This window comes from Myxocyprinus asiaticus, chromosome 2, assembly GCF_019703515.2.
Source record: "Myxocyprinus asiaticus isolate MX2 ecotype Aquarium Trade chromosome 2, UBuf_Myxa_2, whole genome shotgun sequence".
NCBI classification, from domain to species: domain Eukaryota; kingdom Metazoa; phylum Chordata; class Actinopteri; order Cypriniformes; family Catostomidae; genus Myxocyprinus; species Myxocyprinus asiaticus.
In genome coordinates this window covers 46,242,007-46,386,185 of record NC_059345.1, presented here as the reverse complement: position 1 = coordinate 46,386,185, position 144,179 = coordinate 46,242,007, and the positions used below count along the sequence as shown (strand labels likewise).

At 38.0% G+C, this 144,179-nt stretch overlaps 3 protein-coding genes across 3 annotated transcripts; all 3 read left to right on the top strand.

Moving 5' to 3' along the window:
• Positions 1-56,459: 56,459 nt before the first annotated feature.
• LOC127410078 (cytosolic iron-sulfur assembly component 2B-like) lies at positions 56,460-58,003 on the top strand. The gene is made up of 5 exons (XM_051645130.1): positions 56,460-56,750; positions 56,890-56,967; positions 57,109-57,234; positions 57,316-57,361; positions 57,488-58,003. The coding sequence occupies exons 1-5, from the start codon at positions 56,622-56,624 to the stop codon at positions 57,586-57,588; spliced, it is 480 nt and encodes a 159-aa protein (XP_051501090.1). The 5' UTR covers positions 56,460-56,621; the 3' UTR covers positions 57,589-58,003.
• Positions 58,004-61,738: 3,735 nt separating this feature from the next.
• Positions 61,739-64,157, top strand: LOC127409964 (GTP-binding protein RAD-like). The gene is made up of 5 exons (XM_051644948.1): positions 61,739-61,844; positions 61,995-62,362; positions 62,486-62,559; positions 62,696-62,900; positions 63,140-64,157. Coding segments are annotated over exons 1-5 (927 nt in total). The 5' UTR covers positions 61,739-61,842; the 3' UTR covers positions 63,418-64,157.
• A 7,222-nt stretch (positions 64,158-71,379) lies between these two features.
• Positions 71,380-138,030, top strand: cdh16 (cadherin 16, KSP-cadherin). Its single transcript, XM_051644856.1, has 14 exons — positions 71,380-71,506; positions 74,362-74,520; positions 78,714-78,910; positions 89,309-89,434; positions 93,562-93,712; positions 93,809-94,021; positions 96,400-96,476; positions 104,311-104,502; positions 123,032-123,273; positions 124,740-124,870; positions 128,963-129,202; positions 135,571-135,687; positions 137,289-137,405; positions 137,500-138,030. Exons 1-14 carry the CDS (start codon positions 71,395-71,397, stop codon positions 137,598-137,600), a joined length of 2,175 nt encoding a protein of 724 aa, XP_051500816.1. The 5' UTR covers positions 71,380-71,394; the 3' UTR covers positions 137,601-138,030.
• The last annotated feature ends 6,149 nt before the right edge of the window (positions 138,031-144,179 follow it).

Here is a 144,179-nt window from a genome sequence, read left to right as displayed (position 1 = left end):
ATGCATGTGCCATCCTTTATATCCTCCATAACTTTGTCACCAGAATCAAGCATTTTTGACTGGTTGTACTGTTCCCTCACTGATGTCTGCCTAAATGGAGAAGCAAGGGTTTCTTTAACTGGCACATACTGACAAGTGCGTTCTTTAGCTGCTGTGTCAGTGCCCAGATATATCTGTTTTGGGTCAACAAAGTTGAACTTTTGTTTGAAGATGGTTTTTCTGGTTTTGTCAGACCTTAACTGACCTTCATTGTACAAAGTTAATAGATCTTGTGTAACCAGTTCATCAATAAGTTTGTCTATGTCACATGATGGTATATCTGATGATGATAACAGCTTTTTTTTTAGTCTAACAAGCATGGCCTGCATTCCATCAATATGAACTGCTTGAAATTCCTTGATTGATTGAATTGTACTGGCAGGTAACAACATTTTGCCCTGCATCTTCAGGTAAAACACAGCCAAGTTATGTAAAAAAGCCTCTTCATCTATTGTATTTCTATGACTTTCAAAAGATGATGTAGATGGTACCTCACTATTAAGAGACAGATCTGTAGGAGGTAGTTGACTATCAAGACACAGATCTGTTGGGGTTGCTGTCTCACACTGTTTTTGCAGACAAGACTGCTGCACTGGACCTGGCTGCTTATGCTTCCATGATAAATGAGTGGTGAATGATGTTCTCACTCTAAAATATTTCAAGCACCCTTCAACTGGACAGCAAACTTTTCTACCGTCTCTAATATGGATTCGCAGGTGGAAGCACAGCTCTGAAAAATTACTAGCCACAAATACACACCCTGAGACCTGACAGTGGAGGTTAGCCTGTGGATGCCTATGTGTATCCTGTTTTTGTGACTGCCTGTAATTTCTGTGCATATGTGACCTTAATGAGGAGAATTTCTTAAACGTACAAGGGCACTGCTGCATTCCACAGGCAAATTGAAAATTTGCTCTATGTTGGTGTCTTTTTATATGTGTTTAAAAAATGCTTAGTTGGCAGCAAGGCACATCGCACATTTTGCATCTGTACATTATTGCAAATGTTAACTAACCAATAAAAAATAAAAAAAAATAAAATAATAAACAAGTTGAGTTGGTCAATTGTTGATAAATGCAGTTAGGGGAAAATGTTTATTGAAGGTTGTGAGGAGAGTCTAAAAACTAGCTAACCATGTAGCTTTCTGGAACCAAGCAAGTCCAAGACCACATAATAATGATTTCAATTTAAATAATATATTTTAGAAACCCTCAGCTTAAAACATGAAAACGCCGCAATTGAATTGATTGACGGAGCACACTCAAAAGTAAATCAACTATGAGTTAATCACCTGGCTGCCTTAAAGGTGCAACACCTTCCCGTTTAGGATAAGGCAGTCAGCCCATGTGTGCATGTGTGTTAATGCCTAAATCCTTGTTTTCTGCCTGAAGATGTATACACTTTGCAATATATAGTGACGTAATGCGTCGGAGTAGTTTCGAAGGACAGTAATTTACTGTTTAATTTTGCAGTTGGTACCTGTAATGGGTACATAGAGTAATTTACTGTTATTTATTTGCACTACATAAATTCCTAAAGATGCATCTAATATTACAGTAAAATACTGTTCCCCAATATTACAGCAAAACACTGGCTATTTTACAGTTATTTACCCTGTAATTTACAGCAAGGTTTAACAGTGTACCGGCAGTTTTTCTTGCATACCATCACTTCTCAGAGTCTCCCGGTACGATGTAATGTCTTTATTTAATGTAAGTCAGTGATTTGATGTGGCCCACCAATCACTTTTATCTGATCTTCCAAATGATTTTGATAAAATTGCGGAAAACATCCGAGCACTCTCTGAGCAAAACTCAGTGGTGAGTATAACAACACTCAACACGTGTAAGAGTATTGGTGGTCATCAAGCTATTCATGGTCCAGTTCAGGAGGAGCGCACGTGTTTAAGCTTGGCTGGACATAGTTCAGTTTCACTCTTCTCCAAAAACATGAACCAGCAACTTTTGGGTGAGCACATTTTATCACGTCTTATTCACTCAAATGTATTTAAGCATATTGCTTAGCTGCTGGGTGCAGTCAAAACTACAGACTTAAAAAATGTCAAAGCTGTTACAGAAGTGATGTCAGCTCATATGCACAACCTTTTTCCACAAGAGGCAAAATGATGATGAAAACCAAACCTTCAAAGTAAATACACAGGAAAATTTGCATTTACTCTCCATTCTTTTCTGTAGTGCTCGTAAAAAGATTATGTGATTTGTTGTTGAACTTGCCTATGCATATATCCTGACAATTCTACATAGTTCTCAATCCTGAACATCATTGTGATGAGGAGCGGGTGGGGGGGGGAGTGGCAGGCCGTGACTATGCACGCCCGGCCCCCAATTGGGCTAATCAGCCGAGGAGAGGGATAAATGCGGCAGAACGCTGCAGTTCGGGAGAGAGAGCCTATATTACAAAATGCATACAAATACATAATTCTTTGGAATTAACTTTTTCTACAGTATATAAATCTTAAAACTGAACAGCCAATTATAGAAAAATGCCTTCACATTGTTGCATTCACAAATGGATGTATAATAACAAATTACAGGCTAATGTAAAGGTAGTCTCAGTTTTACAGATATTAAGATATTTTAATATCTGTAAAATTGAGACTACCTTTACATTAGCCTTTTCATGACATGCTGAGCTCATCCATAAAATTAAAATGCTGTCATCATATACACACCCTCATGTTGTTCTGAACCTTAGACATTGTTATTCTTTGGAACACAAAAGGAGATATAAGGCAGAGCATTTGGGACTAACTGTCACGTATTCCCTGTGTTTGCATTGACTTTTATGTTGAAATTCTTGTTTAGGTCCCCTGTTCCAGTTTCCTGTTAGTTTTGTAGTCCTTTGTAGTTTCTTTTCATGATTGGTTTTCCCCTGATTGTTTCCCCAGGTTTTCCTCATTCCCTTGTTTTTCCTTGTGTATTTAAGCCCTTGTTTTCCCCTGGTTTCTTAGTCAGTCTTCACATGTGTTATGCTGTGCTCGGTTTCCTGTGTTTTGTTTCGTTTCGTTTCGTTATGATCTGAGTTACCTAGTTTACCTTTGTTTTATTAAAAAGCTGCATTTAGATCCTCATTCCTCGCCTGCTTCGTTACAGAAAAAGGAACTACAAAGGACTACAAAACTAACATGAAACAGGAACAGGGGAACTAAAACATTTCAACATAAAAGTTAATGCAAACACAGGGAATATGTGACACTAACATTCTCAGTCACCATTTTCTTAAATTGCATCTTTCTTTCCTATAAAAGTGAGTGGTTGACTGAAATTCAATATTGCAGTATCTTTTGTGTTTCACAAAATAACATTCATTATATTGATCCTCTTACGAGGTTCAATATAATGAACCTCGTAAGAGGATAGAGAGAGAGGAATTCCCTTGCAATAGTTTTGTATTCCTTGCAAAAAATAACCATGGTTTTAGTACATACCACTGTTGAACAATGGTATTTGTAATAAAACCATAACCACAAATCTTATGGTTTTAGTAGTAACCATATTTTAACCGTGATACTTGTAGCAAAACCAGTGTAATAACACAGGACAATGGAAAAGTTTGGTTATACAATTTTAATTGTGTTTCCTCTGATTTTACTACTGTAATTATTGTTACTACTGAAGAAAAAAAAAAAAAAAAACACATTTAACTGTAATGAAAATTAAACCTTGCTTTACTACAGAAACCATTGTTTAACAATGCCATTTAAAAACTATTACTACAAGATTTACCATGGTTACTAAAGTCATGTTTGCTACAATTTTCCTAAAGTAAAACCATGGTTAATGTTTTGCAAGGGAGCAATAATAAAGGGATAGTTCACCCAAAAAATGAAAATTCTCTCATCATTTACTCACTTCATGCAATCCCAGATGTGTATGACTTTCTTTCTTCTGCAGAACAAATTCGATGAAAAATAGTAAAATAACTCAGTAGGTTAGTAGGTCCTTATAATGCAAGTGGATGGTGATCCAACTTTTGAAGCTTCAAAAATCACAGACAGTCAGCATAAACGTCATCCATATGACTCCAGTGGTTAGATTACTGTATTCTAAAGCGACATGATCACTTTTGGTGTGAAAAAGATCAACATCTAAATACTTTATAACTATAAAGCATCACTTCCAGCAGCAGTATGCGTATGCGTACATAATCGCGTTGGCATGTTGGCATGCAAGAACGGATGCACGTGGAAGAGCATAGCTGTTTACAGCTGAGTAGGAGGAACACTGTACAGAAGCTTAGTTGGTTTTGGTTTAGATCTGTATTTATAGCTGGTTTTTTTTTTACTCACAATGGTGTTTTTGTGTGCTTATCCCGGATGTCTAAACCAAGAGAAAAACATGAGATTACGCCTGTAACATGCCAATGCGAATTCATCACACGAGATATGTACACAGTGCCCAGAAGTGATGATTTATGGTCAAAAAGTACTTAAATACAGACCTTTTTTTTGCATCAAAAGCGATTTTGTCTTTTTAAAAGACAATAATTTAACCGCTGGTGTCATATGGATGACATTTATGCTGACTGTCTGTGATTTTTGAAGCTTCAAAAGTCAGATCACCATCCACTTGCATTATAAGGACCTACTGAGCAAAGTTATTTTACTATTTTTCTTCAAATTTGTTCTGCAGAAGAAAGTAAGTCATACACATCTGGGATGGCATGAGGGTGAGTAAATGATGAGAGAATTTTCATTTGTAGGTGAATTATCCCTTTACGTTAAGCAAATCCTTAGTGACAATATGCTTACAATTATATCTAAATGTTTTCTGGGGTTATTTCACCCAGTAAATGAAAATTATCTCATCATTTTCTCACCCTCATGCCATACCTCAGCTCTATTGGTCCATACAATGCAAGTGAATTCTAAAAAAACTGTTTGTGTTCTGCAAAAGAAAGAAAGTCATACACATCTGGGATGGAATGAGGGTGATAAAATGAGAGAATTTTCATGTTTTGGTGAAATATCCCTTTAACTTAAGTCTTCTTTGCTCTTGTAGTTCAAGTTCAAGTTATATTTGCATACATATAATTTTGAAGAGAACTTGCAAGTAGACAGCCATCCATATAAAAGCAGAAAGTCTTGTGTGGTGTTGGTAGGACTGGAATAGACATCTGTCTAGGTTGACTGGTTAAGGCCAACATCTCTAATTCTCTGTCTTCAACTGGGGCTCACAGAAAAACAGAAGACCTTCAATTAAATTTATTTTTTTATTTTTTATTTTTTTTATTTTTTTTTATTTAAAAAACAATGCAATTCAAATATTGCCATATGACCCACTTCAGTATCAAATCTTATCTGGTCACAGGAGTATTGTATCCTGGGTGATACAGCATTTGAGAGGATGAAGCGTGGAGCAGTGAAGCATTGTGAGAAGTCTACTGACCTCATGGCAAATGTTCCAACCTTTTACATGTTGTTTTTTATGAAAAATAGGCTACATGCTGCAAAAACTTGAAAATGTAATATTTGGGAAGTAATATGTTAGAAAATAGCAATAAATGTATTTGTTTTCATAAATTAATTTACGAGGTATTTTTATGTTCTTGCCCTTTTAAGAGTTAATGATCAGCAGGCTTACAAAATATTTTATAAGTACTTTTTATCTGGAGTAGTTCATGTGCATCAGTGTACAGGTAATATTTATTTCCATTGACATCTGTTGGTCTGCACCATGTAAGCTTCATCCATGCATTTGCAAACCCTCCTCTGATAAGACACAAAATTTGCAATGGTGGAAAATTATAATCAATGATGAGAAAGCCTTTATTATTCAGTGATGTGCTGTGATGTGGCTCTGTTAAGGAGTTCCTCACTAAATGTAAAAGAAAAGGCATCAATCACAGTGAAACTGCATTTCAACAGTGGGTCCTACAGTATATCAAACATTATCTTGAGATATTTGGCATTACAATACAATACTCAAAAAGAATACCACTGTCTTCTGTATGTGAGCCTCTTTGGGGTGGATTTACTGCAAAGGCAATCCCTCAAAAAAATAAAAAAAATTAAATTAAATTAAAAAAATTCCAGCTGAAAATAAACTATATATATTATATATATATTGTATTGTCTAAAAACTATTACCTTCTGAAGCATGAAGCAAATTAAACTGGAATAAGGCACTGGACGTCTTTCTGAAATAGAAAAATATGTACAAGTGACATTATTAAGCAGTATTATTAACAGTCCTAATACTAATTATAGTCATAAAATCATAATATGTAATCCTTTAGGTTCCCCAGCACAATTTATAAGTACAGCAGATGACAATGTACTTAACTGTATGTTATATTGTTGTTGTGAGAGATACACTTGTAATATTATAAAGATAACTTGAGACTTCTACCTTTGCCATGCTCATTTGGACCTCTATGAACATTAGTGCAGAAAATGCCATAAGGTCTGTCCCTAAAATTAAAACACAGTCTTTGAGAAAGTAATGACTGTAACATATATTCACCTTGTGAATTATTGACCCAGTATGGCATGTGCGGCACCACTGCAGGCTCGTGTGCACGTTGAAGGACATTCGCAAGCGGAAGACAGATAAATGATTGAACTAAAGTTAAAGTTTAGAAAATATGAGTGAAATTGATCATTTTGAAGTTGACAATCTAAAACAACTGAAATGAGTCCAACATGGTGAATAATCTAAATTTACCTCAGTTACCGGCTGCCTCACTGAAAACTGGGCAGTGCTTAAACAGGGCATTTAATTACAAAATTACAAAGCGGGAATATATTTAATACACTGAAGGATAAAACAGTTTGAATCTAAAGTGATATTCAATGATAGACTGACAAACCATTGTGTAAAATGATGGATAAAAATATATTTATTATTTCTAGCAATGCATGCACTGAGGGTTGGCCCCTTGAAAATACAAAAATGCTTATGCGCAAAACTCAGGTTTTTCTAACCAAGTTTCAACATAGAACAAACGTTATGATTTCATCCAAATCGGTCGACGGTACATGTTGATGAATCAGCTTCAATTCAACATTTAATATATGTTCTATTTTCGACCTAACAATGTTCTGAGGTACCGAACAAATAGTGAATGTTGATTCAACATTGAAAATTGATCGACGACTGATCCGACCTTTACAACTAAAAATAGACATTGAAATAACATCTCCTTGCTAACTGGGAACCTTTTATATTTCTATGGTCCGGATGATGAGTGAAATGAGTGGTAGGGTAAGGATAAAATAAAAGGGACAGAGAATAACGTAAAATGGTTTGACATCAAATTATTGTTGATCATTATTTTGTGTTTTTCTAAGTTTTTTTATGTCCATTTAAAAAATGGCGGAATTATGCTGAGTCATTCAATAACGTTTGTGCAGAAACTGCAGACAGCTAAAACTATAAAATATTTTAATTATGACAATATTAAATATGAATGTTTAATTCAAGGTTGAAGAACTTCACATTCTTTCTTATGATGGCTGTTTGATTAAGTTTATTTCCTAATGTTAATTAATGCATTAACTATCAAACATGTACTAACATGTAATTAATGTGGCTGTTTTTAAAGCATGAATTCATATGAGCCATGTTGCAGTTATTGTTAGCTCTTCATTAGTTCCTGATTAGTCCATTCCTTAACTCATCATTAATTTATGTGGAAGTAACTATTAATTCAGGTATTAATTCATGATTATTCATGTGCTGTTATTATAAAGTGTTACCCTGGCTTATCCACTTGCAAGTGTTGTGAGCATGACTTTACACAATTTTACATTATATTTTAGATTAACTCAATTATTTCAAATCTCATGTAGAAACAGACACAGTTTTATTGCATTGTCGAATTTTTTAAATACGCTGATTTTTGGGAGTTATCGTGTTGTACATGTAAACGGGCTCATTGGCAGCACTATCCAGCTTAACGCTGCCATTTGATCTCTGCCGCCACCATGGCAAGACTTTAAAAAGTCATGGCGATTGTCTCCCATCTGGTCATTGTAACTTCTCAAACTCTACTACTCCCTCCCTTCACACAAGACATGTCACTCGTTAGCCAATTTAATTGGAAAAATCACTGCAGGGCACTGGTCCTAAGCTATCCAAATAAAAAACCCTGTGACACCCAGTCAAAGCTCTTCCTTCACTAATACGCTAATAGACAGTGAAGACATGCAAATCTACATTTCTTGTAGATTTCTTTCAGCAAACTGAATGCCAGGAATTAAAGTGGCCTCTATCTGCATCCTGCACAGTGCTCTAGTGATAGAACTGCTTTGATTGAACACACAGTCTCAGACTGCTCTGAGTAATTGATATTTCAGTGAGTTATTTCTCTTCATTAGGGCACAGCGTGCTCAGCTGCACAGGCATGGAGAGCAAGGCATGAGGAGTGCACACTCTTTGATTGGATCTTATCTGGTCTCTTTGCCATGACAGGGATTGGGCCTAGGGACTGCGCCATTAGCAGGACTCTGGCTATCATAGTATTGCACATTTTGAAGCCAATAATTGTTCTGTCAGCCCTACAAGGAAAAGCTCTCCAAGGACTTTATAGCATTCATTGATTATATGATGGCAGAAATTTCTGGTCATTAAAAATGTCTTTTCTTTTCTGAGTCTTGCATCAGGCACAATAGCTTCTCACTTTAGTTGGTCATATTTGATCTGTTAGACTGATAATAAAAGCTAGATAAGAGCTGTACATTAGCTCATGCACATTTTTTCACAAGCCTTCAACAACACACATACAATGTTCTCAACATCATGTGCAAGCAAGTGATAAAGAGCATATGATCATATATAATGAATGGATGTTTTACAGATATGGAGAAGTATACTAAACACCTTTGAATTAGAATGCACCTGTCACAGACTGGCATAGACACAATGACGAAAGGGAGATGGGTCAAGTAACACAGATTAGTTAATTAGTGAATCGGCTGGAACACAGTGTTCAAACAAGTAAGATGATCAGTAGTGGGGTTCTTGGAATGCAAGATGGTATAATAGTGATTGAGGGTTTGCCTTACAGATTTCCAGAGCACACACACACACTTGGAAGGAAACGAAAGGAACAAAGGAAGACTGGATGTCGACGTAGGTGACTGGATGACTGGATGATGACTGGGAAGACTGGATGACTGGATGTTGACTTATTATGACTAGAACAAGGTAACAGCGCTGGTTGGAGATCATAGAAGTTCGTAGAAGGTAGGATTGATGTAGGTAGTCTTGTAGCCGTATCTCCCAGTACGATCAGGATGGTTCAGGTGGAAGGTTTGAGTGAGGGCCGGATCCAGGATGTCATCTCGAGGTACCAAGGAGCGTTCCTCTGGTCCGTATCCCTCCCAGTCTACCAGGTACTCGAGACTACCCCTACGACACTGGGAGTCCAGGATTTCCTTGGCAGCATAGATGGGTCCATCCTCCAGAGGTAGCGGTGGGGGGGGTTCTTCTGCTGGGCCAGGCTCTGTGGAGGAGGCAGACAAAGGTGGGTGGAAGGCTTTGAGGAGTGATACATGAAATGTTGGGTGAATTCTTTAGTGGGGGGTAATTGCAGTTTATACATCACCAGGTTGACCTGTTCCAGGATGGTGAAGGGACCAACATATCTGGGACTAAATTTCTTGCAAGGCATGTGTAACCTGATGTCCTTGGTGGAGAGCCACACCTTCTGTCCAGGCTGAAAGGTGGGGGTCGAGGATCTCCGGGCATCGGCGTGTCCTTTATGATGGCACACTGCTCGCTGCAGATGGTGATGGGCAGCGTCCCAGACACTCTTGCTCTCACGGAACCAATGGTTGACTGCTGGAACTTCAGAGGGTTCCCCATCCCAGGGGAACAATGGTGGCTGGTAACCAAGTATGCATTGGAATGGTGTTAACCCAGTCTCAGGTTGGTGGAGTGAGTTCTGGGCGTACTCGGCCCATGTCAGGAACTGGTACCAGGAGTTCTGATGGCTGTGGCAGAAGGTTCGGAGGAAGCATCCTACTTCCTGGATTTTCCTCTCCATTTGCCCATTAGTCTGGGGGTGATATACCGACAAGAGGCTGACGGTCATGCCCAAGAGCGAGAAGGAGGCTTTCCATACTCTGGAGACGAATTGCGGTCCTCTATCAGAAACGATATCCTCAGGAAGGCCGAAGTACCTGAATACATGGTTGAAGAGTAACTCGGTTTCTATGGCTTTGGACAGGCTTTTCAAAGGGATCAGACAGCAGGTTTTGGAAAACCTATCCGCAATGACAAGAATACAGGTAAATTGGTTAGATGCAGGTAAGTCTGTCATGAAATCCACCCCCAGGTGTGACCACGGTCTTCTTGGAACAGGCAACGGGAGGAGTTTTCCAACTGGAAGGTGATGGGGTGTTCTAGCCATGGTGCATTCTCCGCAACTCTGGAGGAACCTTCTGATGTCTATGGCCATTCTGGGCGAGAGGGTACGATTGGTCCCAGGGTGACCAGTGCCAACAGAGGAATGGATGGATTCAATGAGGGGAATATGTTGAGAAGATGGAATAAAGGTTTTGTTAGGTGGACAGCCTGTCAGAGCTAACTCTGTGATCCTATCGTCCAGGGTCCACTGGATGGGGCTGACCATGAGACTGGGTGGCAAGATGGATTCAGGTTGGTCAGAACCTTCATCAGGAGCATAGAGTCTAGAGAGGGCATCTGCTTTGCAGTTCTTGGACCCTGGGCGATAGGTGATGGTGAAGAATAGGGCCCATCGAGTTAGCTGGGATTCAGTCTCTTGGCATCTCTCAGATATTCCAGATTCTGATGGTTGGTTAGGACCAGGAAGGGATGACAGGCCCCCTCCAACCAGTGCCGCTAATCTTCCAGAGCTAGTTTGATGGCTTCAGGGTAGGTAGTCTTGTAGTTTCTGATGAGGCCAGACAATGACTGAGGGTGTGTGTGCTCTTCTTATAGTGCTGGTGATGAGGGTTGATGAATGACAGTTGTGCCTGATTAGCACTCAGGTGAGTGTGAAGGTTGAGTGAGTGAGGGAGAGCCTGGCATGATCGTGACAGCACCAGAGCCACAGGTAACATAACATTTTTATTTATTTTAGTTTCAGTAATTTACCAATTCTGTTTGTTAGTTTTAATTTAGTTTTAGTTTTTAAATTAATTTTAGTTTTAGTTTGGTCTATCAATAAAGTTTAGTTTTTTATTTTAATTTCTATTTCAGTTAACAGATGAGTAAATTACTTGGCAGGGGAAAAAGTTGTGTAATGTTTTTGAAATGAAACTATTCCCTATCCAGTCAAGATTACACACAGGTCTACATAGTGTATAACTAGGCTGACATACAACATGGTAAAAAAACTAAGAAGGACTTATAAATGTGGAGATACACTCACTGACCACTTTATTAGGTACACCTGTACACCTACTTATTCTAATCAGCCAATCGTGTGGCAGCAGTGCAGTGCATAAAATCAAGCAGTTTCGGTTCAGGACATTCACTTAATGTTTACATCAACCATCAGAATGGGGACAAATATGGTCTCAGTGATTTTGACCGTAGCATGATTGTTGGTGCCAGACGGGCTGGTTTGAGTATTTCTGTAGCTGCTGATCTCCTGGGATTTCAGAAGCTACAGTTCAGCTGAATGCACAATAACACGTTGAACCTTGAGGTGAATGGGCTACAACAGCAGAAGACCACATCAGGTTCCACTTCTGTCAGCTAAGAACAGAAAGCTGAGGCTTTCTGTTTTTAGCTGAGAAAAGAGGAACCCTGTTCTTAAATGACTGAAGTGGAACCCGACGTGGTCTTCTGCTGTTGTAGCCCATCCGCCTAAAGGTTTGACATGTTGTGCATTCTGATATGCTATTCTGCTCACTAAAATTGTACAGAGTGGTTATCTGAGTTACCGTAGCCTTTCTGTCAGCTCGAACCAGTCTGGCCATTCTCTGTAGACCTCTCTCATCAACAAGAAGCTTCCGTCTTCAGAACTGCCACTCACTGGATGTTTTTGGCACTATTATGAGTAAACTCTAGAGACTGTTGTGCATGAAAATCCAAGGAGATAAGCAGTTACTGAAATTACTCAAACCAGCCTGTTGGGCATTAACAATCATGCCATGGTCAAAATCACTGAAATCACATTTTCCCCCATTCTGATGGTTGATGTGAAAATTAACTGAAGGTCCTGACCCATATGCATGATTTTATGCACTGCACTGATGCTGCACGATTGGCTGATTAGATAATCACATTAATAAGTAGATTTCAGGTGTTCCTAATAAAGTGGACGATGAGTGTATGTATCCCTTTATTTTTTGAACAGCAATGGATGATGTGATTAAAGAACTAATCCATTTAACTTGAAACATTGAGCACATATGTTTCTTCAATGGGTGGCAGGTCTTGTTCTGTTGTGGTACCTAAGCTATGGAACTCAATCCCTCTGGCTCTCTGAACTACTATCTCTATCAAATCTCAGCTCAAAACCTATTTGTTCTCCCAATAATATCAGTCATAATGTGTATATGCTTCATGTACTGCTCATTGTATTTGTATGCTTATCTGTATTCTGATTGAGCCACTGCCTACACTGGTTACACTGTCTATACTGTCTACAAGATGTCATGTGTTCTTTTGTACTGGATTTGAAATGTCTAATTGATTGCACGATCTGATATTTGCTCTATGCAGCTGCATTTGTTTTTGTTCCAGACTGGGCAACTGTCCACTGTCCATATGATTGTTATTTTACTGTTCTTTATTGTGAAGTGTCCTTGAGCTCTGAAAAGGTGCTATATAAATTGAACATATTATTATTATTATTATTATTATTATTATTATTATTATTATTATTAGAAGCCTGATAACACAAACAGTGCCAAAATCAAACAAAGGGAGTCCAAAACAGACTACAGATCCCATGAAGCCTTGCTCACTTTACACCTATGTGTGAAATTCTGAAGGATCGAACTCTCAACTCCTACTGGATGAAATGCACAACAGAATGCATCCCTCAACACAATGTGTACGTCATTGAGAGTATTAAAAACCTCTGAGATCTTTCTGGGCATTACTTCCAGCGACAGTATGTGCCTCGTCTAGATGCAGCCTTGCTGCTCCCAGGTGTAGCCTCATTGCCCAAGGAAGTAACGTACGTACCTGAAATTTGGCCATTAGATCTCCATCTTGCTGGACAAGTTGAGATTTCTCCATGTTCCACCGAGCACGCTAACGGATCCGAAGGAGACCGCCATGCAATCTGTGTCTCACCCATTTGCCTGCAGAAGAAGATTTCTCTTCCTTCTTCAACCGAGTCGACTTTGCTGTTTTCTCCACCGACCCGCTGAGAATCAGCTGCCGTACCACCCGCCGACAGAGTGGGGAAACAGCTTCCCGTCATCACCTGAGCTTCGAGGAACCAGGTCGGAGTCAAATGACGGATGAACACACATTCTACCCACATCCTCACATGACTCAAGTAAGAGGTTTACGTCTGGGCAGAGATAAATTATTATAGTGTGTTATTCTTGTGTATCAAGACTATTGCTTGTACAGTTTACGGACTGCCGAGTCTGCTCATTGCTGCTAATAATAATCAAGGGATTATTGTAATTTACTGTTACCTTGAATGAGATTTGCTGTGTTGTAGTCCAGCCATGTTGCCTGTTTGTGAATTTCCACCATCATGGGTGAGACCAGCACACTGAGTTTATTCATTAAAGAACCAATGACCGCGGTGGATGGATTACAAGCCATTCACCGCGTCTCTGAGTGATAAAATAATGGTTGCCTCCTCTCCCACGATCGCTAAACCGGCTTTGGTGCCGTCACTCTGTTCTCTTTCTCTCGTCCTAACCGCACACACAACCCCTCACAAACTTACCCGCACACACATTTGGCGAGCAGATAGCTTGGTGATATAGCTCAGCTTTGTCCCTAACTTATCGTTCCTGCGGAGACACGCGTTAAACAGGCAGACACTATTAACCAGTCTCTCCGCCCACATTCACATGACGTACACTCCACGAGAGCTACGTCCGCCTTTTCGTGCCCTCCTCCTCTCCTTACACACACACACCTTCCTCTCATGTATTATAGGCTTATTTGTTACCATATCTAATCATGTTACTGTTTAGTTTGTAGTTGGAAGTCAGAAGTTTAGTGACTGCATTGTACTGATTATTAATTGATATTACTGCATTAATAAACTTTGTCATACTTTAAAGAGAAGAGTTTGGTATTGTTCTGCATGCACCTGTGTCAAGGGCTAGTAGGGAATGTCAGTGCACGGATTCAAGCCTTCACTATTTTCCTTCTGAATGTCAATGTTCTCCGGACGTCGACTTTCCTAAAAGAACAGTCCTATAGTGAGACTGCTATACTGTCTGGTTATTAGTGTCTGATTCCAGGGTGGTGCCCCGGCGATATTAATACTTATTAATATTCTACTGAATTTGATAATTGATGGTAATCTTTGATGATTGTTGATTTAAAGGATTAAAAGCTAATGTTGATTCCAATCAATGTTCTATTGGTTTTAATAATTAATAATTATCTTTGATAATAGTTAATATTCTGTTGAATTTGATAATTGATGGTAATCTTTGATGATTGTTGATTTAAAGGATTAAAAGCTAATTTTGATTCCAATCAATGTTCTATTGATTTTAATAATTAATAATTATCTTTGATAATAATTAATTATTGCTAATAACCAAACCCGTTCCTGAATGAAGCACCCAACACACAATTTGAAAAAAGTAATTTTTTATCAAATCTAGACAGGCCCCATTTCCAGCATCCATCACTCTAACACCTTATCCTTGAGTAATCATGCTAAATTACTAATTTGTTACAAGAAAATCACTTGCCATTAAATCAAACACAGTTGAAAGCTATTGTGTTTGTTTTTGAGTTGCCACAGTATGCAATAGGCATGTCTTAAGGTCAATATTAGGTCAAAAATGGCAAAAAAGAAACAGTTTTCTCTAGAAACTCGTCAGTCAATCATTGATTTGAGGAATGAAGGCTATACAATGCTTGAAATTGCCAAAAAAAAAATGAATATTTCATACAAAGGTGTACACTACAGTCTTCAAAGACAAAGGACAACTGGCTCTAACACGGACAGATTGTTCCACAGTGATGTGGAAGGCCAGATGTACAACTAAACAAGAGGATAAGAACATCAGAGTCTCTAGTTTGAGAAATAGATGCCTTGTATGACCTCAGCTGACAGCATAATTTAATTCTACCTGCTAAACACCAGTTTCATGTACAACAGTAAAGAGAAGACTCAGGGGTGCAGGCCTTATGGGAAGAATTGCAAAGAAAAAGCCACTTTTGAAACAGGAAAAACAAAAAGAAAATGTTAGAGTGGTTGAAGAAATTCAGACACTGGACAACAGATAATTGGAAAAGAGTGTTATGGATCTTAACCCCGTTGAGCTTTTGTGGGATCAGCTAGACTATAAGGTGCATGAGAATTGCCCAACAAGAAAGACACATCTATGGCAAGTGCTACAGGAAGTATGGGGTGTAATGTCACTGGAGTACCTGGACAAACTGACAGCTAGAATGCCAAGGATCTGCAAAGCTGCCATTGCTGCACGTGGAGGATTTTTTGATGAGAACTCTTTGAAGTAGTTTAAGTTCTGAATTCTTTTTTTTCAAATTGTAATAGTAAATTTTCACGTTATTAATGTCCTGATTATACATTGTGATCAGCTGAATGCCACTTTGGTAATGACACCCATTGACTGCAACACAAGATCAGCTAGATCCATCACTAAAGGGTCAGATGATGTTGCACACAGGGAGGAGTGCAATACAACAAGCATGTGCACCAAAGAATTAGAAACACGACCAAGACATGCTGTAGAGTTGTATGCTCATGATAGCAGTTCACCTGTGCATCTGCACTCGACAATGGGGCAGCACACGTTTTCACGGAGTGCTCATCAGGATACACAATGAACACTGCAACACTGGGTTCTACAGGCAGCATACTCCCAAGACCCACTGACTCCGGGTACTACATCATAGCCAGTGTGGGCCAGTTGATCAGGACGTGTGGCCTTTGATGAACTCTGTAATACAGACACCAATACCATGTAAAATCACGGCACTGAGGCATCATAAAGGAGGCTCTTTGTGCACAATGCAGAAAAACATTCTCAGAGCCCACTGCTGGTTGTGGGGGGTCCAGATCAATATGAGCCAGCATCGCTTTCAACGTTCCCTCCAATGACATTACCACTGAAGATGACCCACTCAATTTCTCAGACACATTATCTCTGTCAGAGTGGTGTTACTGGGCCACAGGCAGACTTTCACCAATCACAGAGGTTGCAAATGGATTTGCACCAAAAAGCAAGTCAGAGGCAGCCACTGACATCGCATCTAACTCCTGTTCTGCATGCATAGCTGGTGATGTTGGTGTGCATGATTCAGGCTCCACTTTGTCCCATGCCTCTGTTGCAGGCTGAGCTCTAGCCAGGAGCGGCAGTAAAAGTTCTACAGCAGAAGACAGCTGTACTCCTTTGCGTGCAATTCAGAAGATACATTTTTTTTAATCCTTTTGTCATGCTGCAGTGTTTGCTTATGCTAACGATCAACCAGAGAGATGCTTGAAGAAAACAGAAAATCCTCTGCACAGGATTCAAGACCTGCTAGTCACTCTCGACGCACAGCAAGAGGCATTATGGAGCACTCTGCATGGGTCAGACATGGCCTTTTTAAGATGGTCTGCACCAACAAAGCAGGGCACTGATTATGTCCAACCATAATATCAATCACATTAGGGCATGTAGAACATCTAGGTGTATCCATACTGACTTCAACACTAAACTATGAGCAATCCAATGAGAATAAATCCAGCACTCGTTAACGATACTCACTTGAATTTCACTTCCAGTGAGAAACAAATGATGATCCTGCACTTATTAATCCTAGGCAACCAGGGCTTCAGAGTGTATGTGTTTACAAAAGTATACAAGCTTACAGGTAACCAGAAGTTTGAAACCCTTCAGAAGCATGAGACCGTCTCACGGGTGATTCCCAAAGAAAACACTCATAAACAGTGCTTCCCAATCGCGAGCAGCGAATCCTGGAGAAAAACTCCCATGAACTGCACTTCCCGATCACTAGTAATGCTTCATGGAGAAAACTGCTTGTAATCCAATCCGTAAACATGGTGACAAAACAGTTTGCGGATGTCAGCTGAAGCACTCTTCAAAACGAACTTTACAAAATATAGTCACAATCGATTCCATCAAGCGAGAATGAAGAAGAGATCAAGCTGATGTGTTCAGGGGTTTTTTATTTTCATGCATCATCACGTGACAACCCCACCCCTTCAAGAGCCTGACATGTAAGCAAACCTGCCCTTTAAGCTGCTAATGCAGAAATAAGAGGTGTATTTTTGGCTGTTTCCTTGCAAAAACCTTGGTTATGGGCCTGCTGGCTTGAATTTACATTTTGAATGAGGAAAAACTGAAAATTCACAGTTAGGCTCAAAGCATTTTACAACTGAATGATTCCATGGGTGTTTACTTCTGAGTGTTCCAAGAGTCGGATGAGGAGAAAGTGTAGTTATCTTGGGATGTACAGCACGAGTAAGTGTTTTACAGTATATACAGTTGAAGTCAGAAGTTTACATACACTTTGGTTGAAGTCATTAAACCTCATTTTTTTAACCACTCCACAGATTTCATATTAGCAAACTATAGTTTTGACAAGTCGTTTTAGACATCTACTTCATGCATGATGAGTAATTATTCCAACAATTGTTTACAAACAGATTGTTTCACTTTTAATTGACTATATCACAATTCCAGTGGGTCAGAAGTTTACATACACTAAGTTAACTGTGCCTTTAAGCAGCTTGGAAAATTCCAGAAAATGATGTCAAGCCTTTAGGCAATTAGACAATTAGATTCTGATAGGCTAATTGGAGTCAATTGGAGGTGTACCTGTGGATGTATTTTAAGGCCTACCTTCAAACTCAGTACCTCTTTGCTTGACATCATGGGCAAATCAAAAGAAATCAGCGAAGCCTAAAAAAAAATTGTGGACCTCCACAAGTCTGGTTCATCCTTGGGAGCAATTTCCAAATGCCTGAAGGTACCACGTTTATCAGTACAAACAATAGTACGCAAGTATAATCACCACTGGACCACGCAGCCATCATACTGCTCAGGAAGGAGACACATTCTGTCTCCTAGAGATGAACGTAGTTTGGTGTGAAAAGTGCAGATCAATCCCAGAAAAATAGCAAATGACCTTGTAAAGATGCTGGAGGAAACAGGTAGACAAGTATCTATATCCACAGTAAAACGAGTCCTACATAGATATAAACTGAAAGGCTGCTCAGCAAGGAAGAAGCCACTGCTCCAAAACCACCATAAAAAAGCCAGACTACAGTTTGCAAGTGCACATGGGGACAAAGATCTTACTTTTTGGAGAAATGTACTCTGGTCTGATGAAACAAATTGAACTGTTTGGCCATAATGACCATCATTATGTTCGGAGGAAAAAGGGTGAGGCTTGCAAGCCGAAGAACACCATCCCAACCGTGAAGCACGGGCGTGGCAGCATCATGTTGTGGGGGTGCTTTGCTACAGGAGGGACTAGTGCAGTTTACAAAATAGATGGCATCATGAGGAAGGAAAATTATGTGGATATATTGAAGCAACATCTCAAGACATCAGCCAGGAAGTTAAAGCTCGTCACAAATGGGTGTTCCAAATGGACAACGACCCAAGCGTACCTCCAAAGTTGTGGCAAAATGACTTAAGGACAACAAAGTCAAGGTATTGGAGTGGCCATCACAAAGCCCTGGCCTCAGTCCGATAGAAAATTTGTGGGCAGAACTGAAAAAGCGTGTGCGAGCAAGGAGGCCTACAAACCAATAACACCAGTTCTAGCCAAAATTCCAGCAACTTGCTGTGAGAAGATTGTGGAAGGCTACCCAAAACATTTGATCTAAATTAAACATTTCAAAGGCAATGCTATCAAATGCTAACAAAGTTTATGTAAACTTCTGACCCACTGGGAATGCAATAAAATAAATAAAAGCTGAAATAAATCATTCTCTCTACTATTATTCTGACATTTCACATTCTTAAAATAAAGTAGTGATTCTAACCTACCTAAGACAGGGAATGTTTTCTATGATTAAATGTCAGGAATTGTGAAAAACTGAGTTTAAATGTATTTGGCTAAGGTGTAAGTAAATGTCTAACTTCAACTGTATATTTAGTGTACTGTGCTTGTTTCTCAATGGCTACAGCCTTGTCGTAAGCTTAGACCGCAATGTGACGTGTGCATTTATGGGCTGGTTATGGATTCATTTTGTCAGTTAGATCATAAGTGTATTAAGATAAGCTTAATTTCCTTGGTAACTGGCTCTGGCACGAGCAGCACGGCGGAAAGGGTGTGTGTCTGTGTGTCGACTGCAAACTTGCATTAAGATCTGCCTTCATCAACGCCCACTTTTAACAATGCAACTAACAACTAATAAAAATCCCCATTCTACATTTTTTTTCTTGTTTGATAAGCCGTTTCACTCAGAAATACGTCATAATATGGAAGTAAAGTAGTTTGAAACTGTCGTTTAATGCAGACATCAAGAAAACTGCTTATTCAGGGGTTTTGCAGAAATTGGCGCTCTGAAACGTCACGTAAACACAATTGCAGCATTAAAGGCTGTTTAGAGAAAGCGCTTTAACACACAGCTTCTGTCAGAAAATAATGCTTATGTGTTCATGTTGATGCATAAGTAACGTTCTTATAGGTTTTTAAAGAGTACCCATATGCGTATGTGCTCAAGTGCGTAGAGGGAACCCTGAAGTCTGATGTAAAGGGAAACCCGCACTATTGCAGCACAATGTATCCAAAGTCCCTTTCAAGGCAAGTCAGTCCACTCTCCGACCATCTTTGGAACACTCACGGGCAGGCTGGTAGCTATTTTCTATGAATACAAGCATCATAAAAGTACAGCTTCTATCTACTTGAATGGAGAAAGACCAAAATCTCCTAAACAGTTGGTCAAGAATATGATCAAAGAAAAGATTTCAAATCAGCAGTAAAATCTGACAACACTGGAATTATAAATTGTGCTTTTTCCAGGTTGGTTCAGCTAATGCGCATGCACATCCTCGAGTTGATTGACAGGCGATGTCTGTATCTAAAAGGTGACTGGCTCTTTTAATTGTAAGGTGGGACTTCCTGTGCTACATCCGTTGGGCGTACCAATTTCTCCCATTCATTTTAATTCTCTGAATGTATCTGTCACGTTTACATACAACTTGTGTGTCTTCAGCAGCTTTTGTGCATTAAACAGCTTTCTGGAGTTACGTGTAAATGAGCTATTATAATTTGATATCCGCAAAAGTTATTACTCCACCACCTGCTTAACTTCATTAACGACAGCACTCTATTGTTAAACCATTGTGATTCGAATGATAATTGTTCGACATAGTTACTACAGTTTTGGGAAAGAGTAGTGACTAGCTAATTAATTTCTCCAACGATGCACCGGATTATGGTGATTAAGCAGCGAGTTACGTAGCTGTACAGGAAATGCACCCCAGAATGTTTGAAGAATATTAATCCAGTGCATCCTTGCAAGCGCTGTAATAAAAGATCAAAACATTTAGTCTTAGATTTATAATTCCCTTCCTTCTCATGAGAATATCAGTCACTCAAGTAAACCACATAGATCGTTATGTGCAGAGACCATAGTGAAAAGAACAGTAATCCCATTTCCTGTCATTAGAGTGAAGTATTTCCCTCGGTCTGCACTCTGATACCCTAATCCTTTTACATCCTTTTATCAATCTGATCTGTTCTCTAAGGCTAGGCAGTATCACTATAACAGCCATCAACATGCTAAAAGTGTCAGGATCCTGCTATCTCTGTTTGAGCTTTCGTTACTCTTTTGTGGCAGGATCCTGACATCCTTGTTTTTGTCTCCAAAATATTTTGTGTTCCATAATGTTAGACTTTGTAATCTTAAGCATTTTTAAACAAATTCAATTCAGTAATATCCATAATTTGTTATTATTGATAAATTATTCGTTGTTAAATTGATACATGAAATGTACCATCTATAATCTTTCTTGGTATTTTGTATGTTTAGTATGTTTGTATTTCTGTCATTTATTATTTTTTAAATAGATCAGTAGTTCAAGGCTCAGGTGACATATCTTACATTGCAAGTATGCGCAGTCATATATAGTTACTTATGTTAGTAGGATATTGGTGGAACTACTTAAGAAATGCATTATGCATTTTTCATTATACCGTGCAGTGAGATGAGAACTTACAGGGCATTGCATCAAGGAGAAGAAAGCAGGACAACAAAGGTTGCAAAATGCTTTTAATTTCATCTCAGTGAAAAGACACGCCTCTACTTTCATTTCCACCTGACTTTGGAGCGGAATCGTTTCCATCACCTCCCCAAAGTGGCCTTCTGAAAATTCATTTAGCCTTCACTATTAGATTGATGTAATCAACTTGCCCCATTTTTCCATACATATAACAGTGGCGGAGTGGCAGAGGAAAATCAGGGTTAGAGGGTTTTGAACACCCTTTGCTACTAATGGTCAGTATGTTCAATAAAAAGTAATTAGCTGACTTAGCTTTGGCTAAAGAATCATGTTGTTTTGTCCTGTTCTTTGCCTCTCATAGTCACTTTTACTTTTTAGACTCCCACACTTTCATTTCTTGGAAGCAGCTATCCCATTTTCATGAAGAGCTTTAGATATAGTCAGACATTTAATCTGAAATATGGTAATCCGCAGACATATCAATGGCTGGATCAGATGTGCAGGAGGTCAGAGCGTCCAGATGTCAGTGTTGGGTAAGGGAATGTGCCGGGTAGCCCGCTGCTCTGTGTAATTTAATGAACATCACCCAAGCCTTGTACAGCGGAGAGGTTCTCACAGAGGTAGAGGACAGATGGTCTTGACATGCCAGGGATAAAGGAGCAGGTTTCATGTTCATCATCGCCTCATGCAGCAGTGTCATCTGCACCAAAGGTAAGATGTTTGCACCTGTGCTGTGATCTCTGTTGTCTATGATATTTTTGATAGCTAATAAGGATTTTGATGTGTACAACACTTTTCAGTTGAAAACTGAAAAGCACCTGTTATTGGTACTTCTTAAAGCACTGTCAAGGGAACAAAGGAATATGAACACACTTAAGATTAACACTTCCAGATGAGAGCTTGTAAGGCATTCTGAGAGTACTGCAATGACACTGAGAGTTTATTACCTTCCATGTGGTCCTAGGTTTGTCATTAGCTGAAACCCCATTTCAGTTCCTTTCATTGCTCATCATTAACATCAGAAACTAGAAACAGTATTTTTCTCTGTTTGTTTCATAACATTATTTTTTTTTCTTTGTAGCACAGTTGTTTCGATTTGAGTTGACAACTGCCCTTGTGTAATTTTACTGCTAATGAGTTCACTCCTTGTTTTTTATTTTTAAATGTGAAATTCAGTATAATAAATGCAAAACAATTGGACACACTTTGATTGGGCAGTTTTTGCACAGTTAAAGGTCAGTCATCTGTTTCTGGTGGTTGTGTAGAAAGCTTTACAGCTATGGAGCCTTCTTTGTAAGTGCGCTGAAGGTGCATAACTTTAGTGTTGTTAACATACTAAATGTATAATTTTCCTCACAACCTGTCTTGCCAAGAGCCCAGTCATCACTGCGTGGCCAACACAGAATATGTCCCTTTCAAATCAGCCATATTTGTTGACAACTTTTATTTCTGTCAGATTCAGATCCAAGTCTGAGGTATGATTTTGCTACTTAGCCCTGAATTGTAAATACATGTGTAACACAGATCAAGGTTTGGGTATGGAAAGGAGGTGACGGGGAACAGTGACACAATTCAGGTAAGTCTTTTATTTTTCAGCCTTCAACACACTGTATGCACTCTTCTCTGTGCTTTTCTTTAGTCCACTCAGTTTAGTCAACAAAACTCTAAATAAACATAAACTTCTTGAAATCATAAACATCTCAACACTCAGAAATGTGAATATACTCAGAAGACATGCCAACGCTGCACTCTCGTGTCGTTCTCTTTCTGTCTTATCTGGCCTGTTTGGCTGTTTTTAAGGTCTCTTTCCGCCATCATTGTAACAAGAAACAGCTGATAGAAATTACGCCAACCAGCTTGATGAGCCACACCACTCCTTCTCTCCCACAAACAGACACACGACCATGCCCCTATCCCCACAACATGTTAACCAGAAGGTGACAAATATCAACATTTAGCTTCCAACAGACATGATGACAAAATCAATAATACTCCAACGTAAACTTAATCAGATACTCTCCAAGATTCTTTACAAAACTAACAGCACAAATAGCCTGAATGTCTATATGTCATCTTTGATTAAAATTGCAACAAATGATGATACTTGATGGCACCACAAATGGCCGCCTCGGTGTGGAGCTCAAGCGCTGAGAGACGCAAGCGAGGGAAGCAAGCCAGAGCGCTGGTCAAGCTCCAACAGCGTGACTTTCGAACAGCGCTGCTGAGTATTGCTATAGCAAATCTCCGCACTCTTCCTAACAAAAGGGACAAACAACTTCTCCTCACCCGTACAAACAAGGACTTTTCAAACTCTGCTGCCTTGTGCTTCACGGAAACCTGGCTGAGTGAAGCCATTACAGACAGTGCATTACATCTGCCGGGCTTCCAGGTGTTCAGAACGGATCGCATCACAGTTATTGGGGAAAACAAGATGTGGCGCTCTTTATTAGCTGTAAGCTTTTCTACTTGCCGCAGGAGTTTTCCTCATTTATTCTGTGAGTGTTTACATTCCTCCACAAGCGGGTGTGAGCGCAGCACTGCAACAGCTGGCTGATCAGATCACAGACACAGAACAACAATACCCAGACTCACTTATTATTATTCTCAGCGATTTTAACAGTCAATCTCACCCGTGAACTGCCAAAATGCCCCACCAGAGACAGAAACATACCGTATCACTGCTACACAACATTAAAGGATGCATATCGCTCTGTCCCTACAGCAGCTTTGGGACACTCTGATCACTGTCTGGTTCATCTTCTTCTGACCTACAGGCAGAAACTTAAATCAGCTAAGCCTGTAGTAAGGACCAATGAAGCAAAGATGGAACTAAAAGCCTGCTTTGACTGAACTGACTGTAGTGTTTTTGAAGCTGCAGACACCAATCTTGATGAACTCACAGATACTGTGACATCATATATTAGTGTCTGTGAGGATATGTGCATTCCTACTAGGATTATTTAATGTTTAACAATGACAAACCATGGTTTACAGCAAAACTCAGGCAGCTTCATCAAGCCAAAGAGGATACTTACAGATGTGGGGATAAAATCTTGTACAATCAGGCCAAAAACACACTGAAAAGGAGATTAGAGTACCTAAGAGAAGCTACTCTGAGAATCTGAAATACAAGTTTTCAGCTAATGACCCTGCATCAGTGTGGAGAGGGCAACACTCTAGGGTATAAACAACTGACTGATGACCTGAATTTGTTTTACTGTAGATTAAAAAAGCCCAGTCTCACACCCCATACCCAATCTGACCTTCTCTTCACACAAACATCAACACCTCCTGCGACCCCCCTCCTCCCCCCTACTGCTACTCAACTTGCACTTAGGATCTGTGAATAAGATGTGTGCTGGGTCTTCTGGAAACAGAAGACAAAGAAAGCATCAGGCCCAGATGGGGTTTCACCCATCTGTTTAAAAGCCTGTGCTGACCAGCTGGCCCCCAACTTCACACAGATCTTCAACAGATCACTACAGCAGTGTGAAGTTCCCTACTGCTTAAAACACTCCACCATCACCCCTGTCCCAGAGAAACCCAAGATCAAAGGATTTAATGACTACAGACCCATCACACTGACATCTGTGATCATGAAGTAATTTGAGAGACTGGTGTTGGCCAACCTGAAGGACATCACTGGACCCTTTCTGGACCCCCTTCAATTTGCTTATCGAGCAAACAGGTCTGTGGATAATGCAGTCAACATGGGATTGCATCATATCCTGCAACGTCTGTCCAGATGTTTCAGAATCAGGGACAAATGCAAGGATCCTTTTTGTGGACTTCAGTTCGGCTTTCAACACCATTATTCCAGCAATCCTCTGGACTAAATTAAACCAACTCTCTGTTCCCACCTCTATCTGTCAGTGGATCACCAGCTTTCTGACAGACAGGTAGCAGCTAGTGAGACTAGGGAAATTCACTTCTGCCAGAAAGACTGGGAATAAATGAGAATAATCATGATATGGGGTAAAATATTTACTTTGGCATAAGCCCCCGTTCTACAGTTCAGCGTACAAATTTTTTCATAACAAACAATGAACGACACCTGCGGAACTTATAAAGCAGATGCTAAATTATTCTTGGATGAGATGCCTTAATTGTATAAATGGTGTAATACTACTGAGTCTTCCTGATAGAATTACTGCTGCGCTTCCATTTCTGCCAGAAAGACTCGGAATAAATGAGAATAATCATGATATGGAATAGAATATTTCCTTTGGCATAAGCCCTGTCCTATGTTTCAACGTTCAGATTTTTGCTTGAACCGTCAGATCCTGCCACAAGATGATGACGGCAGGGGAGAGCAACTTACCCAAAAAGAAATTTAGGCCTAATTAAAATGAAACCCCCAAAAGTAATAAAAAAAAAAAAAAAAAAACCCAAATGACAAACCATGTCTTCAGAAGGTGAAGATAACCTGAAAAATAAGAAATAATTGTATGAAACATAACACAGCATATGATTAAATACACATTAACCTATGAAAGTGTGCATAGTGTGACATTCTACAGAAGCATACACTAGCTTGTGTGAATTGCTGGCCCTAGCTAAAGTATGAGCATTGATGTTAAGTACATGCAAAGGATGTCTGATACTTGTGTGCACTCCTTCACAAAGTGAGAGTCCTGCACACACCCTGTGAAAAATAGGTGACGCTTCGATGCAATTTATATAATTTATTTTTAATTTTATTATTTATTTATTATTTAATTTTTTGTGGGGGGAGGGGGAGCATTGTTTGTGCAATACCCTTGAAAAGGATAAACAATGCTTAGCATGTCCCTGAGCCCTGCAATAGGGCAAGATTTGATTGTGCAATATCCTTGAAAAGGATAACCAAAGCATTTGACTTGTATAAGCCCTGAATTGGGTGAGCATTGGTTGTGCAATACCCTTGAAAAGGATAACAATGCTTGTGATGTGTCTTAGCCCTGAATAGGGCAGACATTAGTTGTGAAATACCCTTGAAAAGGATAACCAATGTTTAGCTATGCATCCAAGCACTGAATAGAGCTGGCATTGTTGTGTAATACCCTTGAAAAGGATAGCAATGCCAGTGACACATCTGAAACCATGAATTGGGCGAACATTGCTTTTGCAATGCCCTTGAAAAGAGCATCAATGTTTTGTGCATTGAGGGGAAAGAGGGCATTGTTTGTGCAATATCCTTGAAAAAAATAAGCAATGCTGTTTTTTTTTGTTTGTTTTTTTTTTTGTTTGTTTGTTTGTTTTTTTCTCATGATTGTGGGCTACTCTAGCATAAAAGGGTTACACATGCAACAAGGGGGAAAATAAATGTCTGGAAAATATGACGAATACAATAAGATGCAGATCAAATAGACAAAAGAGAGAATGCGATTTTTGAAACAGAAACCTGTTGAAGCCTGTGTCAAAACCACCAATGTATGCACTATCCATGAATTATGAAGCATCCATCGACTGAATAGTAGGTATCAAAAATACTAGCAAAAACATACTAACCATTTTGAACCCTTGTGATAAGGGCAGGTATAGTTGAAGCAATAACATTGGAATTTGGATTGCTAAGCTTGGATTGCTAAGGCTTGCCAAGCTTCTAACCCTGCAGATGGGTTAGCATTGCTTTTGCAATACCCTGCAAAGACAACTATGCTTTAACATTATTTATTTATTTATTTATATTTAAACACAAATAACCAGCCACAGATACCTTCACTTACCTGCTACTAAAATGTTACTGCTCAATGGGGACCACAGCAGTAACGGCATAGATGATAATAATATAGAAGGAATTGGCAGAAAACACCACAGTTGCTGTGTCTTGGGACGCTAGTCTCACGGCCAGAAAGACATGCTGCAGTTGTCACATTTGGACGGCACTTTGCGCTGCTTAGGAGAATGGTTTACCACTGTCTGTTAGGTCCTCCACTTCTATTAATATGTTTAAAACCCACCTCAAGGCTTATCTGTTCTCTTTGGCCTTTGAAATGTAATGGTCATTTTCATGTTTTGATATTTGGTTTTAATGTTTGGAAATGTTTGTGTGTGTGTGTTTTGATAACATTGTGTTGGTTTGTTTGATCTTAATGTACAGCACTTTGGTCTATACTGTAGTTTTTAAAGTGCTTTATTAATGAACTTTAAATAAACTTTAAAATAAAACTCTTTCAAAACACCATGTCTAACACAAATAACAAATTCTCCAAAAGATAACTATATGATGATGTCAAAAGCATCACAACAACTCCACAATCAAAATAATTAATATACCATTAAATAATTTGCAAAAATCTCACACGTGGGCCTTAGCAATGAAGACCAATGACACATATAATAAACCATGCAATAGTTGTATGAAATTATTAGGTTAGCACAATTGAATGGCCTAGCACTACCAACACATATCTGGGAAATAAACACAATCTGTAAATGTCATGAAGTGCTGTACTAGATGAAAAGGGGAAAGGGATTCCAGGAATTGAAAATTTAAATATTATCTAAAATGAGCAGACAATAAAATCAATACATATTAAATAATTTATAAGGAAAAAGCATAGACAAATGCCTTGGAAGGGAGTTTCATGACTATATGAATATTTATCATGACTTAAAATCAAGGAACACAATTGTCACCATATTTGAATGACCCACACATACTGCTCTGTTATTCGAGTGTATTTCAGTAATGTTGTTGCGCGACATACTACCACTAGGTGTCAGAAGGCACACAGCAGCATATGAACATTTCTCTTGAAGAGAACAGCATAGGTTAACATGCGAAGTACATCAAAATCTCCGTGATTTCACATGCGATTGGAGTGACGAGAAATACGAGACGCATCATGTAACTTGAAGGATATAATCAAACCACGTACACTGAAGTACAACGCATTATCAATGTGTATGAATATTCAACTATTTTCCCAATGCAGGAGTATACTCAGGCCTGCAAACACTGTTGATATGAGCAATGAAAACCTCAACAAGTCTCACCCACATGACACGGCCGCCACGCTGGAAAAACATAGAATTTCTCACACAATACATAAAGATAGGTGCACACCAAATACGCTTGAAAATTAAACCTTGCTGCTTGAAAACCCAGACTGATATGAATATATGATGAAGAGGGAATTGAGATCATTGATAGCACTAATCATCGAAAACCTAAACCCCAACAGCAAGCAGCTAGATGTATTTGACAATTGTTCCCCCAAGAGAAGAAAAAAACATTGGACTTGCGTGTCTTGCTGTTGAGACCAGCTGCATAGATGAATGTGAACATCTAGGTGAGTAAACCAGTGATGTATAATCCAAATATGATGCGATTGTTTGCTTGAAAATCAAAGTAGCATGAATGAAGATTATGTGTTTCGCCCACATGCAAGTGAGTGAAACCAATGTGCATGACAAACGATGAACGACACCTCCGGAAATTATAAAGCAGATGCTGAATTATGATTGGATGAGATGCCTTAATTGAATGAATGGTGTAATACTACCGAGTCTTCCCGACAGAATTACTGCTGTGCTTCCATTTCCAGCACCTGTATGATCAGCACTGGTGCCCCCCAGGGAGGTGTGCTTTCCCCACTACTCTTCTCCCTGTACACCAATGACTGCACCACCAAGGACCCCACTGTCAAACTCCTGAAGTTTGCAGATGATACTACTGTCACTGGCCTCATCCAAGATGCCAATGAGTCTGCATACTGAAGGGAGGTTGAACAGCTGTCTGTCTGGTGCAGCCAAAACAACCTGGAGTTGAACATGCTCAAAACAGTGGAGATGATTGTGGACTTCAGGAGAAACATCCCAGCATTCTGAACAGAACTGTGGCAGCAGTGAAGTCATTCTGGTTCCTGGGCTCTACCATCTCGCAGGACCTGAAGTGAGACCCACATTGACTCCATTGTGAGAAAGGCCCAGCAGAGGTTGTACTTCTTTCGCCAGTTGAGGATGTTCAACCTGCCACAGGCGCAGCTAATCCAGTTCTACTCAGCAGTTATTGAGTCTGTCCTCTGCACTTCAATAACTGTCTGGTTTGGTTCAGCTACCAGATCGGACATCAGAAGACTACAAAGGACAGTTCGGACTGCTGAGTGGATTACTGGTTCTCCCCTTCCCACCCTCCATGAACTGTACACATCCAGAGTGAGTAAAAGGGCTGGAAAAATCACCCTGGACCCCACTCACCCAGCTCACTACCTCTTTGAACTGTTGCCCTCTGGCCAGCGCAACAGAGCTCTGAGCACCAGAACAGCCAGGCACAAGAACAGCTTTTTCCCTCAGGCTATCCATCTCATGAACAGTTAGAACTTCCCCATTGAGCAATAATTATGTGCAATAACAATCTTAGTCAATTATATTTATTTGACATATCCTACCTCTTCTGCACATTACATTCCCTTGCATTATCTGTATATAACAGATTGTATTTGTATATATGTTTATTTTTGTGTATTATTATGTATTTTTATATAAACTTTATATTCTATTCACTTATTTTTATTTTTGATTCTAATTTTTTTATTATTATTATTTCGATCTTGTTGTTTTATTGTTTGTGCACTGGGAGCTTCTGTCACCAAGTCAAATTCCGTGTATGTGTAAGTATACTTGGCAGTTGGCAATAAAGCTCATTCTGATTCAAGTCTCTGTTGCTCTTAGATTTTATTTGCAAACCAAAATGTAATAAAGTGCCAGTCAAAAGTTTGGAAACAGCTACTCATTTTTATTATTATTATTATACAGGTTAGAAAAATAGTAAAGCCATCAAAACTATGAAATAACACAAATAGATGTATGGGAATTATGTAGTGACCAAATATTTTAATTCAACATTTTTCTTATTTTAGATTCTTCAAAGTTCTGCACATTCTTGGCATTCTCTCAACTAACGTCATGAGATGCCACCTGGGATGCTTTTTGAACAGTCTTGGAGTTTTCATTTATGATGGGCACATGTTGGCTGCTTTTCCTTAACACTCAGTCAAAGTCATCCATTAAAAATGTCATGATAAGAATTCATACATACACCATTTGAATTTGTTTGCAAATTACTATTTGCATTTGTATATGTACTGCAAATTAGCATAAACTTTTCTGTCTCATGTCTTTATTGTAGGTCATTATCATGATAAATATACTGTATATTCAGTTAGGAGTGTCAAAACCTTTGACTGGTATAATACATAAACATTATACATATTTTTAAAACTACCCTGCTTTGCTTGTTAAAAAAAAAAAAAAAAAAAAAAAAAAAATCTTAAAATTGTGCAGATATACACATGCCATGAGTAGTACATTGTCAAATCGAATTAGTTGACCTCACTCAGATTTTTTAAGGCAATTGGTTTGCATGAAGACACGTACTTATTTGTCTCAAGTAAAACTTAATTGTTTAAGTACAGATAACTAGTTACAAGTAAATTTAGCGCATCTGTTATTAAACTATCAATGTTTTTATTTAATTATTTAAATTGAGTAAATGCACGTCTCACACAGCATAAGATAAATTATGACTGGACTCTAGGTTAGCAAAATAGCACTTAGGATTCCCTTTCGTACTTCTTAAAAAACATAAATCTGCACTTTTGTAAAGTTCATTTGAGTAGAGAAGAATTACTTCAGCTTGAACAGAGGTAACACTAATCACCCTAATGGTGACTTAAATCACAACTAACAACCAGCTACAACAAAACAACAACAATAGTCATAAGAATTAAAACTATATTCATTTTTTTATATTACAATTATTATATTTCTACGTAAATTCCCTTGTTTTGACAAAACACATGTAATTTATTCAAATGCAAGGGCTTATGGGTATACCATACAACTGCAAGTTAGTAGTACTTGAAGCCAAAGTTTAAAGAACATATATATTTGAGTAATGATTATTCCAAAATGTGAAATTTCAAGAACTGTTTAATTAGGACCACTTGATTGTTTTTATTAATGACAACTTTACGATTTAGAGAGTAATGGTAACTTAATTAAAACAAGTACCAATAGTAAAAAAATAAGTTTATGTTGAGTCAACTATTTTATTTGTATTTATTTTTTTATATTTGAGAGAACTGTTAGTATTATGTATCAGAGATACAGTATAAGCTTAAAAAAGTTAATTAAATGAAAATTCAGCCAATTGGAAGTGTTATGTGTGCAAATTTGTAGCTCTCTGCAGAAGCTACATCATCAATATGTGCAAACTGGTTGAAGAATAAAAAAGGATAAAAATCTTGGGTTGTGTTTGTCAGTGATGCTTTTTACACAACACTAAAGCAAGGTTGTTTGTGATTATGATACTTTTGCCTTTACAACTCTCAGTAAGAGAAAGTCAAACTATTTCCAAGTAATGCCCAAAATATGACTATCAAAAATGTGCACGTGTGTGTGCATGCGTGCATGCACATGTGTAAATAAAAGGGTCCTGTCACACAGCTCAGCCAAAATGTTTTATATATATATATATATATATATATATATATATATATATATATATATATATATATCACACACACACACACACACACACACACACACACACACAAAGGCAGCTTGACTTGCATCACAAACCAACTGTCATCTCTGTATGTCCATTTGGCCATATGTCTCGTCATATCCTATAAGGAGTTAAAGAAAAAAACAGACTCTGGGGAGGAGCAACGGGAGGCTCTGGATCCAGTCGAGATCAAGGCAATCAATTGCTGAGAAGTAAAAGAGATTTAAACAATGCAAGAATAAGAAAAAGTGTTCAGGGTGAATAAATAATACATATTTGGGAGGTTGTGGAGAATCCTGGTTCTGTAAAATGAAGAGTATACCTGTAGGGGCACTTAAAAGATGCAAAGGCTCAAAGACTGTTTATAAACCACATAGTAACGTGGCCCCTGGTGTTGTATTGGTATAGTGTTAATGCTGTGATTACTGTAAAAAAAAAAAAAAAAAAAGAATTAGCCAGGGACATGAGGGTAGTTTCAATATACTAAACCAGCAGAGCTTTATGCATGAATTTAATTAGTCCTTCTTTGTCATGTTTGTCATGTTTGTGTTTATCCTGAATCATTCCCAAAGGTATGATGCCCCTCATCTTCAATCTGGCTGAAAATCTCTTAAAAATTTTTGCAAACTTGCAGTGTTGTGCACCATTTGTCTAAGGGGATTTACTGTAGACATATAGCCACATTTCATATATAGCCTACAACCATTTATTACTCTGACACATCCACATAATCCACATAGACACAAGACCATACATAAAATGTGCCTCACCATATATTATTTCCCACCTCTATGCACATTGAAATCACATGCTGCCACATACATTAGTCACACATGAAGTGGAGATTCACCTTATATTAAAAGACATTTTTAAGAGGAAAATATTACAGTTTAGGTTTTCTGTGCCCAGTCAGCTGAACTGCAGTATAAACTGGCTGAAGCTGCCACTGCCTGTCTGGCCTCAACCCAGTGATTCGGCTTGTCAACCCCACTGGAGGAAGAACCAAAAACACAGTGACATCTCCACTGCCAACACCCTCAGCACTTTTCCTAAGAAGCCCCACATCAAACAGATCTCAGTCCAAACTGTGGGTGGCATTCAGCATATTTGGAACACTGCCAGAACTGTCATAAAGTACATCATTCATACTTGAATGTCAAAAAAATATTAATGTAACACTTCATGTGGCTTAGTGGAGATTGAGTTAGCCTTGAAGTGACAGTATGAGATGTATGTAGGGCTGACAGTTTTGTTTAACATCAGTCAAAAGTTGCGGGAAATCTTACATACCAGCTCATACATTTATATCAGGGACATAACTTGAGCTTTGATACTGGGCTTTAAAGGTTTTTAATACACATTATAAACTAGTTCAGTAGTCAGGGCACTGACCAGGGAGTCGGCCATTTCTAGGGGTTTCCCATTCGCAAAATCGTTCTAGTGCAATGAAACAGTTTCTCCCTAAATATTTCCAGAATTCACCATAAAATCCAGGCAGCATTGTTGCTCTCTATGTTTCCTTGGTCTTCTAAAGTCTTTCAAGACATTAGAAGCAGAGAACACATGTAAAATTATGAAGTCAAAGCCTTATTTTTTCTTTAAAAGAGATGTTGTTTTTATCATTATGTTTTGCTGTGCAAAACTACACCTGGACCAGATCCGCTTGGATTTGTGAGAGAAGATTGAAAACAAAAGGAAAGCAAGAGCAGAGAAGAGGGTGCGGCTTTAGCGCTATAACTTCATTTGTAGTCAACTACATTTAGTTCTTTGCTTTATCGTACCTTTGTATGATCATATGTGTGCTTCCAATAAACATCATGCCACATGAAACTATTGTGTAATGAGATCTCTAACATTCATTTCAGCTTGCAATTGAATCAACGCTGTGATATGTGGGATAGATGGTATGTACCAGGGGCAATTCTAGGATTTCAATCTTAGGGGGGCTCAGCCCCTATTGTCACTATAAGAGGTGCACATTTAATGTATTCCACTCTGTGGCATAGATAGAGTTCTGTTGTTTGTTTTTTTTAAACTGTTTAAATCATTCAAGATAACCAGCTAATATTCACTCAAATATCACAAATATTGTCATTTTCTATAATAAACACATGTATAAAGTTTTTTTTTTTGTTTGTTTGTTTGTTTGTTTTTTTCCTTGTTTCAGTGCCACATTGAAGGAATATAACTCTACAAAAGAACCAAAGAGGGTCAATTGTTTGGTATAATTTTAAAGAAACTTTTCAAATGTTTTTAAGATATTTTATGATAAATTATGAGACTCAGAGCCTAAGAAACTGCTGAAAAACCACACACACACACACACAAACACAAAAATAAAAAATTAAATAAAAACGACCCCAAAATTTACATTTTTCCGATTTTCTGATTTGATATCTCAGGGTGTAAATAAGGTAGCTCCAAAAACTGCTTTTGTTTTGTTCCCAATCATGTCAACTGTAACTGAGTAAAATATTGTGTTGATATGAGAAAGCAATCAAAGGTTATAGCATTACAAATATAATTTATCCTAGTGTCCAAAAACATCTCCAAGTGTCCAATAGCCTCTCCTTACAAATAAAACATAATAATTGTACATAAGAACTAATTACACATGAAAATACAATGATGACTATGCTCTCTATCTTCAAAGCATGCAGGCATGAGTAACAAGATCTCATTCAGTTCCATTCTGTGTCATTTGAGCCATCATTGAGTCTGTGTATGTACTTGGCGCCATCTCTTGATGGTCATATGTAATCAAAGTGAACGATCCTCTCTGCCCGTATTTGAATGACTTCCACCTTTGGTTGCAGCGATCTGAACCCTAATACGATTGGTTTAGTGTTCCATGATGCTGGGCAATATACTACATAATTTCCGATGAAGTCATCTGATCCAGGAAAGGTAATGTGCTTTTAGCCAGATATTTAGCCTGTGCTGTGTGCACATTGTCCTTTGTGTGGACAAAACATAATCTATTCAACCGATTATGTTGTGTGTGGGCTCGTTTTAATGGGAATAGTAATCGTATGTGAAATTTTATGTTCTGTTTGTTTGTTTTTTTGTGACATTATAAGCAAATACGCGGATTATAGGCAACACCTGTTTACATATAACATGCATGTCAAAGACAAGTACTTCACTATTACTCGCTATATTTTTGTTAGTGAGTAGAACAGTTCAGTTTTGGTCATAATGCCTACATGCATTGTAAAGCAGAGCTTCTAAGCTTTAAAACGATTTGTATTTTGTGTTGGTCAAGACTGTTGTTATTAATATTTTGATAATTGTTTTTTTTTTTTTTCACCGGCGAGCCAATCCGAGTTGTTATCTTTATTTTGTAGTAATTATTGTGCTATACTTATTTATTAACTCTTAAAACAAAATAGATACAAATCGTGTGAGTCAGATACAAATGGTGTATTCTAAAGATTGTGTATCAAGTTGGCTACTCACCAGCCAAATAAGTCTTTAATCAGAAGTTTGAATGAAGTCCAGAGTAAAAAAATGAATCTACTGCAAGACTGAATATCTGTAATACCTTCTGCAAAACCTGCAGTTAAACCTATAGCTTTCTGACAAAGCATGGCCCACCAAATATGGTCTAAAATCTCTGTCAAAGGCATTTGCAAAAAACATAAACACCAGAGGAAACAGTGATCTTGTGAACAGCTGTGACATTGGTTAAGAGGCATTTGAATTTCTGACAAAATGAGAGGGGGTGACATAGAGGAAAGCAATTATGTTCATAGTTTATTACAGCCTTTCTAAATGGGTCAGTACTGTTTGGTGAGTATCTGTGTTGCACACATTTCTACATTAATCATCTTCTCTCACATGCTCACCAACCCTGATGATATTATAATGTATGAAATGTTTCCTACTTAAGTGTGACCTTATTTTAAAACTGTTTTTGTGTCCATGTGCCCCAGTTATTCCATCAGCCCAACATGGGGAACAATGGATTTTAGCATGCTGAAAACATCAGAACTTCTGTTAGTATAACAGAAGTGATCTACTTCTGCTAAAAAAATGTCAAAATCATGCCACAGGATTAAAACAGGCCTTTGTATCAGACCAAGTGTCATAACTCAACGTGGCATAGATGACCTTCCTGTGGAGCGAAAAATGTGTGTGTGTGTGTGCGTGCATGCAGGCTCTTGAATTTTTACTCTATTACATGTGAATGTTGCATGACAAACGGTCATTCAGAGGATGAGGACATATATCACTATGTTTGTTACATGTCATCTCTAGCTCCTGTCCAAAAAACACATTTAGAGGCAACTTGACCTCTTTATTAAAAAAAAAAAAAAAAGAATATCCTAATGTTGACTGCACAGAGTGATGCAGGAAAATACAGTGACTCTGTTTGTGGCATTGAGGATAGAAATTTAGTTCGTTTTGACCGCACCTTAAATAATCTTCTTATTTGTGTTCAACCAATGAGGGAAGAATGATGTCAGAGATTATCTGCTTTCCCTATAAACTGCCATTAATCCCAGTGCAGAATACTGCAGTCTTTGTCATAATGCATAAACTGAAGTTGTTAAGGCATGATGGAAGACTGCCCCCTTGTGGGTACATTTTATGGCATTAGAATCATTGCTGCTACTGTATATCTTTGCGCTTAGAGAAATGGACATAGCTGAAATAAAATAGGACTAATTTGATCTCCATTTAAATCAGCACATTGAGCTTCATTTCACATCCGAGATCTCTAAAAATCAGGGTATTTTCAAGAGGAGCCATTAGGTTTAAAGGAATAGTTCACCCAAAAATGAAAATTTGCTGATAATTTACTCACCCTCAGTTTCTTTCTTCATCAAAACAGAATTTAAGACTTTTAGGATTTCATTTCAGGCCTCCTCCTTTAAACAATGCAAGTGAATGTTCTCCATTATTTGACGGTCCAAAATGCATATTTAGGATGCATCAAAATAATCCACACGACTCCAGTCGACAAATAAACTTCTTCTGAACGCAAACAATTGATAATTTTGAGAAACAAAACAATACTTTTATACTTTTTAATTACAAATGTTCACTTCCGTACATCTCTGTGATGTGCGCTCATGAGAGGGATGACGTAAGTTCGTTGGTAAGGTCACGCGTCACGAGGAGGAGGCAGGAAGCGCGTCATTATTTACAAGAGAAATGTGTGCCGTTCACAAACCAAAACAGAACAAAACAATTTAAAAACAATATAAAAAAAATAAATACATAATCATTTCCAAATAATAGTAAAAAACAAAAACAATGTAAATAATGACGCGCTTCCTGACTCCTCCTCCACGTGACGCATGACCATACCAACGAGCTTACGTCATACCTCTTATGAGCGCACATCACAGAGATGTATGGAAACGAACATTTGTTGTTAAAAAGTATATAAGTATTGTTTTGTTTCTAAAAATAATCAACCGATTGGGTTCAGAAGACCTTTATTTGCCGACAGGAGTCATGTGCATTATTTTGATGCACACTAAATGTGCATTTTGGACCGTCAAAAATGGAGGACATTCACTTGCATTGTTTAGAGGAGGAGGCCTGAAATGAAATCCTAAAAGTCTTAAATTCTGTTTTGATGAAGAAAGAAACTCAGATACATCTTGGATGGCCTGAGGGTGAGTAAATTATCAGCAAATTTTCATTTTTGGGTGAACTATTCCTTTAACCCCTCTTTGTAAGTCCCGCCTTCTCGTACACCAACTGGTCGATTATAAGAGGCTTGCAGCAACTATTGGCCAAATTCCTGCCTGTCAATCTCTCCACGAAGGCGCGAAGCACGGTTGTGTTCGGCATCAAACAGTTGCTTGACAGTAGCAGCAAATGACAGCTGAGTGGAAACAATGCCCAAACGAAAGTGCAAATTTACAGAAGATTTGCACAAAAAATTCCCATGCTTTCGTCTAGGTCGAGATCTGTGGGAAGCAGAATGTATGACATGTAAAGCTGGCACTTATGTGTCAGCTGCTAATAAAGGTGCAAGTGATTTAGAAAAACACATTAGCTCTGCGAAGCATCAAGGGTCAGCAAAAGGTGAAAGTTCATCAGGTAAATTAACGGACTACTTTTTGCGACCATGTAAAATTATCACATTGCGTCATTTTCCATGGCCATTCAAAACAATAGTAATAGTAAATGGAGGTACACTCATGACATCAAATATTTTATTTTAGTACATGGACATTCAAAAGAATGTTGGAAATTTTTCTTTATTTATATATACATTTATGTTATGCTAATAGAGTGTCTTTTTCACTGTATTAAAATTTGCATTCATAGTAACACTGTTTTGAACCCTATTATTACACCCCAATCCCCCCCTGGCAAAAAAAAAGAAAAGAAAACCAGAATATGGTCACCCTATCTTTTCTCCCCCACAGAAGTGATTTTAATTGCAGAGAAAGAAGAGCACAGGTTTAAACAGCAGTATAGATTGTGATAAATAGACAGCTTTTAATAATTGCAGCTCTCACCTGGTTTCCCACTGAAGCTAAGCAGGATTGAGTCTGGCTAGTGTCAGAATGGGAGACATCCTGGGAAAAACTAAGGGGGCCTTATATACTAATGCCTCCATTATACTATAGTGATATGGACACCACTGTAAAAAGGGCACAGTTTTTCTGATGAGTTTTTAAACCCCGGTCCTGACTCTCTGTGGTCATTAAAAATCCCAGCACAATCTCTCAAAAGAGACCTGACCAGATTTGCCAGGTCCTTATGGCAGGTCTTAGAAAGCCCAGCAGGCAAAGACACTTACAGATTTCATGATTATTTTTATTTGGATAATTTTCATTATTGGATATCAGCTTATGACAATACAAAATGAGACAGAGAAAGACTAGATACAAAAATAAAGTGAAAGCAAAAATATAAAGTGAATCTACATGTCAGAGTATGAACTCAAGGCAGAGGGATGGACTCAATTGCAGGGTTTATTGATAAGGAAAGGGATGAGAGATGAAACAAACAGGTGAGGTAATCCAAACACAGGTATGACATGAACAGCAGGTGAGTAAACTCCAAACAGGGTAATTAAAGTGCAGATGATCAGAAATGTCACAACAGTTGTTTGGTGCTTGTAGGATTTGTGACAAACAATGGGAGAGTGAAATGGCTGGAGGAATACATGGAGGACAAAACATACACCAAACTCAGACAATGGGAACAAATAAATAGGTAAACGAACTGGTAAGTATTGAAACAGCTAAGGAATCCATAGTTTTAGGGTGTACATAGACAAAAACAGACAAGTGACTCATTGTGAGAGCGGGGTTTTATGCAGTCCATGATTAGAGTACTGATGACGTGCAGGTGCGTGTAATCAACTCAGGGGAGAGTGAGCACAGTGTGGAGTGAGGGAGAGGGAGCAGAGTGTGGTGTGAGAGAGGGAGTCCAGTGGATCTGTGACACTACAGCAATTTGCTGAACTGTAACAGCACACTCAAGCCATGTATACATAGAGTTAACCTTTGGACTTCACAAAAACAGACTGAAGCAACCAGCAGATAATAGGGATGCTAATCTCTTTTAGCAGATCAATGCAGATCAGTTTTGCCAGTTTGAGAGTCTCAGTATTTGGAATAGAGCCTGCAATAAAATAACTTGTCCATTATAAATAGCATGTGATTCTTTTGATATTCTCTTTGTCCATAAATCCTTTGTGTGGGTGATTCAACCTCTCAAGACAATACTGATTATAAACTGAAGTAGAAACCAACATTGCACAAGATTAACCTATGATTTATTATTGAATAATGTATTCATTCTCAAAATGCCAACGCTTCCAAGAATATCCGCAGCAATTTCCTTTGTCCTTTTGATCCTTGCTTTGAAAAGCTTTCTTTTTAATGTGTGAGCAGATTCACATATTGAGATGGTGTAACCGGCTAATGATAACAATAGGGCAAATATAATGTGTGAAAAATGAAAATATACATATATATTTTTAATTTCAGAATTCCTTGCACACAAACTGTTAACATCAGTTTTATTTTGACAAGAGATAGCTAACTTATGCTAGGGATGATTTGTAAGTAGCCTACTTACACAATTGTAAGTAAATGCTGCTGTCTCATTACTGTCATTAAATTAATTGATGAAGTGATTTATAATAGTCACTCTAAAAACAACAACAGCACACAACAGCCTTTTACCAGAGCGGAAGTTCACACAGACGCGCACTGAGCCGCTGTCATAGACTGTCACTCAAGTCAGCAGTGCTGCAGTATCATGCTCTTCAAACAAAGTGAAACACTTTCTTCGCTCTGCACAGTGAAAAAATAATAGTTTTGTCATGCAATACCTTCATTTAACACCAAGACAAGCGGATATTTCAAGATTAAATCACAGCTTCAATTTAAGGCAGCACGCTGAGGTAACTTTTGGCTATAATGATAACACAGGTTTTTCTGTGTTATGTGATGGTAATTTTCAGGGTGATTCTGTAAATATAGGCTCTTATGACATCACTTTTTAAGTGTACATTTTTAAATCATTGCAGCAATATATCAGTGCGCTTTGTTCCGCGTCCCGCATTTCATGAACAGTATTTACGCAATTACCCTGCGCCCTCGCGGGGGTACTGGAAACTATCGCAGCTACTTCAGGCGGATTAACTATAAATCCATGTAAACATCCAAGTGAAGTGTAAATAAATGCCTTGGCTCTGCTGTTCGCGTGATTGACAACTGGAGCGCGAACAGACAGCATTTCTAAGCGTGCACAGCGAGGTGCGCGGGGCGCGCGGGCGCGCGTATGAGAGATTTGTGGGCTCGAGGCGAGCGTATGGTGAAGAGAGAGGATGTGTCCGAAGTCGTTCACTCATTCACTATTTCCTATATAGTGAATGGCAGTTAGTTCACTATATCTCAGCAATGAGTGAACGAAATGAGTGATTTGGACGCTGACATACAGGTGCATCTCAATAAATTAGAATGTCGTGGAAAAGTTCATTTATTTCAGTAATTCAGTAAACGGGTGCAGTGACTTTGGTTTTCAAAAAACACAATGGGCCAACACCAGCAGATGACATTGCACCCCAAATCATCACAGACTGTGGAAACTTAACACTGGACTTCAAGCAACTTGGGCTATGAGCTTCTCCACCCTTCCTCCAGACTCTAGGACCTTGGTTTCCAAATGAAATACAAAACTTGCTCTCATCTGAAAAGAGGACTTTGGACCACTGGGCAACAGTCCAGTTCTTCTTCTCCTTAGCCCAGGTAAGACACCTCTGACATTGTCTGTGGTTCAGGAGTGGCTTAACAAGAGGAATACGACAACTGTAGCCAAATTCCTTGACATGTCTGTGTGTGGTGGCTCTTGATGCCTTGACCCCAGCCTCAGTCCATTCCTTGTGAAGTTCACCCAAATTCTTGAATCGATTTTGCTTGACAATCATAAGGCTGCGGTTCTCTCGGTTGGTTGTGCATCTTTTTCTTCCACACTTTTTCCTTCCACTCAACTTTCTGTTAACATGCTTGGATACAGCACTCTGTGAACAGCCAGCTTCTTTGGCAATGAATGTTTGTGGCTTACCCTCCTTGTGAAGGGTGTCAATGATTGTCTTCTGGACAACTGTCAGATCAACAGTCTTCCCCATGATTGTGTAGCCTAGTGAACCAAACTGAGAGACCATTTTGAAGGCTCAGGAAACCTTTGCAGGTGTTTTGAGTTGATTAGCTGATTAGCATGTCACCATATTCTAATTTTTTGAGATAGTGAATTGGTGGGTTTTTGTTAAATGTGAGCCAAAATCATCACAATTAAAAGAACCAAAGACTTAAACTACTTCAGTCTGTGTGCATTGAATTTATTTAATACACGAGTTTCACAATTTGAGTTGAATTACTGAAATAAATGAACTTTTCCACGACATTCTAATTTATTGAGATGCACCTGTATACACAAAGCCTCAGAGCTCTGGGGCGTCGCTTGGGCCTTACTTGCTATTCTTATTAAATGATATATTAATACAATAAATCTTCATTCTGTTTGTCATTTTTAATATATACTGTTTGTTAATATAAAGAGTACAACACATTTGATCAAATAAAGAATACATTTTAAAATTATGTTTTGCCTCTCTATATGTTATTATGTTATTTTAATCAAGTAATGATTTGTCAAAAAATTATTTAATACATTCAGCTTGAAATAAAACATTGCAGGAGTGAAGGAAGCAGTAAACTCCCAGCTCGTACGTCTTCCCCGTGGTGGATTGCAGGCAATTAACCATCGTCGAGTGTACATCAAATGTACACTCAAAATTATAGTGCATTGTGGGTAATAATGAGTGAACAAAAGTAAGGAATAAGTGGCTCACTCAGAATTCAGACAATCCTACAAAATGGCGGACACTCGAAATAGTGCACTATATAGTGGATAGGGGGCGGTTTCAGACACAGCGAGTGTTTCATGACTGGGGTTGGTGCCCTACGCACTAGGCTGCGTACTCTACGTTTAGAGAGCGGCGGTACTGCTGTAAAGAACTAATGATCTAAATTCTTTCAACGCTGAAAACTGTAACTACACTGAAATAAGAATCCACGCAGGACTTTAAAAGCTATGAAATAGCTAAAGAAAGCATTAATAAAGCATGATCTTGCTTTGGTTTATATTTCAGCATTATATATAATGTCCTTGTGGGACATTTTCACGTTTGCACCATAATAATTTCTAGAAATGTTTCCAAACGTCTTATTTGGAAATTCATCCAGATCTGACAAGAGCCCTTAAAGGGATAGTTCACCCCAAAATTTAAATTCTCATTATTTACTCACCCTCATACCACCCCAGATGTGTATGACTTTCTTTCATCTGCTGAACACAAATGAAGATTTTTAGAAGAATTTCTCAGCTCTGTAGATCCATACAATGCAAGTGAATGGGTGGCAACAATTTAAAGCTAAACAAAATCACATAAGTCAGCATAAAAGTAATCCATAAGACTCCAGTGGTTAAATCAATATCTTCAGAAGCAATGTGATAGGTGTGGATGAGAAACAGAGAACCTTCACATTCTTCTTCTTGTGTTTTTGGTGATTCACATTCTCTGCATATCGCCCCCTGCTGTCTAGCAAAAAATGACAAATATTGATCTTTTTCTCACCCACACCTATCATATCACTTCTGAAGACATGGATTTAACTACTGGAGTCTTATGGATTACTTTTATGCTGCCTTTATGTGCTTTTTGGCACATCAAAATGTTGGTCTACAGAGCTAATATATTCTTCTAAAAATCTTAATTTGTGTTCTGCAGAAGAAAGGAAGTCATACACATATAGGATGGCATGAGGGTGAGTAAATTATGAGATAATTTTCATTTTTGGGTGAACTATACCTTTAAAGTGATAGCTCAACCATAATTTAATATTCTGTCATCATTTCCCTACCCTCGTGTTGTTCCACACCAGTGTGACGCTTTGCATTATGTGGAACACAAAATATGTTAGCCAGAATGTTAGGGACTGACAGTCTCGCTCACCATTCACTTTCAAAATATGGAGAAAAAAAAAAAAAAACATTCACTGAAATTAAATAGTGACTCAGGCTAACATTCTGTCTAAAATCTCCTTATTGTGTTGCATGGAAGAAAGAAAGTCATATGGGTTTGGAACAACATGATGGTGAATCATGACAGAATTTCCATTAATAATAATTCTGTAATACATGTTAATTGTGTATTATGGAATGGAATATAGGGGAGTTAACGTCTATTATGTCATTTGTGAAAGTAGCGAGTTACTCACTACTTGAGTACTCTTTTAATTGGCTACTTTCTTACTCTTACTCAAGTAATTATTTATGTTAGTACTTTTACTTCTACTTGAGTAATTATTTTTTTAAGTAATTGTACTTTTACTTGAGTAAAGTTTTTGGCTACTCTACCCACCTCTGCTTCCCATCTCAAAAGCATATTTATTTTCCAGTCTACACGTTAATAATCAGTTCTACTCTCAGACAATGTTTTTATTTTTTAACTGTCCACAGAGACTTCTTAAGTCATATATGCAGCATTTGAGCCTTCACTTGGTTAATACTTATTTATAAACACTTTAGTTAACAAAAGACAAAAACGACATAATAGTGTTGATAATAAATGTTACTGTTTTGAAACGTTAGCCCTCATTTAGACCCATTGGGACAGAAATTAATCGATGAACATGTGTGTAACAGTGCGTCATTTCTACTACAAATTCAAGACAAATTGACCATCATATAACTTGGTCCTGACAAGCAAGACATAAAAAATAGTTTGGCAATCAAAAGATAAGGGTAGGTGATAAGACATTGTATGTTTTTTTATGATGACAAATAATGTCAAAAAGCCTTGGCTTTTAAAACTTTGTTTTAAAATGTGATTTAAGATATTATTATCATTGTAAAGCATTTAGATTTTTAGTGCTGTGGAAGCGTGTAAATGGCATGTAGAAAGATCTGTTTCTCTCCCTCTCCTCCCTGGGGTTCTTCAACAACAAATAATATGATAAAATAACATTTATTTAAGATTTTGATTTACAAGAAGTCAACATTCTAATATCAGTCATTCTTATTTAGAATATTAGAATCAACATTATGTTCTAAGAGTGCCACCTTGTGGTGGAATAATGCAAGGACACTACATATTGTGTCAGTAATGTGTCAATGTAATTTAATTTATTTAAATATTATTAAATAATAGATTACCTCAAAACAAAGGTGTAACTTTAGGTAGGGATGATAGCGACATGTCCCTATCAACTTTCCGAAAATTGGAAATGTTTTTCTTTAAAGATTTCTTGTTTCAGTGGAATGCCCAAAATTGAAGGAATATAACTCTACAAAAGAACCAAAGAGGGTCAATTGTTTGGTATCATTTTAAAGAAACTTGTCAAATGTTTTTATGATATATTATGATAAATTATGAGACTCACAGCCTAAGAAACTGCTGAAAAACCACACACACACACACACACACACACACACACACACACAAAAACGTATTTTTCTGATTTGACATTATATATCTCAGGGTGTAAATAAGGTGGCTCCAAAAACTGCTTGTGTTTTTTTCCCAATAATGTAATCTGTAACTGAGTAAAATATTGTGTTGATATGAGAAAGCAATCAAAAGTTATAGCATAACAAATATAATTTATCCTAGTGTCCAAAACATCTCCAAGTGTCCAATAGCCTCTCCATTACAAATAAAACATAATAATTGTACATAAGAACCAATTACACATGAAAATACAATGATGACTAAAGGTATGCTCTCTATCTTCAAAGCATGCAGGCATGAGTAACGAGATCTCATTCAGTTCCATTCTGTGTCATCTGAGCCATCATTGAGTCTGTGTATGTACTTGGTGCCATCTCTTGGTGGTCATATGTAATCAAAATGAACGATCCTCTCTGCCCATATTTGAATGACTTCCACCATTGTTTGCAGCGATTTGAATCCTAATATGATTTAGCGTTCCATGATGCTGGACAATATACTACATCATTTCCAATGAAGTCATCTGATCCAGGAAAGCTAATGTGTTTTTAGCCAGATATTTAGCCTGTGCTGTGTGCACATTGTCCTTTGTGTATATTATCTAATGATCTATTCAACCAGTTATGTTGTGTTTGGGCTCATTTTAACAGGAATAATAATTGTATGTGAAATTGTATGTTCTGTTTTTTTTTTTTTTTTTTTTTTTTTTGTGATGTTATAACCAAATACGCGGCTTATAGGCAACACCTGTTTACATGTAACATGCATAATATAATTGCAACAATAATGCAAGGACACCACATTATCATGATTCACTGTTGTTTTGCCTTGTGTTTAGCCTCTGTCTTCTGTTTTCCCTGGACTACATTTCCCATAATTCACTGCCCTCATCACTGCCAGCTGTTCCCAATTGTTCTCACCTGTTTTCCATTACCTCGTGTATCCTTGTGTAAATAATGCCCTGATGTTTGCTCAGTCTTTGTCAGTTGTTGTGTGTTTTTTTCCAGTTCATGTTCCAGTTGCTTGTTGGTAACATTTGTTTTGTTCCCCAGTTCCTAGTCTTGCCCTGTTCCAGTGTTTACCCTGTTTTTGGTATTTTATTTATTTGTTATAAAAGTTGCTGCATCTTGATCCCGCTCTCGTGACTTCCCTCAATCCTGACAACTGAACTGACAAACAACTGAACCATACAAAATGGATCTAGCAGCTTACTTTATTCAATTGAGAAAGGTGGATTTACCCATCAAGGAATACTCCCATCTTTTCTGCACTGTTGCCAGCTACACAGGATTTGCTGATTCCCACCTGAAATCATAGAGGGAATTGCTGGAGACAGGAGATTACACTTGGGAGGAATATGTGAAGTTAACTTTAGAAACTCTTGCTTCAGAGGATCCTCCTCTCCCTACCCTGATCCCGGCTTCCAAGCCTTCCACGCCTGAGTCTGCTCCATGCCATATCACAGCCACACCTGAGTCTGCTCCACGCCATGTCACAGCCACGCCTGATCTGCTCTGGTCTCCTGGGCCTCCTGGCCGTCTGACTGATCTGCTTAGATCTCCTGGCCATCCGCCTGATCTGCTCTGGTCTCCTTGGTCTCCTGACTGTCCACCTATTCTGCTCTGGTCTCCTGGTCGTCCGCCTATTCTGCTCTGGCCTCTTTGCCCTGCCTCCCTTACCAGCCTTCCTTGGGCGTCAGGAGCCGCCCATTAGAGGGGGGTTCTGTCATGATTCGCTGTTTTGCCTTGTGTTTAGCCTCTGTCTTCTGTTTTCCCCAGACTACATTTCCCATAATTCACTGCCCTCATCACTGCCAGCTGTTCCCAATTGTTCTCCTGTTTTCCATTACATCGTGTATCATGTTCCGGTTGCTATCTTGTTTGTAATGTTTGTTTTGTTCCCCAGTTCCTAGTCTTGCCCTGTTCCAGTGTTTACCCTGTTTTTGATATTTGATTTATTTGTTATTAAAGTTGCTGCATCTAGATCCCGCTCTCGTGACTTCCCTCAATCCTGACACACATATTGTGTCAATGTAATTTAAACTATTTAAATATTATTAAATAATAGATTACCTCAGAACAAAGGTATATATTTAGGTAGGGATAATAGGGACATGTCCCTATCAACTTTTTGAAAATTGGAAGTGTTCTGACCAACATTTGTGCAATTTTACCATACAGAAATTATTGTCCTACCTCCTGTTACTGCATCTGTTACTTTTCTCAGCACTGTTCGGGATGCACCAATCACAGTCATTTGTAAGATAATAAAATAATTCTAAAGATTACACAGGTGGATTTCCATTGGTATTTTACAACCTATCCTTAAAATATATACATTTAAACAAGCATACTTTTCATGTACAAATGTTTTCATGTCTAGGTCAAAAATGGCCTGAGTTTTGTATGCAGCCCAATGGAGGATTCTGTTTTTTCAGTCCGTAAGCGCCCTCATGAGAGACAAATTTGAAATGTGTTCTGCTGAAGAAAGAAAGTCATACACATCTGGGATGGCATTTTTGGCTGAACTATCCCTTTAATGATGGGTGTGTTCATGTATGTATTTAATTATTTGTATATCTCCCCGCACACTCAGTTATTTATATAGAGTATTTATGCACAAATATGTGGATTTATTTATTTGTTGATTTATTTGTTTATTATTTTGCAGGTTTCTTCCTCCCTCCAGGCCCAAATGTTTTTTTTTTTTTTTAAATTGCATTTAAAATAGATATTTTATGTACTGTTTTATTGTTACATTTAATTTAAACAATTATATAAACAAATTTAAGTGTCTATCTATATCAGAGTTCACTTGGGAGACCACAGCATTTTAAATTTTTGCTTACCCGTTTGCTCCAACAGCAAAAGAAAAAAATCAATGATTACGCTTTCACAGCTTTAAAAAAAGATAAAAAAAATACAGCGTTGGATAACAGCAGTAAGAAGAGAGAAAAAGACCAAATTAACTGTCACTCCCTCAACAGCTGTGTTTGAAGCCTCATCGCAGCTATGGTAACTGATTTTTTAAAAAACGTATTCCAGGGTAATATTATACAAATAATAATGTTATAAATTTACACTAAATATTTTTAAAATGGGAAATATAAAAATGTTTGGTTCATTTACGTTGTTAAAGAAGGTGGAAACGCGTCATAACAGGTCTGTGAAAAGGGTCCACAGTCTCTAATCTCAGTAAAATGTCATCAACTGTATATATATATATATATACAGTTGAAGTCAGAAGTTCAAATACACTTAGGTTGAAGTCATTAAAACTCATTTTTTAAACACTCAAATTTTGAATTAGCAAACTATAGTTTTGGCAAGTCATTTAGGACATCTACTTTGTGCATGACATGAGTAATCTTTCCAACAATTGTTCATAGACAGATTGCTTCACTTTTAATTAACTATATCACAATTCCATTGGGTCAGAAGTTTACATACACTAAGTTAACTGCAGGGGCAGACTGGCCATCAGGAGACCCGGGACTTTTCCCAATGGGCTGGCCATGAAACGGTGCCGAATGGGCCGCCGCGTTATGTAGAATGGGCCACAAAACGGTGCTGCGATATGCAGAAAAGGACAGTGACCCCAATAAACTTTGGGCCAGTTTCTATGTAAAAAAAAAAAAAAAAAAAAAAAACTGCCGTGATTTCTCTTTCCAGTCCGCCCCTGGTTAACTGTGCCTTTAAGCAGCTTGGAAAATTCCAGAAAATGATGTCAAGCCTTTAGGCAATTAGCCAGTTAGGCTAATTGGCTAATTGGAGTCAACTGGAAGTATACCTGTGGATGTATTTAAAGGCCTACCTTCAAACTCAGTGCCTCTTTGCTTGATATCATGGGAAAATCAAAAGAAATGTGGACCTCTGGGGGTGCTTCAGCAAGGCTGGAATCAGGCAGATTTGTCTTTGTGGAGGATGCATGAATCAAGTCACATACAAGGTTATCCTGGAAGAAAACTTGCTTCCTTCTGCTCTGACAATATTCCCCAACTCTGAGAATTGTTTTTTCTAGCAGAACAATACTCTATGTCACACAGCCAGGTCAATCAAGGTGTGGATGGAGGACCACTGGATCAAGACCCTGTCGTGGCCAGCCCAATCTCCAGACCTGAACCCCACTGAAAACCTCTGGAATGTGATCAAGAGGAAGATGGATAGTCACAAACCATCAAAAAGCCGAGCTGCTTGAATTTTTGTGCCAGGAGTGGCATAAATTCACCCAACAGCAATGTAAATGACTGGTAGAGAGCATGCCAAGACGCATGAAAGCTGTGATTTGAAAATCAAGATTATTCCACCAAATGTTGATTTCTGAACTCTTCCATAATACTAAAGTTAAAACATTAGTATTGTTTAAAAATGAATGAGCTTGTTTTCTTTGCATTATTTGAGTTCTGAAAACACTCCATCTCTTATTTTGACCAGTTGTCATTTTCTGCAAATAAATGCTCTAAATAATATTTTTATTTGGGAGAAATTGTCAGTACTTTTATAAAATAAAACATAAATGTTCATTTTACTCAAACACATACCTACAAATAGTAAATCCAGAGAAACCGATAGTTTTGTAGTGGTGTCTTAATTTTTTCCAGATACTTACAAAATGTACTATGCATTCGGCCATGTAGTGTAAGAATTTTCAAAGTATATCGTCCCAAATGGAACACATAACAGTTTTTTACTACATGGAACGATCACCGTTTAACAGCTGATGGAAGTGACGTTTCAAACCCAAATGATGTGTTGCCGCTAGCTTTGGCACGCTTCGTCCACCCTCTTTTATCCACCCTCCGTTCAATATTTATATCTCAATGATATACATATTCACACAGCATGGTATGATGGTAAAGTGTTTAACTCACTTTTGTGATGTGCTGTCTTCACAGAAGTTTCGCTAGTTGTCATGTTCTCCATTATTTACAATTGTTTTGCCAGATCATCATCGCTGCCGGTAACTCCACCCCTTCCTCTATGTACGGCAAGCCGCTTGCGCTGAGTGCATAAAGTGTCCAACATTTCACACTTCGTTTTGATGGTTGAAAAAGTGCATCATCCGGGTACTTGTAGTACACTTCTTTTTGATGCATTTTCATTGTAAAATTATTTCTCGCGGTACTTACATTTCAAAATGATGTAAAATCACTGATATACATATAGAACTGGATTTCTCATGTCATATCAGTGAAGCCACTGCACCGCCATATTGCTATGCCCAAACATTCCAATGTCCCTATTGACTTAATAGAAAATCATCTCATTTCAGCAAGTAAACATTAGTCATTCAATCACTGATTTTTATCTGAAATCTGCATGTACATCCCCACAACGCAAACGTCCTCCACATGTAATTATTGAGTTATGTATATCTATATTAAACAGTATCCACCTCTAACAAACTTCATCAGCAAACAGATCAGCTGAATGTAAACAAGTTCACTGAAACTGAGGTAAGATACAAACATTTTCAGACTTATTTATTGTGATCATCGAAGTGTTTGTTCAGAGTTACTTGTTTTATGTTTTCATCAAAAAAGTGCCTGGTTCTCGCCGTCACTTGAACAAGAGCGCGTGCTCTCTCTCCCTCTATCACACGCGCAGCGGGCGTGCAGAGAGGGAGACATGCAAATCAAAGTTGATTAATTAAACTGATACGCTAGATTTAAATGGCAAATGAACAAGTATTTATGACATGTATCCATGTATGACAACAGACAACATCACTATGAAAACAATAAAATCCTGGGCATTTAAGGCAATTTAGAAATCCCGGTTTGACTTTTTTAAAGTCCCTTTTGGGGAAAAGGATGTATTGCCACTCTAAACAAGCAGATATTGCAGCTTTTCCTACTTACATTACAACTTGTGGACAGTTTGGCCGCTTCCTTTGGTGATTGTTGTGCTGCAATGATAGACTGAATCATTGAAAAATTATGCTGGGCAGGTGAATGCTCTGACATCGCGATCGGTGTATATCTTCTCCCTCGTAACGAATATTATCCATAATGAGCAAATTAAAAATTAAACATAATTATCACTAGAGGGTGAAATGCAGCTGTTGTATCCACAGGTCGAAGACAGTGAAATGGGGGTGTTTTCGCCTGTCAGTCAGTTATGCTCTGTGAGAGTTTGGGCATAAAAAGATGGCTGCTCGAACACTTCCGGTGGCTTCACCTCCTGCAGGCAGTTTACCGATGCGTCAGCAATCCAGTGCTATATATATATATATATATATATATATATATATATATATATATCAGTGCATAAAATAGTGCAGAAGTGTGCAGTTTAGGACGCACCTATAGTTAGTACTCTTTCCAAGCTTAGATTTCTAAGCTGAGCACAATTTACGGAGACTGCAAACAGAGTCAAGAATGCGGCCATCCGATCTGAACTTAAAATCACCATGCGCATTTTCATTCATAAGGTTCACACTGTAGTAATATTGGCTTCACAGACTCATCATTGCTTTGTAATTTTGGAAATGTTTATTTAAAATGTCGCTTTATACCTGTGCTTGTTGAATGATTAGTCTTCTGAATATTTTTTTCTATTATTCGGATGAATTAGTTTGAAGTCATTATTCGTTCACGAAACCGTGACCCTTGAATGTCCTTCCTCCCTAGCCCTGTGGCTCGCGAATTCAGCGGAGGAATTCACAGCCGGAACCAGTTCATGTGCTAATATGCCCTTACTGAGGTAGGTGCTCCACAGGTGCCGGTTACTCCGGTAGCCCCCTGTGATGTATTTTCCGCAGTATGGTCTCCCTGTCGGCAGACCTGCATCTCCCTTCAACAGAGCCCTCTCTGTCCCGGTCGCCGTGTTTGTAGAGCTCCTCCCCTTTCAGGCAGGACCTACCACTGCGCCTCTTCCATGTGCGGCTCTGAGCCCACATGACGTGCTTGCCACATTTTACCTTCCCTCTGGGCAGGATGTGGTCTCCGTGGGGTCTTTTCCCCCTGAAAGCATAGGATAGGAAAAGAACACCTTCCCCGGCGCATATATTGAGCGTTAAAATGGCCCCAGCTGAATAACTGAATACTCTGTGGAGAGAAAACATAGAGAGAAAAGGCCACAGCAGGTGCGGCCTGCTTCCATACTAGATACGCACCTGCACCGGCAGTCCACGTAACATGGTTCAGCTAGTTGTGGCATTTCGTTTGGGACCCCTAGTGTCACTACTTTGACACAACGTCGAGTGGGTGACAGAAGGGGAACATCTGTACTACCCGCTGAAATGGCCAGGACCCTGTCTCGGTTCCTCAGCACAAAACTTGAATGAGTGGTTGTGAGCCAGCTCCTTTTATACCCATATGTCTGGGGGAGTGGCATGCAAATTCCACTCGCCAATTCTCATTTGCCTTTTCTCAAAGATCTGAGGTGTTTGGGGCTACAAGGGCGACCCCTAGTGTCACTACATCGACACAACATCTTGTTCCCTCCATCAGGGAACAGAGGTTACGACAGTAACCGAGACGTTCGTTCTTTATAAATATGAGGAAATTCTTGGCTAATTTTATTTGGAGTAATAGATTACCAAAATTACATTTATCACTGTTATATTTGGACTTAATATATATATATGCCATATGAAAGGGGGATTAAAATTGCCCAATTTGCTGTGGTACTTTTGGGCAGCTCAGTTAAGGGCTGCCTTTTTCTGGTTCCGAAACTCAGATATACCTTTGGTACAGATAGAGTTGGAAACCCAAAATACCAATAGTCTTGATACATATCTATATTCGGATTCCCTCAAAACACTCTTGAAAGATATTAAAAATTAATTTGTTAAGAATACTATAGAGGTGTGGTATGAATCACATAAGGCACAGGGTGAACAATTTTGAATATCATACTTCTCACCTATATGGTGAAATGGGAACTTTATTCCAGTCAAACAGGATATGGGCTTCAAACTTTGGTACTGCAATGGTGTAAGTACGATTGGAGATCTATATAAGAATAACATTCTTATTTCTTTTGATAACTTGAAAAAAAATGATGACATTCCCCAATCTCATTTCTTTAAATATATAGTTTCACTGTATATGTGCAAATGTATAATGTGTGACAAAAATAAAGGCTTCTTCTTATGATAAAGGACTGATATATATTATTTATGGTAAACTTCTGGGTAAAGCAAACATATCTACAGAATCTAAAAGAAGTGCATGGTGTGAGGACTTAAATATAGAAATTACAGATGAAGAATGGAGATTTGTCTGCTTAAAAACACAAAAATTGTCAATCAACACCAGACATAAATTAACACAATACAACTGGATAATGAGAACTTACAATATCCCAGAAAAATTAAACAAGTTTAACTCTAACATTTCTGATATTTGTATCAAATGCATCTAAAGGTAACTTAATTCAATGTGTCTGGAATTGTGAAGTAATACAACAGTAATTTATATAATTTCTAAAATAATAGCATAAAAAGTCCCCCGTGTCCCTAGCTTTGCATTTTAGTTATATTTCCTGTAAATCTGAAACTGAAGAAACATGAAGCTAAATTGTTAGATTTATGTTTGCTACATGCTAAACAATTAATTTCCATGTACTGAAAAAATACATCTCACTCTTCAATTAGCAAGTGGCTAAGAGAATTATCAGCCTGCTTATCAACTGGAAACAAAAATTCTTATACCTTTAAAGGGGAAATTTGATTTATTTTATAAAAATTTTTGTTTATTTTTGGAATTTATAAATAATCATGAATTGCAGTTAGAATAGTAAGGAAAACATTAATCATTATTTTTATTTATTTATTTTTCTTTACTTTTCTTGGATGTTTTTCATTTATAAATGTATGTACGGAAGATATAAGAATGTTGTTGTTTTTTTGTTTTTGTTTTTTGTTTTGTTTTTTGTCCTTGTCTGAGTGTCTTTATTCTCTGTTAAAATTGTTGATATGTTTATTACTTATTTGTTTTCTTTATTTATTGTTGAGATGACAACAACCAAGTGGGGGTTAACCTTGCATTTATATATCCGGAATGCATGACGTCATTCTGTCGTTCAAATTCCAAGCATTATGATATAACAAAGTCCTTTAAAGGAGGACAGAGTTCGGACCTGCTCTAGAGATGTGTCGAGATACTGTATGTATGTATACAGTATCTTAATCTGTTTTATTTTTTTGTTGTTGTTGTTTTTTTTTGTTTTTTTACATGTAGGCTATCTTAGTCAATATTGAGGATGAAATCTGCAAAATAATAAATAAATCATCATACACATAAATAAATACAATCCTCTCATTAGTAAATATACACTTTCAATTTAGCATTCCCTTTAACATTTTCGAACTTCCCCAACCATTTATATATGTTTTAAATGATGAGACGTTAAACCGAGGCCCTGACTCTCTGTGGTCACTTCTCCTAAAAGAGTAGGGGCGTAACCTCGGTGTCCTGGCCAAATTTCCCCAATTGGCCCTTTTCAATCATGGCCTCCTAATAACCCCCATCCATTAATTGGCTCTATAACTCTACTCTCTCCTCTCCACCAATAGCTGGTGTGTGGTGAGTGTACTGGCGCACTATGGCTGCCGTCGCATCATCCAAGTGGATGCTGCACACTGGTGGAGGTTGAGGAGAGTCCCCTGTTCACTGTGTAAAGCGCTTTGTGTGTAGTGGCAGAAAAAGCGCTATATACAGGTGCATCTCAATAAATTAGAATGTCGTGGAAAAGTTCATTTATTTCAGTAATTCAACTCAAATTGTGAAACTCGTGTATTAAATAAATTCAGTGCACACAGACTGAAGTAGTTTAAGTCTTTGGTTCTTTTAATTGTGATGATTTTGGCTCACATTTAACAAAAACCCACCAATTCACTATCTCAAAAAATTAGAATACATCATAAGACCAATAAAAAAAACATTTTTTGTGAATTGTTGGCCTTCTGGAAAGTATGTTCATTTACTGTATATGTACTCAATACTTGGTAGGGGCTCCTTTTGCTTTAATTACTGCCTCAATTCGGCGTGGCATGGATGTGATCAGTTTGTGGCACTGCTGAGGTGGTATGGAAGCCCAGGTTTCTTTGACAGTGGCCTTCAGCTCATCTGCATTTTTTGGTCTCTTGTTTCTCATTTTCCTCTTGACAATACCCCATAGATTCTCTATGGGGTTCAGGTCTGGTGAGTTTGCTGGCCAGTCAAGCACACCAACACCATGGTCATTTAACCAACTTTTGGTGCTTTTGGCAGTGTGGGCAGGTGCCAAATCCTGCTGGAAAATGAAATCAGCATCTTTAAAAAGCTGGTCAGCATGAAGTGCTCCAAAATGTCTTGGTAAACGGGTGCAGTGACTTTGGTTTTCAAAAAACACAATGGACCAACACCAGCAGATGACATTGCACCCCAAATCATCACAGACTGTGGAAACGTAACACTGGACTTCAAGCAACTTGGGCTATGAGCTTCTCCACCCTTCCTCCAGACTCTAGGACCTTGGTTTCCAAATGAAATACAAAACTTGCTCTCATCTGAAAAGAGGGCTTTGGAACACTGGGCAACAGTCCAGTTCTTCTTCTCCTTAGCCCAGGTAAGACGCCTCTGACGTTGTCTGTGGTTCAGGAGTGGCTTAACAAGAGGAATACGACAACTGTAGCCAAATTCCTTGACACGTCTGTGTGTGGTGGCTCTTGATGCCTTGACCCCAGCCTCAGTCCATTCCTTGTGAAGTTCACCCAAATTCTTGAATCGATTTTGCTTGACAATCATAAGGCTGCAGTTCTCTCGGTTGGTTGTGCATCTTCTTCCACACATTTTCCTTCCACTCAACTTTCTGTTAACATGCTTGGATACAGCACTCTGTGGCAATGAATGTTTGTGGCTTACCCTCCTTGTGAAGGGTGTCAATGATTGTCTTCTGGACAACTGTCAGATCAGCAGTCTTCCCCATGATTGTGTAGCCTAGTGAACCAAACTGAGAGACCATTTTGAAGGCTCAGGAAACCTTTGCAGGTGTTTTGAGTTGATTAGCTGATTGGCATGTCACCATATTCTAATTTTTTGAGATAGTGAATTGGTGGGTTTTTGTTAAATGTGAGCCAAAATCATCACAATTAAAAGAACCAAAGACTTAAACTACTTCAGTCTGTGTGCATTGAATTTATTTAATACACGAGTTTCACAATTTGAGTTGAATTACTGAAATAAATGAACTTTTCCACGACATTCTAATTTATTGAGATGCACCTGTAAATGCAACATTCATTCATGTTTTATACATTGATGGGTGCACTTATTTACTAAATGTATTATGAATTTGTATATGTATTTATTTAATTGTATACCTCCTCGCACATGTAATTATTTATATATTTATTTATGCACGAATATATATATGTATATTTATTTATTTATGTATGTATGTATTTATTTATTATTTTTGCAGGTTTCGTCCTCCATACATATGTGGCACCTTTTCCCTGTTTTTGTTTTTGTTTCCAAGGCTTTTCTTGTGCGCAGCAATACAAAAATACTTGTTTATTATTATTATTATTATTATTATTATTATTATTATTATTATTATTATTATTATTATCCTTTAAGTACGTTTGTCGAAACTTTTGTTTTGAAAAACTGACGTACTTCTTCCGGTAGTTTGCATGCGATGTGACACTTGCCCACATCTTGCTTTGCAGTTTGTTCTTCGCGATTTAACAATAAATCATTGTAGTGTATTTGTGTGCCACTCTTAATATTTTATCGTAGATGAAGCGCAGTAAGACGAGTTCTCTTTTCAGTTGATTGTTTCGAGTTTATTATAATGTCAGGGGGAACTCGACTTGAAAACGCCAATCCTCTGATATTTCAGCGATCAGGAGAAAGACTCCTGACTGCCACTGATGAAGATGAGGATGTAGCTGACCCCATCGATGACAGGGAGATCTTCGATATCCTTCCACAACATTTCACTTAACTCACAAGTCAGCATTGCATAATTTATCTGTCATGTTCAGAGTTACTCCTAGCAAAGAAACTACCTTAAACTAATTTTTCGTACATTGAGTCACACCTTAACCACATGATAACATCTGATCAGATCAATCAGTGATCCTGAACACCCACTGTCCCTCGAAGAGCTGAATGTCGTGGAACAAATGCGCGTTAATGTGAGTCGAATTAAAACAAGACTTTCTGTGAGAATAAAAGACCAATATGCATGAAATAACTGTTTTATTTATATTATGTTTTTCTTATAATAATGTTGAATGATATCTATCTATCTACCTATCATATTGTTCTCCGAGTAGGTGAATGATCAGGAGAGCACAGTGTCTGTGGAGTTTACACCTACCATCCCACACTGCAGTATGGCCACACTCATTGGCCTGTCCATCAAAGTCAAGCTTCTGCGCTCCCTTCCTGAGAGATTTAAGGTACGCTTAATAAGAGCCTTTTGAAGCCAAACACATTAACAGGCTCATGTAAGTCATTTGTAATGGTCTTTTTGTTGCTAGATTGATGTTCACATCACACCCGGCACTCATGCCTCAGAGGATGCAGGTAAATGTTCATCATAACAGCAGGTTGAAGGATAAGTTAACAGCATTGTCCCAGTATACTGTTCAGTTTCCATGTTTTAACAAAAAAGGGCATTTGTCCATATGTTATGTTTCTTCTCTACTTCAGTTAATAAGCAGCTTGCAGACAAAGAGAGAGTGGCAGCAGCTCTGGAGAACTCTCAGCTACTGGAGGTGGTCAACCAGTGTCTGTCCACAAGAATTATGTGATTCTTTTTCATGTTTTTTTATTTTTTTTTAATAATTGTAATACTCAACAAACAATACAAGATCAGAAAGCCTTATTTGTATTTTCAAGTGAGTATATTTTTAATCTTTATGTTTGCTCATTGCTCAGATTGTGTATTCTTGAAGCATCCAAGTTGAGTTACAACTGGTAGCAATAAAATGAGTAACAGGGAAGTTATATTGAAATAGGATCCCCCTTTCTGTTTGAGGTTTCATATACACAGAATAAAAAAAAATCTTGTAACTATGCTAAATATTTGTGAACATATATACAATAAAATGATTTTTTTAATGATAATCTTACAGTATATTGATACAGCATCCTAATACTAAGTAATATTCCTTGGAATGAAAAATAATTTGTACAGTACAACTGAAATAAAACAGTTGCCACTTGCATATGTTTTTAATCACTAGTATATTTCACAAAACAGGCTGGGTAACTGTAAATTACTGTTCTTTGTTTAGCTTGTGTTTACCTACCTTTAGCTTGGTCACACACTAAACTTATACTCTGGCTAGTTTTGCATTAAAGGGATAGTTCACCCCAAAATTAAATAATTTACTCGCCCTCGTGCCATTCCAGATGTGTATGACTTTCTTCTGCTGAACACAAAGATTTTTAGAAGAATATTTCAGCTCTGTAGGTCAATGCAAGTGAATGTTGACCTAAATTCTGAAGCTCCATATGCATATAAAGGCAGCATAAAATAAACCCATAAGACTCCAGTGGTTAAATCCATGTCTTCAGAAGCAATGTGATAGGTGTGGGTGAGAAACAGTTTAATATTTAAGTCCTTTTTTACTGTTAATTCTCCCTGCCCAGTAGGTGACAATATGGACAAAGAATGTGAATCTCCAAAAACAAAAGAAGAAAGTCAAAGTGGAGATCTATAATAAAAAAAGTCTTAAAGACTTCAATTTTGATTTTTTTTTCTCACCAAAACCTACCATATCGCTTCTGAAGACATGGATTTAACCATGTGGATTACTTTTATGCTGACTTTTATGTGATTTTTGGAATTTCAAATGTCTGGTCACCATTTACTTGCATTGTATGGACCAACAGAGCTGAAATATTCTTCTAAAAATCTTTGTGTTCAGCAGAAGAAAGAAAGTCATTTTTGGGTGAACTATCCCTTTAACACAAAGTCTCGGACACAGACTCTGTATGACTCAGCAAGTTACTCAGCTATGTTTTAAAGTTATGATTAAACCAAATTTTATAAAGGCTGAGGATTACTCCATGGTCTAAGTGAAAGGCAGAAGACAGTCAAATAATAAGCACAATAGGGTACAAAGTCTGTTTAAATTACACTTGCTTGGCTTTCAAGACACAAAAGTGCTTTCACTGGTATGCATTAAAAATGCATGATAGATACTATTTCATGTAATTGAACACTTATTCAATAAAGCCTTTTTTTTTTTTTTTTTTTTTTTTTTAATTATCAGACTAGCTAATATTGCAAATGTTTTTCTTAGGTCTGGTCATGAAAATAAAAACCAAACTCTCCAAAAATAGCACTAATTTATGGGCCATTTTCCAAACAGCATTTTTGCACCCTTGTAGGGCACTTTGGGAAGGGGATGCCAATTGAAGGGTCATTCCAAACAAATGTAAGAATGTCATGCTCCCTTCAGAGTGCCCACATGAAGAGCTCTGTCTTTCATAGTAAGGCATAGGGATGATCACTTTCGATTGGAATTCACCCATGATTACTTATTTAACAATGTTGTTGGTAAATTTAAATATAAATATTATGTTGCATTTGAATGAAAGGACATGTGTCATGTCACATCAGCACAACAAATAACTGGTGTGTTGTCTTAAAACAGTAAATGCAGTAGACATTGACATTTTTAGTGTTGTCACATGACAAATATTTCCTCAAAGCTCAAATAAACGCTAAGAAGGGATATGTTTTAAAGTCTTAAAACTGTGTGACTATTACACTGACATATCAAATGATGTCTGTATGTTTTCTGGTGTAAATAAAATATGAGTATTATTTTTGTTCAAGCACCCTTATTTGACATGCAGTTTAAACAAGTATTAGCAAGTGCCCTAAATTTAATTCTGGTCAAATTTTCAAAAACGACCTTTTCAGGAATAAAATGAATTGTGAATTAATTAAATCTGCACACATTTCTAAAATACTTTAATTGCTTTTTCTTACAGATAAATGGAAAACTGGACTTTCAAAATTATTTTTTGTTTTTTATCAGTGACAGAAAACTGTCAATTTTTCTCTATAAAAGGTGGATCAAACTAAATGCTCTCTGCGTAGTGGTTGTTTAAATAAGATGCATTTTGCCTCTGCTGGAGTTTCTGTTATTTGAATACAAGCTTCTGCATAGTCTAACTGTCATCTATTAAATCTCATTATCTTCTGGCCATGTTCAGGATCCCAAGAACATGGTTATCCCTACATGACTTACTGTTCTGTAAAGAGTTTCTTCCTGATTTACCAGATACAGTTGTGCTCAAATGTTTGCATACCCTTGGATAATTGGTAATATATGTACCATTTTTAAAGAAAACATGAGTGAGCAGGCAAAACACATTTCTTTAATTTCTTATGGGATTCATATTCAACTGTAGGTTATAACAGAATGGCACAATCATAAAACAAAACATGGCAACAAAGATACGCTAGCTTTAATAGAAGAATGAATTGTTTTAAATTAAGTGCTTTTATAAAATTATACGCTTCACATTTCTGTCTTTAAACCCTCCAAAAATTGGCCCCATTAACTTTCATTGTAAGTGCCTCACTGTAACCACAATTTTTGCTTTATTTATTTTTTTAAGAAAAGGAGGAACAACTCAAAATTTATTTTTTTTTTGTAGTATTCAACATTATGCCACAAATGCTGTCAATTGAGTTCCACTTGTGTTGAACCGATAAAATTCCTTTAATTTACCAACTGATAGACATGAACAAATGGTCATGCATAGAATAGAATAGAATAGAATAGAATAGAATAGAATCTGTATTGCCTCACAAATGGCCAGTGGAAATTGTTGTAGGAATAACTTTAAGTACATTGCTGTGTGCAAAGTAAAATACAATACAATATAGTACAGTATACAATATACAGTGTGCAATATGCAGTGCACATATGCAAATATGTTTGCAATATGAAGATACGATATCAGCCTTTATATTAACAATACAAATTTATCTTGGTTTTTACTGAGTCTAGGGGCAGAATTGTTACTGGACTCGGCAGATGTTTGACAATGTGCATGAGTTGGTAAAAGATTGCTCCTGACAATTCTATCTTCTAACACCAGATGGCAACATTGAACTATAAATATCCTACTCATAAAAGCTTCTCAACCAATGTATCAAGAGGTAATTTTGCCCTTGAGGATAGCATGGTGCTGTTTTAGACATGCAACAAATAGGGCCTACTACAATAAAGAGTAAATCTGATGCTAAATACCAGTGGCGTCATGCCCATTCAGACTGAGGGGGCTCGCACCCCCTTAGAATTTTTGAGCCAAGAGGATTTTGAATGGATCATTTGAAATTCCAAAAACATATTTTTACCTTAGATAATTCAGTTCAATTATGATTGCATGTAAAAAAGAATGTTTTTTGGCCAAAATCTGTATTTACATGTCTAAATTTTAGGCTGACCTTGGTGCCCCCTCAAAAATATAGGTAAGCTACATGACGCTCCTGCTAAATACTGATGCTGAAGAAAAAAAAAAAAAAAAAAAACAGGGCATGGCCAATCTCTTCAAGTGACACATTTCAAATTAATTTCAAACAGTCTAGGAATGACTGAAAACATATTTAAACTCTAATTTCTTCTCATGAAACATGCATGATATTTGGGCTACATGAACATTAAGGCTGAACATGAATATGCACCTTCTACCTACAGTAGGTATAACATGTATTACATGTGTAGGGGGAGGGAAGTCCCCCTCGGCTCGCCTTTGCAGAACTGTGAATCACTCCCGCAATGTAGCGCACTGGATTCCGCCCCCTCCCTCTGCCTGATCTCTCAATGATGTTACTACTATAGAGACGTGATTCTCCGAGGCAAGCCCTCCCTCGGCGTGACGTCATTGACTCTGGTGCGCCTTAAATAAGGGGATCCGTCTTAACACAGAACAGATCATAAGCGAAAGCCTCAGCAGAAGAATAACGGAATTAAACGAAAGCATTTTTGAACACTGGAATTTTGACACTGAAGAGAAGACAATATAGCCGCAACCATATGTAAGTACCATTTCGAATTCTCATATGACGATTTGAATAAAAAGAATAGCCCATGTATTGTCATTATAAACTCTATGTAGGAAAGTGTTATTAGGCTATAAACTGTTTTTTATAATAGGCTGTATTTACGTTTTACTTTTACACTGACAGGTTTGGAGTCATGACTTTGAACAAAGGAGACAAGTTGAGGAACATGGATAAGAGAAGAGGCAGCATGCCGTTTCCCGTCCACCTGCAGAACTTGCACAGAAGAAGTATGCCGGTGGACGACCGAGAACTGCGCTCAACGATGTCCGCGGAACAGACGGGCGAGCTGTCCAAACTCATGCGCTTCAGTCCGGGAGAGCAGCACAGAAACAGCTATGTGTCCGACTCCTCCGACTCGGTCATCTCCTCCGGCAGTGATTCAGAGGGACAGGTCTACAAGGTGGTTCTCCTGGGAGAACAGGGCGTTGGGAAATCGAGTTTGGCGAGAATATTTGGCGGAGTTGAAGACAGTAATGATTACGAGGAAACAGGTACTTTTTTTGACTTGCAAATGCATTTAAGTAGATCTAGCCTGCATTCTACAGGCAGTGCTTTGTGGTAGGGTTTTACAAGCTCTTGAAGATGTTTATTTTTAGATTTCACCTTAATTTCAGGAAACACATATGACAGATCACTTGTTGTTGATGACGAAGAGACATCAATCCTTCTGTATGACGTATGGGAACAGGTAAGCGATGAGTTGCCTAATATTTCGAAAATACTTTGTAAAAATTCTTATCTATATGTGAAACCCTGCATTAACTTTAAAAAAAAATGGGCAAAATTCGAATGTAGTGTGCTAACAGTCCAATTTAACCCTACAGGATAACAGCCAGTGGCTGAAAGATCAGTGCATGCGTATGGGAGACGCCTACATCATCGTGTACTCGGTGACAGACAAGTCCAGCTTTGAGAAGGCTTCAGAGCTACGAATCCAACTGCGCAGAGCTCGGCAGTCAGAAAACATCCCCATCATCCTGGTGGGCAATAAGAGTGACCTGGTGCGCTCCAGAGAAGTGTCTGTGGACGGTAAGATTCCACCCTCCTTCTGCTCTCTTTAAAACAATGGCAGTTAGAAACAGATCTCTGGTTGGCCGCTCAATAAATTGTAGATGTTTTGGATACACAAGGACTTGGCTGTCTCCTGTGCTTTGAGGAACAGTCAGGAGGCATAGTGATGATGACGACACCATAGCGTCAGTACCTTTGGTAATGGAGCTATTGCTCACCTGCATCTGTATGTCTTTTTTCTTTCCTCCTCCCTCTAGAGGGCAGTGCCTGTGCCGTTGTGTTTGACTGCAAGTTCATAGAGACCTCCGCCTCCCTGCATCACAATGTGCGTGACCTTTTTGAGGGCATTGTGCGGCAAATTCGTCTACGCAAGGACAGCAAGGAGGAGAACGCACGGCGCATGTCTAACTGCAAGCGTCGCGAGAGCATGAGCAAGAAGGCCAAACGTTTCCTGGGACGAATGGTGGCCCGCAAGAACAAGAAGATGGCCTTTAGACAGAAGTCCAAATCCTGTCATGACCTGTCTGTCCTCTGAAAAACTGGACTAATATGCCCTCTCATCCCCATGACCAGAAGCTGTGTATTTTTTAATGTTAATATAAGGACTATTTAGCTGTACAGACACATATTAACATGTTTTGTAAACAGAAAAAGAGATTATATCAAACACACCTGACAAAATCATGTTGATTATGTTTATGTATGAGGCTTTTTCATGTTAGGTTAGGTGTTTTTTTTTTTTTTTTGCTGCCTTTTCATGTATAGTTGTCAAATTCTACCCATGTAATTAGGAGGTTAATCCACAAAGTCACAATGTTCCCTTATGAGAGTTATGGCAAATAGCTATTCCTATAGCTGTACTGAGTTGTAGGATTTGTGGTATGCTCCTCTCATGTGTGTATGTCTAGGAGATAAGCACAAGTATTGTTTTATTTATTTATCTATTTTATTTTTTCATGTTGAAATTATATGGAATCAAACTTTACTTGAAATTGAGTGCGCAGGTTCGTAACTCAGCAAAGACAATGAACTAGAAGGTTTGGTTTTGGCAAGAGGCAATATAAATGGGGAGTTTCAATATAAGAAGTCTGACACATACAGTTTCTCTGACATATATGCTCCATGGGTAAATGAATGACAAAGAAGCAATAAACGATGTGTTGTGAGATGTTTTTAACGTTTGATTTGCACTTATTGCCATTTAATATTATTGTGCTGTTCATTATGTTACATGTTTACATTGGTTTTATAATAAAATTATAATGTAAAAAACAATACATTTACACAGTGTTGTTGTCTCTACTACAAACAAAATACACATTCAAACAACTCTTTAAAGTGGTAATACTAGTAATGTATTCCCCCATACATATGCAAGCTTACCACGGACTTGAGAGTAAGTTGTACAATTGGAGGAAACAAGGTAGTTAAAGGTTTCAGGAGTCAAATTAAGAAAGCTAATCATTAATCAGATAGAGTGCAGATGCAATACTCTTCTAACACTTGAAACTATTCTCACTGGAAGTGTGGACGGGAGGTAAGAGCTGCTTTTGTTTAACAACAAGAGAAAAGAATGATAGGATGAGAGCAGAAAAAACATTTGCTTAAGATTTTGCAGTATTTTTTGCTACAATCTGCTGTAATACTCAGATTTTATTGGTTGTTTGAAATCTTATGTGTTGTTATTATTCTATGATTATAGTTTGTTAAAGCACAGCAGTTGAAAGTGACTCAATTTAGCATAATGTTTCTTTATATAAAATAACTAATATGTTGTTTATTTAGAATGACATATGTTTATTTTACTCTATATAAGGGTAGTATAACATGTATATGAGTCTGATTTTTATTTTTATTTATTTTTTTTAATTTTTTTTTTTACAAACAAGAGGATTTAGGCTCAAATTTATATTTAAGTGTAGTCCAAAATGTTTATTTTATGTCCTTGTAACTGGAAATCCCTTTCTTTAAAGCTTTTCACTATTCTTAAACATGCCTTTCAAATAACTTTAATGGTCATGTGGTGTGACAAATACATTTTCAAAAGTGCAAATATTCTCTATATTTTAATTAATATGTGGTCATGAGAACTGCATGCATTGTCGCTATAAAATAATTAGCAAAATGCTGTTTTAGATGTATAGATGTATGGATGTCAATACCCTTAAGGCATATATTTATTGAACCTTTTCTTTAGTCACTGGCCATTGGATACAGACACAGAAAGTATCCTAATGATTTGAAAATCTGACCTGCAGAATTTACTTGTTTTCTGAATGCTTTCTCTTAAAAAAAAATAAAAATAAATATATATGTATTTTTTTTTTGATCATGTAGTTATCCGTGTACAAGCTTCAATGCGTTTTTATTACAGAACTTGTGCTTCTAAGTAATTTGACACTTAACATGATGTTACATTAATGAGCTGTGTTCGCTGTTAACACGTTAAGTTGATCGTTAACTATTAGGGGGAAAGTAGTCTGATGGCACGCTTGATTCTTTCGGTCACTTTAAAAGTGTCATAAAATTCACTAGTGACAATTTCTGCATACATTTCTTCTGTTCTTGTCGTTTCTGGGTCTTGCTTCAATATTTATGGAATGAATGGAAACATATGTATGTGCATATGCACGTGCATGCAGACTGGTATCAAGAAAAAAACAATGCTCCTTTGTTTGAACTTTAAAGTAAAGTGTAAATACTAAAATCAGATAATTTTGTGTCTTAGGCTTAATGGCCACTCTTTGCTCAATGGAATATCTGAGTGCATGGTTTATTGCACTGAGTGTAAGTTCTCTAAATTGCCCTTTTTGTCTGGAATATCACAATATTTATCACTCACCATGACTTCACTTATGCAATTAATTGCTTTCTATTTCAGGTAGTGTCTCAGAACATTTTGCTTTCTGACACTGCACATCTTAAGATTGGTGTTCCAGAAAACTATGATGGTATTTTCCCATGGTATCTCACCAAGGTGAGCTCTATTTCTAAGGGGGACAAAATGGCAAATTAGTAGGAGCTATGGCTGATTTATGTTGGGCACAATTTAGCTGATAAGTTGAACTCAATACCAGAGATTATTAAGGCATGTACTAGAACTTCAGCATCTTTCATGTGCAGTATGGATCAGAGGTGTTCAGTGTTTCAAAAATGAAAGAATGCACTCTAGACTAGAAAACTGATGTATGTAAGCTTCAAAAGTGAGAGGTGGTTCAAATGTGATGCCAAAGTTCTGACCAATTTGGTAGGCTAAGAATTTACGCTGTTCCCGCTTACCACTTAATGCCAGCTCTTTCCTGTGGACTAAAATATCATAAAGATAACTCTGTAAAAGATATTGTACATGTTATTATAGACTGCATTTAAGAGGTAAAAATGGACTGTCCTTGTGCTGTGTTGTGAATGACTACTAAGCTCAGAGCAGTCTATTAATGACTGCTTCTAAGAAAAAAATATAGAGAAATGACTGAAAAGGCAGAGCTATTGTACATGCCGTTCAATAAACCCCACTTCCCACTCCTCAGAGTACCCAGAACTCAAGGTGTAATTATGAGCAGGCATTCAGGCACCATCTAGTCATCACCAAACTAAATATGGAGGTCCTGTACAATGTCTTATTTCAAACCCTATGTCAGATATCTTTACCAGATGTCAGTTAGTAATAGCATGGTTGCTCTCCAAAAGCTTTTCACGTTGACACTGTAATTGGCGGCATTTTTGAAGAACTTTTTGGGTCCTAGTGCTTCTCGCTCACGATTTTCTGCATTTGATGCCATGCTATCAAAACAGTCCATGTAGTCTCTAAATCAAGTATAATTGCCTACATGTAAGTGGGTGGATAATTACCTACATCCTGTGTTATCACTGAAGGACAAAATTATGGCTACATAATATTTGTTTAGGCCTACAAAAATAAGTGGCAAATGAGGTCTGACTCATTCATGTAATTTTTTACCCCTCAGCTAACTGGTATGTTCTGGCTGTAGGCTTCCCAGATAGATTGATAAATTTTGGCTAGCTTTTTGCCACAGTCAGTCAAAACATGGGTTTAAAAGAGCATGAGTTCCCCAGATATCCCATGCAGGCATGTTGGCAGTATTTGTCAGATTGAACAGACCAAGTGACGTGAGTCATACTGTGAGCAGTCAGCACTTCAGTCAATCGCTACCTTTCCAAATAAACACTCATTATCATGCTATTCTAAATATGCTAAGCAAACACAGAAAAAAAAAAAAAAAATATGCAGAGCTACATTCAGAGAACCAAATAAAATAATTAAAACTCTGTTCAGGCAGGTGAGAATTGTTGGCATGACACTGGCTGTTCAGGGTTGTGTGCTATTCGGGGTGCGTGACCACATACACACTGTACCTAATATTGGACGTGCCAGTATTGAACAGAAGCATTTACACTGTGGTTCCTTATATCCAGTTTAATTCAGCATCACCATGTGCATCGGTGTCAACCACAGAGCTACATAACTGCTGTCAACAGCAGCAGCCTCTTCAGCCTTAATAACATATTTGGAGAACAGGCCAGCCAGTCACTGACAGATCCTTCAAAACCATCAGTGCTACTCACCACCAGCATACCATGCAGAGCCAGTCCTCCCTAGGCAAACTAAGCAAGATGCTTAGACTGTCAAAGACATAAAAAACACACTGTCTGGGGCCCCCACACAAAATTTAGCTTAGGGCCCCCAAAAGGCTAGGACCATCACTGATACCATGTCTTGTAAATAATGCTGTGTGTCAAAACAAACTGTGAAAAGTTTCTTCAAAGTACTCACCCTTTGCTTAGAATTTACAGACATGTACTCTTGACATTTTCTCAACCAACTTCTTGAGGTATCACCCTGGGATGCTTTTTAAACAGTATTGAAGGAGTTCCCATCTATGTTGGGCACTTATTGGCTGCTTTTCTTTATTATTTGGTCCAAGTCATCAATTTCTTTTTTTTAATTACATTTTAGTTTTATAATGAAATAAATTAATATGGTGGCACAATTATATTTTTGTCTACAAAACTAATTTCAAACATTTAAGCATACGCCTTCAGATCAAAAGATTTTTAAGATCATGAGAAACATTTCAGTCGAGTGTTTCAAAACTTTTGACCGGTAGTGTGTGTATGTGTGTGTATATATATATATATATATATATATATATATATATATATATATATATATATATATATATATATATATATATAGATATACACAGGGTTGGGAGGGTTACTTTTGAAATGTATTCCACTACAGATGACAGAATAAATGCTGTAAAATGTAATTTGTAACGTATTCTGTTAGATTACTCAAGGTCAGTAACGTATTCTGGATACTTTGGATTACTTCTTCAGCACTGGTAGATTTTTTCACTTGTTTTGACTATAAAAACTCTGCCAGTACAGTAAGACAAAATACACGTTAAAAATACATTCTCTGATAAATCAAACTGATCTTGTTTAAAGGATTTTTAGATATTTTTTACAGGAAAACAATACAAAAATTATTATCAAGAATATGATTTTTGCCCTAATATCAAATGTCTTACTAGACAAAAGAAATTATGAACCAACGTGAATTTTCTTGATAACATATGATCGTGCCTGGTAACATGTGCATGTAAAATGGCTAAAAATAGCATTTTAACTTAGCGTAAAGCTGACAATTTACACAAGGTTTATTTCTATTTCTTCTGCTCCAAACTTATTTCAAACTTACTTCTCTGTCTGCTCGTATGAATGTAACACATCATAAGAAAGTGTTTCACCGCTGTTCAAATGCACTTTGGATCTCATCATTTATATGTATAAATGTTTTCCATCTGAAAGGACTAAATATTAAATGAAACAAATGACAATAAAATGCAAAGTAATCTCTTCAGTAATCAAAATACTTTTTGAATGTAACTCTATTCTAAATACCAATGATTTAAATTGTAACTGTAGTGGAATACAGTTACTTATATTTTATATTTTAAATACGTAATCCCGTTACATGTATTTCGTTACTTAAGTATCAATAAAGCAGAACATGTTGATTAAAGAGCAAAATATTTAAATAAATGTGTCAAATACACCAGCATGCCCTGGTGCCAGACAAATGAATCAACTAATATATAGAGACGTTTGGAGATTCAACCAGATTCTGAGGTGGTCGAGACTGCTTTTTTAGACAATGTTTCATGCTAAAAAGAACTTAAACTTAAAAAAAAGGGGGTCTTTTTTTTCTCCCCAATTTGGATGCCAATTCCCAGTGCGCTCTAAGTCCTTGTGGTGGCGTAGTGACTCGCCTCAATCCGGGTGGCAGAGGACAAATCTCAGTTGCCTTCGCATCTGAGACGTCAATCCGCGCACCTTATCACGTGGCTTGTTGAGCGCGTTATCACGGAGTCATAGCGCATGTGGAGGCCTACGCTATTCTCCACGGCATCCACACACAACTCACCATGCGCCCCACCGAGAGCGAGAACCACACATTATAGCAACCACGAGGAGGTTACCCCATATGACTCTATAATTTGGTTGCTTAAGAGACCTGGCTGGAGTCACTCAGCAAGCCTTGGATTCGAACTCGCAACTCCAGGGGTGGTAGTGAGCATCAATACGCCCCCCCCCCCAAAAAAAGTGTCTTGAGAAACCTGCATTCTGATATATGCAATGCTTTGCGTCTAGCTTTATTCAGTGCAAGAATACCTGCAGTCTGAACGGCCCCTTAATACATTTGTACAGCAGCAAAACACCACCTGTTTACCTGTCAATAAACCACTGAGCTAAAACAAGAGTGTTAATCTTAGCTGGTTTGAAAAGGAAATAATCACCAAATCGGAAAATGTGAAAAAAATAAAATAAATAAATAATACATGTACATGCACAATAACTTCATGGAACTTCTTCTGTATGCCTGATATCAACATGCTGTTAAGCAAATGATCTGTTTGTCACCATACCAATAAACACCATCTCTAGATCTTGCCAGAAGAACCTCTGTATCATGTCTGGCCATATACCTGACTCAAAAAACAATGACAAAGCCAAGTTATAATCATGAAAGTAGTGCTATTTTATGCATAATAACTTCATAGACAGATTTTACAAAAGCTTATTCACACAAAGTTGGAGAGAAATGTATTTTTAAACTCTAAATATGTCCCTGACATCGATAAATGACCTTAGGGACAAGACTTTTCTAAATTTGTCTAATTCAAATGATATTGTGCGACTGCACTCATTTGAATTCCAATGACTTTCACTACAGCCAATGACGTCGCTGGACATCTTTTCCATCTAATATGCGACAAATACATACACAGCCGCTTCCTATCATGTTTACACACTCTACTGATTGGTTAAGTTTAGATAAGGAATTTGAGTAAGGGCATAATATTATTAAGCATGTCCTCAACGCCTTGACTCACGCTTACTTTCGCATTAGACATCCGGGAATTTGCACGTGATGAAGTCGTACGAGTTTATGCGAACAACATCGTGCGAGACCATATGAAATAGCCAACTCGTAAATGATGTACGAATTTTCTTGAGATCGGGTTGGGACACACACACACTACTACTGAGAATTCTGCTCTGAACATTATATGGACTAGTAATCGTGACCCAAAAAGAAGGTTGTAGGTCTGTTCTGATGGGGTCATGGACAATAACTATGCATATAATCTTGCATATATAGGGTAGTAAAATAAAGAGGCTTATCAGCTGTTAAAAGGGAGGAGAGAACACTTCTCATCTTTTGTTGTTGGTGTCAAAGGCCATGATGCATCCAATTTTGGTGCAAATTCAACTGTCACTTGGTAATAGTAGATAATACCAATACATGTGTTTGTTCCAGGTGTTCGACTGGTAGGTTACTTTTCTGAAGTGTATGCATTTTAAAAATTGTCAGTTTTCCTATTCCTATTTGCTATTCATGTTATGTTAACAGTTTTGCATATTGTTGGGCCTATGCAGTTCAGATTTTGTGTGTTTATTTATACATTTTCATTTTACAGTTGCCTGATCTCCCCCTCACCTACTCTGATCTGACTGTGAGTGGTGATGATGAAGGGATATTTGGGGTAGAGTCAGGCTTCCTGTACGCCCTCAAACCTCTGGATAGAGAGAAGCAGCCATCCTACTCCTTGCAGGTGCAGGTTTCTTTGTCTAATTGCTAATTCTCAGTCATCAGTCACGCAATGACAAATTAATCCGTTTTCCATTTTAAAAAGACGTTTTTGTGAACATAAATTCTTACTGTAGTTATTTGTAAAACGCATAAGCCAAAATTATTAAGTCTTTTCTGGCCAATGAAATAGAATCCAAATCAGTTTTCAGCATGTACAAAAACATACTCAAAACATCAAGAAGCAGCCAAAAATAATGTAACAAGCAATTTGATGAAAATCTCTGACAATAATGTAAAATAAAGGAAAAGGTTTTGAGCTCAAATAAGATGTGCTGCTTTCGTGCTTTGACCTGCCAGCACATTTTTCCCTAGGTGTCCTTCACAAAGTCCATGCACACTCAGAGCTTTACTGTGGAGGTGTGCGTCATCGATAAGAATGATAACGTGCCGGTGTTCTTGGTGGAGAGCCTGAGAGGCAGCGTGCAGCTGGGGCTTCTCAAAGGTGGGTGGGGTGAGCTCAGCAGGCATACATGAGAGTTTCCTTTGCTTGATGCTCAGTCTAATTGCCCTGACATTTTCTTCCATTTACAGCACTGAGAGACTAAATGAGATAAACTGTTTTTAAGTGTGAATTTCACACATTTCCAATTTCAGATAATAGTAGCAGAAAAGTTTGTGGGCAGTACTGATTAGTCGCTTTTTTCTTTTTTACTTTCTGTGGTGATACATGTGAGAACAAGCTTTTAAGTCTTTTGAATACAAGGACAAGCTGTTTCATCTGTTTGTGCTCAGATGCGTACATCATCACTGTGATGATAAATGAAAAGAAATGTCCTTGAAGTGCTAGCACTTGTGTGTTGAAGGTTGCTCATACACTGCGTGCACAATTATTAGGCAAGTGAGTATTCTGATCTTATCATTATTTCCATGCACATTTTCCAACTCCAAACCATATAAACTTGAATACTTATTGGATTCAATCATTTTCAGGTGATATGTATTTGTGTAATGAGGGAGGGTGTGGCGAAAGTGACTAACACCTTATATCAAGGTGTGCATAATTATTAGGCAGCTTCATTACCTCAAGTAAAATGGGCCAAAAAAGAGATTTAACTGACACTGAAAAGTCAAAAATTGTAAAATGCCTCTCAGACGGATGCAACACTCTTGAAATAGCTAAACTATTGAGGCGTGACCACCGGACAATCAAACGTTTTGTTGCGAATAGTCAACTGGGGCGCAAAAAAAAAACACATGGAGAAGAAAAGGCGCAAAAGACTTGAGGAGAATTAAACGTAAAGCTACCAGGAACCTATTATCCTCCGGTGCCACCATATTCCAGAACTGCAACCTACCTGGAGTGACCAGAAGTACAAGGTGTCAAGTGCTAAGAGACATGGCCAAAGTCAAGAAGGCTGAAACACGACCACCACTGAATAAGATTCACAAGATGAAGCATCAAGATTGGGCAAAAAAATACATGAAGACAGATTTTTCAAAGGTTTTATGGACAGATGAAATGAGAGTGACTCTTGATGGAGCAGATGGATGGGCACATGGCTGGATCACACAGGACACCACTTCGAGTCAGGCACCAGCAAGGTGGAGGAGGGGTACTGGTATGGGCTGCTATCATTAAGGATGAGGTAGTTGGACCTTTTCGAGTTTAAGATGGACTGAAACTCAACTCCCAAACCTGGAAAGTACTTTCTTCAAGCAGTGGTACAGGAAGAAGTCCTCAGCATTCAAGAAGGCCATGATCTTTATGCAGGACAATGCTCCATCACATGCATCCAAGTACTCCACTGCTAGGCTAGCCAGCAAGGGCCTCAAATATGCCCAAATAATGACTTGGCCCCTTCCTCACCTGACTTAAATGCTACTGAGAACTTGTGGGCCCTTCTCAAATGTGCGATTTACAGTGAGGGAAGACAATACACCTATTTGAAAAGCATTTGGGAGGCTGTGGTTGCTGCTTCCCCCCCTTTTTCACCCAATTTGGAATACCCAATTCCCAGTGTGCTTTTTTTAAGTCCTCATGGTCATGAAGTGATTTGCCTCAATCCATGTGGCGGAGGATGAATCCCAGTTGCCTCTGTGTCTGAGACCATCAACCCATGCATCTTATCACGTGGCTTGTTGAGTGCGTTGCCACACCTAGCACATGTGGAGGCTTCATGCCATCCACCACGGCATCTGCACTCAACTCACCACGCGCCCCACCAAGAACGAACCACATTATAGTGACAATGAGGAGGTTACCCCATGTGACTCTACCCTCCCTAGCAACCGGGCCAATTTGGTTGCTTAGGAGACCTGGCTGGAGTTACTCAGCATGCCCTGGGATTTGAACTAGCGAACTCCAGGGGTGGTAGCCAGCATCTTTTACCACTGAGCTACCCAGGCCCCTGGTTGCTGCTTTAGTGAAAGTTGAACGTGAACACATCAGGAAACTGACAGACACCATGGATGCTCAGGGCAGTAATTGAAAAGAATGGTGGCTATATTGGTCACTGAATATTTTTGGAAGGTCAAAAATGTTATTTAATTGTCATTTTGTGTTACATATTTGTTGCACTTACTCTAAAAATTTAGAATAAAAAATTGAGTTGGAAGAAATTATTTTTGTAATTTAGTTGCCTAATAATTGTGCACACTAATAGTTGCCTAATAATTGTACTTATATATCCCCCAAGAAAGACAAAACTCACTTTTCCTTTGTTAAACATTCAGGTTTGAGGTTCAGTAACATTTTGAATTGACTGAGAGCATTGTGTTTGTTCAACAATAAAATTAATCCTGAGGAATACAATTTACCTAATAATTGTGCACGTAGTGTAAACTAAAGCTGAAAAAAAAGCATTTTTCTCTGAAGAAATGTTTGCTAGCAGAGATTGGGATGAATGATGAAATGGTGAAAAATGCTTTTGTCATTAATGTTTAGAGATTACTCATCTTCCTTTAATGAAAGTATTATTAGACCATTGCAGTAAAGAGACTTGTGTGCTCTGTCCTCAAAGAAAACTAACATGCTTTATGCTGATTCAACATCATGAATCATAGTGAATTCATCCTCTTATGTTGAACTACATGACGATAATTATTTAAATACAAAACATTATTATTGTAATGACCTGCACTGAAGGTCAGGCTAGTACACATTTAGTAAGATTTGCTCCTAGGATTTGCTTCTGATTGTCTTTGTTGTGGTAGGCTACATTTCCTTTGTAATGCTTGAAAGGCTATTTCTGAAATTCATTTCTGATTATAGGCAGTACGCATCAAGTTCAATGTGTCATATTTATAAACCTCAGTACATTTTGAAATAACTATGATGTGCGTGTTTCATTGTCACAGGAATCCCGTTTATGCAGGTGGAAGCATTGGACCGAGATGACCGTAACACCGCCCATGCAGAACTGCGCTTCAGTCTTCTGGACCAGATCCCTCGCATCCCTGCCAGCCACATGTTCTCCATAGATTCCATCACTGGAGAAGTGTCCCTAACAGAAGATGGTAATAATCAGAACTTCTTAACTTCTTGTCTTCGACTGTGATTTGGAGTCAAGTAAATATTTGTTTGAATAGTTTGATACACTCACTGAGCACTTCATTAGGACACCATGGCGCCAGATTTTTAAACGTTTTGCATACTAGAATGAGAATTTTTAAATAGATTCTAAAGTGTGCAGGGAGCCAATGTAGGGAGATAAGTATAGGTGTTATTGATTTGTGTTTCTTGACACACTTCAAGAGTCTGGCTGCATTTTGGACCATATGTAAGTGTGTTAGCGCAGAAGAGTTTATTCCATAATATAAAGAGTTACAGTAGTCAAGCCGAGATGTGATAAATGCGTGTACAACTCTTTCAAAGTCCGATGGAGACAGAAAAGGTTTCACTTTGGATAAGAGGCTTAAGTTAAAGAAGATTGATCTAACAATCGAATTTATCTTTTTATCCATTTTGAGATTGTTGTCATAGACAAAACCCAAGTTTCTCACATTTGTTTGAGTGTACGTGGACAGTGTACTGGAATTTAGTTGTTGAGCGATGGTGTCGTTATTTTGACCAAATAGAATAATCTCAGTTTTGTCTTCGTTTAATTTTAGGTTTAAGTTCTTCGTTTAAGTTATTAGACATCCATGATTTTATGTCTCTTAGACAGCTCAACACTGAGTCAAGTGTGTTTTGCTTTGACCGTCGCAGGGGCAAATCAATTTGCGTGTCGTCTGCATAGCAGTGAAAATGCACCCTGTGTTTTAAAAAAAAAAAAATTCAATTGGGAGCATATATAAAGAAAAAAGGATGGGAGCAAGGATAGAGCCTTGGCGGACTCCTCAAAGGAGGTGTGCTTTAGAAGATGTATGTTTTCCAATGCTGACCGAAAATTTCCTGCCCGTTAGATAAAAATGAAATCATTGTAAAACGGTACCCTTCAGTCCTACACGATGTTCAAGGCGAAAGATAAGAATACTGTTATCAATCATGTCAAAAGCTGCGCTAAGGTCTAAGATGACTAATATTACGTTATCACCTTTGTCTAATGCACAAAAAATTTCATTTATAACTTTTAATAGGGCTGTCTCTGTACTATGAGATGCTCTAAAGCCCGACTGAAAGATCTCCAATATAGAGTTTGAGTTCAGAAATGATTGAAGCTGCAGTAAGACTACATTTTCTGAAATTTTTGAGAAAAAAGGCAAGTAATCTGAAGTGACATTTGGTTTAAGTGAGGTGTAACTATAGCATGTTTAACATTTTCTGGAAAGGTACCTGCATTGAGGCATTTATTAATTATAGACATTTCGAAAAATTGGTTAAAAAAGCATGCAGGAATAGGGTCAGTAGAATAGGATGTAGGTTTTAAGTGAGCAATGATTTATTTTAGAGTGGTTAGTGTAATTGGTTTCAAACTCTCTCCACTTGGCAATGCAGACAGTAGGTTCAGATGGATTGAAACAAGACTGTATAATTTGTGATCGCTGATTGGCAATTTTGTCACTGAAAAATCTGAGGAATTTTTTGCAATTTATAGGTGAGGATTCGGGGTGATATTTGATTATTGAAAAAAGAGTTTTCAGTTTGTTTAGATTTGCGTTTATGATGTCAGAGTAAAATTTGTTTTTAGCTTCTTTTACTGCTTTCTGAAAGTTAAATAGAGAGTCCCGAAGGGCTTCATAATGTACCTGTAATTTGTGTTTCTTCCATCTTCGCTCCGCCTGCTGGCATAGCCATCTTAGAGAGCGTATAGAATCGTTTAGCCACGGCTCCACTTTAGGCTTTGGAAGTTTTGGGTTTAGGGAAGTAGTAGAATCAAAAATTCCAAATCAAGTGGAGTTAAACAAGTTTAAGTGATCATCCACACTTAAGTGGGGGCAGGGATGTTTCCAGCATTGTGGATTTGAATGCTTCACCATACATTAGTGAAAATTTGTGGTGATTTTTCGGATTGAATGAAAACAGAGATATTAAAAGTGACAGGTTTGTGATCTGAAAAGTTTGTTTCACAAATCATCACATCATGTGCATGCACACCGAATGTTAAGATCAGGTCTAACACATGGCCTTGTTTGTGGGTAGGGCTTTTGACCCATTGTGTTAGATCAAAAGAGTCAATAAGGTTTAAAAAGTCCTTAGAAAGTGAATCATTAACACAGCATATATGTGCATAAAAAATATTAAAAAGCGATCATATTTTGTAAAAATTTTGCTCAAGAGGTCTGCAAATTCATTGATAAAGTCTTTGTTTTGCTTTGGAGGTCAGCAGACCAGCATGACTACTAGTGGATTTGTAGATGTGATTTGAAATATTTGCAGTTCAAAGCTGTGATAGAGATCAATAGATAGTTGCCGGCAGTGAAATTTGTTTTTGTAGACAGACATTAGTCCACCGCCCTGTCCATTAGACCGAGGAGTACTGATGAAAAATAGTCATGTAGCAGAAGTTCCGATAAGGGAGATAAATCTCCTAACTTTAATCAAGTTTCCGACACGAGCAAAAGGTCCAAGTCATTCGTTGTAAAAAAGTCATTCAAAATGAAGGTTTTGTTGACTAGCGAATGGGTATTTATCAATGCCATCTTAGCCGGTGTCGTGTCGCCGATAGACTCCGGCTCTTGGTACAGGTAGCGAAGGTTTCGGGAATCCACGCCACCCCGTTGGAGTCATGGGGAAATAGGCTTTGATGGAACACAGAAGGATGGATTCTTCTAGAGTGTGCCAGAAGCAAACCTGTTGTAATCCCACGTGACAGCATGGGCTTGCCGACAGGTTGGAACTGCTCTCTGGGATGCCAGGTAAAGTTTTATCCTAAGCGCAACACCTCCGCGTTTCCCCCATCTTTTTTGCCGATTTTCTTTGTGCGTGAAAATCCCAGGAGATCAGCAGTTACAGAAATACTCAAACCAGCCCGTCTGGCACCAATAATCATGCCACGGTCGAGTTCACTGAGATCACATTTTCCGCATTCTGATGGTTGATGTGAACATTAACTGAAGGTCCTGACCCATATCTGCATGATTTTATGCATTGCACTGCTGCCACACGATTGGCTAATTAGATAATCTCATGAATATAGATGTACAGGTGTACCTAATAAAGTGTTCAGTGATCAGTGTTCAGTTATATCACTAACATGGATATATTTGGTAAATGATAATTCAAAAGCTCTTCTCTGTGAGAAGAGAAATGAAAATAATAGAATAATACCTCCTCTCATGTAAATCCTTCAGTTGGACACTTCCTTTCTCCTTTCTTCTTCTGTCACTCCTTTCAGCCCCATTCCACCATGAAATCTGCAAATAACTCTCTTTCACTCAGCCAGTATAACACGCTCTGCTTATTGCACTTTTAACGTGGCTGTATACAACATTGCCCCTTTGTTTTTTATAAAACATTCCCACTAAATTAAAATGATTTTGAACCAGGGCCAGAGCTCACAGAGCCAGAAAAGCAAGCCGTTTAATTTGAAGAGACATTGTGAGCCCGAGCATCAGGTCAGGTCAGTCGAATCTGGTCCAAAATGCAAACAGAACAGCACTGCATTACTGTAGCTCATGCAGAGGCTTACAGTAATATGCTCAGAGAATGTTTGTGCACCATGTTTGTTTGAGGTGTTTTCTTGTGGCGAAACAATAAATAGACAATGCAGACAATTAATGGTTTTGTAATGTCGGTCTTTACCACTGCCTTTGAGTAGCTCCCAGGGTGATATGCATTGTGTTAAACTCACCACTAGAAGTGCACTGGAATGGTAAGGTAATAAAACCTGTGGCTATTTACAGTTTAGTTACTATGAAGGAAATTAAAAGTTTGTCATTTTGAGATTGATGTTTGTTTGGCAGGTATACATGTATGATACTTGCATGATACTTTTCCTGTATAGTGTCATTTCTTGTGTGAGGCATTGTTTTTGTGTTTGGTATTCTTTGGTAAGCTGTTTTTGTTTTCTTTCTTACAGGGATAGGTCACACAAAAATGAAAATTATGTTATCATTAACTTACCCTTATGTTGTTATAATTCCAAAAAAAATTATTTATTTTTTTATCGTGGAAATCAAAAGGGTCAACATTCTTAAATATTCTTCCCTTTGTGTTTCACAGAAGAAAGTAATATGTGTTTGGAATGATGAGGGTGAGTAAATGATGACAACATTTTTATTTTTGAGTTAACTAACCATTTAAATTGTTACATTTGTTTGGTATCCAGGTGCCTCAACTCTAGATCCAGAGATGTGCGGCCGCTACAAGCTCTCAGTGATGGTGCAGGACATGGCCGGCAAGGCCAACGCTTTCTTCTCCACTGGAACAGTGTTAGTGGAGGTGACTGGGAACACGTGGGCCTCACCTGACCCAGTAAGACTGCAGGAGAATCTGCCTGGACCATATCCCATTCAAATCTCACAGGTACGGACATACAGTATGATGAAAGCAGAGGACTCTAGAAGCACTGATGGTATGAGTAATATTGTGTATTTTCCAAGTATATTATAGGATATGTGAATCTGTTTTATCTTGCTTTCTTCATGTCAGGATCCTGTCACTTTGTCAGTCTGGGTTTTTGTGGTGACAGGATCCTGACACTGTGTTCTGTGTCTGTGTTGTGTTTTGTTTTTTGTCTCTGTGTGAGTGCACGGCTTCGGGTTGTGGTTTCCCTGCTGTGTGCTCTTCAGACGGTCTTGTGTTTCATGACTCTCCTGTCTGGTTCAGTTTTGGTTCTGGTGTCAGGATCTGGACACCCATGCTCCATGTCTTGTCTTTTATTGGTGTGAGTGCACTGCTCTTATGTCATCTTGGCAGCATGCACTCACGTCAATTGTTTGTGTCTGTCTCTCATGACCGCGGGCATGCTTTGCGCTGCGCGTCCGGGTCGCGAGCCATCTTCATGTTGTGCTGGGGTTCAGTCACTTCTGTCTTAGGTGTCCCCAGTCGCTGCCAGCGTTTCCGGCCATGGAGGCCGTTCCCCAGTCACTGCCAGTGCTCATGGCCACGGAGGTCGTTCCCCAGTCACTGCCAGCACTCCCGACTATGGCAGCCGTCGTCGAGCCTGTCCCGTTCCCTGTGGTCATCGAGTCGATCCAGTTCCCTGATGCTGTCGACAAGCCTGTCCAGTTCCCTGTGGCCATCGTCGAGCCTGTTCAGTTCCCTGTGGTCATTGAGACTGTCCAGTTCCCTGATGCTGTTGATGAGCCTGTCCAGTTCCCCATGGCTGTCAACAAGTCTGTCCAGTTCCCTGTGGCCATCAACGAGCCTTTCCCATTCCCTGTGGTCATCGAGTCGGTCCAGTTCCCTGAGACTGTCGACAAGCCTGTCCAGTCCCCTGTGCCTGGCACTCAGCCCATTTACTCCCCAGTGCCCGCCAATCTGCCTGTCCAGTCCCAAGTGGCTGCCGCCCAGTCTTCTGACCCCTGTCCAGTGGCCGCCTCCCAATATTCTGACTCCTGTCCATCGGCCGCCACACAGCCTGCTGCCATTCCTTTCCTTGCCACCCTCCTCTCCTCCCTCATTCCCTACCTAAAACCTCCTCCCTGGCCTCCAGACCCCTCTCCCTACCTTAATTCTCCTCCCAGACCACCAGACCCAATCCTCTCCCTGAAGCCTCCTCCCAGGCCGCCAGACCCTGCTTCCTTCCCTAAACTTCCTCCCTGGTTCCTCCCACCAGTTCCACCTTGGACTGCCCTGCCAGTTCCTCCCTGGTTTCTTTTGTTCTTCCTGTTCTGTGTTAGTGCCTGATCTATTTGTCTTGTTTGGTGTTCCCCTTTTTGGGATGCCAAGAGGTGTCAGGATCCTGTCACCACAAAAACCCGGACTGACAAAGTGACAGGATCCTGACACTCTTGTTCTGTGTCTGTGTTGTGTTTCGTTTTCTGTCTCTGTGTGAGCGCACAGCTTCGGGTTGTGGTTTCCCTGCTGTGCGTTCTTCGGCCGGTCTTGTGTGTCATGTTTGGAGCATGGTGTCTGGATCCTGACTCTCCTGTCTGGTTCGGTATCGGTTCTGGTGTCGGGATTTGGACACTCATGCTCCATGTCTTGTCTTTTATTGGCATTAGTGCATTGCTCTTATGTCATCTTGGCAGCATGCACTCAGGACAGTTGTTTGTGTCTGTCTCTCACGACCATTGGCGCGCTTCACATTGCGCTCGCTTTGTGCTGCACATCCGTGTCGTGAGCTGTCTTCACATTGTGGTTCGGTCACTTCTGTCTTGGAAGTTGGTTTTATTTGTGGCCAAACTCTTGCACATGTGTCTTGTCTCATTTTGTCGCCTGTTTCTTGCATCACATTGTGTTTGCCTCGCGATATACGCTCAGGCTTTCTCTAGTGTGAGAGTGCATGGCATTTCTTTGTTGCAGTTGCCATGCATTCTCTCGTCCTGTCTGTCAGTTGGCATGAGCGCATGTTGCCTTATTGTCTTGGCGATATGCACTCGTGCCATTTGGGTGTTTATTTTGTGAGAGCATGTGGCTTTGCTTTGTTTCTGTTTTGCCTCGTGTCCTCAGTCCTGCATCATACCCCACCTCCTTGTTTGCCCATTATTAGTTCATTTGTCTCACCTGCCCTGCCTATTAACTTGTTGATTTCTCTCCCTATTTTAGTCTCCTCACGTGCGCTGTCCTGTGCCAGTTCGTCTTGTTCTCTCGTCCTGTTGGTTCTGTGTTCTGCTCCATTTTGATCCAGCGCAGCCTGTCTTAGTGCCTACTGCCCTGGAATTTGTTTTCCCCTACGGGGTTCTTTTCGTTTTTGGCTCTGTTTATTTTTGGTATTAATAAAGTCCGGTTTCACTCTGAGCTTGGGCAGATTCGTGACACTTCAATTGCCAGTGCAATGACATTCTCAGTTTACACATGGCTTTTATCTTTACATGACTTTTGCTTGTTGTTCAGATTTTATGAGATTAGTTATGACTCACTGCCTATCTGAACACAGTCAATGTCTCTGGAACACCTGCAACTCTCACCATAGTGGAAATGGGGCATCTACTTTGGGGCAAAATATTTGTTAGACTGATTATCCAATAAGCACAATGAAATGAGATATTTCAAATAAACATATATAAAATTACAACACAATGGCAAGTATGTAATGCCAGTAAAACTTTATAAACTTTATGAATGAAAATGCGCATGGTGTGATTTCAAGTTCAAATTGGATGCCTGCGTTGCAGTTTTCGATTATTGTGAGTGACTCAGATCTGAGCTAGTCAAGAGTAACATTAACTAAGATACTATATCATACACATTTTCCACTTTCTGAAATGTCTTTGTTCATGTTTAAAACCTGCCAAGCGAGATATACAAGAACATGCTTCTGTCTCTCACTCACTCCTCAAGGAGACAACACACAGTGTGTTTGTGGTGAGGGAAAGGTGAAGTTTCTGACCAATTTCTTTCTAAAAAATAAAAAAATAAAAAAATGCGGTCACCTGATTTTTGTGCCAAAGAAGTCACGCTGTTGTTTTTTATTTCCGATCTAAACAAAATTTTATTTTTTAAGCTTTTATTGTTTTGTTTTGTTTTATTTGACAATATAAATGATGATGATGGAGAACAGTTGTCAACTCACATATTCAGCTTAATCTAATAAGAACACAACAAAAACAACAACAACAATAAGAATAAGAATAATAAGGGTCCCAATTTATATTAGGTGTCTTTAACTACTACATTTGAAGTCAGAAGTTTACATACACTTACAATTTTAAGTCATTAAACCTAATTTTTTAACCACTCCACAGATTTATAATTTTGGCAAGCCGTTTAGGACATCTACTTTGTGCATGACACAAGTGATTTTCCCAACAATTGTTTACAGACAGATTGTTTCACTTTAATTGACTACATCACAGTTCCAGTGGGTCAGAAGTTTACATTCATTAATTTAACTGTGCCTTTAAGCAGCTTGGAAAATTCCAGAAAATTATGTCAAACCTTTAGGCAATTAGCTTCTGATAGGCTAAATGGAGTCAATTGGAGGTGTACCTGTGGATGTATTTTAAGGCCTACCTTCAAACTCAGTGCCTCTTTGCTTGACATCATGGGAAAATCAAAAGAAATCAGCCAAGACCTCAGAAAAATAAATGTGGACCTCCACAAGTCTGGTTCATCCTTGGGAGCAATTTCCAAATTCCTGAAGGTACCAAGTTTATCTGTAAAAGCAATAGTATGTAAGTATAAACACCATGGGACCACGCAGCCATCATACCGCTCAGGAAGGAGACGCATTCGGTCTCCTAGAGAATAATGTAGTTTGGTGCGAAAAGTGCAAATCAATCCCAGAACAACAGCAAAGGACCTTGTGAAGATGCTGGAGGAAACAGGTAGACAAGTATCTATATCCACAGTAAAGCGGTCCTATATCGACATAACCTGAAAGGCAAGGAAGAAGCGACTGCTCCAAAACTGCCATAAAAAGCCAGACTACAGTTTGCAAGTGCATATGGGGACAAAGATCTTACTTTTTGGAGATATGTCATCTGGTCTGATGAAACAAAAAATTAATTGTTTGGTTATAATGACCATCATTATGTTTGGAGGGAAAAGGGTGAGGCTATCGATGTGGCCATCACAAAGCTCTGACCTCAATCTGATAGAAAATTTGTCAGCAGAACTGAAACAGCATGTGCGATCAAGGAGGCCTACAAAAATGACTCGGTTACACCAGTTCTGTCTGGGGGAATGGGCCAAAATTCCAGCAACTTACTGTGAGAAGCTTGTGGTAGGCTACCCAAAACGTTTGACCCAAGTTAAACAATATAAAGGCAATGATACCAAATACTAACAAAGTGCATGAAAACTTGTGAACTACTGGGAATGTGATGAAAGAAATAAAAGCTGAAATAAGTCATTCTCTCTACTATTATTCTGACATTTCACATTCTTAAAATAAAGCAGTGATCCTAACTGACCTAAGACAGGGAATCTTTTCTACGATTAAATGTCAGGAATTGTGAAAAACTGAGTTTATATGTATTTGGCTAAGGTGTATGTAAATTTCTGACTTCAACTGTATGTGCTAACATTAAATACATACAATACAATGTATTTATTTTGCAACTACATGTTGTTCTCCAAAAGTGCCACAAGATTCACATTTGCTAATACTGAGGTTGAGGTACTATACAGGTAGGTTTAGGTTTAAGGTTAGGGTTAGGGTTTGGGGTAAATTTTGGGATAGTTTTAGGTTTAGAGTTAGGGGTAAGATTAACAGTGAAACTATAGACGTACTTAAATGCAGGTACTTTAAATGTAAGTACAATGCAACAACACGTATGCACATAATAAGTACATTGTATCAAATGCTTAAGTACATAATAGTTAAAGACCCCTTATATAAACTAGGTCCATAATAATAATAATTTTATGAATTATAAATTATACAGGGCACATTTGCTACATGGAAACTATAAATGGAATAGAGTTACACTTAAAAATGGGCTTTTCATTTCATTATGGCACACAAAACGAAATGTTAGGATACAGATACAGATAATTTTGCCATTGCAACAGATACAGATACATACTGTATACATATAATGGCTTTGCTGCACCTGAGTAGAATAAAAATAGTGTATTAAATTTTAGAGTACTTGCCATTATTGGTTTTGGTATGATTGTTTTTATATACAAAATAGCCAATGTACCAATACATACTGTACACACATCACACACACACACACAAATACAAAAAGAAGTGATATAATAAAAAATAATTATAAAATGATAACAATGCACAATTTACAATAATTTATTTACCATGTAATGTAATGCAAAGATTACTCACAGAAGGTGTAGAAGACTTAAAAAAATTAAATGCTTGAATACAGTCTATGATATTTGAGGAAAATTGTGCAATGTGAAGGGGTGAGGTGTGAAGTTGTTCATGGTTTGTGCCAAAAGATAATCTGTAATGAATCTTTATCCTCCTTTTTCTCTTCCCTCTCTTTTGTGGATACCTCCTGCACACACCAGTGCATTTCCACCCAATAAACATGCCTGGATCACAAACAATGCTTTATTTTTCCTTCTTCTGTATCATAATTTTGGTAATGCTTTATTCAGTTTTAGAAATGGTCCAAAGTTTGACCTTGTTCTACACCCTTAAGATCACAATCTTTGAATCAGTCTTGCTATAGCTCACAAACAGAGATAAAATCAAATATAATATTATTTGATATATTGCATTATATTACATTCAAAATACATTATATCAAATAACTCATGACGTATTAGTAATATATGCAAATGTGTATGGTGTTTCTGTTTTATTTTTTTATTTTTTACGGGAAAAGCCTTTTTCCACCCACTCCTGTGTGTGCTGTGATGGACATGTGGGTGGTTAGAGTCACACTGATTATGAAACAGATTAGTGGTCATGAAGGACTCAGAGTCTGTGTCATGCATTTCTCTTTTGTCTCTCATAGCAACATGCTGCACTCTCCTCATTTCAACCATATTTCTATTTTTTAAATGCATAAAAATAAACCTAAACATTTTTATCTTAATCCTCTTATCTCCATGTGTTCCTAAAAAAACACTTCTGGTATTTCATATAAAGAGCTTTATTTGCACATAAAGTTAAGTGGATGAGTTCAGCATGTGGTTTCAGCTTTGTTTGTTTGTTCTCATTCAAATCTATCAGCATGTGATTTCAGCTTTGTTTGTTTGTTCTCATTCAGATCTATCAAGTACAGAGGTGGTAATTCAGGACAAATTACCACACTGCCGTAGAACTGAATTAACTGCCCATTGTTCATTTCTATTTCATCCAAATATCTTTAGTTGCCAGAGAAATGGTATACATTTTTTTATTCACTTTTTTTTTGTTTAGACTCACAAAGCATGTTGTATTCCTGTTTTAACTAATTTGATTGCCTTACAGAGATTACTAGATATTACTGATACTGTAGATTAATTAATTTTATTAATTCCACCCCCTGTACCTCAGAGCTGTGCCCACACCTCTTTAGTATTCCTCAATCTATTTCTTATAAATAGTGTGACACACACAAAAAAAAAAAAAAAAAAAAAAATGCCAAAAAACAAAAACAAAAAAATGCCAGAAAAAAAAAAAAAAAAAAAAAACAATAAAAAAGAAAAAATAATACAATAATGTATAATGGTTTAAGTACCAAAATTGTATAGGGTCTCTTGTGACTCGAGGTATGTAAGAGTGTCTATTTTTTTCACTTCCCTAAATTATATTTTGTGTAATTATTTCATATCTTTTTAAGTTTACTATCACAGGATATCTATTTCTATCTATTCTTTGTGTATTACAAGAGAAATTAGTACTATATTTATACAAATAAATACTAAATCACTTTGACTTTCTGTGCAACAATGAACTATCAACAATGGTGAATTATCAGTATTTTATATGCGTATAAACAGTGGAATTCGATTTGTAAAAATAAATTCAAGGGGGATGGTGTAATCAAATATATATATATATATATTTATTTTTTTTTATTTTTTATTTTTTTTTTTAATTTTATTTATTTATTTATTTTTATTTTTTTGGGGGGGGGGTCCTAATACTTATGGGTCACTGACAAATAAGGTTGTACAAAGTGTTATAATGAAAAGTCTTTTAAAAATCTAGTTTAAAACACTTGTGTCATGTTCTCAGAAATGTAATCTTTGTGTCCAATTTGGTTTCATACATTTTTTTCACAAAAACAAAACAAAAAATCTAACTATAAAATTGTCAAGTGGTGTAACCATTAAGTAAAAAGTATTATAATACTTTCTTTGCACCTTCAATAAATGAGAGTATAAACAACTGAATCACTAATTTCCAAAAAGTTTTAAAACACATTTTTCAATATATTTTTATTTTTTATTAATATTATAACTTTTTGAGTCAAAAATATCAAGAAGTTTTCTCAGGGTTACACCACATGAACAAAATGTGCCTTTTCATAAAAATGTCAAAATAAATACCAGATGTTTTTTAAAACTTCACGCTCAGTCTTGACGGTCTAAAGGTGTCCTATATCTAAAAAAAAATCTACCTACATGTTGGTTAAACCACAATTTTTATTTGGTGGACAAAAGCATTTTTAAATATGAATCGTATTTTAAAACACAATTGTTTCACTGCTTATTTTTTTTAAGAAATAACAATAAAAGATTATTCTGCACTAGTCATGCCGACATTTCTTTTTTCAGGAATTTCAGCTTTTAATGAGACTTTGACTTTTGTTTTTTTTTGTTTTTTTTTTACACTCTCTGGACACTGCATGACATGTTTTACTTTAAGCCCCAGAAACAATATTAATATGACTTTAAACTCAGCAATTGAAAAATGTTCAACATAGAAGAGGTGTTTTCAAGTAAATGTTTTGTGTGAATTCTGTGTAAAGTATTTTTAATTTAATAGATCTGGGCAAACATGCGTGCAACTTCATCATTGACCCTTAGGACAAATGGCCATAATATGCACCAGTTACCCACTGTTATTGTATTTTCTGATTAATTTTGTAAAAAGAATCCACGTTATGATCATGAAAAGGGTTTTTCTCTAGATCGCTCAACCACTGCAGACACACATATTTTATACTTGTGGCGTAAGTTTCATGTGAACACTATGAAGGATAAGTCAACCCATCGCAAACTCAGACATACTTGTTTTACAGTGTTTTCATAAAACTGGTGTCTTTTTTGCGTGCTCAGGGTTGCCAGATTGCGTGAATAAAGCGTCGCCCTGGCAGCATATATCCAAACTGTACAAGTGTCCAGATCTGATTAGGGGATTTCACCTATAGAAATCTGGCAACCTCACACAAGTCGAAATCTAATTCTGACCAGCAAATCGCCCTTATTTAAAGTCTGTTATTTATCAAACGTATTAAAATTAAATATTACATATTTTACTTGCATGATTAGTTCTAAGAAATACATGACACAATTGATCTAAAGGGGATGGTAAGGGGGATGGTGGTTTTACAAGGGGGATGCTTTTTGGTATTTTTTGCAACAAGGGAGGTGGTATCCCCTCGCATCTCCCCCTCTACTCAAGCCCTGCGTATACACATACATAATATACATGTTATTTGTTACTCAAGGTGGCACTAATGTTTCAGTGATTTACTTGATTTACATTTGATATTGCTATTTGATGAAGAAACAACATCAAAGTAAATTTATAGCAAGTACTACACATGAAAAGTATGATATGATTGCTGTCGTTTGAGTGTACTTCTGAAATTATGTAAGTTGTGCATCTATTTAGACTCAGCAAGTGCCTGAGAAAATACACATAAGCTACACATAAGTTACACATACATTACACATGTGTAGATTATGTGTTATGTGTAGTTTAATATGTGTTTAACAGCCAGTTGCATCTCATGAAATTTCAGTGTGAATATAATGAATTCTGTTCTTGATTTGTCCTGATTTGTTGCATTATCTCTTTAATTTCTTAAACATAAACCATCAAAATATATCAAAATATATTTTATTTTATTGTTTTCTAATTGTCTTGAAAATATTTTAAAAATGTTACACTATCTGGGCATTTTGTACATCCATTTTTTATAGATATAAGTGTTGGGTCTCTAAAGACCTGAATATGTAAGAATGAGAGAGAAAAGTACCATGCATTTAAGGGTAAAGGGATAATTTACTCACAAATTTAAATTGTGAATCATTTACTCACCCTCATGTTGTTTCAAATCTGTATGACTTTCTTCCAGTGAAACACAAAATGAGATGTTAGGCAGAATCATTCACCATTCACTTACATTGTATGGCAAAACAGCCTAGCATCTCCTTTTGTGTTCCAAAGAAGAAATCAAGTCATACAAGTTTGGAACAACATGAGGGTGAGAAAATGATGACACAATTTTTAAGTGAACTATCCCTTTTAAGTTACAACATGCAGGTGTGTTTTAAAAAATGTCTTGCTCAAACAGAGAGCACTCTTAAACATTCTGTTAGATTTCAAACATGTTAATCTGAATCCCATCCATGAATGGACTCCAAAAGCAACATTCTCTTTTTCAAAGGAATACATTCTCAACATCAAACTGTTAACAACCACTCTTGTCAATCCACCATATCACTAAACATCAAAGATATAAACTGACTCAGTCTTAAGAGGATTCTATTACTTCTATCAAAAACAGGCCTTGGAAACTAAATAGATGACATCACCTTAGTTGGTGCACACCATTTTTAGAACAGCAGGACACACATTAATCTCTTCAAAGCTCTGCTCCCTTGACGGTTCTTAAAAGTGCGAGCAGGTCATTTTTAGAGAGGCCCACTGTTGTATACAAAGTGCTTGAGTTTGAAGAGCCATCTCCATAACAAACGGCTGGAGGACAAGGTATTGAAAAGATACACGTGTCCCCTCTCATTCTCCCTGCTCCAAGGTCTTCTCCTTCTTCGGTGCTATTCCACACCCTTTCCAGGACCGTTTGCATCGTTTGTTGCAGCAGAGTGGAAAATCGTGAGGGCAGCTGGATTATTTTGGCAGGTCCTGGCCTTGCCACACATAGCCAACTCTCAGTCATGCTAAAAGATCCAGAGTTCCCCTCAAACATCTCTTTATTGTTTAAGTCTGGTGTACAATCCAGTTTTAAGGTGCACAGTATGCCTTGTGTACATTGTACGAGGAAAGCATTTAATTATTTTTTTTTTTTTTTGCCTTTGAGATACTTGGTTGATACTTTGGATTCTCAAGTTACATTCAAGTTCATATACTGTTGATGTCTTCAATTGTATCGATTTGTTATGTTGTGTATTGTGTGTGTGTGTGTGTGTGTGTGTGTGTGTGTGTGTGTTTGTGTATATTTGTAGGTGAAGTGGAGTGGCAGTCCAGTGGAGTATAGCCTTGAGGGAGAGTTTCCAGAAATGCTCTTCACTATTAACAGGGAAGGAATAATTTACCTTAATGCTCCTCTGGACAGAGAAACACAAGACCAGGTAAACTGTAAATGCCTCTGTCATACTCTGTCAGATGTACAGTATAAATGTTCTAAACCCTGACTACTAAATAAGGTAAAAACATAATAAATGAGCTTTCTTCAAAAAGCAGCTTTGATGACTTCAATTATTATAATCATTACATACTTTGGGAGTTTCTCTTTTGAATAATCTGGTTCAATGACAGAAGAGTAAGTGTGCGAAATGTTAAAAGCAGAGGTGGTTAGAGTAGCCAAAAACTACTCAAGTAAAAGTACAATTACTTTAAAAAAGTACTCAAGTAGAAGTAAAAGTACTAACATAAATAATTACTTGAGTAAGAGTAAGAAAGCATCCAATTAAAAGAGTACTCAAGTAGTGAGTAACTCGTTACTTTCACAAATTATATAATAGACGTTAACTCCCCTATATTCCATTCCATAATACACAATTAACATGTATTACAGAATTATTATTATTATTAATGGAAATTCTGTCATCATTCAACATCATGTTGTTCCAAACCTGTATGACTTTCTTTCTTCAATGCAACACAATAAGGAGATATTAGACAGAATGTTAGCTTGAGTCACTACTTAATTTCAGTGAATGTTTTTTTTTTTTTTCTCCATATTTTGAAAGCGAATGGTGACCGAGACTGTCAGTCCCTAACATTCTGTCTAACATATTTGTGTTCCACATAATACAGAAGGTCACACTGGTTTGGAACAACAAAGGGTAGGGAAATGATGACAGAATATTAAATTAGGGCTGAGATATCACTTTAAAGGGGTTGTTTACACAAAAATGTAAATTATCTCATCATTTACACCCTCATGCCATCCCAGATGTGTATGACTTCCTTTCTTCTGCAGAACACAAATTAATATTTTAGAAGAATATTTTAGCTCTGTAGTTCAAAATGTTGATGCTCCAAAAAGCACATAAAGGCAGCATAAAATTAATCCATAAGACTCCAGTAGTTAAATCCATATCTTCAGAAGTGATATGATAGATGTGAGTGAGAAACAGATTAGCAAAAAAAATACTTTTTTTGCTAAATATTCTTCTCCCTGCCCAGCAGGGGGCGATATGCAGAGAAGAATCACCAAAAACACAAGAAGAATAATGTGAAGGCGATCTGTGTCTCTGTTTCTCATCCACACATATCACATCACTTCTGAAGATATTGATTTAACCACTGGAGTCTTATGGATTACTTTTATGATGACTTATGTGATTTTGTGTAGCTTTAAAATGTTGCCACCCATTCACTTGCACTGTATGGACCTATAGAGCTGAGAAATTCTTCTAAAAATCTTCATTTGTGTTCAGCAGATGAAAGAAAGTCATACACATCTGGGGTGGCATGAGGGTGAGTAAATAATGAAAATTTTAATTTTTGGGTGAAATATCCCTTTAAGGGCTCTTGTCAGATCTGGATGAATTTGTCAATAAGAAGAGAGGTTTGGAAACATTTCTAGTAATTATTACGATGAAAATATGAAAATGTCCCGCAAGGACATTATGTATAATGCTGAAATATAAACCAAAGCAAGATCATGCTTTATTAATGCCTTCTTTCTCTATTTCATAGCTTTTAAAGTCCTGCGTGGATTCTTATTTCAGTGTAGTTACAGTTTTCACTGTCGAAAGAATTTAGATCATTAGTTCTGTACAGCAGTACCGCTGCTCTCTAAATGCAGAGTACGCAGCCTGAGTAGGGCACCAACCCTGGTCGCAGAACACTCACTGTGTCTGAAACCGCCCCATCCACTATATAGTGCACTATTTCGGGTGTACACCATTTTGTAGGAGTGTAGGACTGCATTCTGAGTGAGCCACTCGTTCCCTACTTTTGTACACACATTCTTACCCACAATGCACTCTAATTTCTCGACGACAGTTAATTGCCCACAATCCACCACGGGGAACACATACGAGCTGGGAGTTTACTGCTTCCTTCACTCCTGCAATGTTTTATTTCATGCTGAATGTATTAAATAATTTTTTGACAAATCATTACTTGATTAAAATAACATAATAACATATAGAGAGACAAAACATACAAATACATTTTAAAATGTATTCTTTATTTGATCAAATGTGTTTACTCTTTATATTAACACACAGTATATATTAAAAATGACAAACAGAATGAAGATTTATTATTATATAGATTTATATCATTTAATAAGAATATCAAGTAAGGCCCAAGTATTTTAAAAGTGCATATGTGACATTGTTTCTGCGACACCCCCAGAGCTCCGACGCTTGGTTTATACGTCAGTTTCCGAATTCTCTCACTCATTTCGTTCAATCACTGCTGAGATATAGTGCACTAACTGCCATTCACTATATAGGAAATAGTGAATGATTGAAAGATTTCAGACAGAGCCACTCTCTTCACCATACTATCGCCTCACGCCCACACATCTCTCACACGCGTGCCTCACGCCCCTCGCTGTGCACTTGCAGAAATGCTGTCTGTTCGCCCTGCAGTTGTCAATCACGCGAACAGCAGAGCAAAAGGCATTTACACTTAACTTGGATGTTTACATGGATTTATACAGTTAATCCGCCCGAAGTAGCTACAATAGTTTCCAGTAAATGCATAAATACTGCTCATGACATGTGGGAAGCAGGACAAAGCGCACTGATATATTGCTGCACTGATTTAAAAACTGATGTCATAAGAGCCCAGTTACATTATCACCCTGAAAATGGCCATCACATTACATAGAAAAGCCCGTGTTAGCATTAGAGCCAAAACTTACCTCAGCGTGCTGCCTTAAGTTGAAGCTGAGATTTTAAACTTGAAATACCAGCTTGCCTTGGTGTTAAATGAAAGCATTGCATGATTAAACTATTATTTTTTTTCACTGTGCGGAGTGTAGAGAGTGTTTCAATTTGAAGAGTTTAATGCTGCAGCATTGGTGACTTGAGAGACAGTCTGTGACATCGCGCGCAGCAGTGTGAATTTCCGTTCTCGTAAAAGTCCCATTCAATAATTAATCTCTCAATAAATTACACATGAATTAAAATTAAACCCAGTAATGTAACGACAGGAATGCCGCCCATTGTGAAGAGGTAAATAGTAAAAAAATGTCATTAGAAATTTACTTGAGTGAGAGTAAAAAGTTCCCACTTTTAAACCTACTCTAAAAGTATTTATTTATTTATTTTTTTCAAAAAGTTACTCAAGTAAATGTAACGGAGAAAATGTAGCAAATTACTACACACCTCTGGTTAAAAGTACAACCTATAAACTGTGTGAGTGTTTTTGTTGTATTTTGTTTGTTTGTTTGTTTATGTTATATTATGTTATGTTTTATTTTATTTTTTTTTCCTTTCGTTTTGCTTCTTTATACTCAAAGCCTTTATATAATCAGCCTTAATTATTAAACTGTGCTCCCCACAAAATCCACATGACTTCCACTCAGATGAATTGTTTGGTGAAATCAGCTACGAATGAAAATCAGTTAAAATAATGCACTTACTTTCCATTCCCAAAGAAGAGCCAGCCATCAACAATACTATTATTTATTTTATACATAAAAACATCTGCTGTGGAATAGTGTGTAAAGGTAAACTGAATTATAAGGTTAAGTGTTTCACTAATGCTGATGGCTGTAATAGGCAGGTGTTTATAGCTCAGCGCTTTGCCCATCTAGTGCTCTGCATAAGTGTATATACTTGGTCAGTATAATGAGTAAAATGGCTTGAGGCAACAAGGGCAAATGAGGCAGCTTTCAGACATGGTGTTTGATCCCCATTCGTTATTGCTGTAACCTAAGAGAAAGTTCATCACATTAGCCCACTACAACTGCAGAACCATTTCAAAGACCATTGAATTTTAACATTTAAAGCCACTAAATTTTAACAAACAGTGGAAAGAAGGGTGTGCTTCGATGAACAACCTATAAACAGACACAAACACAATTCTGCTCTTATTTGGGACATTTTCTTTAGTCTGTATAAAGGGGATTTGAATGAGCACGTATTCTCTTCAGCTGGTTAGGTTTCAGATGACTATTGTATTCATTACAACATCAACAGACAGTGACACATTAGCTGATGTCTTTGTAAATGAGTATTCACAAGAATTATTTAAAGTACCTCTCCCAACCCTGTTGTTTTTCTCTTAGTTTCATATTGATATAGTGGTGGAGAGGCCAGATGGCAGAGAGATTGCTAAGTCTGTAGTGCTGAGAGTGATGGTGGGAGACACCAATGACAACAGGCCAACTTTCCCACAGATGCAGTACCATACTGTGGTTAAGGAGCTTGCAACTAAAGGTTACACAATCGAAGCAAAGAAATATGTTCAGTCTTGTTTTCGGCTGCAATCTACATTTGGAGAGTTTCTTGAATGGTATGATCTTCTGCTTACAGGTACGGAAATTCTCACGGTCCAAGCGGCTGACAATGATGATCCGAAAACAGATAATGTGCGAATCTTTTATCGGCTGGTTGGACAGATGCCTGAAACTCCACGGAATTTGTTCCGTGTGGACCGTGACTCAGGAGTGATCACAGTGCAGGCAGACAGCATGGAGGGCACCGCCCCACAGTACACACTCACCATTACAGCAGAGGATGCTAAAGGTTCACTTATCCCTCTTTAGATGATCAATGCAAAATCAGTCTAGTAGATAATACATAGTAATTAAACAAGTGCCATTTTGTGCAGTTTTCTCTGATTGGTTTGTCTGTTTAAAGATTCATTTTCTTCAAATTTCACATTGTCAAGTTCAAACATAATTCTATATAAAACCTGAGGTAGGGTGAACTAAGGTAGACATATTTGTGCTTTCAAATTACTGCAATTTACTGTGATTGTGCAACACTTCAGACCAACAAATGAGACAATCTGCTCCAGCTTACCTAAAATCATTCCTGCAGAGCTATGACAAATGAGCAGCGCCTTGTAGTACCAACACAAAAAGGCACCAAATCACTTTTCTGGACTTGGAATGACCTTCCCAACTCCATCCATGAAGCAGACTCCCCTCTCTGTCTTCAATAAAGACACAACTTTTCCATGAGCATTTGATCATACACTCATTAAAATACAGTATATAGGTTCCCTGGCCTGAAGCAAAGGAGGCAGGCTTTTCCCTGCCTCTCTAGAGCTGGGGAGGGGGACAAGGGGAGGGAAAAACAAAAACAAAAAAAGAGGAGAGGGAGAGGGCAAGGCGGAGCGACAGTGAGAGAGAGAGGAGAGAGAGAGAGGAGAGAGAGCGTTGGGGGCCGGGCGTTTGTAGTTACGGCCCGGCCCCAACCTCCTCCTCATCACAATATATATATATATATATACTGTATATATATACAGTACTGTGCAAAAGTCTTAGGCACATACTGTAAGATGTTTCACAAAAACATTTGTCTTAAGATGGTTATTTATATCTTTTGCTTTAGTGTGTCAATAGGAAATATACATTTTAGACTCCCAAATATTCATTTTGCAAATAGAATAGAAGAACAGGGAGCCCTGCAACAGATGGCATGACCCCCACAGAGCCCACCACTGAACATCAATACAGTCTGGGATTAAATGAAGAGACAAAAGCAATTGAGACATCCTGAATAGATAGAAGAACTGTGGTGAATTCTCCAAGAAGCTTGGAGCATCCTATCTTCCAACAACCAAGAAAAACTGTGTCCAGGTGTACCTAGGAGAATTGGTGGTGTTTTGAAGGCAAAGATGGTCACACCAAATATTGATTAAGCTTTTTTTTTTTTTTTAAGTTTACTGGACTTAGTATGATGTTAATTGATCAATGACAACTATTTATGGTATTATTTTTGAAAACATCCTCACTATGCAATATTTTTCACAAGTGCCTAAGACTTTTGCACAGTACTATATATATATATATATACAGTATATACGGTATCAGAATGAGCTTTATTGCCAAGTGTGCTCGTGTACTCAAGGATTTTTTATTATTATTTTTTTGGGTGATATGAGAAACAAGCAAGTAAGTGCACACAGAACATTACAGTGAGACACAGAATATAAAACAAGGTAAGAGTATAAATAGACATGCATATAACATAGTATGGCGTATGTACATATACAAGTGGTAATATATGTGCAAGGTAGGGGTAAGTACAGTTATTAAATTAAATGTGAGTGAATTTACATATGTACATAACATATTTATACGTTATTGCACTATGGGAGTCATGAAGGCAGTTTAATTGTTCATGCAGTAAATGGCCTGAGGGTAAAAACTGTTCTTGTGCATGGTTGTCCTGGCGCTGAGTGTTCTGTAGTGCCGGCCAGAGGGCAACAGTTCAAAAAAGGAGTGGGCAGGGTGTGTGGGGCCAGAGTGATTCTGCCAGCACGTTTCCTCACTCTGGAGACATACAGGTCTTGGAGGGTGGGCAGTGGGGCACCAATAATCCTCTCAGCAGTCCTGACTGTCCACTGTAGTTTCCTTCTGTCTGATTTGGTGGCTGAACCAAACCAGACAGTTATAGATGTATACAGAAGTCCACTATCATCTACACTGTGTATGTATATATATATATATATATATATATATATATATATATATATATATATATATATATATATATATATATTATTCTTGTTGCACTCTAATCTAGTAAATATAAATATAAACATACAGTTTAGCAAGAATATAGTCATGTTTGCATAGACTTACCTGCGGTAAAGCAATTAATGTACTGCACACAGAGTTTTGGTGTCCCAGATTACCCTAATTCACCCTACTGTAGTTATTGTAATTATGCAGCATGGTAAAGCTACAGTGCATTTGAAAGAGTTGGTCAAATTATAGACTCAAACAACAGGTCTCAAGGTGTCACTTCTTTCCCACACGGTGTGAATAGTGAGTCAACTGACATCTCGCTAGCATGTTTAATATGCTGGGTAGAATCTGACATGCAATTCTGTCCCCTTACAGTAATGGCAGTCAACGGGAACTTAATCTGCTCTCTAACTTTTTCTTCAGGGCTGAACAGCTCTTGCACTGTCATAGTCAAAGTTCTGGATGAAAACAACAACCCACCAATCTTCACCCATCATGAGGTAAGATGTGTTCAGCAATTCTTTCTGCTGCTCTCTTTCTGCATTGTTATTGTTTTTGGTTTTGTGAATGAAATGTTTTATTTTGATGTTGTTGCTGTCCATCAGTCTTTCTTTCTATCTCTGTCTCAGTTTATCTCTCTCTCTCTCTCTCTCTCTCTCTCTCTCTGCCTCTCTCTATCTGTGAGTGTGTGTTGGGTGTGTTAAAGACCTCTGTGCAAGAAAATTTGATTTACAGAGACAGATGAGCTTTCAGGGGAATTCATGCTTTAATCTCAGGCTTATAGAAGTGTAACAATTTAGCTTTGATGTTTTTTTTGTTTGTTTGTTTGTTTGTTTTTTGCTTTCTTCAGTTTTTTCTTTTTCCAGTTTTGAGCACTCCAAATGGACAGCATTCATGGTAATAATCAGATGACACTGAAATCAGAATCAGAATCAGCTTTATTGCCAAGTATGCTTACACATACAAGGAATTTGTCTTGGTGTCAGGAACTTCCAGTGTACAACAATACAAAAACAATACAAAAACAGCAGCAAGACATAGATAATAATAAAAAATAAAAAATAAAACTAATTATACACATACGTACAGACACACATATACATACACACATGAACATGGGTAGTGCAAATCTAATACAATCTGTTATGTACAGTGCAAATACAAATCTGTTATGTACAGTGCAAATGTTTTTTGTTTTGTTTTTTCCAGAGGAATGAAATGGCAGAAGAGGTTGGATGTGTTGGATAAATATAAGAAAGACTAAACTGTGTATTGCACATAGTTATTGCTCAATGGGGCAATTTAACTGTTTATGAGATGGATAGCCTGAGGGAAAAAACTGTTCCTGTGCCTGACGGTTCTGGTGCTCAGAACTCTGAAGCGTCGGCCAGAAGGCAACAGTTCAAGAAGTTAGTGGGCAGAGTGAGTGGGGTCCTGGATCCAGCCTTTTTCCTTTTTCCTCACTCTGGAAGTGTATAGTCCTTGAAGGGGGGGCAGGGGGCAACCAATAATCCTCTCAGCAGTCCGAACTGTCCTTTGTAGTCTTCTGATGTCTGATTTCGTAGCTGAACCAAACCAGACAGTTATTGAAGTGCAGAGGACAGACTCAATGACTGCTGAGTAAAACTGTATCAGCAGCGCCTGTGGCAGGTTGAATTTCCTCAGCTGGCGAAGGAAGTACAACCTCTGCTGGACCTTTTTCACAATGGAGTCAATGTGGGTCTCCCACTTCAGGTCCTGTGAGATGGTAGTGCCCAGGATCCTGAATGACTCCATTCCTGAAATGCTGCCACAGTGCTGTTTAGAATGGTGAGGGGAGTCAGTGTTGGGGTGTTTCTCCTAAAGTCCACAATGATCTCCACCATTTTGAGTGTGTTCAGCTCAAGGTTGTTTTGACTGCATCAGACAGCCAGCTGTTCAACCTCCCTTCTGTATGCAGACTCATCGTCATCTCGGATGAGGCCGATGACAGTGGTGTCGTCTGCAAACTTCAGGAGATTGACAGAGGGGTCCTTGGTGATGCAGTCATTGGTGTAGAGGGAGAAGAGTAGTGGGGAGAGCACACATCCCTGGGGGGCACCAGTGCTGATTGCACAGGTTCTAGAAGTGAGTTTCCCCTGCCTCACAAGCTGCTGCCTGTCCGTCAGAAAGCTGGTAATCCACTGACAGATAGACATGGGAACAGAGAGTTGGTGTAATTTATTCTGGAGTATAGCTGGGATGATGGTGTTGAAAGCTGAACTGAAGTCCACAAAAAGGATCCTTGCATATGTCCCTGGTCTGTCCAGATCTTGCAGGATATGATGCAATCTTATGTTGACTGCAACATCCACAGACCTGTTTGCTCGATAAGCAAATTGAAGGGGATCTAGAAAGGGTCCAGTGATGTTATTCAGGTGGGCCAACACCAGTCTCTCAAATTATTTCATGACCACAGACATCAGGGCGACAGGTCTGTAGTCATTAAGTGAAGCCATCTGGGCCTAAAGACTTCCTCGTCTTTTGTTTCCGAAAGATGTGGCTCACATCATCTTCACAGATCTTAAGTGCAGGTTGAGTAGCAGGAGGGGGGAGGAGGGGGGTTGCAGGAGGTGTTGGTGTTTGTATGAAATGAAGGTCAGAGTGGGTGTGGGGTGTGAGATTGGGCCTTTCAAATCTGCAGTATAACACATTCAGGTCATCAGCCAGTTGTTGGTTTCCTACAGGGTTGGGGTTAGGAGTCCTGTAATTTGTGAGTTGTTTCATGCCACTCCACACTGATGCAGGGTCGTTAGCTGAAAACTTGTTTTTCAGCTTCTCAGAGTATCTTCTTTTAGCCACTCTGATTTCCTTGTTCAGTGTGTTCCTGGCCTGATTGTACAAGACTTTATCCCCACCCCTGTAAGCATCCTCTTTGGCCTGACGAAGCTGCCTGAGCTCTGCTGTAAACCACGGTTTGTGATTGTTGAACTTTAAATAAGTCCTAGTAGGAATGCACATATCCTCACAGAAACTGATATATGATGTCACAGTATCTGTGAGCTCATCCAGGTCTGTGGCTGCAGCCTCAAAAACACTCTAATCCATAAAATCGAAGCAGGCTTGTAGTTCCCGCTCTGCTTCATTGGTCCATCTCTTTACAGTCCTTACTACTGGCTTGGCTGATTTTAATTTCTGCCTGTTGGTTGGAAGAAGATGAATCATACAGTGATCAGAGAGTCCCAAAGCTGCTCTAGGGACAGAGCGATATGCATCCTTTATTGTTGTGTAACAATGATCCAGTATGTTCCTGTCTCTGGTGGGGCATGTGATGTGCTGTTTGTATTTGGGCAGTTCACGTGTGAGATTTGCTGTGATTTGATCAGCCAGCTGTTACAGCACTGTGTTCAAACACGCGTTTGGTGCGATATACACACTCAACAGAATAAACGAGGAATACTCCCGCGGCGAGTAGAAAGGCTTACAGTTAATAAAGAGTGCTTCCAAATTAGGACAGCACATCTTTTTAACGTTGTTACATCTGTACACCAACTTTCATTGATATAAAAGCATGTTCCACTGTCTCTCATTTTCCCCTTAAACTCTGCAATGCAATACGCTCTGAACAGCTGGAAACTCGGCAGATGTCACGTGCTGTCCGGAATGGCTTCACTCAGCCAGGTTTCTGTGAAGCACAAGGCAGCAGAGGTTGAAAAGTCCTTGTTTGTACGAGAGAGGAGATGTAGTTAGTCTGTTTTGTTAGGAAGATAGCGGAGATTCGCTAAGTGAATACTCGGCAGCGCTGTTCGAAATCCATGCCGACGGAGTTTGACCAGCGCACCGGCTCATCTCCCTCGCCTGCGTCTCTTGAACAGCAGAGCTGCGCCTCCAACTAAAATGTCTAGCGAAACGTCTGAATATTCGAAAACCGGGAAAAGATTGTCTGGTACGTGCTGTCGAATGTTCAGCATTTCGTCTCTGTTAAAACTGACTGGAAAAAGATTACTAAACACAGGACAAACAAACAAAAACAAAAAAAGAACTGAGGAGCTCCACACCGAGGCAGCCATCCGCGGCGCCATCATGATGTTCATGAAATAATGTTTATTCAAAAACAAAATCAGACTCATTATCAGCATTTCACCTCAAATCTTCACTTCCTTGTACACTAAATGCATTTCATTCACTGATTTAAAAAAAATAGTTTTATATACGACACTTGTGAAAAGCAGCATATAAATTCTAATTATCAAGTTATGATTGAAAAAAATATTTTTTTTATATTACAGGTATTACACCCTCCCCTAAGCAGTATCCCAAAGCCATAAGCTTTGATTATGAATTCTTTGTGACCATCTTGTGCCTCTTTATATCTCTCAAGTATATAATAAACGTAGAGTAAGTGTTTATTTGTGTGTTATTTAACTCTACAAGATGTCTCTAGAAAAATCTGTAACACTCTATAAACAAATATATAATGTTTTGTGCTGTGATCTTCCTGTGGGGCTTAATATCACATTTGTACATAACATATCTGATCATCCTATTTTTGGAAGAATTTCTTATCCTGAGATAGTGCTGAATATTAAACAGTGAGCGATTCACTAAATAAAGTGAGGGGTGGAGAGTGGATGCAGAGCAGAGATGGAGGCAGGCAGTGGTTCCTGATTTCTGGAAAATACCCTGTCTGTTTCCACCCACGTGTTGTGAATAATACAGGAGATGTACGTGGGTGAAGACTGAGTGCTCCTGTAAAGATAGAGGGCAGGCAACATGGAGAGTTCCCAAAAGCAGTTCTGGCATGAATTCAGAAGGTATATTTAGATCCTCTTTGAAAGAAGTGGAAAACACAGATAGAGGAGATGTGCACTGTTCTGCATTCTGGAAACATCTATAATGTTCACTGCTCTGGCTGTGTGCCTTTGGAAAGATTAATTTTCATTATGTATTCATGTAGTCTCTAGGATGCAGTTAAAACTTTTTAAGATGGATGATGTTGGGTGAACGCTGCTGTACTTACATATATGAACAGCAGTGTTTGCAGGAAAACACACACATACACTTTCTACTCTCTTCCGAGACACTCTCACTACTGTTCAAATATTAAGCTAAAATTCAGTTTTGCCCTGTAGTCTATTCCTTCTATCTCCATAGAGGTGAAAAAGCTTTTCAAAAAGGTTATGTCTATGTCATTAGTTCAGTATGTCATGAGTTAGAATGCTGACACTGCTTGGTCGAACAGATCAGATATATGTAGAATGAACAGCACTTCCAAAGAAATGTCTGTAAATGGAGACAGAAAAGGTCAACAATACTATAACTAGTGTATGGTGTAACAGTTATCCATCGGATAAAGATCTCCTCTATGGTCTACTCTAAGGCCATAAACTGAAGATCACATCAGCCAACCTGTTGTTGGCAATCCTGCATGTGTAAAATGATTCATAGGCAGATTTCTGCGTTTCTTTTTGGCTAAATTAGTGTGGGCAATTTATTATAATTCTGCAATCATAACAGTTCTTGTCTGGCACAAGATTAATGAATATCTCAATTAAGGTGACAATAAACAATAAGGGTGTCAACATTAAACTGAACATAAATACATACAGTACATTTTTACTAAATACAAATAATGAAAATAGAAACACATATTTAATCATACATTGTCGAAAACATAGTAATAAACAGCACTGAGTAAATATTTAGCTTTAAAAAAAGAGGATGCATTGACTTCTCCTTAGGGGTTTGAGTGAATTAGTGAATTGTTTATTTAACCCTTATGTTGTGTTCCAGTCATTTTGACCAGGATGATTATAAATGTTTTCTTATGATGTTTTTTTTTTTTTTTTACTTAATCCAATTGGAATACAATTCCTTGACTTTGTTCACATATAATATCTGAAAACACAACAACAACAACAACAAAAATTACACATTTTCTCTACATTTTTTTGGGGGGGGGGTTATTTCACTTTGTTACACTTGTGTTCCCGGTCAAAAATGACCGGCCATTAGAAATGAATGGATTAGATTACAAAATACAGAAATATTAAGTGTTAAGTAGCATCCCAATCCTTTAGATGAGCACATATGTGGATGTGCGTTGGCACACACAAAGTCCTTGGACATGTGCATACACACAAAACAAACACATACAAACACACACACACACACACACACACACAATGTGTGTTGAGTGCCATTTTGTGCATCGTCTTTCCATGTACACTCTTTGAGGAATATTTCAAGATCTTCTTATCATATTATGTTGTTTTGGGCTCGTTTGAATCGGGGTGGTCTGCTGTAAGTTACGATATTTCATTGTCTATGTTATATGTATGTTTCAGGAAGTTATAAGGGAAAAAAATGACAAAAAGACACTCCTGTTTATTATATTTATGTGTGTCATTGAGAATTTCATACACTAAAACACACTGCAGTTTGGCCTCTTGAGTGTAACAAATTTGCTCATTGCATTCTACAAATTGAGACCTTTCCAACTATATACTATATAACACATGGCTATCTCATCTTTTTTTGCTTTTACCAACAGAAATAGTAAATGATGAGAACGAAACAGTTCTTAATTGTCAGAAAATTAAAAAATATTATTTAAGAATTGGTAGGATCAGCGATATACATTGTAAAGTCCAGATTCTGAGATATGATTCATTTACAGGAACCCCCCAAACAAACTGATTCACTTTAATGTTTTGGAATTCACAATGCTGCATATGAGAGAGAAAGTGGGAGGACAGTTTAAATGAGCACATTTCATTACAGCCTCAAAACAGGTTTAGGGGCAGTAGTGGCTCAGCAGTTAAGGCTCTGTGTTACTGATCAGAAGGTTGGGGGTTCAAGCCCCACCACTGCCAAGATGCTACTGCTTGGCCCTTGAGCAAGGCCCTTGACCCTATCTGCTCCAGGGGCACCATATCATGGCTGATCCTGTGCTCTGACCCCAGCTTAACTAGGATATGTGAAAAAAATAATTTCACTGTATGTGTGCAAATGTGTGATAAATATAAAAAAAAATCAGCAATGTAGCAATTTGTTGTGCTACACTGCAACTTGTTGGAAAAAGTAGCTTGTTACTGGTAAAGCTACTTTATTGTGAAAATACCTGGACTACTGTCAAGCTTCTGAAAAATGTAATGTTGCTAGCACTGTTTTTAGTTTGTTACTCCTCAGCACTGGTTCCTCAACACATGTTCTCATTTGTTCATGCAATCTAAGTGGCTCTATGCATTTTTGTGAACATCTGTAGGTGCTGATGTTGGAAGTATTTAAGGTTGAAAGTGTGTGGCTGTATGAGCATGAGAGAGTGGGAGCAATGGGAACAGCAGTAATTAATGTGGCTGTATAGGCCTTGATCCAAGCTCTGGTAAGAAAGAAAAGAGCATTTGCATTTTTTCGATTTAAAGCTGAAGTATGTAATTTCTGCACCACTAAACGGTATTGCATCCAAATATCCATACTTTTCTACTATATAGTATGCCAAAAACATGCCAATGGAGTAGTATTCCGAATCCACAGTATATAAACACTGGATTTAAATCACTGTGAATCGCGAGGAGGATGGCTCTTCTCAACTGTAAGTGCTACATACTGTATATCCCAAGATAATTGTTCCTTGTGCTTAAATGGTGCTTGTTTAACAAAACAAAAGCAGATAGTTTTCGCGATTGTTTTTATTATATTATATATTCAGGTCATGAGATGATGCCAACATCCCCGGATGAAGTATGTCCAAAATCTATTCATACTACTCACATGCATACCTAAAAGAACATACTTTTTTGCCGGCAGATAAGTGCGTCCTTCACCAAATATAGTACATACTGTGACAGTGTGTGGTTTTGGATGCAGCTTTTGCTTTCAAAACAGCTTTCTGAATACGCCCCCCTTCTGCTGTTGATCTAACAAACAGAAAGTCCTCAGCTCACGCCATTAGTCGAGTCAATGTTATTATCTCTTTTGAGACTGGTCACTCAAAACAAACAGAGGAATTTTCATAGCGCCACAGAGACATAGTGTTTACAGTTTTCAAGAAAATGAACCTATGAATGGCTTACTTATGGCTGTCTCTGCATTTTAAGATGGAATAGGAGAAAGTATTTTAACACCGAAAAAGTTAGAGACTTCAGCTTAAAACTGATACACATTATAGACACATTTTCTGACTCAACTCTCCAGATTATTGTCTGCCTCTTTCTGTCTCAGTCTTTCTCCTTTGTCTGCACTCTTTTGTCAACCTCTTTATCCCACCTGTCTGCTCTCCTCCACTCTGCTTATGCTTTATCTAATCATACTAAACTTTCTAATCATAAATCTTTTACAGTAATTATGTCTTTACTCTCAATTTTTATTCTCTAGTATGGACCCTTCCACCTGACTGAGGATTCTCCAGTGGGCACCACAGTAACAGTGGTGTCAGCATGGGATGCAGATGAGTGGGGTGGAGACAGCTGGCAGGTGGACTACAGGATTGAGTCTGGGAATGAGGAGGAGGTTTTTACATTAGTGACGGAGAGACAGACCAATGAAGCTGCTCTCATTTTGGATAAGGTACTATTTCTGTCTCCTTTCTGACTACTACTTCCAGCTTTTAGATCACTACCAGTCAAAATTTTGGACACATATCATTCTAAAATGTGGAAAATATAAATAAATTAAAAAAAAAATAATGAATTTGTGTGTCCACACTTTTGACTGGTAGTGTACATTTAGTTATCTTCCACAGAAACACACATACACATTGGCCCCAAAAAGCATTTGGACACTTAAGTCACTTTTACAAATTTATGAAATTTATTAAATAACAAAACATCAATCTGAATTGGCATTTATTTGAAAGAAAGATAGACATTACAGTTTAAAATTGGAGCACATTTACGGTTTCAAGCAACACATTTAACAAAAATGTGTTTGTTAGGTTTCAAATGATGAAATAGCTAAATACCTTTGTAAATGTATATTTATTTTACCTACAGTCTATGTGCTGGTTGAAATGTGGTGCCCCTATTCCTGTGTGTTATTATCAGTATTGGTATTTACCATCTGTTGATAGTCTGTTTCAAAAAAGGAGACATGTAGCAGTCAGATAACCATATTCCTTAGATGTTCACTTTATTTTGATGGTCCCTAGGTATCTATAGATGAACAGTTGATACTACCTTAAAGTGACTCTGTACTGATAGGAAATTCATATGCAACAAACAGTCAGTAGAGCATTTCTAGAAAACCTTTGGGTAATTAAAGGTGAAATAAGAAAATGAGCAGGTAAGCAAAGAAATGTAAGTAGGTCATTAATAAAGATCTATATACAGGCTACTGAAAGTGTACTGAATGTTTGTTGAAACACTGTTTACTAACTATAGCAAGTCAGTTGATAAGTCACATATAGTCAGTTGAATATATTTAGGGGGACCATCAAAATAAAGTGTTACCAATAGATTTTTGCAAATTGCAATTTTTGGGGTGTCAAAGTTTACTATGTTTAATGCTGCTATTTTCCAAAGTAGTTTACCTAATTTGACATCAGTACTATTTCATACTGCTTTCTGAAGACCGTTTGGAACCTTTGCAGCACCACACATACACAGCAGTTCTCCAGAATACCCATTAAGTACATGATGAAGAAAAACCTTAATTTTTCATTAAATCAAATCCATATCATGTACAACCAAAGTAAATTTATTTGCAGTCTAGTATGGTGGAATTTAATCATCATCGAAGCTTAACATATATAAACTATCACCTACAAGTAAAACCTGTACTCTACACTGTACTGTATGTCATATCTCTTCTATCATAGAACCCCTCTGTTCTGTTCTGACCTATATATCACAGAACCTTTCTTTTCTGTTTCTTTTCATTTCTATCCCATCATACAGTGGAACCCTTCTTTTCCATCACAGAACCCCTATTTTCCTTAACAGGCCTAGCTTTTTCATCATAGAACCCTCTATTTCATGATAGAACCTTTCTTTTCTGCAATAGACCTATCTCTTCCATAGTAAAACCCTTTTATTCTTTCATGGAACCTTTCTGTTTCATCATATAATCTTTTTGTTCTGTAATAGACCTGTCTCTTCCATTATAGAACCATTGTATTTTATTATAGAAGAATTCTGTTCTATCATACAACACCTCTTTTCCTTAATAGACCTATATTTTCCATTATATAACACCCTTAACTCCATCATAGTACCCTCCATTTCTTAATAGAATCTCTCTGTTCTGCAATATACCTATCTTTTCCATTATAAAACCCTTTTATTCCACCATAGAACCCTTCTGTTTCATTATAGAATCGTTCTGTTCTGTAATAGACCTGTGTTTTCCATCGTAGAGCCCTTGTATTCCATCATAGAACCCTCTGTGCCATCATAAAACCTTTTTGTTCTGCAATAGACCTACCTTTTCCATCATAAATGTATTTTATTCTACCATAGAACCCTTTTGTTTCATCATAAAATATTTATGTTCTGCAATAGACCTGGCTCTTTCATCATAGAAACTTTTGATTTCATCATTGAACCTTTCATTTTTATTATAGAAACTTTTGCATTATGAAAACCCTCTTATTCCATCATGGAACCCTTCTATTTCATCATAGAATATTTCTGTTCTGTAAAAGACATGTTTCTTCCATCATAGAACCCTTGTATTCACCATAAAATAATTATATTCCATCATAGAACCCCTCTTATTCATATTATACCAATTTTTTCCATCATAGAACCCCTTTTATAGAACACTCCATTTCATCATAGAACCTTTCTGTTCTGTAACAGACCTATCTTTTCCATTATAAAACCCTTTTATTATATAATAGAACCCTTTTGTTTCATCATAGAATACTTAATGTTCTGTAATAGACCTGTCTCTTCCATTACACAATCATTGTATTCCATCATAGAAGCATTCTGTTCCATCATAGTACCCCTCTTCTCCATAATAGACCTAACATTTCCATCATAGAACCCCTTTTATTCCATCATCGAACCCTTAGTTTCATCATAAAAACTTTTTGGTTTTGCAGGAAACCTATCATTTCCATTATAAAATCCATTTTATTCCATCACAGAACCCTTTTGTTTCATCATAGAAGCTTTTTTTTTTCCTGTAATAGACCTGTCTATTCCATCATATAACCCTTGTATTCCATCATAGAAGCATTCTGTTCCATCATAGAACCCTCAGTTCATGATTTAATCTATATAGCAATTAAAAAATAAATTACAAATAAAAACTTATCTGTGTATATTTTATAGATTTTTCATTTCATCTGTCCTACCTTATCTTTCTAAGGAGTTTTTTTTTTTCTACTTACCCTGTTGACTGAATACAAAGTAAATATTTTACAGATAATATTTGTTATAATTTGTTGTAATTGTAATTATTTTTAGTTAAATGCTAAATAAACGCAAATATTTTAGTTTTTGGAAACAACATATTTTAATTACAGCATAATATTTTAGGAAGGGGGTGTCTTCCAAGGATATAATCATATTTGGGAGTCATTGGAAAAATAAATAGATAAATTAATAATAATAATAATAATAATAATAATAATAATAATAATAATAATAAAAACCCTGTTTGAATGATTGTTAATGCAATACATTTAATAAATATTTAAATGTGGCATAAGTGTGTGAATACTTTTGGGGTACCATTGTATGCAAGCAAACAGATTAGTAATTCTTTAGCAAACCACTCAGCCAGGGATCAAGGTCTGATCTGTGACCTACATTCCCTTCAGGTGATGCAGATGTCCCACGACTGGGACATCACAAGATCACGATTAGATTCTCTTTAGTTTTGAGTCTATCCTCCCATCTTTGATTAACAACCATTCAGTAGTGCTACTGTAGACAACAGTTTGGTCAGCTTTGGGCAGTTTTTGTTCATTTTTGATAGCTTTTAAACAGAGGGTTTATGAATCCTGATATTTACTGAAGGAAGTGAGCCACCTGTTTGGTATTCTGTTTTTCTGTGTTCTTTGCATACAAAAAGTAAATTCCCTCCGCACAACTGTTGTTACGCTGTGGCTTAGAAATTAAGTAATTGGATTCTTAATTAACAGGAGCTAATTACAGTGTGTCATGCTTACACCATGGGCAGTCCAGGCTTGAGGACACATGTATTCTGTATATTTTAGTTCCCCAATAAAAGTACTGTTTTTAGTAAACAACAATGACAAATGTAATTTTCTGTTGCCTTGAAGCATGTTAGAATGGTGGGCTGATGTTGTTACAGATGTCAGAAGATATAAACAATGTTTTTGTTTGAGATATTATGCAGGGATTGGCTGAGGATTTGAGGAGAGCTCACTTCTTGTGCAGGGCAACAGGTGTGCTGAACACACTCAATTATTCTTAGTGGAGCACACATCCTGACAAGATATCAGAACACTCTTTTTTTTAAATTTTTTTTATTATTTTTTTTGCATGAGAAAGGCACAAAGCTTTGTGTAATATTTTCAGAAATACATTATTTTAAAAGGATGTCAGGGTCTGACCAGAATTCCGTCTGCTTGTTAAGATTTAATTTAAGAGTGAATTAAGTGACTTAATGAGTTAAATTAAGTGTATTTGGATGTACTGTAATATTGCTAGTGAAAAACAGCAATGCAATTCACTTCCAGTCATTGGCATTAGTCTTGATCACTGAATTAGGCCAGTGTATTTTTATTTGTCATAGTAAACCACAGTTTGGTTTAGGTGCATTTGTGACTGTGGATTTTAATATGTGTCTTCTTCCCTCCTGCATTGCCTAATTTGCCTTTTACACTTATCCCTAAAACAGGCAAGAGTGGAAAATGATTAGCAAAAAATCATTTCATGTAACTTTTTATGTCATTTGGACTTACAGTTTTTCTGAATTGCTAAAACACTAAATCACATTCTCTGTACCAATTGTTCAATGGCTTAAACCCATATGTCAAACCAATCACTTGTTTAAGGCAAAGCCTTTAACAAATTCAGATAGTTAGATACCATTTGCAAATTTCTTACACTCTTTTTTTGCAAAACTCTAAACATATTCTCACTCACTAAAACACATTTCACACTGTGATGCACTTGTGTTGCAAAACGGTAAACACGGGTGGCAAAAGTTAAACACAACTACAACACAGTTGTCATCGTTTACACACAATGACTCAAAATTGTTCACACTTGTTTCTAATGATGTGATCAAACCAATTGTACAAAATACATGAAGACATGATGCTGACAATGAATCTCTCATTGACTTTGACTTTGCAGTTGCACAACATTTCTGAGTGTAATGTAATGTACTTTTCATTTAGTTTTCTTTGTTCTTTGGGCTTTTGCAGTTGGACTACTGCATTTTTACAATATGCAAGTGCTGAATATACAGACATTCAACACTGTATTACTTGCAGTACTTACATTATATAAAATATTCACTGTACTTATGATTACTAAAATGCATTTACTATTTACAATTAAAAAAAATCTGTAACTACATTCCCTGGACACTGTGTTCTCCATTTTCTGATGTAGTGTCTAATGAATGCTCTGTAGTGTTTATATATTGACGGGCTGTGTGAATGATCTGAAAGCATTGTTTGATTTTGAGCACAGATCAAATGGTTTTGAGGCTATTTTTTGATTTTGCCAGAAGAGTCAGGGGTTTTGTGAATGTAGTTTGAAGATTTGGATTTGTGTTTAAAGTTGTGAGAAAATGGGTGAAGGTTTCAAGAAATGTGTCTTAACAATTGTGGGAAACTGTAAGTAAAACATATCCAAAGGAATTTTTGATGTATTTGATAAATTTTGGACTTTATGAGTTGGATCTCCCAGGGTACGTTTAAGGTACAAAAAAGTCAAAGTCGTCAATATTTCTGTGTTTTATTTGATGCAAAAATTATGAGTTTCTGACTTCCCCTCTATTTTATAACATATCATACATCGTGTGTGTGTGTAACCAGTGCTGGGCAGATTACTTGTGATTTGTAATAAGACACTGATTACAAATTCCATGACAAAAAATGCAATCAGTAACGTAATCTTATATATTACATTGTTGAGTAATCTAATCTGATTACTTTTGGATTACTTCCAACCTAATTCTATTTTATTTGATGTCACATGTATTCGAGTAGGACAACCTTGTATCATTTTAACATAAAAGTACAATAAGACAAAAAATGCATTCCATTTATTACAAACAAAAAGAGCATTAAACATTACATGAATGAACATACAATAAACTTTTAGTCTAATAGCAACGGCAGTGCATGGTCATAGTTTATAATTCAAAACACTATATCAAGTTATCAAGTTCATTTTAAGTGCATAAAACAATAGAAACATTATGAACATTAATTGTTCATAAAACCATAAAATCAACAGCAATGATTTGCTAGGTATATCAGGGGTGTGCTGATTTAGAATGAAAAATGCAAAAGATTGAAAAAAAAAGAGAATGATTAGGGTGATCAATAAATTATTAACAATTTACTGCCGTTTCCTTCTTAATATGTAATCATGTAATCCATAAAAAGTAACTGTAGTCTGATTACATATATTTTAAAATGTAATTTAATCCAATTACAAGTACTTCATTTTTTGTAATCTGATTACATAATCCAAATTACATGTAATCTGTTACTTCCCAGCACTGTGTGTAACAAGACTGAGAAAATGTAGCTTTAAGGTTGCATGTATGACATGTGTAAGTGTAATAAATGTGTATGTGTAATAATGTGGATTAACCCTTTCTCATCCCTTAATCTGGCAACAGATCTCAGGGGATACACACACTTCAAAATGTGCTAAATTAAAGCATGAACAACATATGACTTAAATTTCTTCTTCTGCATCTTAAGACAATGTTCTCAATTAATATTAGCAGTTATATTTTATTTATTTATTTATTTTTACTGAAATAAGATTAATATATAATTAATTATCACAAAGTCAGCATGTCCTGCACTATGTTGGTTTTAGGTCAGGCTGATTTAACGATCAAAGAAAATTTGAACCAAGTCATTTGACCCACATACTCAAAACAGACCCAACTACGATATAAACTTGTTCCGCCTCCGGCAAGATGCCGCTGGGGAGGGGGTGATCAAACCCCCTCCCAAGTCCGCCCCTGGCCATGACGCAATGATTCAACAGGATGGAGTCAGTTATTCCGCTTATACCATGGTTTCCACACCTCAAGTCATTTCACAGGTTTTTATTTCAAAACTTTTTCAGGCTTACATCCCTAAAAATCTCTTGTGAGCAAGGCTTGATATTAACTTTTCACTCTGCTAGCCACTTATCATTTTCACTAGCCAAAATACCCCACTCAACAAACAGGATAATGGTGACTGGAGACTTTAACTGCATGCATTTGTCTGGACATTTTATTTGAACAAGAATGATATGAGTTTAACAGGACACAGGCCTAATGATTTAAGTAATCTCTGGAAAACCAAAAAGCAAACATGAGCAGTCGGAACAGGAGTAGGATACTGTACAATAGGAGGAAAACTTTGTCAATAATTTGTCATTAATGTTAATTGTTAAATGTTAATTCATGGTAGTCCAGACTTTATAAGCCTTCATTCAAAACTGTACAGGACTTACAACTGTACAGTGCTTATAAAGGTTTCCCATTTTTTCCCAATTGTTTAACAGTGGCATTTGTAATAATAAGGCCATAACCACAATAAGACTATTGATAGCTCCTCATTACTGTTTTTGGGTCAATGTTGATAGTCTTTCTAAAAAATAAACTATAGTATTTGTTATAAAGAAACTAATTGCCTAAACACATTTAGAAACTTTAACTACAACTTTCACAGTTGTAATAAAAATTAAGTATAAATGATTAGCCCTAATTGATTTAATCAAGTCATAATACCACAGTAAAAAAACATGCTAGACTTTTGTTAGGGTTATGATGTGTAGATTAAAAAGTCTTGTAATTTATGTTGGTACATGCCACAGTGTTGTTTTCCTTTTCCTCATCAGTGCTGTTTATAAAGTCGAGGCTGTCTAGCCATTTGTTATGTCTGACTTCCTTCAAAGCGATGTAAGGTAGAACTGTGTAAAATTTCTAACGGGTTGCATAAGTTTTGTGATCTGCACCGCAATATCGAGGGAAGCCTTGTTGAATCCAGCATGTGATCAGCTCTGTGCTATCCTATCTCTGGAATGCGCATAATGATAAAGCATGGATAATGAGGGAAGCCTAGTTAGTGCACGCTTTGGAGATAGGATGGCGCAGAGCAGTTCACTAGCCTATGAAGCTGCTAGAGACTATGGCAGCTACGCAGCGTCTCGTTCCCACTCAGGGAACCAGGGTTACATTCCATATAATGGAGAATCCCTTTCGTAGGAACTCGAGCTGCATAATCGCTATGGGAAAGATGTACATTCACGTCATGCGAACAGTAGCTGGAAACTGTCTAAGCCCGTGTGGCAAGCATATTGCGGCGCACCAGCAAGCTAAAGCGTCTGAACAAAAAGAAGGAATTATGAGTTTACTTCTGTTCCAACAGAAGCAGGAGTCAAACCCTCATCCAGATTATAAAATCTAACAAATGTATGAGGAGAGGACCACCCTTCTGCCATTCAAATGTCCTCCAAGGACGCACCTCTAGCCAAAGCCCATGAGTATGCTATGCTCCTCATAGAATGGGCTTGAATACCCAAAGGTGAAAGTAAACCGCATGCTTCGTAGGCATTTGAAACTGCAGCAACAAGCCAATGAGACAGTCTTTGCTTGGACACCGAAACACCCCTGTTGCGGCAACCAAAGCACACAAACAACTGCTCTGACTTACGCCACTGGCTAGTACGGTCAACATAAACTCGCAGCGCCCGAACTGGCAAAGCATATGTAACCTTTCATGCTCCTCCGACTCAAATGGGGGAGGACAGAAAGCCTGAAAATGAATGGCCTGCGAGTGAAATTATGTCGAAATAACCTTGGGCAAGTAGCCCATATGAGGTCTTAACATGACCCTTGAACACCCTGGTGCAAAATCCATACATAAGGGATTGATCGACAGGGCATGCAAATCACAGACTCTCTTAAATGCCATTAGCAGGGTTGTTTTAAGAGTCAAAAGCTTATCAGTGACTGTTGCAAGGGGCTCAAATGGAGCACCCGAGAGCACCTCTAAAACAACAGATAAATCCCATAAAAAGAACGTGGACGGGACGAAAAGGTCTAAGCCTGTGTACCCCACGCATAAAACAAGAGACAAAAGAATGTCTACCGACAGAGACTCCATTGATAAGTGTGTGCTCAGCCGCTATAGCAGCAACATAGACTTTAAGCCTTGCCGGAGCAACCCAAGCCCCGAAACGCTCCTGCAAAAATTCCAGCATTGTACTGACAGGGCAGTGAACTGGATTTTAACCTTGCGCTGTACACCAAGAAGCAAAAATATGCCACTTGAACGTATAAAGCCTCCTAGTTGATGGAGCTCTAGCATTTAGAATGGTATCAACCACATTGCGGGATAACCCATCATTCAAAAGTGCGCCCTGTTGAGGGGCTATACCTGTAACTTCCACAAGTCTGGCCGGGGATGCCAAATGCTGCCCCGAGCCTTAGACAACATGTCTGTTCTGACTGAAATCTTCAAAGGCACTTTCTCCAGGAGAGAGACCAGAGTCGAAAACCAAACTTGAGATGGCCAAAACGGTGCCACTAAAAGAAGCCGAACCCGATCCTCCCGAACTCTCTGCAAAACTGCATGCAGCAGACGGATCGGTTGAAACTCGTAAAGATGCACTGTCGGCCACTGATGCACCAATGCATTGATGCCCAGCGGTGCCGGGGGCGAGAGGGAAAACCAAAGGGGAGAGTACGACATCTCGCTCAAAGCGAACAGGTCCGCTTCTGCTCTGCCGAACTTCTCCAGATTTTTTCCATAATCTGAGGATGTAATGTCCACTCTCCGGGCATCAAGCCCTGTCTGGACAGGAGATCCGCCCCCAAATGCAACTGGCCCGGAACATGTTTGGCTTTTAGAGACAGCACATTGTCCCGTGCCCACAGAAGAATGCGACATGCCGGCCTCAGCATGGCATGAGAGTGCACTCCCCCCTAGCAATTGATGTAGGACACCACTGTTCTGTTGTCCGACCGAACGAGGACATGGCTGTCCTGAATCTCCGGGAGGGAAAACTTTAATGCCAGCAGCACCGTGAACATCTCCAAATAATTTAAGTGTCAATATTGCCACTGGCTCATCCAAACCCCATAGGCTGGAAGACCCTCGTATACAGCGCCCCAACCTGTGGAGAAGGTGTCTGTCATTAGAACCTTGCGGTGACACACCTGTCCCAACAGAACACCTGACATCAGAAGGCAGGTCCGTTTCCATAGTAACAGAGTAGTAACTCACTTTGAGGAGTTCATCCAGCACTGAAAAGGTCTTGCATGCAACATGCCCAGGGGAATGACAGCAGAAGCCACGATCATGAGCCCTAAAAGCCTTTGAAATGTTCTCCCAAAGAGAACATGTCACACTCTAAACGTCGCTAGACACTGGTGAAAAGACAGAACGCGAACTGGAGACATACATGCCTGCATCGCCCACGAATCCAGCTCCATTCCTAGAAACAGAGTCTGTTGCCCTGGCAACAGAACACACTTGACTAGGTTTACACGCAGCCCTAGATTGCTCAAAGAGCTGAGAACGTCATCTCGATGTTGGGCAGCCAAAGTCTCTGACCGGGCTAACACCAACCAATCATCAAGATAATTCAAAGTGTGGATGCCTTGAAGCCTCAAGGGCGTGGTGCCAGAGCAAGTCCGAACGGAAGAACACAAAATTTATACGCTTTGCCCCCGAAAGCAAATCTGAGAAAACGCCTGTGCTTCGGCACAATCTGAATATGGAAATAAGTGTCCTTCAAATCTACTGTCACAAACCGGTCCCCTGGCTGTACTTGTGACATTATTTGTTTCTATATCAGCATTCTATTTGACATTTCATTAGAGTGAAATTCAAACGTTTCAAATCCAGAATTGGACGCAAGCCGCTGTCTTTTTTCGGGACCAGAAAATAATGTCTGTAAAATCTGCATTCTCTTTGAGAAGAGGGAATCTTCTTTATTGCCCCCTTTTCTAAGAGAGCGTGAATATCCTGAACCAAAAACGGGGCTTTCCGAACAGAAACTTCTGTCAGAACAACCCCATTGATTACCGGCAGAGCCTGCTTGAATTGAATTACATAACTATATTTTGTTCGAAGTACCCAGTTTGAAATTCCCTTCAGCTGCAGCCAAGCCGACAGCGTGACCTGTAACCACTAGATGCCGTGCTTGGATTACTTTTGGCGACTGCCCCAGAACCAGCGGCACAGTGGAGGGAAGCCTTCGCTGCTCCAATACTGTGGCTGGTTGAAGGGAATTTTATAATGTTTTTGCCTTTATTGTATTTAGGCATAAATGATGAGCACCCTGAAATGTATCTACAGCAGGGAAACTGACAGAATAAACCTTTTCTCTGGTATTTTGAACAGGGAAAAGCATATGGACATTTGGGGGAATGTTTAATTGAGAAAACTGGTTCGCCAAATTGGCCCCAGCATTCTTTATGGGGGACAGCGTGTGTTGCTTATGTTCACTGTGTGTCTTGTGTACACTTGTGCTTGATGAAGATCGAATTCTGTTATGCATGTCTCGAGACCTTTGGTCATGGAGATTTTTTAATGTTCGCTCCCCTGCACAAACTGTCAGTTGAAACTGAACCATATTCTGGCTTTCGGGTGTTCGAGGCATGTACAACGGCAAAGTCAACCCGATACTGTTGAAGGGCAAACAGGAACGACACGGATACGCTTGTACGGTCCTGTTTCATTCTCTAAATGGGGGCTCTCCCATCGTTTCACTGCAAGTCCTTCAGGCTCGCTTCTGGTGTCCTGCCGGCCATTTCAAAGGGGCCGGGCCAACATCCAAACACCTATGCGGACACACCCGAATGAACAAGGACCCCAATCCTTCTGAAAGGGTGCAAAACTCTGGTCTGGTCTGGTGTCTTATGCGGCTCTCTGGTGGGATGTTGCAAGAATACCGAACGTGAATGCACCAGAGCTGCAGTGGGCTTTTCTCTCTCTGCGAGAAAGCATCTGCTGGAACGCAACAGTCTGCTGTTTAACACCGTGGAATTTTTCCACCACCGACTGGACTGCATCACCGAATAGTCCGGATTGTGACACAGGGGCGTTCATTAGAAAGGCCTTGTCCTTGTCACGAATATCCATGAGCATAAGCCACAGATGGTATTCTGCTGCCACGAGGCCTGCAATATTCCGATCAACAGCATGAGCAATGTGTTTGGTAGCTCTTAGCGCCAAATCAGAAGCTTGGCGTAGTTCCATGACGGCCTCAGCATCCAGCCCATCTCCCTCATCTAAATCCCTCATAAAATATGCCTGGTAGGCTTGCAAAACCGCCAGCGTGTGCAAAGCCAAAACCACCTGACCCGAAGCCTGGTAGGCCTTGCTCAACAAGGATGACATCACCCTGCACGGCTTTGAGGGAAGAGTAGGCCTCGATTTCCATGTGGTCACTGAAGAAAGAGAGAGATGGGCAGCCAGTGTCTCTTCCATCACCGGGGATGATGTATATCTGTGGTCAGAAGCTCGACACACACTACGGGCCTACGGGCTAGGACGCAAGGGCCCGCATGTAAATTCCACGGGAAAACGTCTGGCCGAATCCGGGGAGAGTGACAGAGGGAACCGTAGGCCGGCCTGCTGCTCAGCTCCCATCTCCTTGCTGTCCATGTCAGCCTGCCATGGATGAAGTGGCAGACACGCGGCCAGCACCAGCACGCAGCTTGACCGAATTTCCAAAGGAGGCAAGCCTTTCGCGGAGCATCCTGACATTCATTAAATCACATTGCGGGCAATCCGAACCCTCTAACGCAGCCTCCGCATGGCAAAACCCCAGACAGGCAACGCACATGTCGTGGGAATCTTCACCAACGATAAACCGCGTGCATGGAGGTAAGCACTTCTTAAATTCCATTCTGTGTTGCCACTCAAAAGGGAGAATAATAATGATCCTTGCTTCGACGTGAGTCGCTAGTACAACACGGGCCAGGCGAGATTGTGCACTGAGGAACAGAAAATCCGACTCGATGGTGCAAAAGCGAGCACCTTTATTGAGCCTGTGACGTAACTCCCTAGGGGCATTGCTTAAGCGCCATCAGCCAATAAATTGCCGTGATTGTATAAGGGCTTCAGACCATGTGACCCTCAGACTGTGTCCCATAGCGATTACGCAGCTCGAGTTCCTACGAAAGGGAACCCTGAAAAAGTCACCCAAAATGGCTAGTAATATCAAGTTACCCTCCACTGCCAATTCCTACCCTCATTTTGAGGGTGAACAGGTGTTAATGTCAAGCCTTGCCACAGATTCAGCATCTTGCTTTGACATAGTCCAAGCCTTCATTGCTAGTTCAAAAGGCTTGGGTTGCTTTTAAGCACTTATTGGAGTAACAAGATGTGTGTGTGTATGTAAGAGAGAGAGAGAGGAAGAATGAGAGAGAGAGAGAGAGAGGGAGAAAGAGAGAGAGCGCGCTCAGGCATGTGTGAGACTACCTGCGTCTTCTGCAGCTCTCTACAGCTGTGTTCGTCAGTAACATTGCTTCAAATCAGCAAGCTGTTAGTTTAACAACACTTCTCAGTAGCAATGTGGTAGTGTTGCCATTGTTGTATCTTTTAGTAGAATTTTTTTTTTAATTAAATCACAGGGTTGGGGATTGCGTTGACATCGAGGCTCTGTGTTGCTCACTAGCGTCTATGTGTGTGTGTATGAATGTGTGTGTGGGTGAGAGCGAAAGAGAGGGATTGCGAGAGTGCTTTCCACAGATATTAAAATACATTTCAGATATTATAGAAATTCTTATCTGGTTTACTTAGCCAATGTCTTTATTTTACTTTATTATTTCGCTGTGGTAGCCTGTATGGCTGTTTTGGAATAGCGAAGTGTTACGGTAAATGCAGTCAAGACCTGGAACTACTTCATAGCCATGTGTTTACTGAAAAATAATCCACCCATCAGCCAGTCAGAATAAACCATTAAACAGCCACATGGTAAAAATGGTTATCACTATGTGTTCCTGGCAGTATTTTGTTATCTTAATCCATACCAGTGAAATGGAGCAACAGCTTCCCAGCATCAATGGTTTGTCTCATTCACTGACGTATGAAGTTTAGAAAATTTACTTAAATGAGAAACTTTAGCATTAAATGAAATCACAGGTAATACAAAAATAAGTTAACTAAGTTACAGTTATTGGTGACAAAGCATTTTGACATTGGTAAGGACATGTCCTCATCTTCCATTCCCAAATCGACACCTATATGCATTCTGTTACCGTACCTTCTGAATTAACAGCCTTGTTTTCCCAGTGTCCAAGTGTGTTACATACAGGCAGGATTGGGGAGTAACGTAATACATGTAACGGGATTACATATTTAAAATACAAAATATAAGTAACAGCATTCCATGACAGTTACAATTTAAATCATTGGTAATTAGAATACAGTTACATTCAAAAAGTATTTTCAGAATCAGAATCAGATTTATTGCCAAGTATGCTTACACATACAAGGAATTTGTCTTGGTGACAGGAGCTTCCAGTGTACAACAAAAAAAAAACAATACAAAAACAGCAGCAAGACATAGATAATAATAAAAAAATAATTATACACATACACTATATTGCCAAAAGTATTCGCTCATCTGCCTTTAGATGCATATGAACTTAAGTGACATCCCATTCTTAATCCATAAGGTTTAATATGATGTCGGACCACCCTTTGCAGCTATAACAGCTTCAACTCTTCTGGGAAGGCTTTCCACAAGGTTTAGGAGTGTGTTTATGGGAATTTTTGACCATTCTTCCAGAAGCGCATTTGTGAGGTCAGACTGGTGTTGGACGAGAAGGCCTGGCTCGCAGTCTTCGCTCTAATTCATCCCAAAGGTGCTCTATCGGGTTGAGGTCAGGACTCTGTGCAGGCCAGTCAAGTTCTTCCACACCAAACTCGCTCATCCATGTCTTTATGGACCTTGCTTTGTGCACTGGTGCACAGTCATGTTGGAACAGGAAGGGCCATCCCCAAACTGTTCCCACAAAGTTGGGAGCATGGAATTGTCCAAAATCTCTTGGTATGCTGAAGCATTCAGAGTTCCTTTCACTGGAACTAAGGGGCCAAGCCCAGCTCCTGAAAAACAACCCCACACCATAATCCCCCTCCACCAAACTTCACAGTTGGCACAATGCAGTCAGACAAGTACCGTTCTCCTGGCAACCACCAAACCCAGACTCGTCCATCAGATTGCCAGATGGAGAAGCGTGATTCGTCACTCCAGAGAACGCGTCTCCACTGCTCTAGAGTCCAGTGGCGGCGTGCTTTACACCACTGCATCTGACGCTTTGCATTGCACTTGGTGATGTATGGCTTGGATGCAGCTGCTCGGCCATGGAAACCCATTCCATGAAGCTCTCTACGCACTGTTCTTGAGCTAATCTGAAGGCCACATGAACTTTGGAGGTCTGTAGCGATTGACTCTGCAGAAAGTTGGTGACCTCTGTGCACTATGCGCCTCAGCATCCGCTGACCCCGCTCTGTCATTTTACGTGGCCTACCACTTCGTGGCTGAGTTGCTGTCATTCCCAATCGCTTCCACTTTGTTATAATACCACTGACAGTTGACTGTGGAATATTTAGTAGCGAGGAAATTTCACGACTGGACTTGTTGCACAGGTGGCATCCTATCACAGTACCATGCTGGAATTCACTGAGCTCCTGAGAGTGGCCCATTCTTTCACAAATGTTTGTAGAAGCAGTCTGCATGCCTAGGTGCTTCATTTTATACACCAGTGGCCATGGAAGTGATTGGAACACCTGAATTCAATTATTTGGATGGGTGAGCGAATACTTCTGGCAATATAGTGTATGTACAGACACACACATATATACATACACACATACACATGGGCAGTGCAGATCTAATACAATCTGTTATGTACAGTGCAAATTTTGTATTTTTTTTTTTCCAGAGGAATGAAATGGCAGAAGAGGTTGGATGTGTTGGATAAATATAAGAAAGACTAAACTGTGTATTGCACATAGTTATTGCTCAATGGGGCAGTTTAACTGTTCATGAGTTGGATAACCTGAGGGAAAAAACCGTTCCTGTGCCTGACGGCTCTGGTGCTCAGGGCTCTGAAGCGTCGGCCAGAAGGCAACAGTTCAAAAAGGTAGTGGGCAGGGTGAGTGGGGTCCAGAGTGATTTTTCCAGCCTTTTTCCTCACTCTGGAAGTGTATAGTTCTTGAAGGGGGGGCAGGGGGCAACCAATAATCCTCTCAGCAGTCCGAACTGTCCTTTGTAGTCTTCTGATGTCTGATTTCGTAGCTGAACCAAACCAGACAGTTATTGAAGTGCAGAGGACAGACTCAATGACTGCTGAGTAAAACTGTATCAGCAGCGCCTGTGGCAGGTTGAATTTCCTCAGCTGGCGAAGGAAGTACAACCTCTGCTGGGCCTTTTTCACACTGGAGTCAATGTGGGTGTCCCACTTCAGGTCCTGTGAGATGGTAGTGCCCAGGAACCTGAATGACTCTACTGCTGCCACAGTGCTATTTAGAATGGTGAGGGGGGTCAGTGTTGGGGGGTTCCTCCTAAAGTCTTCTTTTAGCCACTCTGATTTCCTTGTTCAGTGTGTTCCTGGCCTGATTGTACAAGACTTAATCCCCACTCCTGTAAGCATCCTCTTTGGCCTGACAAAGCTGCCTGAGCTCTGCTGTAAACAATGGTTTGTCATTGTTGAACTTTAAATAAGTCCTAGTAGGAATGCACATATCCTCACAGAAACTGATATATGATGTCACATTATCTGTGAGCTCATCCAGGTCTGTGGCTGCAGCCTCAAAAACACTCCAATCCATGCAATCAAAGCAGGCTTGTAGTTCCTGCTCTGCTTCATTGGTCCATCTCTTTATAGTCCTTACTACTGGCTTTGTTGATTTTAATTTCTGCCTGTAGGTTGGAAGAAGATGAACCAGACAGTGATCAGAGAGTCCCAAAGCTGCTCTAGGGACAGAGCGATATGCATCCTTTATTTTTGTGTAACAATGATCCAGTATGTTCCTGTCTCTGGTGGGGCATGTGATGTGCTGTTTGTATTTGGGCAGTTCACGTGTGAGATTTGCTTTGTTAAAATCCCCAAGAATAATAATAATAACTGAGTCCGGGTATTGTTGTTCTGTGTCTGTGATTTGATCAGCCAGCTGTTGCAGCGCTGTGTTCAAACACGCGTTTGATGCGATATACACACTCACCAGAATAAACGAGGAAAACTCCCGCGGTGAGTAGAAAGGCTTACAGTTAATAAAGAGCACTTCCAAATTAGGACAGCACATCCTCTTTAACGTTGTTACATCTGTACACCAACTTTCATTGATATAAAAGCATGTTCCACCACCTCTCGTTTTCCCCGTTAACTCCCGCTCTGAACAGCTGGAAGCCCAGCAGATGTCACGTGCTGTCCGGAATGGCTTCACTCAGCCAGGTTTCTGTGAAGCACAAGGCAGCAGAGGTTGAAAAGTCCTTGTTTGTGCGAGTGAGATGTAGTTTGTCCATTTTGTTAGGAAGAGAGTGGAGATTCGCCAAGTGTATACTCGGCAGCACTGTTCGAAATCCGTGCCGACAGAGTATGACCAGCGCACCGGCTCGTCTCCCTCGCCTGCGTCTCTTGAACAGCAGAGCTGCGCCTCCAACTAAAATGTCTAGCAAAACTTCTGAATATTCGAAAACCAGGAAAAGATTGTCTGGTTTATGCTGTCAAATGTTCAGCAGTACATCTCTGTTAAAACTGACTGGAAAAAGATTACTAAACACAGGACAAACAAACAAAAACTACAAAAGAACTGAGGAGCTCCATACCGAGGCAGCCATCCATTGCGCCATCATGATGATCATCGGATTTTGATTACTGAAGAGATTACTTTGCATTTTATTGTCATTTCTTTCATTTTATATTTAGTTCTTTCAGATGGAAAACATTTATACATACAAATTATGCGAAATTAAGTGCATTTGAACAGCGGTGAAACACTTTCTTATGATGTGTTATACTGTTACACATAAATTTGGAGCAGAAGAAATAGAAATAAACCTTGTGTAAATTGTCAGCTTTACACTAAGCTAAAATGCTATTCCTAGCCATTTTACATGCACATGTTACCAGGCATGATTATATTTTTTTTATCAAGAAAATTCACATTAGATCATAATTTTTTTTTTCCTAGTAAGACCTTTGATATTAGGGCCAAAATCATATTCTTGATAATAATTTTTTTTATTGTTTTCCTGTAAAAATATCTAAAAATCCTTAAAACAAGAACAATTTGATTGATCTTGTTTTAGAAACAACACTGCATAAGACATTTAGGTTTTTCAGAGAATGTATTTTTAACATGTGTATTTTGTCTTACTGTACTGGCAGAGGTTTTATAGTCAAAACAAGTGAAAAAAATCTACCAGTGCTGAAGTAGTAATTCAAAGTATTTAGAATACGTTACTGACCTTGAGTAATCTAATAGAACACGTTACAAATTACATTTTACAGCATGTATTCTGTAATCTGTAGTGGAATACATTTCAAAAGTAACCCTCCCAACCCTGCATACAGAGTGTCTACAGTATGTTGTGTTCATCCAGAGCAATATCTGACCTTCAGTCTGATTAATGTCATCAGAGCATACGAGTCACTGAGAACCTCAGTAATTCATATTTAAACACATATTACCTTCAGAAATTCAGTCTGATGCATTATGACTAGTGAGACACTCACAGATTGTGTGATTTTGTCCAGGACTGTGTTGTACTGGTACATATCACTTAAGAGAATACTCTGCGAAAAATATTAGATTTTTTATTGTTTTATATTGTTAATTACTGCATGACATTATCTTCTCTTGAAATCACCTGCCATGCATGCAAAAAAAGCATATGCTTTTCAAAGGCCTCACTTGAATGGTATAAATAATGTACTAACAGCATGTTCTCCGGTAACTTGTGTGTAGGTGCTGGACTTTGAGCGGGAGAATGAGTACATCCTGGTACTTAGTGCTCAGAACCCAGTTGCTCTGGTGCGAGGCAGGTATGGACCAGCATCCACAGCGACTGTCACCATATTCATTGATGACATCAACGAAGGTCCCGTTTTGTCTCAAAGCCACTATGAAGTGACAGTCAGAGAAGGGGAGGAGCCAGGACGTGTTATTGCCACAATCAGGGGTTATGACCCTGACTCTCATCCAATCAGGCAAGCTGATGTTTCACTTATATAAATAAGTAGTAAACATATTCAATAGAAACGTGAAATTCTTATGAGAGTTATTTAGTAAAAAGAGAAGGATCAGTAACTTCACTATTTCACAGTGTCTGTTTTACACGTATTAGTAGTGCTCATACTTTGGTACAGGGATTTGAGCAAACCCCTATCCCTAAGTAATAAATTAAGCATGTAATTCATCCTGCTCTGTGATACAGACATTGGAATGGTCATTTACATAACTGACAGCATATGAAATGTAAAATCACCACTGTCGAGTGTGACCGGTGTAGTCTGCATTGTTTCTATAAAAAAAACAACAACAAAAAAAAAAAAAACAATCAGACACCAGGCAGCGATGGGAGAATCAGCATTTACTTTCTGATGAAAGAAATACAAAACAGTCTGTAACTGTGTGCTTGCCCTCTACAATCTCTCCCATGCAGGCACATGCCAAAAGGGCAGAGAAAAGAAAGTACAAGACACAGTAATAACAATAATAAAACAAACAAACAAACAAACAAACAACATACCTGATGAAAGAAAGAAATACAAAACAGTCTGTAACTGTGTGCTCACCTTCTACAATCTGTAAAATAAATATGTGCAATGCAGTCATCATGTGCTCAGTCCAAATGACAAACAGAAAAACCCAAAATAACCCCCAATACAAGTAAAAACATAAAAATAATCAACCACATCAGTAGAATAACATTATACACATAAAAGAAAAGAAAAACATATGTATGAAAATGATTTTTAAAACCATGATGAAATTAGATTTAGAGGAGCTCAAAATACACCTACCTCTCCCATGCAGGCACATGCCATAAGGGAAGAGGAGGAGCCAAAAACAGGAAATTAAAATGACTGGTACATTGCAGTCAGAAAATTAAAGGGGAAGACGCACACATATACAACCAGACACATCAGGCATACAGCTGAACATTTTGTGTAATTCTATGCATGAAGCATATATAAAACACAGTACATATTTACACCTGTTACACGAGTGTTTGGCGACACGGAGATACACACACAGTTATTTGCAATCTGACATAAAACATTTATTAGAAATGTTGTCTATTTTGTTTTGAGCTAAGTTAAATATTTTATTAAAGAAATTTCACCGTTTGAGTAGTAGTTTGAGCAACTTTTGGGTGTAACATTGCAGACACTATTGTATCTGTGCTTCCCCACTTTTGAAAATCACCAGCCACCACTGACATGGACGATACTTCAAATTGTGTGGCTTGTTGAGAAGAGGTATGATTGTAAGCAATCAGACTTACCCTTTTCAGCAGGTGGATGATAAAATGGGTAAAAAAAATAAAATAATAATAATAAAAAAAAATCCCTGATATCTAGAGAATATCATAGAGACTTTGAGCTCTTTTGACTTGGACCAGTATCAAGGCACCTGATTTACACTGAACTCTCGCTTTTATTTTCATCAGGTATTCACTGAGAGGAGACACTAAGAAATATTTCTCAATTGGGAAGTATTCTGGAGAGCTAAAGACAGTACAAGCTTTGGACAGAGAGGAAAACAGCACCTACACCATGGAGGTGGTGGCTGAAGATGGGCGTAAGAGATGTTTTACCCCCTCCTTATACAGTGCATTCAATGTGTAGGGCTGTCAATACATGTTGTTTGAATAAACATGCCCATCAAACTGACGTTATAATGCAGAGCAATACAAGAAAAACAAAATTACATAGAGGTTGAGGCTATCAATGTGAGACATCTGGGAAAATTGTCCTCTTTTTTTTTTTTTTTCAAATCATCAGTGCTACCAAGACACTTGACATTTCAAAATGCTGTCACAAGCTCTATTCAGTATAAAACCTCATTGAAAATTCTTGGCCACATCCACATGCAGTGAGAGAAATCGCACACATTGTAACTAGCAGTGAATGAGTCACCTGCTGAAGTGTTGGGGGTAGCGAGGGAACAGCGGATGTGTATCTGTGTGTGGTATTGAATTCCACATCATTCCTCCACACTCTGAAGATAAAAAAAATGACAGAGAGTAAAGAGAAATGAAGAAACTATAGATGAAATAGAAAAATAGTACACATTCCTCTGTATCTAAGAGCAATTTTGTGATAATTGAGGGATTTCTATTATGTACTGCCTGATTCAAGTGACCTTGCAGCATTATGGGGTTAAGGTCTGGCCTTCAACTCGCCAATCCATAACCCTACATTTCTTCTTTGTTGAGACGTTTGTTTGGTTGTAATTAGTTGGGTACAACAGGCTGAAGGCACACCTTAAGGAAAATTAGCTTTTTTCTAGTAACAAAATGTATCAAGATCCAAAAAAAATTATTTATTTTCATTTAATATTGATGGAGCAGCATCATTTGTGTGGAAAGAAATAATAACGGAAGGTTGTTTTGATGAAAGTTAAATAATAAAAAAAAAAGGTGGTTAGGGAGCCTTTTACCCCATACTTGGTGTAAAAGGCCCACACACTTGGGGTAAAAGGCCCCTAGGGGTTATAGTGATATTGTGTATTTATAGAGGTGTAGTTAAGTTATAGTGCAAAATTTGCCAACTAATGCAAATCATTCTGAGACAGTAAGATTTTGAGTAACAAATTAAGATAATGCTTACTCAAAATAACTACTTCAGAAAAGGGTGCACAATTTCCTATTACTTTCAAACATATTTGGCATTTTATAACTCAGTATATTCTATTGCATATATTCAGTTATTCTATGAACAAATTAATCTCCATTGTGACTGGATCAGTCAATGTGAGCCCACTTTGAACATTATTTCAGAACAAATCTATCGACCCACTTTAAAAAACAAAAACAAACAAGGGGCCTTTAGCACCTGCAACAGGGGGCTTTTAATCCCAAATACTATACTTTCACTTACTGGATAGTTATTATTATAATTTTTTATAATTATTTTGACCTTGAACATAAATGATAAATAAGTATTTTGTCTCAAAATAAATGTGTTAATTTAAGTAATTTTCATTAGCTACATAAATTTGAAACATTTAAAAAAGTATTATAAATCAGATAAATTTGCTTCAAAATCAAACTTTAGACACCACACATAATGATCTGATGGATCAGGAAAATGTTGCAGTGTATTGTGACACACAGGTTTTTATGAAAAAGCTGTGGTATAGCTTTTGTTGCTATATAGCCCTTTTTTTTGGCCTTTAACCCTGTTGTACCTACCTGAGGAACATTTAATTAATTTTTTTAGGGGCCCAGCCTTGTTTTTGAGTGGCCCTTCTGAACTGTATGAGGTCCTTGTCTTGTTGCAAAGTCCAGTGTTCATCTTTAGGGTTTGGGAATCTAAATTGGCTCATCCTCGTGGTACCTAAAAACACTCCCTCTGTAGAATGCCATTGGCAAGGTCTTAGAACAAGTTTGTTCCTTGCTAGTCTTTCTTGAAACATCATATGCTTCATCTGCACACACAAATTCATCTCAGCTTAGTATTTGTCTATATTTTAATGCGATCAGCTTTATCTGTCAGTATTAATATAATTATCAAATATAATTTTGTCTGTTGAAAAATAACAAAGATACATATTTTCATGTAAATCAGTAAATCAGTTTTAAGTGCTATAATAATAGCACTGTCCTGGTAATGCATAGGTCAATGTTATTGAGCTCAGTAGCACTATGCACAATGCACACAGCCTTTAATGCAGCCTCTGCCCAATATTAAGTATCAGGTTAATGCCTGCTTTTAAACATCTCAATATGCACTGCCTTGAAGAGACTGGAGATAGTGTCTGAAAGAGGAACAGTCATTTTATCCAGCTTTACCGCACCAACAGTCAGAGCAGAACAATAAATCCTCTAAGCACTGGCTGGAGTTTCATCTTTCTTTATATATGTCAGTATTGCTTGGCTTGATCCGCAGTATTATGAGGCTTTTGTGGTGTGGCACGTGTGTGGATTTTTGTTGTTAACAATCTCCAAAGTTTCCACGCATTAACATAACAAAGCTAATACAAATGTCTGGGCACCATGAAATACAGGGCAAGAACACAGTAAACAATGTTTTAATGTGGTAACATCTAAATTAATTGGTTTTATTTAAGTCAAAAATATTATTACATTAACCTGATTACATTAGGTTACACCATGAAAATATTTTTATGGGTTATGTAGAAAATCCTAATGACTCTGACCTTATTGAAGCCCTGCCCACTATTGGCAGCTGAGGCTTGTTGTTGGTAATGAGTGGCCTTTTTAAAGTGTGTTTGCTTCAGCATGGCAATGGCTTATTTGAATCCTCTCATAGTCTGCTGCTTGGACTTTCACTTGGTGCTATGATTGTGTGAATAATATACCAGTTGGTTGCACCATAGATTCATCTCTATGTACTGGCATATATCATAAAATAAACATTGCAAATGGATCAAATATTTTAGAGGTTAGATCAAGTAGAAATGGATCCTTAAAGGGATAGTTCACCTAAAAATGAAAAATCTCTCATCATTTACTCACCCTCATGGCATCCCATGTGTATATTACTTTTTCTTCTGCAGAAAACAAACAAAGCATTTTAGAAGAATATCTCAGCTCTGTGGGTCCATACAATGCAAGTGAATGGTGTCCAGAACTTTCAAGCTCCAAAAAGCACATAAAGGCAGTATAAAAGTAATCCATGACTGGTCGTTTAGTGCAGTGTTCCTGAGGATCCTTAAAAAGTCTTAAAATGTCTTAAATTCAGTTTTCTAAAATGTAAGGTCATAAAAAAGTCTTAAATATCTTAAATGATACAACAAAAGTCTCAATTTTTGGTCTTAAATTTGGGGTGAAAAGACAGGAATCGTGATATGACCTAATATGAAAATTATCAAACTTCAAAAGAATACGATTTAATTAAATAAATTCATGCACTGCGTCCTTCAAAGAGAAACGTGGCACTGTTGTATTTTCTCCAAGCACTCGGGGGCTTGTCAGTGTTTCCAGCTGTTGTGGAGCAGTTCACAATCATTAAGCCAAATTGGAAATTTATGACAAGCTATCACTAAAGATGAACTGTTGATGATGATATAGTGTTGATGAAATATGACAATGTTTACTTTCAATTGTTTATATTGGAATACATTGTAAATTATTGTAGGAGTGCACATTTTATATCCCTTATTTGTTTGAATGACAAGCTGGAAGTAGTGAAGCGCATACATTTCAAAATAAGAGCCCCCGTTGTATTTCAAAGTTAAAGTGCCTTTAAAGTTAAAAGTTCCACGCTATGACTCAAATCCCCCCAACTCATTTTTTTTTAACAATTAATTTATATAATTATATATATATATATATATATATATATATATATATATATATATATATATATAAATATTTAAATATTGATCTGTATTAACCATGTATTTAACCACTGGATTACTTTTATGCTGCCTTTATGTGATTTTTTGGAGCTTGAAAGGTCAGGCCACCATTCATTTGCATTGAATGGACCTACAGAGCTGAGATATTCTTCTATAAATCTTTGTTTGTGCTCTGCAGTAGAAAGAAAGTCATATACATCTGGGATGGCATGAGGGTGAGTAAATGATGAGAGAATTTTCATTTTTGGGTGAAGTATCCTTTTAAGGTAACAATTACATGTTACAACTTTTTACAAAGAAGAAAATGTCACATTGTTGTTTTCTTCTGACTGTTTTGTCTTCCAGGCAATTCCTCCTTGTCAGCCTCCACACTGGTGACAGTGCATATTCTGGATGTGAATGATAACAGCCCTGTTCTGGTGGGAGATTACTCCTGGAAGTACCTGTGCACACCTCGCTGGGATGATCAAGCTTTGATTCTGGCCTCTCGGGACAGCGATGGCCCCCAGCATGGTGGAAGGCTCAACTTCTCCCTTCGCAGCGATGCCACTGTCCGGCGCAACTGGAAGCTCACTCCCATCAATGGTCTGTCTGTTCATTTACATTTATGCATTTGGCAGACACTTTTATCCACAGCAACTTACAATGGGATGAAAAAGTCTGAGTCCTTTGTGAAAATGCTTCAGTTTTGCATTTTTCCAATTATAATTTATGTGATATTATCAGCATAACAATTTGAGTGAAGTTGAATTGAAATTTCAGAATTTAATATTTGATATTTAACCCTTTTGCCTTAATGTCAGCATGCACTTGAGCTGGCATGGACTCCACAAGATTGTGCAAAACCTGATGATCCATGTTATTCCAGCATGATTTAAAAATGTTCCAAATTGCATATTTTGTGCTTCAGTGGAAGCAATTTAATCTGACCTTTGCACAAAGGAGTTAACATGGTCAAAACTTTCCCTGTTTGAGTCATGGTATCGAAATAGTGCATTATTTATAAATATTCACATTGTAATATTTTGAATATACATTTTTTTTCACAAATTGTTAATGTGGAATCAGAATTTTAGGTACACATTTATCATTATGTGTTTTGCATGGGAAATTGCTGGTGCCATGCTCTACCTTTTGAGCTATTCCTAATTAGTGCTTCCACAATTGGACTCTTTTTACCTAGGTTGAGAATGAGGTGACACAAATATGCCCTGCCACACAAAATCTATATGACCCACCTCTGAAAATCTATTTATCCTGTCAGTCATTTCATACACACGTGTAAGAGGAGCATCATTCACGTTCTAAATCCCATAATGGTCCCAAACCTCCTATCATCAAAATAGCACTGACATGCCCGGATATGGTGACCTCCTCTGGAAGTAACATCAAAGTGGATAAAATTGTAAATCTGAAAAATCTTTGCTGTGGCTACAATGCAATCTAGTCGATCTGACATCCGGATTGGGTGTAATGCTTACCACCTGCTGAATCACACAGTACATGTCTTGTGAAAGGCGTGTACTGGCAAAAAAGGAAATTGCACTCCATATCTAATGTCTTCAGACGGATCTGTATTAGATGTAATAAGCATAATGGCTGTCCTCCCATGGCTTTAGGCATCATTAATGTGCCAAGCTGATGCCGGTGAGCAGGTTGACTTAGTTGTTGTGTCTGAGTCACTGTACGGATCACCATCAAATAGAACTTGTTGACTCTTTCTATTTTTCTTTCTCTCTCTATTTCTCCTTTCTCTCTCTCTCTCTCTCTCTCTCTCTCTCTCTCTCTCTCTCTCTCTCTCTCTCTCTCTCTCTCTCTCTCTCTCTCTCCCTTAGTCTTTTTGTCTTATTTTTTCCTTGTGAGTTGTTAATGGGTAAAAGGCCTCTTCTAGTGACATGGGGTAATTATATTACCTTTGATTTCAAGGCTAGTAGTGTACTTCCACTGACTTTTCTTCTAATTAATCCTCAGACATCCAACAGAGAAAAACGTAATTTTTTCAATTGATTTATTTGTATTTCCCAAATGCAACATAAACTGATAAACTTAGCATGAAGAGAAAACCAAAAATAAGTTTACCATAGTTACTTTTAAACAACTGAACATCTATTGTTGTGGTCATAAGTCCACACACCTCCTGCTGACTCTGCAAATGTGTATACAGCAATTAAAAAATAAAAATAAAAAAAAGTTTTTTTTTTTTTTCATCCAGTAATGAAAAGCTATTTGATATAACAGATACCCACATGCACGCCACAAGACAAAACAGCAACTGGATCTACACAAACGGTCCTGCCCAGAAGTCCACACACCACCGGCCCACCATTACAGTGCACCACCCCCAAACGATCATAAACCTTCATGCAAAACAAAAGTTCCTAGGTTTCCCAGCATCCTCCACACTTTTGAGTGCTTCCCACAAAACCATTGAAGAGGGCCGCTATCACTCATCGATGACCAAGAGTGTAACACACCGCCCCATGGACAAAGAGCACGCAATCCCGCCTATCCCACCCTGCATGACACATGAGGATCCCTGTCACGCAGCCTCTGAAGGGCAGCACAAAATAAATAAATAAATAAATAAATAATTAGTAAGTCTTGTATCTTTTATCATTGTATATACTCTGTAAGGTGTATGCAAACTCATGACCCCAAATGTATATGCAAAAGAGTCAGTGAATTATAAAGGGGAAAAGTAATAATACAAATTTAATTAATTAATTAAAAATAATAATAATAATAATAAAAACATTTATAGTCCAGGTTGTATTAACATTATTCATACCCACATATATACAGTACATATACCTTTATAATCTCACAAATGTATCTATACGAAACGAGGTTTTATCCACAAATTGTAAACAATATAGTAATGTACTATGTATGGAATGTTTTCAACATCTCTTTAGTATTTGTAGGTATGTGTATGTAAAGTGTGATTCTAGTACACGTTGATATTGTATGTATACACTATGTATGTACAAATACCTATGATTAAGTAAAAGATAACCCATGTTATTCAGGATGGCTCTCTGATAACATATTATGCAACTCATGTAATACTACATTTCATTAAGTTGTTCCATCAGAATTCGTTTAAAGTGGAGGCCATGGACAACATATTTGTCACCTCTAACAAGAGAAATACCTGACAGAGATAAGCCTGTTCTGGTGTCATCGTGACCCCCTTAGTCCCCTGTTGACTGGCACATTAAAGAACTTTGGGTTCAAATGAAAGTAGTGGGGCTTCTTGGACCACAGATAACAGTGAGCAGAGACAGATAACAACCCCTAGTTTACTGGACTAAGCTCTTGTTCTGCATCAGAAAGCCAAACCCTGATTAGGCCCATTATGACTAATTTAGAGCAAAACCCCTTATAGAAGTACACTGTAGATGTGGTAACGTAAAAGTGTTGCCTAAGGATCTATTTATATTTTTCTGGCTGAATGATGTGACTTTTTTTTTTTTTTTTTTTTTATCTAAACATCTAGACATTTTTTTTTTTTTATCTAGATCTATTAAAAATATGGTTCTCCCAAAATTCTCTCATCATTTACCTACCCTCATGCCATCTCAGATGTGTATGACCTTCTTTCAACTGCTGAACACAAACTAAGATTTTTAGAAGAATATCTCAGCTCTGTATGTCCATACAATGTGAGTGAATTGTGACAAGAATTCCAAAAGCACCAAAAAGGAGATAAAGGCAGCATAAAAGTAATCCATAAGACTCCAGTGGTTTAATCGATGTCTTCTGAAGCGATTAATTTTATTTTGGGTGAGAACAGACCAAAATGTAACTCCTATTTCTCTTTACATCGTGTCATTGTAGTCTCTTGGCATGATTATGATTTCAAGCTCGATTACACTTCCTAGCGCTTGACACATGCGCAGAGTACTAGAAGGCGCTGTAGGAAGTTTTACTTATATCAGACAATGTCACATTAAGCACTGTCACTTCAAAAGAATTAACTTGGATCCTGACCTCTGAGTAACATCAAGAACATCACTTTAAATTGTAGCAAAACCTCCTCCTCAACCCTTCAGCGAGGCTCATGTTTATAACAATAACCTGAGGGAGTAGACTCATTTAAACTAATATATTTATGGTTTCTGCTGGACAGAGCACTACCAAATTATGATCTGTATAAATTTAAATTACATTTATTGTATTTATTTGTTTGTTTTTAAATGAAAGAGATCTAATGTTTAGTAGCCCAAACTTTATTAAATGTTCATCGTAAATTTTTGTGTAATTTTCTAGTTTGACATCAATAATTTTTTTCTAAATTACTTAATGAGAGTTTTGTGTTTGGTAGTTCGGGGAACAGACACAGTCTCTACATCTTGATGATACAGTTTCTATGTGTTGTAGTTTATATGACCTGTCTCAAGGCAGCAAGCAGACGGTTGGTTTAGCCAGTCTGTCTGCTTATATTGCCTACACAACGGGGACTAAACAAGGACTAGATGAGGGGGTGTGGTTGAGGGAAATGAGAATGAGTCGGAAGAGTACATGGCAAACACAAACAAAGACCAAGCCATATGCTCAGACACAATACAAGCACACAAAATCCCAAAACCAACTAAAGAGAGAGGGCTGTAAGGACAGGATCATGACACACTCTTTAACAGGTCAGGCCTACTCCAAAAACTCGTCCAATTGTCTATAAATCCTATGTTATTCTCCAGACCCCACTCAGATATCTAGCCATTCAGACAACAATCTACAATATATCTCTTCTCTGCGACAAGCAGGGAGGGGGCCAGAGCCTATTACAGTGTCTGACATCATTTTTGCAAGTTCACACACCTCTTTAACATCATCTATAGTGATCTCTGACTGACAAAGCCAGACATTATTAGTGCTGACATAACAATCTTAGAAAATCTACATTTATCATTAGCCATCATTTTTAAATTTGCCCTGATGTCAGGCGCTCTCTTCCCTGGGATACATCGAATAAGCCGAAGAGTGTACATGGCTCGCAGTACAGTCCGCTTACTTAAACAGTATCTAATGGCTTCTCTTTCTCACTAACCTCGGATGGACCTGTCAATGACCTGTCAATATTTGTCAGTAACTACATTTCCATCCAAGGATTTTTTGCGAAAATATTTTAGCGCATCAAAATAAAGCTGATGGAAATGCAAATTATCGCTAAAATTTCATGTGTCGACATAATATTTTTCCGTTTAACTCTAGCGTTAAACTCTATGTTGATACTTCAAATGTCATGAAAAACTGGTTTGGAAACACTTTTTGTCGAGAAAATTGGCATTAAGGCAAAAATGTAGTGTCACATGACAGAGTTTACCACAATCCTTAGCCTGTGTTAATCATGACAACGGTATTCATCCTTGAAAGCCAATTTATTGTACGTGATTATGGATAGATCTTAATGGCATATAGATCTGATGCTGCAAACATGACACTTCCAGGAGTGCCAACACAAATATCTCGTATCATGCACATCGACAAGTGCAAGGAGAACCAATGAATGGCCACTCTTTGCGATTAATTTAATCGCAGAAAAACATCGGTGTGCTTTTTAGGAACACTAACATATAGCCCAATTCTATTAAATTGTTGTTTAGTTTACTTTTGAAAAATTCTGGCAAAATTCCATGTATTAAATTAAATAAATTACCAAACGAAAAAAGCATTAAATTAAAAAAATGAATTACCAAACCCTATATAGGCCTTTTTTTACACAAACTTAAATTAGCCTTAACCTTTTCTGTAGACAAAAAAAGTCAGCTGAATGACATTCTCAGAATGTTCTACACTTTTTTCAAGATTATAAACTATCAGAACTATTTGTCCAATGCTGAGTTCACTTTCAGAAAACAAGCTTTTGAACATTTTAAAAGTTTAAATATTTTAAATCTAACCCTCTTTACCTTGGATCGCATTTGCTGAGCTTCTTCAGAAAATGTCAATTGCATTATGACGCTAAAATTAATTTGAGATGACAATCAAGTTCAGTTGGTCGTTAAAAGTCGCTGGACAAATATGTGGGACATAATGCAGTTGTGATGGCGATGCTTTAGATTAGATGATTGTTCAAAATAGCCTGTTGAATATCAGGAATGTATCATATGTAAAAACTGATATTACACCGCATATTTTTTTCTTTAATAGCTGTGCACACAGCATATACACATCGATGGATGGTCCTTATACTAAGACTGAAAGTTTGCCACGCTACTTGGTGCAGGTTGCCAGCTTGAACAGTGTCATGGCGATTCACTTTCAGGTTGGAACCTACGATAAGTGCAACATCAGGACCAATATTACAGTACTATCAGAAGGACAACTGCTTCCTTTTGATTGCAATTCCTCCTCTTCTGATTGCTTTTATTTGTGACATTAAAATGACAGTAAGCTGTCTAATATCAATGAATTGTTTCAATACTCTCCCCATTTTACCAAAACTTCAGAGGAAAAAAAATGAGGGACATCTGGGAAGCGAATGAGCAATAAACACACATTTCTGTATGGAAACGGCTTAAGGGCAGACTTATTTTGTGATAAACCAAAACTTATGCGACAAAGTGTTTTTTTAGGCATGACATCATCACGCACACCATTTTTATCGCTAAAAGGCCATTTGCATTTTCACTTTGTCAGTAACAGAATAGCGCAAAAAGTGGATGGAAACTAGGCTAATGACCCTTACTTATTTCTATTTCTACTTCTATTTCTTATTTCTATTGGTGTAACCTAATGTATTCCATTTGATTTTGTCATGTTAAATAATACATTTTATTTTTATAAAATCTGTTAATTTAGATGTTACCACATGAAGAACAACACAGAGTAGTTTCCTGTTGTTTTTGTAGCTTTCCCTGGGGGGGTTTCTTCTTTTTTTCTTTTTTTTTTTACAGATACTGTATGTATTTCTTCCACAGAAATATAACAGGATGTCATTGTTTCCACAGACACTCACACCAACCTATCTTTAAATGTCCTGTACCTGCCTCCAGAGGTTTACATTGTTCCATTTACCATCTCAGACAGCAGCTCTCCTCCCAGAAGCACATTCATCAATCTGCCAGGTAACGCACATGCACTAACTTAATGAAAATAGAGCATGCTTGCGTAACGATTGAGACGTACTGCACTGTCGTCATTTGATTTCCTTCATACATTTTATTGCTCATAGTGGCTTATGAAAGCGAACACTAAATGGGCTCACCGGAGGCTGTAATATCGTTGGAGGTCACAACTGGCATTTCAAATTTAGATTGTTCACAATGTTCTCCAACCCATAAAAACACAACCAATTTAACACATTTCAATAATAAAGTGAGCAGAGTCACGTCATTAGTGTTATTTTTAAGAGAACACAAATAAGCTTAATGACTGTTCAATCTAATGATTTTTGTCAAACAATTTAGCACTAATGTAGTCTGCATCTGTTATTTTAGTTTCTTTTTTCCTCATAATGCTCACTGATGTGATGTTGTGAGAATAGGTGAGCTCTTTTTTTATTTGTTTAATTTCTTGTTAAAGTTGTATTTATATTTTTCTGTCCATCACATTCTGTCTGGAAGGTACTATGAGCTGCATAATAAAAACTGAGTGATTATTTCCTATGTATACTGTAAAAAGTTATAACCTACAGTTGTCACCTTATGGTTACTTGATCTAACCCCTAAAAATTACTTTTGTGGTTTAGTCTAATGTAGTTAAGTTGATTCAGTTATATTAAATTATATTTTGTGACCTGAATAAAACCAGTTTATTTAGATGTTACCACATGAAGCAATTTTTTTTAGGTTACCTGACAAAGCTTTTTGTGTGTGTGTATGTGTGTGTGTGTGTGTGTGTGTGTGTGTGTGTGTGTGTGTGTGTGTGTGTATTATTAAACTATATATTGTAATAATATTGGGCCTTTATATAGTGTTTTTAAACTACATGTATCTACAGGAAATGTTAACCTAAAATGTGCTTCATGTGGTAACATCTATTAACTGGTTTTATTTCAGTCAAAAGTATTACTTAACATCACTGAATCAACCTAAATACATTGTTACACCAACAAAACTACTTTAAGGGTTAGATTTAAATAGAAATAGCTTCCTAAGGTAAAAATAGCACATTACCACTTTTTACAGTGTACAATATACAGTAAGTAACTGTATGTCATTATATTATATACCATATGATAATTCTAAATAATACTAGACAAAATGCAGAGTGTATGATAGTATTTACACCTGGTTGCAAATTGCATCTGCTTCATGAAAAGTGCTTTATAGGTAACACATGATGGGTTAGTTGTCAGATGTCAGACCTGACAGTATTATAATGTAGGTGTCTTAAATACTTTATGTGTATATTAATGAAGCTTGTGTGTGGGTGCCTTTGTGTATGCCTGGACATGAATCCACATGCACTGGCTTAATACTTGCTCTTTTAAAACATCCTGTTCACACAGTCTCCAGTGATGCATGGCTTGGTCACAGGTGCATGGCTCCTCTCTATTTCTCCCTGTCTCTCTCCCTGTCTCACTTTGTCTGACTAGTTTCCCACGAGACCTCACCAAAGCTATTACCCTCAAATAGTGGTCCTTAAATATGTCCTATTTCCATGGCTGCACATTGCCTCTCTAATACATTTAAACAGAACTGCATGGTCATTGTCTTTCACACAGTGACGGTTTGTCCATGCAACGTGAGGGGGAACTGTAGAATGGCAGCAAAACAGCTTCAGGGTATGCCCACTATTCAATCAACAGTAGGCATTCTGCTGGGAACTTTGGGTGTTATAGGTGAGACATGCGTATAGGTTCATTCAAAACATCCTGAAGTGATTGGAAAGGGAAGTAAATAACACAATTTGCTTTTTTATGTTCTTGTTTACAGGTGTTATACTGATTGTTATATTTGTGAGACTGTCCTACCGGAATCCTACACCACCAAATAAAGCCTGCCAGGAACGAGAGCCACTTAATGTCTCTCTGTAACTCCTGAGATGCTTTCTAGACCACTTGGTCACTTGGCCACTGCATTCTTAAAGGTAACTGTCAACTTATTGAGGGATTGATCTTAGTTTAAATACTAAATGCTTTACACATGCTGCTGCCTTTTGATACAGTATGTTTTTGGTTTTAGTTTTAGTGGTTTTAGTGAAAAAATGTCAATGTTCTAGTAAAAATGGTTAAAAGCAATATTTGAGTACCAGTTTCTGAGTACCACTGAGACATGGTTTATAGAGGCATTCATAGCTTGTCTACATAACATTTTTCTGTTATTTATTTATATTTAATGTAGTTACATCATCATTTTTGCTATCATAGTATTTTATATTTAGTAGTGATTTAATTATTTAGATAGAGAATTATTTTTTTCCCCCTCTGTACTGTATGATCAATTTCATTCAACTGCAATAAAGACAATGAGAAAACAAGCTCTGTTTGGTATCTGTCTGTCCATATACTGTATACTGTATACTTCAAGCTTGAATTGCTCCGATGGTAGGAAAATACATACTTTTGTTACAGAATTCACATACGAGTCTGAATGCATGATTGATTATTTTTATATATTCTATTTATTTTTAAGAAAATATATTTTTAATAATTTTATATAATTAATCGCACTAAATGAACATGTTAAATTGAAAGCCCTAATATATATACTGCATATATATATATATATATATATATATATATATATATATATATATATATATATATATACACAGTATTTACACCGATCAGCTACAACATTAAAACCACCTGCCTAATATCGTGTAGGTCCCCCTTGTGCCACCAAAATAGCTCTACCCAAGATCTCTGAAGATGTCCTGTGGTATCTGGCACCAAGACGTTAGCAGCAGATCCTTTAAGTGTTGTGAGGTGGGACCTCCGTGGATCAGACTTGTTGGTCCAGCACATCCCATAGATGCTCAATCAGTTTGAGATCTAGGGAATTTGGAGGCCAAGTCAACACCTTGAAATCATTGTCATGTTCCTCAAACCATTCCTGAACATTTTCTGCAGTGTGGCAGAGCGCATTATCCTGCTGAAAGAGGCCACTGCCATCAGGGAACTGTTGCCATGAAGGGGTGTACGTGGTCTACAACAATCTTTAGGTAGGTGGTATGTGTCTAAGTAATATCAACATAATTGCCAGGACCCAAGGTTTCCCAGCAGAACATTGCCCAGAGCATCACACTGCCTCCACCGGCCTGCCTTCTTCCCATAGTGCATCCCGCTGCCATCTCTTCCCCAGGTAAATGATGTACACGCACCTGGCCATCCACGTGATCTAAAAGAAAATGTGACACATCAGACCAGGCCACCTTCTTCCATTGCTCCATTTTCCAGTTCTGAGGCTCATGGGCCCATTGTAGGTGCTTTCGGCGGTGGACAGGGTTCAGCATGAGCACTCTGACCGGTCTGCGGCTACACAGCCCCATGCACAGCAAGCTGCGATGCACTGTGTGTCCTGACACCTTTCCATCATGGTCAGCATTACGTTTTTCAGCAATTTGTGCTACAGCAGCTTTTCTGTGGGATCGGACTAGATGGGCTAGACTTCGCTCTCCATGCGCATCAGTGAGCCTTGACCCTGTCAAGACCTTGTCTATACAGCTCTGGAAACAATTAAGAGACCACTGCAAAATTATCAGTTTCTCTAGATTTACTATTTATAGGTATGTGTTTCAATAAAATTAACATTTTTGTTTTATTCTATAAAGTACTGACAACATTTCTCCCAAATTCCATATAAAAATATTGTCATTTAGAGCATTTAATTGCAGAAAATGACAACTGGTCAAAATAAAAAATAAAAGATGCAGTGTTTTCAGACCACGAATAATGCAAAGAAAACAAGTTTATATTCATTTTTAAACAACACAATACTAATGTTTTAACTTAGAAAGAGTTCAGAAATCAATATTTGGTGGAATAACCCTGATTTTCAATCACAGCTTTCATGCATCTTGGCATGCTCTCTACCAGTCTTTCACATTGCTGTTGTGTGACTTTATGCCACTCCTGGTGCAAAAATTCAAGCAGCTTGGCTTTGTTTGATGGCTTGTGGCCATCCATCTTCTTCTTAGTCACATTCCAGAGGTTTTCAATGGGGTTCAGGTCTGAAGATTGGGCTGGCCATGACAGGGTCTTGATCCGGTGGTCCTCTATCCACACCTTGATTGACCTGGCTGTGTGGCATGGAGCATTGTCCTGCTGGAAAAACCAATTCTCAGAGTTGGGGAACATCGTCAGAGCAGAAGGAAGCAAGTTTTCCTCCAGGATAACCTTGTACGTGGCTTGATTCATGCGTCCTTCACAAAGACGAATCTGTCAGATTCCAGCCTTGCTGAAGCACCCCCAGATCATCACCAATCCTCCACCAAATTTCACATTGGGTGCGAGACACTGTGGCTTGAATGCCTCTCCAGGTCTCCGTCTAACCATTAGATGACCAGGTGGAAGATCGGTGATGATCTTCGGGATAGCCTTCGTTGCCCTCGCGCATTGATGTGACTTGGGTGCCCAACACCCTATTGCCGGTTTGTGGTTTGTCCCTTCTCAGACCACTGTTAGTAGATTCTCACCACTGTTGACCGGGAGCACCCCACAAGCATTGCTGTTTCAGAGATGCTCTGACCCAGTGGTCTGGCCATAACAATTTGGCGCTTGTCAAATTCGCTCAGGTCTTTACTCCTGCTATTTCTCCTGCATTCAACATGTTGACTACAAGAACTCATTGTTCACTTACCATCTAATCTACCCAGACCTTGACGTGGCCTTGTTGGAGAAGATCAATGTATTGGTCCTAATATTTTGGCTCATCGGTGTATATACTGTATATCTTTCAGTCTATATGTCTATCTATACTGTATATCTACCTATATATAAAAGGAAATATTGACAGAGTAAAAGAGAGCTTAACCTCATTCCGGTTCATGTGCTTGCAGGTTTTTTCAGGCCATTTTGTTTTTTAAAGCATTTAAGAGATAAAGATGAATCATTCTATCAAGGGGATAATAACCAGGCTACACTGAAACACACATTTACACATATTTAGTGAGGCAGCGAAGATTACCCACAATCCATTCTAGCCTGCCTTCTCCTGTTTATGGATGACAACAGCGAACGTGACCCAGATGACCTTGCAAGTATACTATGTATAGACACGCAACACTCCAAAAATAGCCACTCAGCTAAGTGACGCCAAACAGCAGCCTTCCCGCTATGATTTTAAATTAATCCTGTTTGGCACTGAATGAATAGTGTGCACTATTAAATTCTGTTTGTGTCCTTTCCCTCAGGTGCTTTTTTAAAGCATCTGTAACCTCAACAAAGAAGGGTGTCACATTACCTCATGTGCTTCCTGTCATATTGGTGCTGATTCCATGAATGGAATGACCCCATGAGGGCTGTGGATGGTCATGTTTACATGTATTATTGAAGGGCAAAAGCATATTTATGAAATGCCCCAGTCATTCATAGGTCAGGCCTAAAATAATACTGTGAAAAGCAGAGACTATATATAGTTTATCTGGCCTTGTTTTAGTTCTCTTAGGATCAGAATGGTTCAGCTGGCTAACAGAGCAGCCATGGACAGTTTTGCTTCCTAATTAAACCCACAACCAGCTGTAACTTGGAGCTTTTGCTTGCCATACATTCTATGGTAGAAGAGAGGGTAATATCTGTCTTTCTGTATGGGTCTTGTGGTGATTTGTGAATTGTCTCAGTCAGCTGAAAACTCTGTTTCTATTCCTGAATAGGAAGCGTGCAGCTGTGGACTCTCTGTAAACATGTATCAGGGTGATGAAGTTCCCATGATGTCATCAGATTGCTGAAAATGACTTTGTGGAAAATATTGTTCATTTCCATTCAAGGTCCTGTGTTGATCCAGGGGTGTCATTTGGACTAGTTTCAGTAGTGAAAGTCCAGCATTAGAGATTTTGTTTAGCTTGCAAGGGGACTTGGGTTCAAATCCAGACTTTTTAATTTTTTTTAAATTATCTCTCTTTAAAAAAAAAATTAAGCGAAATTGCAACTGAACTTGACAGCCAGTGATCACTCATGTAAAAGATTATATTTTTGCTCTTTGCATTTTTTATAATAACTCTTTTTGTGTTCCCCAGGAAAAATTTATGTAAGTTTTAAGCAACAAGATGGTGGGTAGATGATGAAAACATTTTCAGCTTAATGTAAATGATCTGCAGAACATGAGACTCGATTGGACTTACCAAAATTATAAATGTTTACTGGTAATTTGTGCCATGTTTAATACAAACACTTTGTACCTACAATAATTGTTTAACTTTAAAGGGGTCATGATGGGTTTATTTTTAATAATTTTAATATGTTCCTTGCGGTTCACTTATAATATTAGTAATGTTTTTTTGCACAAAAAACAGTCATATGTTTGTAGAAAATTATCATTTTCCACCCTTGTTCTGACCCTCTATCAGAAACCCTTGGTTTTGGTGCTGCTTCTCCTTTAAGACCTGACAGTAAATGCCCACTGTTATGATAGACTCTCTGCTCTTGATTGACCTGCTCTTTCTACTTGCCATCTCACTGCTTATCGCTGCTTGGGCAGGCTATGGATCATTTGCTATTTAAAGGTAAACTAGGCTTTGATGTGTTGTTGTTAGGCGGTCAGATGCAAATGTTTACCACAGTGTGAAGTATAGATAGAGGCATTTTTGCAGCTTGGTTTCAACAAATGCTCTTTTTGCAGTGAGGAGGAAGTTTTGAGTTCTGAAACTTAAAGTAGAAATTATGTCATCATTTACTTACCCTTATGTTGTTCCAAACCTGTATTGCTTACTTTCTTCTGTGGAACACAAGAAAGAACGTTAGGCAGAATGTTAGCCTCAGTCACCATTCACTTTCATTGCATATATTTTCCATACAATGAAAGTGAATGGTACCTGAGGCTAACATTCTGACATTCATTTTTTTAAGTTGCGTTCAAAAACCATATCTGAAGGGGCATGTGCAGGGGGCATGTCGCTTCTAGCTTGATTCTGGTTTGATTCAATGCCTCTTTCAATGCCTCTTTCAATGCCTCTTTCAGAGCTGGACAGAGTGCCCTTTCAGTTAGGCTGTCCCTCCTCTCCTCACCACTTCCCTATAGAGCGTAAATGTTCACAGCACATTTGCAGCTCTTATCATTTGCTATTTACACATGTGGACTCAGTGGGTTGGCCAAGGTGACAGGCCAACATGACGATTGGTCATTCTTGCGCCTGCTTATTTACATAACATGCTTCCCACACAAACACGACTGTGTGCATGCACTTGGGCGGAACTCAACATCAGTAGTGCTCTGAAGCTTTCTATTTATAATCCTATTTAATCTATCTAAAATGAGCCAAGTGTTTGCCTGCCTGATTAATTTAATAGGGCCTTAGCCACTTAGCCTCTCTCCACTTCTCCCTGTCGACCTGTCTTGTTCACCACAGCCGAGATTGGAGAAGGCGAGTGAAGGTTAGCTGTCTAAATCGGATAGGCCTCAGTCAACCAGAAAAACCTGTAATTGCCTTGATCTGATGCATATTTAATCTGCACATTGAGTGATGCTATCTCCACTGGAGCTTTGTGAAGAGGGACAAGCATGAAATCCAATTTAGACTGCAATTCAGATTGAGATCACCCTAGCACCCTGCAGCAGACATTTACAAGGCATATTTTTCCTGTTGTTTATGTTGTAGAATACAGTGTTTTCCTCTTTAGCATTTCAATTTTGATTACCCTATAATGGTGTTATTCTTTGGGAACACTTTGTGTTTACAATCTCTGCTTGTCCCACACTCTGTCTCAGATACATTTGTGATTTTTAAGTCAGATTCCACTCTCAAACGACGTAATGTATATATTTGTATATAGCTGAACATTTATAGCTGAATTTTAAATCAAAGTTTGTAATGTAATTCTCGTCAGAGCTGATTGGTTAGGTTCATGGCTTAGAACATTTTGATGAAGGATTTTATGAACTGACAATGGAAAAAATGAATGGGAAAAATACTTCTGGAAAAAAATGGAATAAAGTTTTGTTTTATTGCAAATAAAATAAAAAAAAAAGAAAAATAAAAAAAAAAAGTTTTTTAAACAGGTTTCCCAAACACTACCCCGTCTTCCATTGGTAAGACAAGCAAATTTTAATATGGTAATTTTGTTGTTGTTGTTTTTGTTGTTGTTGTTGTGTGTTTCTTTTTTTTTTTTTGTTTTTTTTTCAGTTTGTCCTTTCAATTTAGTGTTTATTAGCTTTCACTCTATAATTGTCAGTTATTTAAATCATCATTTTTATTTGTATAGCGCTTTTCACAACAAACATTGTTTCAAAGCAGCTTTACAGGAAATCATGCATAAAAAAAATAAAAAAAATAAAACTGTAATATTTATAATGTCTTACAGTGATCATTGTGTAATTTGATTAAATATGATTGTAAAATGTGTATAAAATTTTTATAATTACATAATAATTGTACTTAGAACCCCTGTGAGCAAGCTGAAGGTGACTGTGTCAAGGAACACAAAACTCCATAAGATGTGGTTAATGGAGAAAAATAA

What these genes read in the sequence shown, in the direction of transcription:
- LOC127410078 (XM_051645130.1), top strand. Translation starts at nt 56,622, where the DNA reads ATGTCAGGGGGAACTCGACTTGAAAACGCCAATCCTCTGATATTTCAG. An exon ending in ATGACAGGGAGATCTTCGAT is followed by an intron (nt 56,751 to 56,889) that starts ATCCTTCCACAA and finishes ACATGATAACAT; the next exon opens with CTGATCAGATCAATCAGTGA. An exon ending in TCATGCCTCAGAGGATGCAG is followed by an intron (nt 57,362 to 57,487) that starts GTAAATGTTCAT and finishes TCTCTACTTCAG; the next exon opens with TTAATAAGCAGCTTGCAGAC.
- LOC127409964 (XM_051644948.1), top strand. An exon ending in TAATGATTACGAGGAAACAG is followed by an intron (nt 62,363 to 62,485) that starts GTACTTTTTTTG and finishes CCTTAATTTCAG; the next exon opens with GAAACACATATGACAGATCA. An exon ending in TGTATGACGTATGGGAACAG is followed by an intron (nt 62,560 to 62,695) that starts GTAAGCGATGAG and finishes TTAACCCTACAG; the next exon opens with GATAACAGCCAGTGGCTGAA.
- cdh16 (XM_051644856.1), top strand. Translation starts at nt 71,395, where the DNA reads ATGCACACTCAGAGCTTTACTGTGGAGGTGTGCGTCATCGATAAGAAT. An exon ending in TACAGCAGAGGATGCTAAAG is followed by an intron (nt 94,022 to 96,399) that starts GTTCACTTATCC and finishes CTTTTTCTTCAG; the next exon opens with GGCTGAACAGCTCTTGCACT. An exon ending in GAAGCTCACTCCCATCAATG is followed by an intron (nt 129,203 to 135,570) that starts GTCTGTCTGTTC and finishes TTGTTTCCACAG; the next exon opens with ACACTCACACCAACCTATCT.